Genomic DNA, 144179 nt, shown 5'->3' on the forward strand with positions numbered 1-144179 from the left:
TGTTATTGTGTAGAAATTGAGTTTAGGGGTTATTGTTAGTACAAGTTGAATAAGGATCATTCAACAATGTGTTAATACAATGTTATTCCTATTGAATTACTACACAGACACAAGCTACTCAGTGAAGTTGTACCCCCTCTGAATAGCACAATACATCTGTCTCCAGAAGAGACTCCTCTATTGGCTCAGAGAAGCCAACAACAGTGTTTTGTGTTCTGTTACTGTGCCCATGTGGATGCTTGACAAGCTTATGATGGTCATGCATATAAACTACAAGAAACTAAAACAATTATACATTGAAAATTAATTTTAATGGAATGTTCCCAACCTCACCAGCTTGTAATTGAAGTCTAGGGAATGGCCTCCAGGGGGCTAGATGTGACTGCATTACACAAAGCATGGAGGTGACCACAAGGCTATTCAACTCTGCCTGCATTGGCTTCCTAGTGTTATTAGTTCCCCAACTCCTTAATTAAACCTCTGGCCAGGCAACATGATGGTTCAGATGGTATTCAACATGTCTTCTGAACTTGTTTGACAATGAAGTAGAGGGTAGTTGTGAAATACAGTATGTATCCCCTCTGTGTTTGAGTCAGTATTTAGAAATAATGCAGGATGTGTCTTTAAAGCCACAAATTCCCTGTTGTGTTCAACACACATTTGACCCTCAAAATAAAGTGATTCAACTGTCCATGTTACGTTACATTGAGTCAGTATCTGATACTACATCGTAATTAATTGATAGTTGATACATCGTGTCATCATATTATTACAAGTGGAGCGAAAAACAAACAGGAGGATACTTTGTAGAAAAAATATCGGCTTCATAAAATCCAGAATGAAGTCTTGCCTACCATTGAGCGTCTCAGCATTCCTCCCGAAAACAGTCGCATCCATCCTCCCATAATCTCTCTCCTCGCTCCATAGTATTCCTGAACGTCACAGCAGAGTCCCAAGTTCCTAAAAGTTGGGCAACGACTGAACATCAAGAATAGTGGACAAGTTGCTGCATAGATTTACGGGAGTTTTGTAGAAAAGGTAGGCCGAAAGTATTTCGCTATTCTATCTAATAATTTGCCGTTCTTGTATTTTTTTGGTGTGCCACATACTTTCCGCTTGTTTCCAAATGTAGCGCCGCAGCTCGCTATAGCTGGACTACTAATATGTAAATCGTATTCATTGTATCTTTATAACTTCCGCTTTATACAATGTTAAATGCGCCCACTGCATGAGTTTGCTTTTGAAAAACATAATGATTTGAAGTCCTCTCGCGGTTATGGTCTGTCTATCGAACCTAAATCAATGTGATAATGATGTTCCAGTCGAAATGATCACGACGTTGTGGCTTTTGACGTCCTGATGTTTTATACCGGCTTAGTTGCCATATAGGCTACTTTGATTTATATGAATTGATATTGTGCCATGGTAGCAACGATTGCGTACATTTTGTCTTCGCTGTAAACATTTGGACTGTTGGCGAGAACTCTGCAGCTTTGACACATGGGTGAGGGGGAGGAGCCATTTGGAAGTACACTAGGTATACAAAAGTATGTGGACACCCCTTCAAATGAGTGGATTTGGCTATTTCAGCCACACCCGTTGCTGACAGGTGTGCACGAACGAGCACACCGCCATGCAATCGCCATATACCAACATTTACAGTAGAATGGCCTCACTGAAGAGCTCAGTGACTTTCAACGTGGCACCATCATAAGATGCCACCTTTTCCAACAAGTCAGTTCATCAAATTTCTGCCCTACTAGAGCTGCCCCTGTCAGCTGTAAGTGCTGTTATTGTAAAGTGGAAATGTCTAGGAGCAACACAGGCTCAGCTGTGAAGAACAGGACCGCCGAGTGCTGAAGCGCGTAGTACATAAAAAGCGTCTGTCCTTGGTTGCAACTCTCACTACCAAGTTCCAAACTGCCTCTGGAAGCAACGTTAGCACAATAACTGTTTGTCTGGAGCTTCATGTAATGGGTTTCCATGACCGAGTTGCCGCACACAAGCCTAAAATCAACATGCGCAATGCAAAGCGTCGACTGGAGTGGTGTACAGCTGCCATTGTACCCCGGAGCAGTGGAAATGCGTTCTCTAGAGTGATTAATCACGCTTCAACATCTGGCAGTCCGACATACGAATCTGGGTTTGGTGGATGCCAGGAGAACGCTACCTGCCCCAATTAGAACACGTATGCGGAGTTGAGCGGTTGGTATATCCCGCTCATTGCTCACCTGCGCTCCTTGTCCTTTCCTAAAAACCACTCCCGCCTCAAATTCGCTCCATTCATTAAAATCACAATTTAACCAACACCCATCTATTTTTGTGACTACCTGGACATACCAATTGTTTTTTAGGTATTGAAACTAAACCATATGGATTTTAATTTAAAGTATTTTAATAAACATGACAAGGTGAATGTTAGAAGTGAACATAATTTCAAATAGCCTACATGTCATATTAAACAGCATATAAACACTTTAAATAGGTGAGGAGCCAAACAGGGAGCCTGAGAAGGAACGAAAATGAATAATTTATTCTATATTATTTAAATTATTTCAAGACTATACGTTAAAAAGAAATACACTGTGAAGCATTTGCGAGTGCGACACAATAGTCTGGTGGGGACATAAAGAGCTCAGCATTTAATTAAACATAATTTCATTGTATTAAATTATTATACTCTATACATTGCGCATAAAGGTTGTGACTTACTTAGAATTAAATACAAATTAAACATGAAATGACTTAGTGCCTTTGAATTCATTTTTAGAATACATTTTTAGAAAAACGAGTCTGGCCAGTCTGTGGCTTCTGGCTCATGTGATGGTGCCTGGAGAACAGGCCAGAAGCGGAGAATATCCTCTCCACACGTGCAAAGCCACTGGGGATGATAAACACCCCGTTGGCCACTCTTGCCAGGCTGGGCAGAGATGCAAAGTTTTTTTGAACAATTGGTGTATATAGGTAGAGGTTTTTAGGCAAATTAACCCAATCAAAATAATATATAAAATAAAGCTTTTGGGATAAATGTCTTCAGATTCCATAAAGATTAGTTGTCGACACTACATCACCGCACTCCCTCTCTTCCTCTTGGTTCTCATCTTTGTAAGTCACCTTGATTTAGTAACTGTGTTTTACCAGTTTCTTTATGAAAATATTTAGCGAACTCCATGATAGTAACTAAAGCAAGGGGCTATGCTGGGGCGGGCATGACCTGAGCTCGTGAAGTGAGCACTACTGGAGCTAAATTGGAGCGGGCAAGAAGGCGAAAGCTCCTATACCTTTGAGAATCTCGCTCCACGCTCCAGTCAAATTAGGCACACTCCACTCTTCGCTCCGCTCTGCTCACATGCTCTGGCCACAATACATAGTGCCAAAAACGTATGGATAAGAGCATCTGCTAAATGACTAAAATGTAAAATGTAAACTGTAAAGTTTGGTGAAGGAGAAATAATGGTCTGGGGCTGTTTTTCATAGTTCGTGCTAGGCCCCTTAGTTCGAGTGAAGGGAAGTCTGAACCCTACAGCATACAATGACATTCTAGACAATTCTGTGCTTCCAACTTTGTGCTACCAGTTTGGGGAAAGCACTTTCCTGTTTCAGCATGAAAATGCCCCGTGCACAAAGCGAGGTCCACACAGAAATGGTTTGTCGAGATCAGTGTGGAAGAACTTTACTTGCTTGCGTAGAGCCCTGACCTCAACCCCATTGAACATCTTTCGGATGAATTGGAACGTTGACTGCGAGCCAGGCCTAATCGCCCAACATCAGTGCCCGACCTCACTAATGCTGTTGTGGCTGAATGGAAGCAAGACCCCGCAGCAATGTTCCAACATCTAGTGGAAAGCCTTCCCAGAAGAGTGGAGGCTGTTTTGCAGCAACAGGCAAACCAACTCCATATTAATGCCCATGATTTTGGAATGAGATGTTCCATGAGCAGGTGTCCACATACTTTTAGTCATGTAGTATATTTTGAGTTCATAGAGATATAACGTTTTTAAACATCACTCATTGGCAAAGTGAAGAATGGTATTCTAACACAGTAGTAGACCTATTATTAGAGTATTTTCCAATTAGGAGGAATACTTCTAAACATATTTCCATATAGGGGTAGGCTTAATATAATACAAAATATTTCACCAGGCAAAGTAAATTGTATACCAGTGCCACATGACACAAATGTCCCAAATAATTTCTACCCCATAAATCTGTAGATAACTTCACATTTGTAATGTTAGACCTGCTGATGCAAGACTATAGGCTACAGTGTTACCACTTTGTTCTTATTTTATAGTAAACCACAATAACTGACCTTTTCATACTTATGCCCTCCTATTTTACCTTCATCAAAAGTAATTCTGTCCAATTTCATACGTTCCTGGAGATCAAACATAATTTTTTGATGATGGATCTTAGACATTCAATCCACCTGTTGATGCTTAGGCCTATAGTTTCAACTCAGTGATTGGAGTGACACATTTACTCTGTTTGAGATTTGAGAGAACTGCTCCCATTGCCACACATAGGACTGTAGAGTTATTAGTCAAATGATCTGTGTTTTTTTTCTCTGTTTCTATTAAAACTTCCCTGGCCAGAGAACAAAATAACAGGAACTGGGTTTTCCATTATGCTCATTCTATAAACAGAGGTTGTCACAATACATGCATACAAATGTCAATTACAGCTAAAAGTTTCCAAGGTTTTTTTCTAGGCTATATCAGATGCTTTGCTCTTACCAGGAACTGAATGGCCAAACCAACAGTACTTACAAAAAAACTAACAATTTTAAACAGCTTCAAATCATGACGAAGGGACTTTTATTGTCTATGTGGCCATGATTCTACCTACAAACAAAGGCCTCTTTCCCTCTGCAAAATTGAGTGTTTTATTAATGTTTCAGCTAAATACATAATTATTTTCGGTCCTATTGCAAGTGTCTATTTCTCCTCTTCTGTCCTTATCTGTTTTGCTCTGTTCTCGGCTAGTTTCTGTACAGTCCAGTTATAACATCATCAAATTAGCATCTAGGGTTACGTTTTATGATCCTGTTATTAACGTGTATTAGGCTATGAATCAACATCCAAGAATCACTCAGCCTGCTCAGTAATAAGCTGGTTATCCCTTTGTAATAACACATTGTAAAAAGGGATTTTTACAAGTTCCTATTCTGAATATGCCTGCAGGGCCTACACTCCGTATGTATGAAACACATTGGTAGACACTGACAGACACAGTATGTAAAGTACCCTGGGCCATGGTTGTTCACTGAGCCTGTAGCAGCCAGTCAGAGAGCCTTGGGTTGATCTCCTTAGGGCCACATCTGCTCCATCCTGGGGGAAAAATGTCCTTCACCCTGAATGCTCCTGCTAGACCAGCTGAAATCTAATCCCTAATGCTGTAGAGAGCAGGAAAATCACACCCCACCCGGCAAGCTACTTAAAGCTACTCAAGACCTTTAAACACACACATATTGGCCTAGCCCTAGGCCTGTATCTCGTGCTACTCCATGATGTTAACTGTAGCCGCATTTATTATTGAAGTCTGGCTCTAAGATAAGTTAAGCATGACCCCTGTGAGTGAAATTAGCTCAACGCCTTTCACTAAGAGCAACTGAAAAAAGTGTTGTGGTAGCTATAAGAAGCTATTCATCCACTAAGCTCTTCTTCCTGTTTAAAGCCTTGTATGCTATGCTCATATCATACACTAAATTGCCAAAAGTATGTGGACACCTGCTCGTCGAACATCTCATTCCCAAATCATGGGCATTAATATGGAGTTGGTCCCCCTTTGCTGCTAAAACAGCTTCCACTCTTTTGTGAAGGCTTTCCACTAGATGTTGGAACATTGCTGCTGGGACTTGCTTCCATTCAGTCACATTAGTGAGGCCGGGCACTGATGTTGGGCGATTAGACCTGGCTCGTAGTCGTCTTTCCAATTCATCCCAAAGGTGTTCATTGGGGTTGAGGTCAGGGCTCTGTGCAGGCCAGTCAAGTTTTTCCACACCGATCTCGACAAACTATTTCTGTTTGGACCTTGCTTTGTACACAGGGGCATTGTCATGCTGAAACAGGAAAGGGCATTCCCCAAACTGATGCCACAAAGTTGAAAGCACAGATTCGTCTAGAATGTCATTGTATGCTGTAGCGTTAAGATTTCCCTTCACTGAAACAAAGGGTCTTACCCAAACCATTATTCCTCCTTCACCAAACTTTAGAGTTGGCACTATAAATTCGATCAGTAGCGTTCTCCTGGCATCCGCCAAACCCAGATTCATCTGACGGAATGCCAGATGGTGAAGCGTGATTAATCATTCCACAGAACGCATTTCCACTGATCCAGAGTACAATGGTGGCGAGCTTTACACCACTCCAACCAGGGGCAAGTGTTTAAATTATGCAGTATTAGCAATAGCAAAATAAGAGTCTGGTAGTAGCAGTTGTGATGTGTGTAGCGTGAGTGTGTGTGTAGCACCGTTTAAAGTAGATGTCCTGGATGGGTGGGATCATGGCCCCAGTAATGTACTGGGCCATCATCACCACCCGACTGGCTCCAAGCAGCAAAGTCTAGGCCTTAATCCTTTGTCAATGTGTGAGTTAATCTCTTAGGCTACATAGCGTGAGTTCATTTCTTTAATCAGTGGAATATTCTTAGTTATCTTTGTCTTTGGGCAAACAGACCAATTAGGCTCCATGCTTTCATTGCTGAGTTGGATGTCCCTTCAGCTGTAATCATAATAAACATCATGACATTATTTGTTGTTACAAGAGTGGGGAAACGCACTGTAAAAGTTAAATGTTATGGCAAAAACGAAGTGTTGTATTCTCTCGTTATTTCTTGATGTTTTGCCCCTAGAGGGTAACAATCCTCAAACCAATTCCTGCACCGTAATTGAGGAAACCGCTGTGTTCTGGAATGCACATTATTGGATCACCATCCATAACTCACAGCAGGGTCGTCTGGTCCATGAAATCTCCTACTGGACCATTCATTATGAGGAGCTGAGGAGCACAAAATCATTTCTCAGCCCTCTCCAGTCCTCAAGGTCAGAGTCCACACAGCTTCCCTCTAATAGTCTGCTGTAGCCAGCTGGGATGAAGAAAATGCAGTCTAGCTTCTCTAATCGGCCAAATCAATAAGCCAGATGACAGCTAACCTAGCTCGGAAAGTCTCCTTTGTGTCCCACCTGATAGTTCTACATCGTCTTGTTCTATGTTTTATGTTTTCTCCCTTTTAAATTTTTTTGTTTTGTTGCTATGCCTTTTGTGTAGATGTGTTTCGTGGCTGACTTTTCAGGATTCTTGAAGGTGCTCATCGGTGTTAGAGATAGGATGAAGAGCGCTATGTACATTTTGTGTTTACTCTGGTATCCAGAGGATGAGAAACATAAGTGGGGTTTGATGCACATGGGTGAACACCTCACAGCGTGTATGACCTCCGACTGCTTGTATTTTTATTTATTTATTTCACCTTTATTTAACCCGGTAGGCCAGTTGAGAACAAGTTCTCATTTACAACTGCGACCTGGCCAAGATGAAGCAAAGCAGTGCGACAAAAATAACAACACAGAGTTACACGTAAACAAACGTACAGTCAATAACACAATAGAAAAGAAAAATAGAAAAATCTATGTACAGTGTGTGCAAATGTAGAAGAGTAGGGAGGTAAGGCAATAAATAGGCCCTAGCGGCGAAATAATTACAATTTAGCATTAATACTGGAGTGATAGATGTGCAGATGTGGATGTGCAAGTAGAAATACTGGGGTGCAGACGAGCAAGAGTGTAAGTAATAATATGGGGATGAGTTGGGTGTGCTATTTACAGATTGGCTGTGTACAGGTACAGTGATCGGTAAGCTGCTCTGACAGCTGATGCTTAAAGTTAAAGAGGGAGATATAAGACTCCAGTTTCAGAGATTTTTGCAATTCACTCCAGTCATTGACAGTAGAGAACTGTAAGGAAAGGCAGCCAAAGTAAGTGTTGGCTTTGGGGATTACCAGTGCAATATACCTGCTGGAGCGCGTGCTACGGTTGGGTGTTGCTATAGTGACCAGTGAGCTGAGATAAGGCTGGGCTTTACCTAGCAAAGACTTATACTTTCTTAGTTCTAAAAACTAAGACTTTCTTAGTTCTAAAAAAAGTGTAGAACTAAGAACAGATATAGCTCTTGGTTCACCCCGGACGTGACTGCCCTTGACCAGCACAAAAACACCCTGTGGCGTACTGCACTAGCTTCAAATAGTCCCCGCGATATGCAACTTTTCAGGGAAGTCAGGAACCAATATACACAGTCAGTTAGGAAAGCTAAGGCTAGCTTTTTCAAACAGAAATTTGCATCTTGCAGCACTAATTCCAAAAAGTTTTGTGACACTGTAAAGTCCATGGATAATAAGAGTACCTCCTCCCAGCTGCCCACTGCACTGAGACTAGTCAACACTGTCACCACTGATAAATCCACGATAATCGAATTTCAATAAGACTTTCTCTATGACTGGCCATGCTTTCCACCTGGCTACCCCAAACCCGGCCAACAGCTCTACACCCCCCGCAGCAACTGGCCAAAGCTCCCCCCATTTCTCCTTCACCCAAATCCAGATAGCTGATGTTCTGAAAGAGCTGCAAAATCTGGATCCCTACAAATCAGCTGGGCTAGACAATCTGGACCTTCTCTTCCTAAAATTATCCGCCGTCATTGTTGCAACCCCTATTTAACCTCTCTTTCGTATCGTCTGAGATTCCTAAAGATTTTAAAGCGGCCGCAGTCATCCCCCTCGTCAAAGGGGGAGACACTCTGGACCCAAACTGTTACAGACCTATATCCATCCTGCCCTGCCTTTCTAAAGTCTTCGAAAGTCAAGTGAACCAACAGATCACCGACCATTTCGAATCCCACCGTACCTGCTCCGCTATGCAATCTGTGTTCTGAGCTGGTCACGGGTGCACCTCAGCCACGCTCAAGGTCCTAAACAATATCATAACCGCCATTGATAAAAGACAGTACTGTGCAGCCGTCTTCATCGACCTGGCCAAGGCTTTCGACTCTGTCAATCACCACATTCTTTGTGGTCCCTATGCTTGTGTTAAAAATAACCACCCCGATATGTAATTAATATATATTTTTAGTGGTTGGGTAGCTAGACAATATTTTGTTGATTACACACAGTGGTTAATGATATGGTTCTTCACTAATGTTAAAAGCATACATAAGCAGAACCTAATTATGTATCCTTTGAAAAGCTATCTGTCTCTCCCTCACGATCCCCCAATGCTTTTGAGAGTAGGCTGAAGTACTCACACAACAATGCTCACTTCCTGGTTGAGAGAGAAATCAAAACCTAACTATTCCTCATGCCTCATTGCAGTCTTACACCCCCTCTCTCTGCATAATTCAATTTAGTGAATTTACTCAATTTCGCCCACTTGGTAAAGTGTGTTCATGTACTTGGCATCTGAGGAGATTGAAGAGAATGCTGCAGGCATTCTCTCACGGAAGCAGGGAGGGGAGGGTACAAGGCACAAATTCCCCAGTAATGAGAAGCACATCTTCAGTCTGATGCTGTTCAAATCAAACCCCACACCACTGTCATGGCTGTCATGGCTGTCATGGTGTGTCAAACTGAGACTGGGCCTCATAGCTAGGATAACACAGAGTCTTGTCCTCTGACCTTTTCCCATGGTGATAAGAACTTGGCCAGATGTTTGCAATACACACAAAGCCCCAGCCACACTACTTGAGTGAAGTGTGGTAGAAGGGGCTATACAGTAAGTGTACTAGGGCTGGCCCCATTTAGTCGACTGGTTGGTCGACCGAGATTTCTTTAGTCGGGCATTCGCACATTTTTTTTCATGGAGCACAAGACATCTGTCTGATTCACGCCTGTCTCAGTAGACTAATTCATTGTGGAGGCCACGGGGATGGCACAGTCCATCACTCTGAGACATGATACTGAAAATGTATATGGTTATATTGTTAAAATAATGGTGCAACACTAATGACTCAATTAATTTGTAACAAATGCGCCTTCTCCTGTGTTGAATATGGTCGCTGTCCGCGGTTCTGAAACATAATCTTCAGTGCTCTGTAGAATTGGCTCCTTTCCCTATGATGCTATGTGCATAATTGCAAAATGAACCAGCATATTGGGATTGAGAACAATGTGGTGGAAGCAGCAGCAGCAGAGATGAGGAAACAGCTCTTGTTTTAAGCCCTTTTTGGATGGGATTAGTTTTACTGGCGGTGGTCAGGTAATGTAATTATGTGCAGAAGCACAAAACACCACATCTGTCAATTTTGTTCCGTCCGAATCTGCCATGTTAGTAATCTGTACATGGCAGGAGAGTAACAATTCCAGACAGAATAACTCCAAGGTCCTCTGATAATACTAGTCCTGTGCGAATCGACATCCCTGTGTTCTGGGAGAAATGTCTATGTTTGGCAGGTGTTGCTCAAGGTTTCAGCAAGAAAACAATATCTGATTCGATACATTGAAAGAAGTTTTACGAATAGCCTATATATGAACGGCCTACATGTATCAACTTTCCCAGTGAATGCTTTTGTTCATATGTTTTGTGCGTATGAGTTGAATATTTTCAAATGCATCAGTAAAAAACATTGTGCCTATTTATTGTAACCCTTGCTGTTAATAGATCGCAAAGCAGCATACAACTGACCTAAACATTTGGAAATTACAAGCTCACTTTCACATCCATTGCCTTAAAACGCATCTCAAGTGCAAGTGCACTGTTTAGCTCACATCTGAAGGCTTGGAGGCATGTAGGGCGTCTACTGCGGATTGTACATTTCCTCAATTCAAATATTATTGTGACACTATAACAAAGATGGTTAGGTATTGTTTAGAAAGTTGGGAACCAAGCTCAAGCCTCCCCAGCTTCTCCTTCACCCAAATCCAGAGAGCAGATGTTCTGAAAGAGCTACAAAAACCTGGGCCCGTACAAATCAGCTGGGCTAGACAATCTGGACCCTCTCTCTCTAAAACTATCCGCCGCTATTGTTACAACCCCTGTTACCAGCCTGTTCTTTTTTAAATTTATTTTTTACCAGTAGCTACTATCTTGTCTCATCGCTACAACTCCCGTATGGGCTCTGGAGAGACGAAGGTTGAAAGTCATGCGTCCTCCGATACACAACCCAACTAGCCGCACTGCTTCTTAACACAATGCGCATCCAACCCGGAAGCCAGCCGCACCAATGTGTCGGAGGATACACCGTGCACCTAGCAACCTTGGTTGGTGCGCGATGAGACAAGGACATCCCTACCGACCAAGCCCTCTCTAACCCGGACGACGCTAGGTCAATTGTGCGTCGCCCCACGGACCTCCCGGTCGCGGCCGGTTACGACAGAGCCTGGGCGCGAACCCAGGGACTCTGATGGCACAGCTGGCGCTGCAGTACAGCGCCCTTAACCACAATAAACACTTGCAGTGCTGTGGTGCTTTTTCACTGCAGTAGGGTGGAGAGCGAGACAACGTGGGCCAGTCACACGGGCACTCGCTGTAAAAACATTTAACACAGTGTGACCATCGGGCTCTATCTTGAGTCATTTGTATTTCTTAATAATTTAAACAATCCGTGTGTTTAAAGCATCAGACAAGCTCAGTGCATATGTAGTTGGTTTTATTCAAACACATAGGGTATGTCTGTCTCTATATTTCTATATGTCTGTCTATACATTTAGACCAATCGATTGGTCAAAATAACCAGACAACTCTCGGTTGACGAAGATTTTTTCTTTAGTCGGGAACAGCCCTAAAGTGTACCAAGTATGGATGCCACTGCTGCCAAACTAGCTCTTTATGAATGTGCCAGGAAGCTGCCAACTAAGTAAAACGTTTGTGATTGTCACGACTTCTGCCGAAGTCGTTGCCTCTCCTTGTTCGGGCGGTGCTCGACATCACCGGCCTCCTAGCCATCATTGATCCATTTTTCATTTTCCATTGGTTTTGTCTTGTCTTCCCACACACCTGTTTTCAATCCCATTCATTACATGTTGTGTATTTAACCCTCTGTTTCCCCTCATGTCTTTGTCAGAGATTGTTATATGTCAAGTGTTGTTTTATGCTGTATAGGTGAGCGACGGGTCCTCGTACCCATGTTCGTTATTGTATGTACGTATTTAGTGTTTGGAGCATTTTAAGTGAACTTATATTAAAAGACTCCATTTACACTCCGTTTTGACTCTCCTGCGCCTGACTTCCCTGCCACCTATACACACGACTCTGACAGTGATTTAGCTACACTTCTGTGAGACATTGAAAAGTATGAGATACCACCGTATTGTTTTTCATGCCGTGAGCTGAAAGGGATTATAGGCCAGTGTTTGAGGGGAGTGTGAGAGACCTTTGATATCTGAGAACCATATACCCTCTGAAAGGATCAAGACAAAATTATTTAAGTCAATATATGTGTGACTGCTTTGATGCCTGTTTTAGCTGGAATGGACTAATGTTTTGTCAGAAATGGTTTCAAACCAAAGGCTTATGGGATCTGCCCTGAATCCGATGATGGGTCAGTAAATGTCTGAAAATAATTGTTTTATATTATATATATACAGTGAGGGAATAAAGTATTTGATCCCCTGCTGATTTTGTACGTTTGCCCACTGACAAAGAAATTATCAGTCTATAATTTTAATGGAAGGTTTATTTGAACAGTGAGAGACAGAATAACAACAACAAAATCCAGAGAAACGTATGTCAAAATGTGTATAAATTTGTGTATGTGTATGATTTGCATTTTAATGAGGGAAATAAGTATTTGATAAGTATTTGACCTCTCTGCAAAACCCTTGTTGGCAATCACAGAGGTCAGACGTTTCTTGTAGTTGGCCACCAGGTTTGCACACATCTCAGGAGGGATTTTGTCCCACTCCTCTTTGCAAATCTTCTCCAAGTCATTAAGGTTTCGAGGCTGATGTTTGGCAACTCGAACCTTCAGCTCCCTCCACAGATTTTCTATGGGATTAAGGTCTGGAGACTGGCTAGGCCTCTCCAGGACCTTAATGTGCTTCTTCTTGAGCCACTCCTTTGTTGACTTGGCCATGTGTTTTGGGCCATTGTCATGCTGGAATACCCATCCACTACCCATTTTCAATGCCCTGGCTGAGGGAAGGAGGTTCTCACCCAAGATTTGACGGTAAATGGCCCCGTCCATCGTCCCTTTGATGCGGTGAAGTTGCCCTGTCCCCTTAGCAGAAAAACACCCCCAAAGCATAATGTTTCCACCTCCATGTTTGACGGTGGGGATGGCGTTCTTGGGGTCATAGGCAGCATTCCTCCTCCTCCAAACACGGCGAGTTGAGTTGATGCTAAAGAGCTGCATTTTGGTCTCACCTGACCATCTGGATGATCCAGAGGAGGAATGGGAGAAGGTCATGTGGTCTGATGAGACAAAAATATAGCTTTTTGGTATAAACTCCACTCGCCGTGTTTGGAGGAAGAAGAAGGATGAGTACAACCCCAAGAAAACCATCCCAACCGTGAGGCATGGAGGTGGCAACATCATTCTTTGGGGATGCTTTTCTGCAAAGGGGACAGGACGACTGCACCGTATTGAGGGAAGGATGGATGGGGCCATGTATCGCGAGATCTTGGCCAACAACCTCCTTCCCTCAGTAAGAGCATTGAAGATGGGTCGTGGCTGGGTCTTCCAGCATGACAACGACCCGAAACACACAGCCAGGGCAACTAAGGAGTGGCTCCGTAAGAAGCATCTCAAGGTCCTGGAGTGGCCTAGCCAGTCTCCAGACCTGAACCCAATAGAAAATCTTTGGAGTGAACTGAAAGTCCGTATTGCCCAGCGACAGCCCCGAAACCTAAAGGATCTGGAGAAGGTCTGTATGGAGGAGTGGTCCAAAATCCCTGCTGCAGTGTGCAAACCTGGTCAAGAACTACAGGAAACGTATGATCTCTGTAATTGCAAACAAAGGTTTCTGTACCAAATATTAAGTTCTGCTTTTCTGATGTATCAAATACTTATGTTTTTAATTTTACTAGGCAAGTCAGTTAAGAACAAATTCTTATTTTCAACGACGGCCTAGGAACAGTGGGTTAACTGCCTGTTCAGGGGCAGAACGACAGATTTGTACCTTGTCAGCTCAGGGATTCGAACTTGCAACCTTTCGGTTACTAGTCCAACGCTCGGCTACCCTGCCGCCCATGTCATGCAATAAAATGCAAATGAATTACTTAAAAATCATTAGTGCACCTATGATAAAAAATTACAGACCTCTACATGCTTTGTAAGTAGGAAACACTGCCGATTTTGCAGGTTATCAAGTACTTGTTCTCCCCACTGTACCTGGACTTTTTGTTACTTTCACACACAGAAACTAGTATTGCTACTATACAAATTATTCATACTCACCATTGATTGTCAGAAAGACCAGTGAATGACAGCGGTTAAGAGTGGACTGCAAAGGAATTATAATAATTTGGTTGTTGTTACATTGTATGAGGTAGGCCTATGTGCTGTGCTGGATTGAGCAAGATCATAGATCTAAAGAAATGTTCTTGCTCACATGTTCCTGACATGTTTTTCTCCTGTATTAGACCTGTAATTCCCCATCAGAAATTGGATGAATGGCCATTGTGCTCCTTAGACACATGGCTTCTGCTCCTTCTCACACTCTCATGTACCTGAAATGGAAGGGAATTTCTGTACTCCGTGAACCATGAGAGAGGCCTATTTAGTGAGGTGATTTTAAGTCTTTCTTTATAATAAGGTTAGGCCTAGTGATGGGATTTCTGCCAATGCCAGCAATAGACAATTTGATATGAACTTGACCATTTGATGTCTAGTGTAGTGTCTGTTTGAAAGTGTTTATGAGAGGCTAATCAAAGTAAAGGAAGGAAATCTTTAACTTGGTTGCTTTTTCCATTCTGTGGATGCCTTTTGTGTGTTGGAGCTGACGATTGACATGTCTTATGTCCCACCCGACTTTGGCTTCTCCGCTGTATCTCTGTTATGGGTTGGGCTCACTATGCCAGTTATGTTTCAAAGGCTTTTTTCTCCTTTTGATTTTGTGTTGTAATGACTTTATGTCTGTATGTGTGTGAGGGAGTGGTGTGATGAGAACGCTGCTGCTAATAAACACACAAAGCAATTGTGTGTCTGTACATGAATATCCATATGGGGCAGAGCCTCCGTTCCTGGGTTTCACCATCTGGTTCTGTGTAGCGTTTGACTGAGGCGTTAATCATTGGGTCATAAGGCTCTCAGAGATATACAGATTTCATTCAGCAGTGGACTCTTATGAATGCATCTCTGGTATAGGCCCATGAGTGCTGTCTGTTGGGTCTGTTGGGTCTGTAATTGTCACACCCTGACCTTAGAGAGGCTTTTTTATTCTCTATTTGGTTAGGTCAGGGTGTGACTTGGGTGGGCAAATCTATGTTTCTATTTCTTTGTTGGCCTAGTATGGTTCCCAATCAGAGGCAGCTGTTTATCTTTGTCTCTGATTGGGGATCATGCTTAGGCAGCCCTTTTTCCCACCTTAAGTTGTGGGATCTTGATTTTGTTAGTTGCTGTATAGCCTGCAGAACTTTACGTTTGTTTATATTTTGGTGTTTTTTGGTGTTCATCAAAATAAAGAAAGATGTGCACTTACCACGCTGCACCATGGTCTCATTCCAACAACAGACGTAACAGTAATAGGTAGTGAGTTATCAAAATGGTGGCCTGTTTTTTCCCAGCAGCTTAACTAATGTCCTGCAGTGAGGCTCCTTTTCACAGAGAAATCACACTAATAAGTGTTGTCTTTCCCTGGGGCCAACAGTACTCCTTCATTGTCACAGTCTCTCATGAGCTCTCCCAAACTAATAAGCTATCTATTTAGAGCAAGCAGAGAACAATATAGCTGGTTACTTGCAAGGAAATCTCTAAGAATGGAAGCCAGAATCTGTGCTTAAGCTAATGAATGTGCAGAGCTGAGTTTTAGCATCAGAATCATGTATTTAACATAGGTTAATTTGCTATGGGAACACACAATGAGTGATTGATCCTTAATCTGTCCAGCGACTCATCTATAATGTGGGTGAAATGTAAGTTTTATTGGGTCCTTCCTCTCGATGCCAAGAGGAGTAGCTCTTCTAGTCTATTTCTGACATGGTCACCTTTGTCTCCTCCTCAGTTATCAAAGTGCAGAGAAGTCTTATAATGGACTCTCTGGGTTTGGCTTTAAGTCCTGGAGCAGGGTTTGCAGAATACTCAAACCCATGTAGCCTAGCCGGCTGATATGTCATCAGCCAAGACCCGCTGTAATGAACCATGAACAACTTTAATTAGACTAGATTAACATCTACACTTCTGTGAGATAGTACTTCTAGGAAATTCCAGATTCTACTGACTGTTTGCAGGCCAAAGATACTGTGGTGTATGTCTAGAGCTGTGGCTTTAAATGAAGGTCTATAGTCTTAAGGTATAGGCCTATGTATACTTGTCATATGCTCCGATTTGAGTCCTTTGGGCATTATGGAGAAAGACTCCAGCTGGATATAGAAATGAGACTGGGTGGAACTCAGTTCCTTGGTGATTTGACTCAGCACCAACCTCATTATTTACTCAGCACCAACCTCATTATTTGTTAAAGACCCAGCAACTTGGATGGCGCCGACAGAGAGGGTTGCCTCGCTTCGCGTTCTTAGGAAACTATGCAGTACTTTTTTTAATGTATTATTTCTTACACTGTTACCCCAGGAAATCTTAAGTCTTATATCATACAGCCGGGAAGAACTATTGGATATAAGAGCAACGTCAGTTTACCAACATTACGACCAGGAATATGACTTTCCCGAAGTGAATTTGGACCACCACCCAGGACAATGGATCGGATCCCAGTAGGCGACCCAAAACAACGGCGCCGCAGAAGGGACAGACAGCGCGGTCTTTGGTCAGACTCCGTAGACGGGCACATTGCTCACCTCTCCCGAGTATAATACTCGCCAATGTCCAATCTCTTGACAACAAGGTAGACAAAATTTGAGCAAGGGTTGCCTTCCAGAGAGACGTCAGAGATTGTAACATTCTCTGTTTCACGGAAACATGGCTCACTAGGAATACCTTATCAGAGTCGGTAGAGCCACCCGGTTTCTTCACGCATTGTGCCGACAAAAACAAACATCTCTCTGGTAAGAAAAAGGGCGGGGGTGTATATCTTATGATTAACGACTCATGGTGTGATCATGACAACATACAGGAACTCAAGTCCTTTTGTTCACCTGACCTAGAATTCCTTCCAATCAAATGCAGACCGCATTATCTACCAAGAGAATTCTCTTCGATTATAATCACAGCCCTATATCCCCCCAAGCAGACACCTTGACGGCCCTGAAATAACTTCATTGGACTCTATCTAAACTGGAAACCACATATCCTGAGGCTGCATTTATTGTAGTTGGGGATTTTAATAAGGCTAATCTGAAAACAAGGCTCCATAAATTTGATCAGCATATTAAATGTGTGACCCGGGCTGGCAAAATTCTGGATCATTGCTACTCTAACTTCCGCGACGCATACAGAGCCCTCCCTCGCCCTCCTTTTACGTGGACTGGGATATGTTCTGGATAGCCTCAGACAGCAACATGTGGTAGGCTTGATTACCAACGATGACGAGACGGCCTACAGGGAGGAGGTGAGGGCCCTCGGAGTGGGGTGTCAGGAAAATAACCTTACACTCAACGTCAACAAAACAAAGGAGATGATCGTGGACTTCAGGAAACAGCAGAGGGAGCACCCTCCTATCCACATCGACGGGACAGTAGTGGAGAAGGTGGAAAGTTTTAAGTTCTTCGGCGTACACATCACGGACAAACTGAAATGATCCACCCACACAGACAGCGTGGTGAACAGCGCCTCTTCAACCTCAGGAGGCTGAATAAATTTGGCTTGTCACCAAAAACACTCACAAACTTTTACAGATGCACAATCGAGAGCATCCTGTCGGGTTGTATCACCGCCTGGTACAGCAACTGCTCTGGCCAGAACCATAAGGCTCTCCAGAGGGTAGCGAGGTCTGCACAACGCATCACCGGGGGCAACCTACCTGCCTACCTGCCCTCCAAGACACCTACACCACCCGATGTCACAGGAAGGCCAAAAAGATCACCAAGGACATCAACCACCCGAGCCACTGCCTGTTCACCCCGCTATCATCCAGAAGGCGAGGTCAGTACAGGTGCATCAAAGCGGGGACCGAGAGACTGAAAAACAGCTTCTATTTCAAGGCATCAGACTGTTAAACAGCCATCACTAACATTGAGTGGCTGCTGCCAACATACTGACTCAAATCTCTAGCCACTTTAATAATAACAAATTGGATGTAGTAAATGTATCACTAGTCACTTTAAACAATGCCACTTTATATAATGTTGATATACCCTACATTACTCATCTCATATGTATATACTGTACATCTACTGCATCTTGCCTATGCCGTTGGCCATTGCTCATCCATATATTTATATGTACATATTCATATTCATTCCTTTACACTTGTGTGTACTGTATAAGGTAGCTGCTGTGAAATTTTTAGATTACTTGTTAGATTTTACTGCACGGTCAGAACTAGAAGCACAAGCATTTCGCTGCACTCGCATGAACATCTGTTAACCATGTGTATGGGACCAATACATTTAGTTTTGATTTGATATTACAGTGGGGAGAACAAGTATTTGATACACTGCCGATTTTGCAGGTTTTCCTACTTACAAAGCATGTAGAGGTCTGTAATTTTTTTAAATCATAGGTACACTTCAACCTTGAGAGACGGAATCTAAAACAAAAATCCAGAAACTCACATTGTATGATATTTAAGTAATACATTTTCATTTTATTGCATGACATAAGTATTTGATACATCAGAAAAGCAGAACTTAATATTTGGTACAGAAACCTTTGTTTGCAATTACAGAGATCATAAGTTTCCTGTAGTTCTTGACCAGGTTTGCACACACTGCAGCAGGGATTTCGGCCCACTCCTCCATACAGACCTTCTCCAGAACCTTCAGGTTTTGGGGTTGTCGCTGGGCAATATGGCTTTTAGCTCCCTCCAAAGATTTTATATTGGGTTCAGGTCTGGAGACTGGCTAGGCCACTCCAGGACCTTGAGATGCTTCTTATGGAGCCACTCCTTAGTTGCCCTGGCTGTGTGTTTCGGGTCGTTGTCATGCTGGAAGACCCAGCCACGACCCATCTTCAATGCTCTTACTGAGGGAAGGAGGTTGTTGGCCAAGATTTCGCGATACATGGCCCCTCCCATCCTCCCCTCAATATGGTGCAGTCGTCCTGCCCCCTTTACAGAAAAGCATCCCCAAAGAATGATGTTTCCACCTCCATGCTTCACGGTTGGGATGGGGTTGTACTCATCCTTCTTCTTCCTCCAAACACGGCGAGTGGAGTTTAGACCAAAAAGCTTTATTTTTGTCTCATCAGACCACATGACCTTCTCCCAATTCTCCTCTGGATCATCCAGATGGTCATTGGCAAACCTCAGACGGGCCTGGACATGCGCTGGCTTGAGCGGGGGGACCTTGCGTGCGCTGCAGGATTTTAATCCATGACGGCGGAGTGTGTTACTAATGTTTTTCTTTGAGACTGTGGTCCCAGCTATCTTCAGGTCATTGACCAGGTCCTGCCGTGTAGTTCTGGGCTGATCCCTCACCTTCCTCATGATCATTGATGCCCCACGAGGTGAGAACTTGCATGGAGCCCCAGACAGAGGGTGATTGACCGTCATCTTGAACTTCTTCCATTTTCTAATAATTGCGCCAACAGTTGTTGCCTTCTCACCAAGCTGCTTGCCTATTGGTGGCAGGGTAGCCTAGTGGTTAGAGCGTTGGACTCGTAACCAGAAGGTTGCAAGTTCAAACCCCTGAGCTGACAAGGTATAAATCTGTTGTTCTGCCCCTGAACAGGCAGTTAACCCACTGTTCCTAGGCCCTCATTGAAAATAAGTGTTTGTTCTTAACTGACTTGTTCTCCCCACTGTATGTCTTCTTTAACTCTGTGGCACACTAAAAGTCTTTTATGTTCTGCTTTTACTCTGTTAATGAATAGCAAAAGAGGTGTGTTTAGACTAACTAGCGTTCAGTCGTATAAATATCTCATGCTTATCTCATGACTGGGGACAGAATTATTTTGTTCTGTTGTGTTAGCCCAATGTATCTAAATGGGAAAACGATACTAGAGAAGAGGCTTTTGATAGTCAGGAAACGGTCTTCTAACAAACTCACATCATTCCCTAAGCTGTGAGCTCTCTAAAGCTCATCTAATTCGATGCAAGCCACTCTTGTGGGCAAAGGGAATTGTTACTAGCAGACAATTGCTGCCCTCTGTCTTCATATTGATCTGCCCCTGGTCCACAGGCTGCAGGAATGGAGATTCCTTAAACTACAGGCATGCTCTAATGAGTTACTGTCTCTGATTCCACTCCACGCAGCTCCACTTCTCTTGTCGTTTATCAAATTAAAAGGTTTCTGTGGGGGGTTGAGCCTGCCTGCAGGCGTGAGAAGCAGACATGTCAGCAGGGGGTTAGTGGAGTTTGTGTGAATGGACCTGTGACTGAGGCAGGGGTATGGATTAAGGCTGGGAAGGGGTGAGAGGTACGATCCCTGATAGGCTATTTAACATGATACAGGGCCAGGGGCTTTTGTCCTAACTTTTGGGGGGAGGGGAAGTGATTGCATGTGTGTGTGTGTGTGTGTGTGTGTGTGTGGGAGTGTGTGTGTGTGTGCGTGCGTGCGTGTGTCGGTTGGTTCTTCTATAGAATGTTCCTTGTTTTACTGTCCTTGTGGGGACATTGGGAGATTGTATGTCCCAACAAGGATAGTAAAACAAGGAAAATTCTCCCTGAGGACAAAGGCTTTTTAGGCTTTTTTAGGCTTAGGGGCTAGGTTTAGGGTTAGGGTTACACTTACTGTAGGGTTATAATTAGGGTTAGGGTTATCTTAAGGGTTAGGGATAGGTTTAGGGAAAATAGGATTTTGAATGGAAATTAATTGTAGGACCCCACGAGGATAGATATGTGTGTGTGTGTGTGTGTGTGTGTGTGTGTGTGTGTGTGTGTGTGTGTGTGTGTGTGTGTGTGTGTGTGTGTGTGTGTGTGTGTGTGTGTGTGTGTGTGTGTGTGTGTGTGTGGTGAGTAATGAGTAGGTGTGTGGGTTTTAGGATGAGGTTTGAGCCAGTATGTTTTCCACGAGGAGAAGATTCCTGAAGTGCTCAGGGTTTTTCCACCTTACAGGCTGGGACAGAGAGAAAGAGTGAGAGAAAGAGTGAGTGAGAGTGAGAGATAATAGAGGGAGGGGCAGTAAGAAGGCGGAGACATAGGGAGAGAGCAGAAAGTAGATATTCACAGTTTGGCTAGGTAGTCAGAAGAGGGATCTATGTAGCTGTCCTCTAGTGGCAGTGGAGTATTGGTAGGATAAGGTGGGCATGCACATATCCAGTGGTCTGTGTGTGTGAATGGCTAGGGGACAAGACTGTGATGGTCAGATAGCGGCAATGCAATTGTCTTGGTCGTCAGCTGTACTACTCTACTTTACATAGTAAGTAAATTCTACTACCCATTACTTTGAATTATTATAAAGTTTCCTAATTGAATGCGCTAACTGGTCAGAACCATCAGACTGTGAATTCAAAGATGCAAATACTGTTATTATATGATCCTTTTGTAAGTGTGACAGTTATCAAACAGATATTCACTCAGTTGTCTATGTTAATTGACTTTTGGGTTTTTTACATTATTGTCAGCCATGCATGATGCCAGTCCTCGCAGTGCTCATTGTTGTCAGCCATGCATGATGCCAGTCCACGCAGTGCTCATTGTTGTCAGCCATGCATGATGCCAGTCCACGCAGTGCTCATTGTTGTCAGCCATGCATGATGCCAGTCCACGCAGTGCTCATTGTTGTCAGCCATGCATGATGCCAGTCCACGCAGTGCTCATTGTTGTCAGCCATGCATGATGCCAGTCCACGCAGTGCTCATTGTTGTCAGCCATGCATGATGCCAGTCCACGCAGTGCTCATTGTTGTCAGCCATGCATGATGCCAGTCCACACAGTGCTCATTGTTGTCAGCCATGCATGATGCCAGTCCACGCAGTGCTCATTGTTGTCAGCCATGCATGATGCCAGTCCACACAATGCTCATTGTTGTCAGCCATGCATGATGCCAGTCCACGCAGTGCTCATTGTTGCCAGCCATGCATGATGCCAGTCCACGCAGTGCTCATTGTTGTCAGCCATGCATGATGCCAGTCCATGCAGTGCTCATTGTTGTCAGCCATGCATGATACCAGTCCACGCAGTGCTCATTGTTGTCAGCCATGCATGATGCCAGTCCACGCAGTGCTCATTGTTGTCAGCCATGCATGATGCCAGTCCACGCAGTGCTCATTGTTGTCAGCCATGCATGGTGCCAGTCCACGCAGTGCTCATTGTTGTCAGCCATGCATGATGCCAGTCCACGCAGTGCTCATTGTTGTCAGCCATGCATGATGCCAGTCCACACAGTGCTCATTGTTGTCAGCCATGCATGATGCCAGTCCACACAATGCTCATTGTTGTCAGCCATGCATGATGCCAGTCCACGCAGTGCTCATTGTTGTCAGCCATGCATGATGCCAGTCCACACAGTGCTCATTGTTGTCAGCTATGCATGATGCCAGTCCACGCAGTGCTCATTGTTGTCAGCCATGCATGATGCCAGTCCACGTAGTGCTCATTGTTGTCAGCCATGCATGATGCCAGTCCACGCAATGCTTATTGCACTTGAGGAGGGCTGACTACACCGATTATTTGCTCACAATGAAGGAACTGTGCCAGCCCTGCCAAGAAGAAGGCATGGAGGGACTTTTTGAGGGCAAACTGTTGGAGAGCTCTGTTTGAGGTAATACTACAAATATGAGCAAGATTAATTTTCTTCAACTCTACAGCAAAAAAACATTTAGGCTTAAATTCAGGTTTTGACTTTTTTTGACAATTAACTTTGTGCAAATACATATGTTGTCGTTCTTTTGAAAGTTATTGAGATGCAATTTACTCATATTAGTCATTGCAGCTTTACATAATAGGCTTTGAGGCACTGAAAGGCAGGGGTCCTCAGGGATGTTATCAGGCATTGATTCACAAAACGCTAAAGGACTGGACTCTGTGGCAATACATTTTTGTGCTATTTGCATGCCAAGAGGGATAAGAGTCCCCTCCCAGATCTCTTACTATCTCCAATCAGAGGGGTTGGGTTAAATGCGGAAAACACATTTCAGTTGAATGCATTCAGTTGTACAACTGACAAGGAATCCCCCTTTCAACGGTTTGAAAGGACTGGGAGAGGTGTTGATCCTCTTCTCCTCACAGATCAGTTATCCCGAGTGTGCATTCCTCTCCTCTGGGTCCACCTGATAAGTGTCTATGTGTGAATCCCGTGTCTGTCCATCTGTCTGTCAGATAGGCTAACCAGCGCTGCTTCCCCGGGAGGGTCGTGATAAAATAATTGATATGTTTAATGGTAATGATTAAATAATTCTACCCTGAAACGTAACCATTAGGGAGTATAGTTTATGTAGCATGTATAAGGAATAATTAAAGTATTAAACATAAGTCCAATTAGGTTGGACTGGGAGAGAGAGAAATGTGTGTGTGCCTCAGAAAATACCGAAGAACAATTAGGTTGGACTGGGAGAGAGAGAAATGTGTGTGTGCCTCAGAAAATACCGAAGAACAATTAGGTTGGACTGGGAGAGAGATAAATGTGTGTGTGCCTCAGAAAATACCGAAGAACAATTAGGTTGGACTGGGAGAGAGATAAATGTGTGTGTGCCTCAGAAAATACCGAAGAACAATTAGGTTGGACTGGGAGAGAGATAAATGTGTGTGTGCCTCAGAAAATACAGAAGAACAATTCAACTGTTTGAACCGACCTGGCAGGAACTCTGAGGAACCTATGAGAGCATAGGGAGTACTTCTCAAGGTTTCCCTAATCTCGGGGGAATGGAACTGTCAGCTGGGCAGTGATATACAGTGGTGAGAACTATAGAGATAAAACTCACCCACTGTTTGGGTGGAAGTATGTGCGTAGGATACCTACTGTGTGTGGAAGTATGTGCGCAGCTATAAAATGGATGTCTTTGTATAATGGACTTTAGTACAGTTTATTCAGAGAATGTTCTATCCTTTCTATCTTCTAGTCTTTGACTAATTATTATTAAACCCATGGTCTTACAGATCTCGGGGATTGGTCAGAGCTATTGATTGTCAGTTATCATTGGGATTGAAAATTCTCATGACAGTTGACAGCTCTGACAGAACTCCGAAAGGAGAGCTGATTGGGTTTTAAGTTCCCTCAAAAGTGTAAAGGACTATTGAATCTGTATTTTCAGAAAAATAAACAAATATATTTAATTTTATTGTTATTTATTGCGTGAATTGTATATGTTACAACTTCAGTTTCATGATCGGACTTAATACACAACCATGGAGAAAGTTTCAAAATAATTAATAACTCTAATTAATTGCCAAAAATGTTACATTAAAGTTAAACATCAGCTTCAAATTCAACTTACTTCTGAGATGAATTGTGCTGACATTGGTTTAATTATGTAGATAGAGAGTGCCATGGCCAAATGTATAATTAGACTCTCCAGAAATAAGCCAAGGATGTCTTTTCTCCTCAGACCAGACAGAGGTCTTTCAGTCAACTGATCAACAGCCAGGTAATGTTCACTAAATTTGGTAAATCCGACCACAGCTCTATACTCCTGATTCCTGCTTACAAGAAAAAAATGAAAGCAGGAAGCACCCGTGACTCGTTCTATAAAAAAGTGGTCAGATGAAGCAGATGCTAAACTACAGGACTGTTTTGCTATCACAGACTGGAACATGTTCCGGGATTCTTCCGATGGCATTGAGGAATACACCACATCAGTCACTGGCTTTATCAATAAGTGCATCGAGGACGTCGTCCCCAGTGACTGTACGTACATACCCCAACCAGGATCCATGGATTACAGGCAACATTCACACTGAGCTAAAGGGCAGAGCTGCCGCTTTCAAGGTGCAGGACTCTAATCCGGAAGCTTACAAGAAATCCTGCTATGCCCTGCGACGAACCATCAAACAGGCGAAGTGTCAATACAGGGCTAAGATTGAATCATACTACACCGGCTCCGACGCTCGTCTTAATAGGGCTTGCAACCTATTACAGACTACAAAGGGAAGCACAGCCGTGAGCTGCCCAGTGACCGTAGCCGACTTGACCTTTAAGCAGGTCAACATACACAAGGCTGCGGGGCCATACGGATTACCAGGCATGTGCTGACCAACTGGCAGGTGTCTTCACTGACATTTTCAAAATGTTCCTGATTTAGTCTGTAATACCAACATGTTTCAAGCACACCACCATAGTCCCTGTGCCCAAGAACACAAAGGCAACCTGCCAAAATGACTACAGACCAGTAGCACTCACGTCCGTAGCCATGAGGTGCTTTGAAAGGCTGCTCATGGCTCACATCAACACCATTATCCAAGAAAACCTAGACCCACTCCAATTTGCATACCGCCAAACAGATCGACAGATGATGCAATCTCTATTGCACTCCACACTGCCCTTTCCCACCTGGACAAAAGGAACACTTATGTAAGAATGCTATTCATTGACTACAGCTCAGCATTCAACACCATAGTACCCTCAAAGCTCATCACTAAGCTAAGGATCCTGGGACTAAACACCTCCCTCTGCAACTGGATCCTGGACTTCCTGACTGGCCGCCCCAGGTGGTGAGGGTAGGTAACAATACATCTGCCACACTGATCCTCAACACTGGAGCTCCCCCAGGGGTGCGTGTCAGGCATGACTCCAACACCATCATTAAGTTTGCAGCCGACACCACAGTGGTAGGCCTGATCACCGACAGCGACGAGACAGCCTATAGGGAGGAGGTCAGAGACCTGGCCGGATGGTGCCAGAATAACAACCTATCCCTCAACGTAACCAAGACTAAGGAGATGATTGTGGAATACAGGAAAAGGAGGACCGAGTACGCCCCCATTCTCATCGACGGGCTGTAGTGGAGCAGGTTGAGAGTGTAACGGTTTTCCTTAGGTGAAAGAGAGTCAGACCAAAATGCGGCGTGGCTATTGCGATCCATGTTTAATGAGACAAAGTAAACACGATCAAATACAAATAAACATACCACGAAAACCGAAACAGCCAAATACTGGTGCAAAGTAACACAGAGACAGAACAAGGACAATTACCCACAAAACCCAACACCAAACAGGCTACTTAAATATGGTTCCCAATCAGAGACAATGACGAACACCTGCCTCTGATTGAGAACCATATCAGGCCATACATAGAACTAGACAAACTAGACATGTAACATAGAATGCCCACTCAGCTCACACCCTGACCAACCAAAACATAGAAACATACAAAGCAAACTATGGTCAGGGTGTGACAGAGAGCTTCAAGTTCCTTGGTGTCCACATCACCAACAAACTACAATGGTCCGAACACACCAACAGTCAGTCGCGAAGAGGGCCCGATAAAGCCTATTCACCCTCAGGAAACTAAAAAGATTTGGCATGGGTCCTGAGATCCTCAAAAGGTTCTACAGCTGAAACATCGAGAGCATCCTGACTCGTTGCATCATTGCCTGGTACGGCAAGTGCTCGGCCTCCGACCGCAAGGCACTACAGAGGGTAGTGCGTACGGCCCAGTATATCACTGGGGCTAAGCTGCCTACCATCCAGGACCTCTACACCAGACGGTGTCAGAGGAAGGACCTAAAAATGGTCAAAGACCCCAGCCACCCCAGTCATAGACTGTTCTCTCTACTAACGCATGGCATGCGGTACCGGAGTGCCAAGTCTATGACAAAAAGGCTTCTCAACAGTTTTTACCCCCAAGCCATAAGACTCCTGAGCAGCCATAAGACCCCCCCCCCCCCATCACTTTAACTATACATTCATGTACATACTTCCTCAATTGGCTCGACCAACCAGTGCTCCCGCACATTGGCTAACCGGGCTATCTGCATTGTGTCCCACCACCCGCCAACCCCTTTTTACGCTACTCTCTGTCCATCATATATGCATAGTAACTTTAACCATATCTACATGTACATACTAGCTCAATCAGCCTGACTAACCGGTGTCTGTATGTAGCCTTTCTACTTTTATAGCCTCGCTACATTTATAGCCTCGCTACTGTTTTTCACTGTCTTTTTACTGTTGTTTTTATTTCTTTACTTACCTATTGTTCACCTAACACTTTTTTTGCACTATTGGTTAGAGCCTGTAAGTAAGCATTTCACTGCTGTATTCGCGCCACGTGACAAATAAACTTGATTTGATTTGATGTGATGGAAGTCCAAGGCTCCGAGCCCAAAGAGAAGGCCTTTCACTTCTGAGTTCCTCCCCAGCCCAGTCCCCAGCCTGCCCAACCTCAACTGGAATCCATCTGGAATTCACTGTCTGGATGACTGGAGGTTAAAGCCACACATGTGGCCTGCTGTTGTGGACACGGCTCTGTTCCTTTAACTCCTGCCAGCAATCCCTGAACAGGAACACAGAGGGGGAGAACTACTGTGCTGCAGGCCTGGAGACATTCAGAGCGAGCCAGAACACCACAAGAGTCCTTGTGGTTCTGATGTCAATTCTCCTGCTCCTCTCTCTCCAGTTGCTGTTTTTTTATACCATTTTATATGAACCCCCGTATTAATAAAAGCCCCAATTGAACAGGTCTTCAAAAAATAGATCAAAGTGCTACTACTCAGATTGGCACAATGTACACAAAGCCGGTTTGGTGTTGTAATAATACTCCTCGGAGCCATTAAGGCTGATTTGGGGGTCTGGGCCTGAATGGGCTTGGTAATGGCACAAAGGGAGAGCAGGGCTATCATGACAATATCACCTCTTCCCCCTCTACCTCCCATCTCTTCCCCCCTCAGCCACTTCTGTGCCCTTATGCCTAGGCCCAGTGTGTATAATCACTCCAGAAGACTCTGAGATGCTCTGATTAAGTACTGATTATGGCTGACGATCGATGGGCATGACTGGAATATATTGTGGAGCCAGAGGTGTCATTAAACTTGTGTGGAATGGCTGTTGTGTGGGTTGCTGTGTGCGCCTTGTGTCCCTCACTCTGCTCCGTCTAGGAGTTTGCCCCCTAGAGCTCTGCGCCGTGCCATGTTGATGTTATTTTCGAGGAGAGCCAGGTTTGAACCAAACACATTTGTGTTTTATTTTACACATAATTCAGGGTTCGCTAAACCTGCTGATAAATTCTCTGCACAGTAGTCTCTCTAGTCTCTACTCCCTCACATCCCTCCCCACCTCAGCCCAGTGTGGCCACCAATGCTTAGGTCAATACCTCTGCAGCCATTCCATTTTCTAACCCTGGAGTCTGTCTGACCTGCACAAAACAAGATTCTTTATCTGTTCAAGTCATGTGAGACTTGTGGTTTCAGTGAGAAAGTCTGACTGGGACTGGGAAAAGAGGGCATTCAAACTGTGATTGAGAGTCATCAAAAAATAGCCAGTCGTGTGCAGAAATGTCAGAAGTCCTCTTAGAATTCTAAGACTACAGGTCAGCCCTGAAGGTGACCTTGGAGCCAAGGAGTGTGAGGATGGAGAGAGGATGGTTTAGGGAGGGGAATAAGACAGGTGTACGGGAGGGGGTGGGCACTGGGCAGGCACTGGAGGTGCTGACTGGTCTCCCGATGGGCTCTTTTCAGGGTATTTGAGTCTGGTGGGAATGGGATTTGAAGAGTGTGAAAGTCCCCTCTCTCCTCCATAGGAGTGACCCAGGACCCTGCTGGCCCCAGGCTGCTAAAGCATTTGCTTTGTCCCCCTTCTACTCTCACGGTGCTCACTGACACTCCTCTCACGTCTGTCTCTCACAGTCCTCTCACGTTGCTCACTGACACTCCCCTCAAGTCTCTCTCTCACAGTCCTCTCACGTTGCTCACTGACACTCCGCTCACGTCTCTCTCTCACAGTCCTCTCACGTCTGTCTCTCACAGTCCTCTCACGTTGCTCACTGACACTCCTCTCACGTCTGTCTCTCACAGTCCTCTCACGTGTCTCTCACAGTCCTCTCACATTGCTCACTGACACTCTGCTCACGTCTCTCTCTCACAGTCCTCTCACGTGTCTCTCACAGTCCCCTCACGTTGCTCACTGACACTCTGCTCACGTCTGTCTTTCACAGTCCTCTCACGTTGCTCACTGACACTCCTCTCACGTCTGTCTCTCACAGTCCTCTCACGAATGCTCACTGACACTCCGCTCACGTCTCTCTCTCACAGTCCTCTCACGTCTCTCTTTCACAGTCCTCTCACGTTGCTCACTGACACTCCTCTCACGTCTCTCTCTCATAGTCCTCTCACATTGCTCACTGACACTCCGCTCACGTCTGTCTCTCACAGTCCTCTCACGTTGCTCACTGACACTCCGCTCACGTCTCTCTCTCACAGTCCTCTCACGTCTCTCTTTCACAGTTCTCTCACGTTGCTCACTGACACTCCGCTCACGTCTCTCTCTCACAGTCCTCTCACGTCTGTCTCTCACAGTCCTCTCACATTGCTCACTGACACTCCGCTCACGTCTGTCTCTCACAGTCCTCTCACGTTGCTCACTGACACTCCTCTCACGTCTGTCTCTCACAGTCCTCTCACGTTGCTCACTGACACTCCTCTCACATCTGTCTCTCACAGTCCTCTCACGTTGCTCACTGACACTCCGCTCACGTCTCTCTCTCACAGTTCTCTCACGTCTGTCTCTCACAGTCCTCTCATGTTGCTCACTGACACTCCTCTCACGTCTGTCTCTCACAGTCCTCTCACGTTGCTCACTGACACTCCTCTCACGTCTGTCTCTCACAGTCCTCTCACGTTGCTCACTGACACTCCGCTCACGTCTCTCTCTCACAGTCCTCTCACGTCTGTCTCTCACAGTCCTCTCACGTTGCTCACTGACACTGAGCGGCCTTTCAGGTTTTGTCGATATAGGACTCGTTTTACTGTGGATTTAGATACTTTTGTACCTGTTTCCTCCAGCATCTTCACAAGGTCCTTTGCTGTTGTTCTGGGATTGATTTGCACTTTTCGCACCAAAGTATGTTCATTTCTAGGAGACAGAATGCGCCTCCTTCCTGAGCGGTATGACGGCTGCGTGGTCCTATGGTGTTTATACTTGCGTACTATTGTTTGTACAGATGAATGTGTTACGTTCAGGCTTTTGGAAATTGCTCCCAAGGATGAACCAGACTTGTGAAGGTCTACAATTTTCTTTCTGAGGTCTTGGCTAATTTCTTTTGATTTTCCCATGATGTCAAGCAAAGAGGCACTGAGTTTGAAGGTAGGCCTTGAAATACATCCACAGGTACACCTCCAATTGACTCTAATGATGTTAATTAGTCTGAAGCTTCTAAAGCCATGACATAATTTTGTGGAATTTTCCAAGCTGTTTAAAGTCAATTTAGTGTATGTAAACTTCTGACCCACTGGAATATTGATACAGTGAATTATAAGTGAAATAATCTGTCTGTAAAAAATTGTTGGAAAAATTACTTGTGTCATGCACACCCTAGATCTCCTAACCGACTTGCCCAAACTATAGTTTGTTTACAAGAAATTTGTGGAGTGGTTTTAATGACTCCAACCTAAGTGTATGTTAACTTCCGACTTCAACTGTATCTATTTGGTTTGCTAAGGAGATGGACCACACTGGTGGAGGAATTTCACATCAAATCTGAATTTAGCATCTTGTTTTTGCGTCTGCAACTGTTCTCAGTCTTCTCACACATCTCTTGCTCAGATGGCACCTTGGCAGTAGGCTGAGTCTTTTCTCTTGGGAACATGTCAAGAGTTCCTTTTATGTCTGACTCTGAATCAGTCCGGTACCTAGGCTGATGAAATCCTGTCCTATAACAGCTGGGGTTTCTCCCAATACATTTTTCCAGAGTGACCGACTTGAAGAACACCTGATCCATGCTCTTTTATTCTTCTTATATGTGATATCGCATCACCTCAGTAAATTAGTCCAGTTGAGGGTTAGAGTATGCTGCTGTTGCTTGATACTATACCCATCTCACTTTGTGCTTTTCCTGTTCTATTTTCTTCACATAAAAATCAAGCTTTTCTCTCGTGAGAAAATAATTTGTATGACAAAATAAGGATATTTGTTATTCATAGGGGGGGAAATTGATACAGTTACATATCACAATATTATTTTGGGATGATATTATATCAATATTTGACTCCAAGTATCAATTTGTACATATTTTTTATAGGTAGCGTTAGCCAGCGCTAGACGGCTGTACTATACCTTTGCCAAAACTATGGTATTTTTGTTGTCCATCTTTGTTGTCCATCTTTTCATCATTTTAATTTCCATGACTTATCAAAAATACTTTTCTCATGCTCTCTCTTGTCTCTCTGCAGCAGACATAGTGAGCAATATGTTTGCAACATCAAATCACAAAAAAAATAAAAGTATCGAATCACAATATATCTCATATAGAATCGTGAGAATCATAATACCTATAATATCAGCACCTATTTATCATGATCATAACGTATAGTGAGGTCCCTGCCAATTCCCAGATCTAGTAGGACACAGGATGGAAAGGACACAGGGTGAGTGAAGGAGGGCTGTGCAGGCAGTAAGGTACACTTGTCATCGTTGGGGGGAGATGTTCTTCAGAGGAGATTGATGTATCAGGCCCAGGAGGATTATGAGAGGAAATTATAGATGGGGTACACTGTGGTATTGTGTTACGCATGGGATGGAGCTGGGTTGGGCTCTCTGTGTGTGTGTGCATGTTTGTGGCTGTGGGTGTGTGTGTCTGTACCTGTGTGTCTGTGTAGGCATGTGTCTGCGCATGAGAGTGTGCGCGCGTGTGTGTGTGTGTGTGTGTGTGTGTGTGTGTGTGATGGGGCAGTTGTTTAAGGAACTGTGAAATCATAATTGGTAAATGATGTAGACCTAGATCTGTTGAGGCTCTGTTGTTGCAGCGTGCATTTGCATCATTGAAGCAGGATTATAAGATCAGGGTGTGCTTTCCTTCTGTCTAATGGAGTGGAAGTAAAGATAATGCCACTTTGCCCATATTTTATTGGGAGACCAGGAAATATTATTTTGCTATTGGGACCATTGGCCCTCATCTAGAGAGTGTCTCATTATGCTGACTATGCTTTTTACTCCAATTTGAATAGATGACTGCTGTCTGGAGTCATGTAAACTTGCATAAAAGACCCCTGTGTATCGTAGTGTTCCTTTTCTAAGTGTAGCAGAAAATGACTTAAAATCACCTTTGGTCTGAGTGGATCTGCCAATGTCACTGTTCGTTGTGTGTGAGGTCCTCGTCCTCTCGAAGGAGGAAGTGGTAGAAACGGGCTCATTAGCAGCGATCCAGGAGAACAATGGGTGAAAATGAGAGTGATGTTCTCCTTGTTAGGAGCCTCTTGACTTGGTATGGTGTAATCAGGCCTGGATGGGAGAGTATAATGACAGAGCAGCGAGATGTGGAGGGCTGGCCCCAGACCCCACCTACTCCCACCTGCTGAGAGAGAAAGCTCATCTGGACTGTTTCTCTCACACTTTCTCTTTCTTTGTCAACCACCACTTTTGTTATGAGCTCCCTCCCTCCTTCCCTCTCTTCACCTTAAGAAAACAGAGAGGGAAAGAGTGCCAGGTGGGTGCATTTTCCACGTCGACACGCAGTTGAAGTCGGAAGTTTACATACACTTAGGTTAGAGTCATTAAAACTTGTTTTTCAACCACTCCACAAATTTCTTGTAAACGAACTATAGTTTTGGCAAGTCGGTTAGGACATCTACTTTGTGCGTGACACAAGTAATTTTTCCACCAATTGTTTACAGACAGATTATTTCACTTATTTCACAATTCCAGTGGGTCAGAAGTTTACATACACTAAGTTGACCGTGCCTTTGAACAGGTTGGAAAATTCAAGAAAATCATGTTATGGCTTTAGAAGCTTCTGATAGACTAATTTACATCATTAGAGTCAATTGGAGGTGTACCTGTGGATGTATTTCAAGGCCTACCTTTGAACTCAGTGCCTCTTTACTTGACATCATGGGAAAATCAAAAGAAATCAGCCAAGACCTCAGAAAGAAAATTGTAGACCTCCACAAGTCTGGTTCATCCTTGGGAGCAATTTCAAAACACCTGAAGGTACCACATTCATCTGTATGAACAATAGTACGCAAGTATAAACACCATGGGACCACGCAGCCGTCATACCGCTCGGGAAGGAGACGCGTTCTGTCTCCTAGAGATGAACATACTTTGATGCGAAAAGTGCAAATCAATCCCAGAACAACAGCAAAGGATCTTGTGAAGATGCTGTAGGAAAAGTACCTGGATCCACAGTAAAACGAGTCCTATATCGACATAACCTGAAAGGGCGCTCAGCATGGAAGAAGCCACTGCTCCAAATTCCGCCATAAAAAAAGCCAGACTACAGTTTGCAACTGCACATGGGGACAAAGATCGTACTTTTTGGAGAAATGTCCTCTGGTCTGATGAAACAAAAATAAAACTGTTTGGCCATGATGACCATTGTTATGTTTGGAGGAAAAAGGGGGATGCTTGCAAGCCGAAGAACACCATCCCAACCATGAAGCACAGGGGTGGCAGCATCATGTTGTGGGGGTGCTTTGCTGCAGGAGGGACAGGTGCACTTCACAAAATAGATGGCATCATGAGGTAGGAAAATGATGTGGATATATTGAAGCAACATCTCAAGACATCAGTCAGGAAGTTAAAGCTTGGTTGCAAATGGGTCTTCCAAATGGACAATGATCCCAAGCATACTTCCAAAGTTGTGGCAAAATGGCTTAAGGACAACAAAGTCAAGGTAATGGAGTGGCCATCACTAAGCTCTGACCTCAATCCTATAGAAAATGTGTGGGTAGAACTGAAAAAGCGTGTGCAAGCAAGGAGGCCTACAAACCTGACTCAGTTACACCAGCTCTGTTAGGTGAAAATGGGCCAAAATTCACCCAACTTATTGTGGGAAGCTTGTGGAAGGCTACCCGAAACGTTTGTCCCAAGTTAAACAATTTAAAGGCAATGCTAGCAAATACTAATTGACTGTATGTAAACTTCTGACCCACTGGGAACATGCTGAAATAAATCCATCTTTCTACTATTATTCTGACATTTCACATTCTTAAAATAAAGTGGTGATCCTAACTAACGTAAGGCAGGTAATTTTAAAATTATGGATTACATGTCATGAATTGTGAAAAACTGAGTTTGAATGTTTTTGGCTAAGGTGTATGTAAACCTTCGACTTCAACTGTAGGTCTGACTCATCTCACTGTTGTTCAGAAGCTGAACTGTTGAGTTGGTGTATTAATCCTTTTGTGACTGGTTGTGGCTGTCTAAAGGTATCAGCGTGCTTCAGTTCGGCTGGCAGCTAGCTAAAGTCGGCTTGGCGAACCAAACGAGTGTGCTCGCATACTCCCTTACAAGATCTTCACTTGAAAAACAAGAAAAAAGTGACAATAGTACTGTTTGTCCTATTTGAGACGACGTAGCCAGTATATACGTCCTCAAAATAGTCCGAATTAATCTAAGGAATCTGTCATTAATATTTTAAAAAATGCAGAGGAGATCTTAGTCGCGCACTTTTACATCTAAGATCTTTTTTCAGTATTTCTCAATTAAGAAATTAGCTTGAAAACGAGTCGTTGACAACAAAGACTTATTGAAGAATCCTTATAGTTGACCAATTATGGACAAGGGGCGTAGACTTCGGCTCCTGAACTTCGGCTGGCCTTGAGAAAAAATGTTGTGTGCCTGAGCTGCCCCCAAAAAACTTACCGGAGTTCAAAACGAACAAAAACATTACAAAATATCGTCATTATGTATGCACAAGCTGTTTCGAGCTTAACAGTCCCTGTCACTGTCTCTACATGTTGGAATCCTCTTCCTTGTCTTGTGAGAAAGGCTGACCACCAGGTGCTTTAGCCTTAGAGGGACCTGTCTCGGCCCTTTTCTCTCCCAGCTTCCCTCCCTCCTCAGGCCGGTCTTAGCTATCAGCCTCCATGCGTTCCAATGTGAGTCAATCTGTTATTTTGTTTTTCTCAACACCTCTCTCTTAGGTTCTCTTCTTTCAGATCCAGAATGCTGAAGCCAGGATGGATCCTACAGGTCATCTGAGACGGTCCGCGTGTTCTCCCTGTTCTCCGTCTGCGACGGCCCCCTCATCCCCGAGCCTCGTCCCTCGGGGCCCCATCTGGCTCTCCGTCTTCCGGCAGCAGCCCCCAGTTGCGGAGTAGCAGTGGGAAGGCGACCCTGTAAATATGTCTGGATGGAGGTCTCAATGGCATCTCGTCCTGCTGAACTCCCTGACCTGCGGCCTGGAGATTTGCGTGGCAGCTGGGATCACGTACGTTCCCCCCCTGTTGCTGGAGGCTGGGGTAGAGGAACAGTACATGACTATGGTACTAGGTAAGCCAGCTCTGGTTACTCCCCCCTTGTCCACTCTCTCTGACAGGACATTCAATAGACATGAAAGAGTCTTCATCTAAAGGGAAGATGAGAGCCCCCCCCGCCCCATTAGCTATATATCACCCAACACACACACATGCATGCATGCACACACACACACACACACACAGAAACAGGCGCCCATGCCCATACGCACACACACACACATACACACTCCCTTGGGGAGAGAAACTGGAGAATAGTATTCATCCGTCTCTTCTGTTGTTCTCTAGCTGACCACTTGATGGATTGTTGGGTGTCAACTGTTTCCCATTATTTAATACATTAGACACTACTCTCTTTTCCCAGTGTTTCTGCCGTGCCTTTTTCATGTTTATGGTAGAAAATATGATTATACATCGCATAATTATTATGTCCCTTTTTATTGCAGTTAAACTGTCTGCAGATTGCAGTGCCAATCTAATTTGAGACTCATTAATGTAGTCCCAGGAAATGTGTAACTCATATGAAAGCCAAACAAATGGAAATGTATTCTGCAGGTTGATGAACAACTGTATAGCATATGTGAATGATTTATCAGTTGTTGGTGGCTCAGACTTGATATTCAAATTGATTATGTCCTCTGTAGGAAGGGTAAAGGATAGGAGACAAACCTCTTATTAAAGTGTGTGTGTGTGCTTGTCTGTTAGCGGGCCTGTGACTGTGTATGACTGTGTCTGGGAGATAGGGTTGGGCAGGGTCACAGGTCTCTCGCTATTAGTCCGTTTCCCACTGGCCTTGTAGGGGTCAATGAGGCCGTTACCTTAATCAGAGGCCAAATCACCTGTTGCTTTGATCAGGTCGTAACCAGGTGCTAATTGAAAGGCAGTGGGAGACAGAGAGCTGGAACTGCTGGAGGCAGCAGCCCTCCGTTTCACAGGCCTACTTTTACTCTTTCATGAGTTGCACTTCAGAAGGCAAAACTGAAATGAAGCAGGTCATTTCAGATGTGACTATGAACACGTTTCCATTTGCCCTTTCACTTCTCATGCAGTCTCTGTTTTTGTTATGGATGTGTTTGTAATGTCTCTGCTAGTTTGGCTAATTTCTCGGAGCGTTGCTGCATTGTGTTCTATAATGTTTTCATTGCTGTGCAGCTAGGGCTTTTACTGGTGAGGGGTGTCAGAGGGCTTAGTGTGGAGGTACAGAGGCAAGGGTGCTCTGGAGGGGTCCTGTCCTAATGGCAGTGGACAGGGCAGTGCCCCAACAGCCCGTTAGAAAATGTATCTACAACAGCTTGCTGGCTGCTGGCCTGCTGGCACAGGACCACATTTCCAAAAACATACTCACTGTCTTGTCCTCCTGATGGAACAGGCTCATTTTTGATCCCCATAGTTGAGTTTCGAATGCGGTTCTGGACTGTGGCTGCGGATTTGTTCTACACTAACAACAGCAGCCTACTCTTACCAATAGATACAAAGAGGGGTTGTTGTTGTTGTTAGACCTCATTGCCTGCAAACTGTGGCATGCTCTTACATTTGACCTAACATTAATGCTGAATTAGGTGTTTAGGTTTAAAATAGACACCACAGCACTGGCTCTATGTACAATTGAAGTCGGAAGTTTGCATATACTTAGGTTGGAGTCATTAACACTCGTTTTTCAACCACTCCACAAATTTCTTGTGAACAAACTATAGTTTTGGCAAGTCGGATAGGATATCTACTTTGTGCATGACACAAGTAATTTTTCCAACAATTGTTTACAGACAGATTATTTCACCTTTAATTCACTGTATCACAATTCCAGTGGGTCAGAAGTTTACATACACTAAGTTGACTGTGCCTTTAAACAGCTTGGAAAGTTCCAGAAAATGATGTCATTGTTTAGAAGCTTCTGTTAGGCTAATTTACATCATTTGAGTCAATTGGAGATGTACCTGTGGATGTATTTCAAGGCCTACCTTCAATCTCAGCCAGGACCTCAAAAACAAATGTGTTGACCTCCACAAGTCTGGTTCATCCTTGGAAGCAATTTCCAAATGCCTGAAGGTACCACGTTCATCTGTACAAACAATAGTACGCAAGTATAAACACCATGGGACCACGCAGCTGTCATACCACTCAGGAAGGAGACACGTTCTGTCTCCTAGAGATTAGCATACTTTGGTACGAAAAGTGCAAATCAATCCCAGAACAACAGCAAATAACCTTGTGAAGATGCTGGGGGAAACAGGTAGAACAGTATCTACAGTGGGGAGAACAAGTATTTGATACACTGCTGATTTAGCAGGTTTTCCTACTTACAAAGAATGTAGAGGTCTGTAATTTGTATCATAGGTATACTTCAACTGTAAGAGACGGAATCTAAAACAAAAATCCAGAAAATCACATTGTATGATTTTTAAGTAATTAATTAGCATTTCATTGCATGACATAAGTATTTGATACATCAGAAGAGAAGAACTTAATACTTGGTACAGAAACCTTTGTTTGCAATTACAAAGATCATAAGTTTCCTGTAGTTCTTCACCAGTTTTGCACACACTGCAGCAGGGATTTTGGCCCACTCCTCCATACAGACCTTCTCCAGATCCTTCAGGTTTCAGGGCTGTTGCTGGGCAATACGGACTTTCAGCTCCCTACAAAGATTTTCTATTGGGTTCAGGTCTGGAGACTGCCTAGGCCACTCCAGGACCTTGAGATGCTTCTTACGGAGCCACTCCTTAGTTGCCCTGACTGTGTGTTTCGGGTCGTTGTCATGCTGGAAGACCCATCCACGACCCATCTTCAATGCTCTTACTAAGGGAAGGAGTTTGTTGGCCAAGATCTCGCGATACATCCTGTCCCCTTTGCAGAAAAGCATCCCCAAAGAATGATGTTTCCACCTCCATGCTTCACGTTTGGGATGGTGTTCTTGGGGTTGTACTCATCCTTCTTCTTCCTCCAAACATGGCGAGTGGAGTTTAGACCAAAAAGCTCTATTTTTGTCTCATCAGACCACATGACCTTCTCCCATTCCTCCTCTGGATCATCCAGATGGTCATTGGCAAACTTCAGACGGGCCTGGACATGCGCTGGCTTGAGCAGGGGGACCTTGCGTGCGCTGCAGGATTTTAATCCATGATGGCGTAGTGTGTTACTAATACATTATGTCAATTAGCCTGTCAGAAGCTTCTAAAGCTATAACATAATTTTCTTGAATTTTCCAAGCTGTTTAAAGGCACAGTCAGCTTAGTGTATTTAAACTTCTGACCCACTGGAATTTTGATACAGTGAATTATAATTGAAATAATCTGTCTGTAAACAATTGTTGGAAAAATTACTTGTGTCATGCACAAAGTAGATGTCCTATCCGACTTGCCAAAACTATTGTTCGTAAACAAGAAATTTGTGGAGTGATTGAAAAAAGAGTGTTAATGACTCCAACCTAAGTATCTGTAAACCTCCGACTTCAACTGTATATATATAGCCACAGTGCTGCACCACTGGCTCTTTGTGTGTATATATAGCCACCGTGCTGCACCACTGGCTCTTTGTGTGTAAATATAGCCACCGTGCTGCACCACTGGCTCTTTGTGTGTATATATAGCCACCGTGCTGCACCACTGGCTCTTTGTGTGTATATATAGCCACCGTGCTGCACCACTGGCTCTGTGAATATATAGCCACCGTGCTGCACCACTGGCTCTGTGTATATATAGCCACCGTGCTGCACCACTGGCTCTGTGTATATATAGCCACCGTGCTGCACCACTGGCTCTGTGAATATATAGCCACCGTGCTGCACCACTGGCTCTGTGTATATATAGCCACCGTGCTGCACCACTGGCTCTGTGTATATATAGCCACCGTGCTGCACCACTGGCTCTGTGTATATATAGCCACCGTGCTGCACCACTGGCTCTGTGTGTATATATAGCCACCGTCCTGCACCACTGGCTCTGTGTGTATATATAGCCACCGTTCTGCACCACTGGCTCTGTGTATATATAGCCACCGTCCTGCACCACTGGCTGTGTGTATATATAGCCACCGTCCTGCACCACTGGCTGTGTGTATATATAGCCACCGTCCTGCACCACTGGCTCTGTGTATATATAGCCACCGTCCTGCACCACTGGCTCTGTGTGTATATATAGCCACCGTCCTGCACCACTGGCTCTGTGTATATATAGCCACCGTCCTGCACCACTGGCTCTGTGTGTATATATAGCCACCGTCCTGCACCACTGGCTCTGTGTATATATAGCCACCGTCCTGCACCACTGGCTCTGTGTGTATATAGCCACCGTCCTGCACCACTGGCTCTGTGTGTATATATAGCCACCGTCCTGCACCACTGGCTCTGTGTATATATAGCCACCGTCCTGCACCACTGGCTCTGTGTGTATATATAGCCACCGTCCTGCACCACTGGCTCTGTGTATATATAGCCACCGTCCTGCACCACTGGCTCTGTGTGTATATATAGCCACCGTCCTGCACCACTGGCTCTGTGTATATATAGCCACCGTCCTGCACCACTGGCTCTGTGTATATATATAGCCACCGTTCTGCAGTGGATTTTTTGTGTAGGCGATGTAAATAGTTACATCATCAGGTTGCCCGCAAATGGCTTCTAGATGGTTTGCTGTAAAAGCATTTCTTCTCTCTCTCAGATTATCTTGTGACCAAACAGATTGAGATTGTCCCTCCAAAATGTGCATATGGCAATTACAGCTCCAGTGGACGGATAATATGAGGTGTCTTAACGTACACTCCACTCTCCCTCTCTCTAAACAGCTGCACGCAAACAGGAGAAAAAAATGTATTTGTATCGTTCCCACACAACCCGTAAACCTGATCGGGGAATGGCACAAAACCTCATTCACTTTCTGCTTTAGCTTCTTCTAACGGAACGGTCAAGTGTTAAGTGAATGGAGATGGAACTTGTGTCCTGGAGGCTTATGTCTGGTTTTCCTAGCAGTAATGTCAGATTCTCAGATGCAGTCCATCTACTTTATCTAATGGCTACTTCTCTGGATTTATACTTCCCAGTTGCCTCTCTTTAATTCTATAATCTACTCTTCTACTCTGCTTTCTGTAGAGTGGCTCAGGGACATGTCTTATGTTAGAAAATCACATTATAGTGTGTGTCCTGTATATGAGTGCAAAGCATATGGTGGTGTGTTTATACTGCTTATAAGTTAGAGATCACATGGTGGTGTGTTTATACTGCTTATAAGTTAGAGATCACATGGTGGTGTGTTTATACTGCTTATAAGTTAGAGATCACATGGTGGTGTGTGTATACGGCTTATAAGTTAGAGATCACATGGTGGTGTGTGTATACTGCTTATAAATTAGAGATCACATGGTGGTGTGTTTATACTGCTTATAAGTTAGAGATCACATGGTGGTGTGTGTATACTGCTTATAAGTTAGAGATCACATGGTGGTGTGTGTATACTGCTTATAAATTAGAGATCACATGGTGGTGTGTTTATACAGCTTATAAGTTTGTGATCACGTGGAGGTGGTGGTTGGTGGGTGGGTGGGTGTGTGTGTGTGCGTGTGGTGCGTGTGTACTGTATCAAGTTTAAAAGCACATTGCTGTGTGTGTATTCTATATGAGAAAGTACATTGTGCTGTGCATACATACTGGGATTGTATGTCAAATCATATTGATTGGTCACATACACTTATTTAGCAGATATTATTGCGGGTGTAGAGAAATGCTTGTGGTGTGTGGTGAGGGAAAGAGAGCTCATATTTAGCAGAGTAGGACTGTGTGTGTGTGAGTTCAGACTGTACCATCAGGCTCTACACACTGGATTGTTATGATGGGCTTCCACAGCTGCGGCAGCCAGGCAGAAATGTGAGTGAGGGTCTGATTGCAGTGACCCATTCTGTATGTCTCTGTCCCTGGCCTTCCGTCCGCCTGTCTGTCCGTCCGTCAGTCTGTCTGTGGGGCTGCTCCACTGAGAGCCTGTCAACATGAACTAAACCCCCAACCAACCAATTTTTATTTTACCTCAGGAAATGTTTTCCTGGGAACCATTACACAACTTAATGCCAATAAAATAATATCTGGTTTCTTTCATTTCATTGTGTAACAGTTTCCAACAAAGTGTTGTTGTCAGATATCCATCCAGGTAGAAAAATCCCAAACATAAAAGGTCATTGTCTGGGAATGGAATAATGGAATATTCATTATACTCTCCGGTCTCCACACATATTTAATCAGAATGACACTTGTGGCGTCCCTCATGTGGATCTAGTTAATATGTTTTATTTTTTATTTTGATGGAATTTGAAACCATGTTCTCAAAAGAAGCATTCCGTGCGTGTTCCCACTGTGAAACCAGAGGCATACATCTGGCCATTGTGGGGAATGTGAGTCGAATGTGAGTCATGTTGCTCCACAAGCAGCCTTTGTCATGAGGTGTTCCAATTAGCCCAAGCTAGCAGTGGGGAGCAGTGTGGAGCAGTGGGGAGGAGAGGGAGGTTGACGGTGAGTTAGCTCGGGGCACAGAACCATCTGTAGGCATCCTTCACAAGCACTCAAAGAGATGGATGTAGCAGTAAAGTGGCCAGTGGGGCCACAGAGCCTGCCTCCAAGCCCTGTCAGCACGGGGAAGGTAGTGAAATAGTAAGCTGGAAGATACCAGAAAACATCAGATGCAGCCAGGACATTTGTTGGATTGCACATTTCCCAGTTCACAGGTAAATATTGTGGTAAAACTCAAATCCAATAACTATTATGTTGGCTTTGACTTTGATACTGACAACCAATGAATCAACCTCACTACTTCCCTTCTTTCTGTTCCCAGGTATCGGCCCAGTGTTAGGTCTCATCTTCATCCCTCTGATTGGCTCAGCCAGTGACCATTGCAACAGCAGCTACGGCCGCCGCCGGCCCTTCATCTGGCTGCTGTCCCTGGGAGTCCTCTTAGCCCTCCTCATCATCCCCCATGCCGACCTGCTGGCTGCCTACTTCTCCTGGGGCGGATGCGCCCTGCAGGTGGCCTTCCTCATCCTCGGTGTGGGCCTGCTCGACTTCTGTGGCCAGGTGTGCTTCACGCCGCTGGAGGCGCTCCTGTCTGACCTGTACCGCAATGAGGAGGACTGCAACCAGGCCTTTGCCATGTTCTCCTTTATGGTCAGCCTGGGAGGCTGTGTGGGCTACCTGCTGCCTGCGCTGGACTGGAGCCGGGGCCTGCTGTCAGTCTACCTGGGTGGCCAGGCAGAGTGCCTCTTCTTCATGCTCATCCTCATCTTCGTGACCAGCGTGCTGATCACCATGAGGGTGTCGGAGGAGCCGCCGTGCACCGCGGCCCTGGAGCCTGGTCCTCTCTTGGAGGCAGGTCGCTGTGGTGTGCCGCGCTCCTGCTGCTACCTGCCCAAGTCGGTTCCGCTACTGTGTCTGCTGAGGACGTGCTGGTCCATGACTCCGGCCATCTACCGCAGCTACTGCCACGTGCCCCGGGTGATGAGGCAGCTGTGCATGGCCCAGCTCTGCAGCTGGATGGCCGTCATGTCCTTCATGCTCTTTTACACAGACTTTATGGGGGAGGGGCTGTACGAAGGCATGCCCAGCGCCGCCCCGGGGACTGCTTCCAGGCAACGTTACGAGGATGGTGAGTTGACTCTTTTTTTGTAGATATACTGTGTGACTCTTTCACTAACTTTGGCAGGGCAAGCTTCAGAGTGCCTCTCAATCTCTCATGTAGACACTATTTGATATTATCACATAAACACTTGGGCTCGGCAAGCTCTGCTTCATTGGGACTATAGATCCTTGATATTTGATGGATTCACAATCAGAGAACCCAAAGTTCTCAAGTGGCCAATAGAGCAGTGGTGTAAAGTAACTAAGTAAAAATTGTTTGGAGTACTACTTAAGTCTTTTTTTGGGGTACCTGTACTTTACTATTTATATGTTTCACAACTTTTTTTTGTTTCACAATTTTAATCCACTACATTCCTAAATAAAATATGTACTTTTTACTCCCATACATTTTCCCTAACACCAAAAAGTACTTGTTGCATTTCGAATGCTCAGGCAGGACAACAATATGGTCCAATTCACGCACCTAGCAATATAACACGTTGTCATCCCTACTGCCTCTTATCTGGCGGACTCAGTGTTTGTAAATTGGAGTCTTGGAGTGTGACCCTGGCTGTCCATAAAAATGTAAAAAATAACATTGTGCTGTCCGGTTTGCTTAATATAAGGGATTTGATGTATAGCATTTCCTTTTCCTTTTTCCTTTTCCTCAAGTATAAAAATGTACTACTTTTTCCACCACTGTACTTAAGTACATTTCAATCCAGATACTGTATGTGCTGTTACAAAGAAGAAAAAAACATGTATATGCTATGAAGATGACACGTTTATAGTCGTAGCTACATCCATCGTAACAAGAAATAGTTGACAGTGGTGGTCATTTCAGCTCGTATTTTTTTTCAATCGCTATGACTGATTGGTGGCACATTCCACTAAGACAGTTTGCTCATAGTTGTGAGTTCTAGTCCCACGAGGCAGATATATATTTTTCTTCAAATCCTTTATTTACAATATTCATTCCGTTGCCACACACTTCTAATTCTGAAAAGTGAAAGCATACCTGTGAGAGGAGTCGCTCAATGCATTCTTACCTACAATGACGGCCTACCCCGGCCAAACCCGGGCGACGCTGGGTCAATTGTGCACCACCCTTATTTACGGTGGCACGGCCTCTGCAGAAGTCAGGGCATTCATACTTCTTGCGCTTCGCAGAGCAGCGCAGAGCAGCGCAGAGCTGTTGTCAAGGAAGTGAGTTTGTGTTTATACAGAACCTCTGAATCACCTACCATCAACCAATCATGTCAATGCAGAGCTATAAGTAGCTATATGGAGACCTCCGCATTGTTAAAAAATGTGGGAGGTGCGCGGCGATGCAATATGGAGCTCAATTTGGCCTCTGCATTCCTCCAGAGGAGGCCTCCATACCACATTTTCAGTTCAAGCATAAATTGGCTTTTACCCTTTAATAGTGTGGTTCCTAATCCCCTACACTCTTCGAAAAAAGATTGGTTGCAGATAGAACCCTTTTTGGTTCCAGGTAGAACCCTTTTGAGTTCCATGTAGAACCCTCTGTGGAAAGGGTTCTACATTGAACCCAAAAGGGTTCTACCTGGAACCAAAAATGGTTCTTCAAAGGGTTCTCCTATGGCAGGGATCTGCAACAGGCAGCCGGTGGGCCAATTTTTTATGACTAGAAAGATTACTAAAATCGAATGAATTCTGTTCCTAAGTAAACCCACAAATTAAAAAAAGAGATGTGATCGTGTCTCAATGTAATCAACATGTTAAATTATTGTTATTTTCAAATACAACCTTTTTTTAGATGTGGTCTGTGTACAAATTATAATATTTATTTTCCGTCCCCCCGACCATTCACGCCAACAAAAATCGTCCCGCGGCTAAATCTAGTTGCCTAATAGCCGAAAAACTCTTTTAGGTTCTTGATAGCACCATTTTCTCTAAGCGTGTAGAAGATTGCATAGCTTTATTGGATGAGAAGGGGAAGGTCACTGTAAAAGGAGAAGAGCACTGTCAGTGTCTTTGACCTTCAAACTGCATTAAATCTGACTGGAGGATCACACAGCAGCCCTGGTTCGGGGTGACCTGTGTGAGACAGGCATAGTATCCCAGACTCCCAGCAGAGAGAGGTGAGAGACAAAGAGAGACAGACCCAGAGCAAAAGAGACAAAGTGAGAGAGAAACCGAGAGTGAGCGCCCTCCAGGTCTCTTCTCTGTGTGTAGTGGAGCTCTGCAATGCTTCCTGCTTCTAGCTCCCTCTCTCTCTCCCATGCCTGCAGGACCATGAGGAATGTCACACTCACAGTGCATTAATGTCATAATCAGTGCACAAAGAGCATGTTAATTCAAGTACAGGACAGGCCAAGCACAAAAGTCTGAAGCCTGACATCATATTTATTGAAGTGATAACAAAGCATGTATTATTAAATCAAATCAAATCAAACTTTATTTGTCACATGCACCGAATACAACAAGTGTAAACCTTACCGTGAAATGCTTACTTACAAGCCCTTAACCAAGAAGAAGAGTTAAGAAAATATTTAAAGTAAAAAATTATAAAAAGTAACACAATAACAATAACGAGGCTATATACAGGGGGTACCGGTGTTTGGCCACGCAGTCGAGGGTGAACAGGGAGTACAGGAGGGGACTAAGTACACTCCCCTGAGAGAGATCAGCATGGCAGACGTGTTGTTGCCTACCCTTACCACCTTGGGGTGGCCGTCAGCAAGTCCAGGATCCAGTTGTAGAGGGAAGTATTTAGTCCCAGGGTCCTTAGCTTAGTGATGAGCTTCGTGGCCACTATGGTGTTGAACTCTGAGCTGTAGTCAATGAACAGCATTCTCACATAGGTGTTCCTTTTGTCCAGGTGGGAAAGGGCAGTGTGGAGTGCGATTGAGATTACACCCCATAATTGAGATTATCTTGTGTTAACCTTTTTTTTTTACCGCAATGTGTCTTTTCCTCCGTGAAGGTCTGATTGTATACCCTGAACTTCCAATGCTGGTTAAAGCTAATCTCATGCAGTGTTTGTAATGTGGGCTTAGTCCTTTGCTTTAAAACAGCTAGTCCATCCACATCCTTTTCCCATGTGATATTAGCTGCCATGTTGCTGAACTTGTGACCTATGCACTTACAGCCTACTGTAATATCAGTCCGCTTTAAATACTACAAATAAAGTCGGTCCGGGTAGTCGTCTTTCCATGGTAGTTGTAGGCCCCTTCATTTATTTATTTGGAATATAGATCCTCCTTGTAATGCCATGTAGACTGTAGAGGGTAGAACAAACTGGTTTTCAGACATATTTGAACTCAGGAGTCTGCACACTGAATTTCTCTTCAATGGGTGAGACCCTGAGCAGGCCCTGGTGGGACCCAGACCTGGGTTCAAATACTTAAATAAATAAATAAAAATAAACAAACCCTATTTCACCTTTATTTAACCAGATAGGCTAGTTGAGAACAAGTTCTCATTTACAACAGCGACCTGGCCAAGATAAAGCAAAGCAGGGCGACACAAACAATGACACAGAGTAACACATGGAATAAACAAACATACAGTCAATAACACAATAGAAAAAAAGTATATATACAGTGTGTGCAAATGAGGTAAGATAAGGGAGGTAAGACAATAAATAGGCCATAGTGGCGAAATAATTACAATTCAACATTAGCACTGGAGTGATAGATGTGCAGAAGATGAAGATAGCTGAATTCTTTGGAGCATTTGCAATATCCTACCTGGAGTGCCAGACAGGCAGGGTTTTCAGTTTTGGGACTATTCTATTAGTCCATTAAGCCAGGCAAGTTCAATCAAGCACATATTAAGTATTTGAAAAGATATCAAATAGTTTTTTAACCCAGATCTGGTGGAACTTGAGCAAGAGCTACCACCTCAGCAAACATGTCAATTTCGTCTGTGATGGTTTCCGATACAGTCCAGTCAAACTGTTTGCTGATCTTTAAATTCCTCACTGAGCAGATATCCTCTGTTGGCGTATGCAAACAGAATTACAAAACACATAAAGAACCATTAATGCAGCTATAGGTTAATCTGTGGTAAAGTGTGTTGTATATTTAGATGGGTTGAAAGTATGACGTGAAATGGAAAAAACACACAGATCATAACCCGGATCCTACAGTTGTAGTTTTGAATACTTAGTGTCCGGATGAGGCTACTGGTTGTATTTTACATTTGCAACCACTGCAGGTTGTGGTGTATTAGTATTGTGTTTGACCTTGGGTTGTTGCTGTTTGTGTATTGTCACACCCTGATCTGTTTCACCTGTCTTTGTGATTGTCTCCACCCCCCTCCAGGTGTCACCCATCATCCCCTGTGTATGTATACCTGTGTTCTCTGTTTGTCTGTTGCCAGTTAGTCTTGTTTGTTCAAGTCAAACAGTGTTTTGTGTCTCAGCTCCTGCTTTTTCCAGTCTCTCTTTTCTCCTGGTTTTGACCATTGCCTGTCCTGACTCTGAGCCCACCTGCCTGACCACTCTGCCTGCCCCTGACCCTGAGCCTGCCTGCCGCCCGGTACCGTTGCCCCACCTCTGGTTTACAGACCCCTGCCTGCCCTGACCTGTCTATTGCCTGCCCCTGTTGGAATATTAAACTATTGTTTATTCGATGTGGTCTGCATCTGGGTCTTACCTGATATGTACACCTGAGGCGATTAGCAATCTAATGGCTAGCTTACTAACTAAAATTAGAATAATGAAGAATTACTGTAAGCAATAACCATTTTTTATATATATGTATATATTTTTTTATTTAACCTTTATCTAACTAGGCAAGTCAGTTAAGAACAACTTCTTATTTACAATGACGGCCTGCCTGGGATTAAAAATAAAATAAATAAAATATAAATATAGGACAAAACACACATCACAACAAGAGAGGCAACACAACACTACATAAAGAGATATCTAAGATAACAACATAGCAATGCAGCAACACATGACAACACAGCATGGTAGCAACATAACATGACAACAACATGGTAGCAACACAACATGGTAGCAGCACAAAACATGGTACAAACATTATTGGGCACAGACAACAGCACAGAGCAAGGGCAAGAAGGTAGAGACAACAATACATCACACAAAGCAGCCACAACTGTCAGTAAGTGTCCATGATTGAGTCTTTGAATAAAGAGATTGAGATAAAACTGTCCACTTAGAGTGTTAGGGCATAGAATTAATATAACATAATATTTTATCTTAATTTGTTGCCACAATTTCAATCCTGTCTTGCAGGCATCCGTATGGGCAGCCTGGGCCTGTTCTTTCAGTGTGCTACTTCAACCGTCTTCTCCCTGCTCATGAGCCGACTGGTTTGCCATTTTGGCTCGCGCCGGGTCTACCTGAGCAGCATGGTGAGCTTCACCATCTCTGCCCTGGTCATATGTATGTCCAAGAGCGTGGTCCTGGTCAGCCTGATGTCAGCTCTGACAGGCTTTGCCTATGCCACGCTGCAGACGCTGCCCTACACCCTCACATGTCACTACCACAAGGAAATGGAGGTAAGGACCAAAAGGCACACTTACATACAGGACTCTGCACTGTGAATAGTGTATATTGGTCTTTCTATAAATTAGGGTACCAGTGAGGATTTCTTACAATTAACAGCTTGTTACAGCTGTTGATAAGTCATTGATAATGCCTTTTTCCTGTTATTACATTGATATAAGGGGGGTCATAGCTATATTCAATCAAATTAACAAGTTGATGTTTTACCCTTTATCATTGTTGGTGTCTTGACAGATTTGCCCAAAATCATGTGACATAAAACATAACTTTTCTATTCTTTCATTTATGGCAATGTAAGTTGTTCTTATATATGTTAAGCATTAGTCAGTTAAATTAGACATTGAACTTGAACCCTGTAAGAATCCTGGATCGAGCTGTCGGAACATGCAGTGTAAGTACAGGTACATTTAGGGTCTCCTTATGTTACTGGTGAAAACAGTATTCATGGGCACACAAATTCAAAATAATGTATGCATTGCAAAATCGAATGCTTCTAACTGATAGAGAGTCACCTTACCTTGATAGTTAACACCTAAATTGATACTGTCAATTTGATACTTGAAGTAGCTTACTTGAACTGGGAGCTCAGAAATTCAAGTACTGGAATCAGCCTACCTTGAAAATCAGACATGTCCTCAATTTGGTACGAGAAAAGTTATTGTAGCCAATTTATGTTCTCCTGCTCCCTTAACATTTTTTTGTGAGAGATGTGGCCACTCATTTATTTCCCTCCATTTCAATTGAAGGGTGTTGCTGTAAAACCACATGCGGTTATTATGAGGATGACATCTAATCTTGGCTTTCCATACAGATTCTTCCATTAAAAAAAGGAACCTTTTTTGGTCACTTTCTCAAACAGTGATGGTGAGATGAACGCTAAAGCTATTCATTACTTTGTGGGACTCTGTCGGCCCAAAAATCTTGAATATGGGACAGATGTTCCTCCCAAGTATCTGTATATATCACTACATTGTCAAGATAAACAGCGCACCTGGCCAGACCGGAGACAACCCTGTTCATAAGTCGCTGAAAAGTGGCAGGTATTTTACGCAGGCTGACACTCATAACTGAATGCGAGTACAGACAAGAGGGTGTAATAAAGGTAGAGATTTCACATGCCCTACCTGTCAGTGGCACCTGCCAATAGCCCTTTAACAGGTCAAATATGCTCAAACTTAGCTGCGCCAACCGGATCAACGCAGTCCTCCATCCGAGGAAGAGGAAATGAATCTGGCTTAGTGACACTGTTTACCTTACGGTAGTCCATACAAAATCTGTTTGTCCCATCCAGTTTACTGACCAAGATACAGGGAGAAGCCCAACTGGAGAAAGGCTCTGCTATATCTCTCCAGCATGTACCTGACCTCAGCATCCAGACAACGCCGTTTCTCTGAAGAAACTCTATAGAACCTCTGACGAATGGGGTCAGCATCCAACGTCAATATCGTGTTCTATTAAGTTTGTACGTGTAGGTGTATAAGAAAACAATCCTGGAAATCTCAGAATCAGACCGACCATCTCTTCCCACCCATCAACAGGTAGATGAGCGAGAAGGCTGTCTAAAACATCCAGTGTCTGATATAAAAAAAAATCTACCCTGCAGTATGCAATCATCGGGACCAGGAACTTCTTCCTCCCCATGCACAGACCTAGCATGACAAGAACCCAGCGAAATAACGGTTTCAGACAATATAACAGGTTCTATCGTCCTCTGTAGACACCCCCTGTTCAGCCTCAGAGGAACATGCATAATAGGGTTAACAGATTTACATGGCACAGTTGGTGTGCTTTTCTCCGTTCTGGAGTGGCAACTAGATAGTTTTGCTCAGTGCACTGGCTCACAACGGTATATGAACCTTGAAACTTAGCTTGAAAAGGAGAACCAACAATTGGCAGCAGAGCAAGAACCTGGTCACCTGGACTAAAGTGGCGAGGCTCAGTTCGCTGAACAAATATGCCCTTCATCCTCTCCTGTGAAGATGATAGCTTCTCTTTAGCCATCTCACCAGCGGCGTACAGGCATTGCTGGAAATCACACATAAAATAACAGGGACTGAGGGGCTCGGGAGACAGTGATTCCAAACAGTGAGGAACTGAGTCAAAGCTTTTAGCATGGACTTAGTCGTGATAGACCGGAGGGGATGGGCAGCAGGAAACCTAGTGGTCTGACATCACAGTGAACAAGTAACTACTACCCTTTTTAGAACGAGGCAGAGGACCAACAGTCAATAATCAGATATTCAAAAGGTTGGCTGAGTAAAGGAATCGAAAACAGTGGTACCTGCTTAATAGCTTGATTAGGTTTACCAGTTATTTTTTATATATTTTTTGTCTTTATTTAACTAGGCAAGTCAGTTAAGAACAAATTCTTATTTTCAATGATGGCCGAGGTTAATTGCCTGTTCAGGGGCAGAACGACAGATTTGTACCTTGTCAGCTCGGGTGTTTGAACTGGTAACCTTCCGGTTACTAGTCCAACGCTCTAACCACTAGGCTACCCTGCCACCCCTTAATTGACAGGTGTAACAAGTTTTGATGAACTCAGAAACATTCCCTCTTTAACCTAGGCCAAAGAAATGTCTTAATATGCGATTGTAGGTTTTCCTCACACCCATATGTCCAGCAACGTCGTTGTGGGAAGTTGTCAACACCAACTCACGAAGCTTAACTGGTACAACAACCTGACTAATAGCCTCCCACAAAACTACCACCATGACACCCACTTTCTCATCAGGACATCTTGGAGAAAATACCCATGGGCGACACCTCCCAACTGTTCCACAGGCACAATTTGGTCACGCAACTCTTCTAATGTGGGGTCAACCCGTTGCTCCTTGATTACATCGGAGTGGGGTACAGATGATGGGATAACAAGGAAAGTAGTGACAGATTTCTTTGTGCCATTCTTGTTAGCCGGCACAGTGACCAGGTTGCCACGGCTCATAGAACACGTCACAAGCAGAGAACACTTCTGAGAAACTCTGCGCACTCATCAGGAATCCCTACAAATGACAGCTTAGCGGAAATCACTAGAGATGGAAACACAACAGGTCATACACGCTCACTAGCCAAGTTACTCCCAAGGATAATGTCGATACCCTCAATAGGCAACGAAGGATGCACCCCCACAACAACCTCACCTTTCACCAGTCCACAATCCAACATCAGTTTATGCAATGGAACTGACAGTGTTCAAACCTATTCCCCTAATTAAAACACTATTCCCCAAATAAGTCTCAGCAGAGAAGGGTAACAGACTCCAACACAAATGACTCAGAGGCACCTGTGTCTCTCAGGATCTTCACTGGCACTAGGTCGTTACTTCCTAACATAGGCACAAAACCCTCCGTAATGAAAGGTAAATAGTCTGGGTCAATATGGACTTTGACATGCCCCTGGGCATGAGACAGTGTGTCAGGAGTGAACTGATGTGGGACAGGCACTGCTAACGCCTTCGGCTTAGATTTAACATAAGCGCAAGTGCTGAATTTACCCTGAGCCCTGAGAACCGGACATACGTTTTTCCAATGACCTGAGCCCTGACAGTGACACTTGACCAAAGTCAGCTTTACCACAGGAGTCAGGTTCAACCCCAGTTGAATGAAACTCTGCCCTTGCACCAGAGTATCTCGGTGACCGAAGCCCACATCTCGCTGAACGCCCCCAGTCACTCCGAATACTGGGCTCTGCAAAGACACTTGAGTCAAAACACTCATCCACCAAAACCGCAGCTTCATCGACAGTCTTTACTTTTCATTCGTTAATGTACGTGGCTATACGATCATGGATTGTGTCCTTAAATTAATCAAATCACACAGCCCTTGGAAAGTCATAACTGCAGGGACGGAACACCAGCGATTAAACTGAAGATAACTCACACAAACTCAACATGAGTCTGTCTATCATCCCTTTTTAAAGTTCTAAATCGTTGGCGGGAAGCCTCAGGAACCAATTCGTAAATCTATAACAGCCATTTTAACACTAAGAGCTGAATATGCTTCCTGCTCTTTACCATTCAACACACACTGCAACATTAAAGTGCGGTCAGAATCAGGCTAACTCTTAACGTCAGCAACACGCTCAAACAACGAAAAGAATGTCTCAGGGTCCTTCTCATTACATTTTGGCAACTAAGTTTCCAACAATATCAAATGTGTCCGGGGCACGACCCCTAGGTAAATCTGGGTCACCTTCCCAGAGCACACTCTCCCCTGAGAGCTTTCCTTCCCTAACCAACTCTAGCCGCTCTTGTTGCAGCTTGATTTTAGCATGCTCCAAATCCTGTTTAAATTCCAATTCCTTTTCATACTCTAGCTGTACCAGAAAGAGTTCTTTCTGCTGTTCAAAAAGAAGACTACTAGGGCTAACAGATGGAGCAGCTATTGTAACGAAACGGGGAGATGGCGAGTCCTCAACAGAAGCTGCCCCCGTGGTAACGTCTATATCACTCTCCATCAGATTGGCCTTCAAGATCAACCTAACAATTTCTGTTTTTTTTAACGTTTATCACTAATTTCAACCTTGTAGTGTTCAGCCATCTTCAACAGCTGTTCTTTAGTACATAATTCTAACCGTTCCTCTGATGGAAAGCGAATGAACTCATCTACGTAAGACGCCATAGTCACAAGTAAATACAAAAAAAAATAATCTCGCTCTTCCCCTCTGCTGAGCACACCAGACCACAACCAGAGAAATGACAATCACACTGGGCATCACAAGAGAGATGATATGTAGAGCTTCCCCAAAACCTAAAATAACTCAACCCTAGTCTTCGCGCGGATTTGCGGGAGGTAAATACGCACTGTAGCCCGCTGGGAAGGGGGCACACTGGCAGACTCCCCTAAGTCACCGATGTGCTTTAAGTGTCAGCTATCTGAGCAGCTTACCGATCGCTGCAGCTGTACACAGCCCATCTGTAAATAGCCCATCCAACTACCTACCTTATCCCCATATTGTTTTTAAATGATTTTTTGCACACCAGTATCTCTACTTGCACATTATCATCTGCACATCTATCACTCCAATGTTAATTTGCTAAATTGTAATTACTTCACTACTATGGCCTATTTATTGCCATACCTCCTCACGCCATTTGCACACACTGTATATATACTTCTATTGTGTTATTGACTGTACATTTGTTTATTCCATGTGTAACTGTTGTTTGTGTCGCACTGCTTTGCTTTATCTTGCCCAGGTCGCAGTTGTAGGCCAGTTGAGAACAAGTTCTCATTTACCTGGTTAAATTTTTTTTAAACATTTTAAGTGCCCCCGAGACAATTGCTCAGTCCACAGACACCATAAAAATAACAAAACAAAGGAACCATGCCCAACATATTCCAAAGTGAAACACATCGCTAAGCCTAACAGGGGGAAAAGAAAGGCTATAGCTCCGGGTAGCAAGTTTCACTACCGTACCCAAATCTCCCACTGAGGTACACAGCCGACTGTACTCACCTCAGACCGATGTCCCAACAGCGAGTAGAGCAAGTGTCTCCAGCCTGGGCAGGGGCCTGGAAACTAACCAATGTACTCTCTCCAATGCAGCGCACAACCAACTATCCACCGCAGTGGCAAGTTTACCAAACAAACAAAGGCAACCAACTCTGGGCACCAAACATTACAACTCAAAAAAGCTGTAACAAAAATGCAAAAAGCACCTACAGAGTTTAACATTAACTCAATTTTTTCTCCCAAACACAATACACATACTAGTAAGCCAAACGATACTAGTATTAGACCTTCATAATGCAACAAAGTGCTATTCACCAAAATGTCTAGGAACCAACCTTATGATCCCGGACAAGCCCCCACTTGTCACGAACCGGCTCGAAGTTCATGACAAAAAGGGAGACAATGTGGAGATGGGGAGTAACAAAATATATTTATTAACTGAAGTAAACTAAATACAATTAACAATGGTGCGTGTGTGTGTAGTCAGTAGTGTAAGTGAGTGGTTGCATGCATAAATGTGATAATGAGGGGTGTTGAAAGGTGCCAAAGCAAACAAATAAAATGGCCACAAACAAGCAAACAAACAAAACCGTCACAAACAAACGGCCACAAACGAACAAACAAAACGGCCACAAACAAACAAAAACGGCCACAAACAAACAAACAAAAACGGCCACAAACAAACAAACAAAAACGGCCACAAACAAACAAACAAAACGGCCACAAACAAACAAACAAAACGGCCACAAACAAACAAAACGGCCACAAACAAACAAACAAAACGGCCACAAACAAACAAAACGGCCACAAACAAACAAAACGGCCACAAACAAACAAAACGGCCACAAACAAACAAAACGGCCACAAACAAACAAAACGGCCACAAACAAACAAAACGGCCACAAACAAACAAAACGGCCACAAACAAACAAAACGGCCACAAACAAACAAAACGGCCACAAACAAACAAAACGGCCACAAACAAACAAAACGGCCACAAACAAACAAAACGGCCACAAACAAACAAAACGGCCACAAACAAACAAAACGGCCACAAACAAAATCTAACAGTATGTCTACATGGAGAGAGTCTCCTCAATGAATGGGGAAGAGGTGTATTTATCCCGGAACACACCCGAGCCCAGGTGTGTCCCATTTCGCTGACGACCCTCCCGACTCCGCCCACCGACATCATATAAATGAAAACAAGAGCAAAGAGAGAGAATTCGGCAGACAGAGTGGGAGAGTCATCACTGTGGAGTTATGGGCCAATTTGCATATATTCACTGTGGAACTGCATGAATTTTTTTTTAAATTTTTGTTTCAAACCATTTTGACATTTTTGGATCCCAATGTCACACATTGGCCCCATTGTTTATAGAAAGACCCATATGGGATCATATTCTAACCCTGATACATTTCTGTTGACTCCTTTCGACGCTATAGGAGTCAACAGCCATGTATCGGCTGAGTCAACAGCCATGTATCGGCTGAGTCAACAGCCATGTATCGGCTGAGTCAACAGCCATGTATCGGCTGAGTCAACAGCCATGTATCTTACTCATATTCCAATACAAACAAACGCTCACATCTTGCGCATAATTTTTCTAGCTCTCTCCTGACACATTCATATCTAGCCCTACACACACAAACTCCCTTGCACACACTGCCTAGGCCTAGACTGTATATTGAATGTACTTGTATCTCCTTGCATTTCAGGTTTACATGCCAAATAAGAAAACCAAAAACATGCTTAAGAACGGGATTGCGGTCAAGCGTGACTCGATCACTCATTTGACAGCCATGGACGAGGAGGGGGGGCTGACCCACAAACTGGGGGACACCAACGGGCATGCCATCTTCAGCCAGGAAGACTCAGACTACTACCTCCCTCCCCACGGCCAGAATGGATCGTCCCTCAGTGCCACGGCCCCCGAGCAGGATGAACCGGAGGGCTACGAGAAGCGCGGTGTAGGGTTGGACTTTGCCATCCTGGACAGCACCTTCCTCCTCTCTCAGGTCTTTCCCACTCTTTTCATGGGCATGATTGTTCAGTTCACAAAGTCCGTCACTGCCTATATGGCCTCCTCCGCCATCTTCGGCATCATCGCCATTTATCTGGCCAACCAGATCATCTTTGACCAAAAGGACCTCAATAGCTGAAAGATTCAGTAACCAGGAGAGAAGGAATGCACGACTGCTTCCAGCATGCAACACTCCAGTGTCATCGCTGGCCGTTGCTATGGCTTTACCAACACATTGCAATGAGGCAGCCTGTCTGTACGTTTGTATGTATGTGTGCTGCAGAATTAAAAGAAAATGTAAACCCGTGACAATTGTTACCTCCAGAGATTACTGCAGGCAGTTACTATGGCTACGAGAGAGAAACTGGCTGGCATTAGCTGGTCTGTTGACACTGTCTGTGTACTTAAGAGTGTTTCTCACCTTGTTCCCCTCAGTCACATAGAAGACCGCTCAGATAGGTCCCTTCACCTTCTCCTCAGGTACAACTAGCTACACAGCTTGATCAGACTCCATCAGACCTTAGACAACTGAAATGATGTATTACCATTTTACTCTCATCTATGTGTGAAGTGGTGGAGTTTGTCAATGCTATATCTTTAAAATAGTCTGATTTTAGTCGAAGTCAACAGGAGATTATTGGTCAGTTCTCATGCAGACTGGCCGCGGGAGATAGGAACAAGTTAATCTGGAGAGCCCATTACCTGCTTGGGAAAGAATTTCTGTCTGTTTGTTGTTATCAGCCAGGTTGAAATATTGGGAATGTTAAGTGTCACTGGCCCCTAGTGTTGGATGTTTTTGGGGAATTAACAGGTTTATCATATATCCTTTGTATATGAATACAGTACATATGTGTATCCCTATGGGAATTTATTATGCGACCTGTTTGGTAGAGGTCATCTATGAGGTCATCTGTGTAACTGCATTGTTGTTAGGATGAAGTGGTTCAAAGCTTTCATTGGAATTTTTTTCTCCCTCTTTTCAAGAAATATCAGACAGTGCCATATAGTGCCATTCATTACATAATCTCTACTGCCATTATCATCCCATGTTCAACCTCATGACAATCTAGGAAAGTAAATGAGGTGAATTATCCAACACTTTAAAAATCCAGGTACATTTATTTTCAGAACTCCATTAATATTCCCATGAGCAAAATACCAAAAAGTCATACTAGCAACACTGCAGTGATACTGTGAACTGGGTTCCTGAAAATAGTTTTGGTATGATGACAGTTCTCTGTGTTCTGTTAATTTTTTTATACTTTGCTCTGTGTACCATAAGTGTGTTTGTGCGTGCGTGCGTGCGAGAGAGAGAGAGAGAGAGAGAGAGAGAGAGAGAGAGAATTTCAAAGTGCAAGTGTGAGTGCCGTGAAGAGAGCAGTGCAACATGGTATGACTTTGGATAAGTGCATTCTCTCCTCACCTAAGAGAATACTGCAGTCTTTCTATATCTCATCTGTTACTGTATATTTAAATAATAGTTTACATTTTAGCAGACACTCTTACCCAGAGTGACTTAAAGTAAGTAGTGAGTGAGTGCATACATTTTCATAATCAAAATATAATAACCAAACATCATTGCATAAATGGACTATTAAATTATGAGGTTGCTAAATACAGTTGGTACTATTGGATATACAGTGCATTCGGAAAGTATTCAGACCCTTGACTTTTTCCATATTTTGTTACGTTACTTCCTTATTCTAAAATTGATTGAATTGTTTTTTTCCTCTCATCAATCTACACTCAATACCCCATAAAGACAAAGCAAAAACAGTTTTTGAAAATGTATTAAAAATATATTTTTTAATGTAAATATCACATTAACATAAGTATTCAGCCCCTTAACTCAGTACTTTGTTGAAGCATATTTGGCAGTGATTACAGCCTTGAGTCTTCTTGGGTATGACGCTACAAGCTTGACACATCTGTATTTGGGCAGTTTCTCACATTTCTCTCTGCAGATCCTCCCAAGCTCTGTCAGGTTGGATGGTTGGATGGAGAGCGTTTCTGCACAGCTAGATGTTCAATCGGGTTTAAGTCCGGGCTCTGGCTGGGCCACTCAAGAACATTCAGAGGCTTGTCTGGAAGCCACTCCTGCGTTGTCTTGGCTGTGTGCTTAGGGTCGTTGTCCCAGTCTGAGGTCCTGAGCGCTCGGTATTTTGCTCCGTTCATCTTTCCCTCGATCCTCACTAGTCTCCCAATCCCTGCCGCTGATAAACATATCCAAAGCAAGATGCTGCCACTACCATACTTCACTGTAGGGATGGTGCCAGGTTTCCCTCAGACGTGATGCTTGGCCTTCAGGCCAAAGAGTTCAATCTTGGTTTCATCAGACCAGAGAATCTCGTTTCTCATGGTCTGAGAGTCTTTAGGTGCCTATTGGCAAACTCCAAGCGGGCTGTTATGTGCCTTTTACTAAGGAATTGCTTCCGTCTGGCCACTCTACCATAAAGGCCTGATTGGTGGAGTGCTGCAGAGATGGTTGTCCTTCTGGAGGTTCTCCCATCTCCACAGAGGAACTCTGAAGCTCTCTCAGAGTGAACATCGGGTTCTTGGTCACCTCCCTGACCAAGGCCCTTCTCCCTCGATGGCTCAGTTTGGCCAGGCGGCCAGCTCTAGGAAGAGTCTTGGTGGTTCCAAACTTTTTCATTTTATAATGATGGAGGCCACTGTGCTCTTGGGGACCTTCAATGGTGCAGACATTTTTTGGTACCCTTCCCGAGATCTGTGCCTCAACACAAATCTGTCTCGGAGCTCTACGGACAATTCCTTCGACCTCATTACTTGGTTTTTGCTCTGGCATGCACTGCCAACTGTGGGACCTTATATAGACAGGTGTGTGCCTTTCCAAATCATGTCCAATCAATTGAATATAGCACAGGTGGATTCCAATCAAGTTGTAGAAACATCTCAAGGATGATCAATGGAAACAGGATGCACCTGAGCTCAATTTCGAGTCTCATAGCAAAGTTTCTGAAAACATACACTACCGTTCAAAAGTTTGGGGTCACTGAGAAATGTCCTTGTTTTTGAAAGAAAAGCAAAAAAATTGGTCCATTAAAATAACATCAAATTGATCAGAAATACAGTGTAGACATTGTTCATGTTGTAAATGACAATTGTTGTTGGAAACGGCTGACTTTTAATGGAATATCTACATAGGCGTACAGAGGTCCATTATCAGCAACCATCACTCCTGTGTTCCAATGGCACATTGTGTTAGCTAATAAAAGTTGATCATTTTAAAAGGCTAATTGATCATTAGAAAACCCTTTTGCAATTATGTTAGCACAGCTGAAAACTGTTGTGCTGGCCTTCTTTAGACTAGTTGAGTATCTGGAGCATCAGCATTTGTGGTTTCGATTACAGGTTCAAAATGGCTAGAAACAAATAGCTTTCTTCTGAAACTCGTCAGTCAGTCTATTCTTGTTCTGAGAAGTGAAGGCTATTCCATGCGAGAAATTGCCAAGAAACTGAAGATCTTGTACAATGCTGTGTACTACTCCCTTCACAGAACAGCGCAAGCTGGCTCTGATCAGAATAGAAAGAGTGGGAGGCCCCGGTGCACAACTGAGCAAGAGGACAAGTACATTAAAGTGTCTAGTTTGAAAAACAGATGCCTCACAAGTCCACAACTGGCAGCTTCATTAAATAGTACCTGCAAAACACCAGTCTCAACGTCAACAGTGGCGAGGCGACTCCGGGATACTGGCCTTCTAGGCAGAGTTGCAAAGAAAAAGCCATATATCAGACTGGCCAATAAAAAGAAAAGATGAAGATGGGCAAAAGAATACAGACACTGGTTAACTTTTTTTTTAAATCACAGATTTACTTTTTGGAAATTCCCCCCACACTCAGAAAATACTCATCTGAGTTACTGTAGAACATAAGGACATACTGCCAGACCGCTTGGAAAAATAAGTCAATTTTGCAAGTGCCTCTATTAAAAATGTCAGTATTTTTTGTACATATGTCGGTTGTTATTGTTCTTTTAAAAATCATAAGCACATATTAAAGTATTTTGCCTTCTTTTCATTGCATCTGTCAAAGGTGTAAGGTGCAAAAGCTATTTCTGTGAAAAAATGATAAATTATTATTTAGTATAGATGTGGTATAAAGACATCTTCTGCTCTATAATTTATTGGGATATTCTTCCATCCCACTCTTTCATCATTGGCTGCTTACTTTTAGATAGTTTATTGATCTCGACTGCTGTCACACAGTTCATGATTTCCTGGTTGATCATGCAGAATAGTACACTCATGATATTTAAAAATATGGTTTTGTTTGCTTTAAAGTTAAATATATATATATATATATATTCATTCCTCCTGACCATATCCTGTATTAGTTCTGGTTTTAAAAGAGCAACTTTGCTGAATGTGCATTTCCTGATGATGACTAATGCCTGTGCAGAATATGGTAAACGCATCGTGTATCATTATTTATTTGTAAATAGGAAGTAGTCAATACGGTTGCATCTGGGTCAATTAAAACGATTGTTCCTCTGTTTTGAGTTCCCCCCATATTTAGTTTTTTGTTGATATTTCATAGACATAAGTAACCATTGAATTTCAACAAGTTAGCAAATGTTTTGGTCCTTTATTTGTCCAAATGCCCAGTGTTTCGGTTAGTTGTGCTTCATGATAGCAAGTGCCAAGGATCTTCACATTGGGTCTATTTGCCGATGACTGTATGATTATGAATCTGCTATTATGTCCTCAGTTTTCACTGATGCTCCGAATGTGTTGTCCTTGGTATTTTCAGCCTTCATAGAAATCGAATCATTGTTATTATAAATCCAGATTGGGTATCAATGTGCAGTCACCAAATATATTTGTATACAAATAAACGTACTGCATTGTAAAGTGCTTGTCTGAGATGTTGTATGTCACTAAGAACAACTTTGTACAGTTTGTGAAAATGATTTGAACTATGGTTAATGGTGGTTGCGTATGAAGCACAGTTATTAAAACCTTTGGAAATAGCGCCTTCCATCGGAATTTCCAACCAAATGGATGACATGTGTTAAGGGGTCCGGTGGAAGCGCGCAACTGTATATAATCAATTGACGTATAGGCATGCTCCGTGGTGGCATTACAAATAAAATATGATATTCTTTTATGTTTCAGGCAAGGGGAAGGAATAGGCTATGAGAGACGTTTCGGGGTAACCGAATTGCGCACTAGGCCTAGCCTTAATAAACAAGCAGCATAGGATGTGGCCTGCAAGGGTGCCATTGCTCTCCGGTGACAAGTGGACTGTTTTTACACCTTCCTTCTAAATAAGGAAGCAGCCTGTCAGACATATGACCACCGACCCAATTTGGGAGCTGCCAAAGTGTCCACCATGTCCCGCAGTTGCTTAACGCCACCCAATGAGGTCTCTCCCTTCCTTGGTTTCACGGGCGCTGTGACAGTGTTCCGTTGAACTCTCCACAGACAAGGCGCTGCAGTTCAGCGACTCTTTTCTTGCTTGCTCGCAACTTCACTCTCTCCATCCTCGGCCCTTGTATTGTTCGACGGGGCAGCGGTGAAGTCAGCATGACGTCATCTAGATATGCGATAGCCTGGCAAGGTGAAACAGAGTTTTGGTGAGTGGTTTTCTCCACGGCCTGCGTTGCCTACAGAGTGAGGCGCGGAGCTGCAAAACATGGTAATCATCACCGCCACCACCTCAAGCTCTGCCGCGCACTCTCCTATTTCTACCCCTCTGCACCGGGGCTCTCGTTTCATACCCAGAGTTCAGACTTGCGTTCCAAAAATAATCCACTGCCAGCATGCCGAAGGAAGAAAAACAAGAAGAGTGGTATTTTTAGGGCCATTAATTTTGACCACGTGCCCCGAAGGTAAACCGGAAGGCCATTGCGCAAAGGCTCCTCATCAGTATGTCCTACGAGGCCAGCACGCACTGGACGTTGACTGCGATTGTTCTCTTGGGGTACCTAGTCGGGATTGTGTCATCATATCCTATTCCAAGCAGGACAAATGCAACTTTATTGGAGAAAAGATGGGAGACCCTCTTCTCCCGCTCCATTCTGGGCATCTCGGGGGAGAGATCGGACCTGAACTGGGAGAGTGACTATTTGCTAGGTATCAAAAGAGTGCGGAGGCTCTACTGCAACGTGGGCATCGGGTTTCACCTCCAGGTCCTCCCAGACGGCAGGATAAATGGTGTACATAATGAAAACCAGTACAGTGAGTTGCTTCCACAGATGTAATGCAATTATGCATCTAACAGAGCCTATAGCCCATATTTTGCATGATGTGTCATAAGACGCGAAGGGAACATTGGATGACTTCTAGAGCAAAGACACATCTATTAAAAACACTATCCACCAGTGCTAAATATCTCCCTAAGCTCAAACATGACATGAATGTATGGACGTATTTAGACAACAACTTATTTTTACACTGGCTCCTACAGCGGCCCAGAAACGAACAGTCACCGACCCCGCACACGTTCAAAAGGGCAATTATTACACGATAGCCTAAACTGAGCAAATATCGAACATTTTATGTGGGAATGTATATAGAACAAAGACTCAGCATCATGCGTAGCAACCTGCAAGGTTACACCCACAGACGTAGAGCACATCCTAGCTATAGCCTAGCCTACAACCATTTCGAAACATATTTTGTGCCAATCTGATCGGATGTGTTTTTCCAATATCTAATATTTGGTATTTTGTTCAATTAGGTCTATTAGAGATCTCAACGGTAGAGCGAGGAGTGGTTAGCTTGTATGGTGTGAGAAGTGAGCTGTTTGTCGCAATGAATGGCCGAGGAAGGTTATACGGAACGGTAGGTATGCTCAGTATTACATTTATTGTCCTGCAATATCTGTTTGAATGGTTCCGCGTGGCATTTGCTATTTTGACTGATCGGGTTTTATTTGCATGTAATTTAAAGATATTGGGTGTGCCTACCTTAACATGTGCTGTGAATTATGTGATAAGACATATGCTAGTGGAATGCTATTGGTAATGGTATTTTTGATGGTTCATTATATATATGTTTACCCTTATTATGCGTTCGTATTTAATTGTAGGCAGCAAATGATCTAGGGGCCTGTTCATGGTCGACTTGCCTTGGGCAATAATGATGAGGTTAACAGACGCATCATTTTGTCACGCTCTGTAATATGGCCCTGCGTGCGAGGGAAAGCCCCCCCCGACACTCCATAACCTGCCATCGTGACTTGGGACCATATGAAATTCGTCCATTAAATATGAATATTATTTACATATTAGGTTACATTTGTAGGTTATGCCTATCACTGAAGCCCCGTTTATACCTGGTGCTAATATGGGACCTTTGTTCTGATCTTATATACATTCTGATTGTGCCCACATTTCCAGAAATGTGTGTACACATTATATTAAAATGTGTCTTATCTGTCCACTGTGTCTGCATTGTGACCAGATTTGCTGGTCCCTTCACTTATGCAAATGATTTCACAGCTATTATTTCAAAATAATATTTCTTTATTATAAGACACATATTGATGTAATCAGTTAATGGTGCCTCCTGTCAATGATTTTAGAGGGCAAAATAATTAGGATTTTAAATGGTTTCTCTGTCCAGATCTGTCTACACTTGTAAGATATCCAGACACAATGTGTGACTGACTACCTCCGGATGTGGGCAGGATGATCTGACCACAATCAGATCACAATGTGTCTTTTGATTGTCTACACCTGTCTACAAATGTGGGCAAAATCAGAATGTGGACAAGATCAGGACAAAACATGCAAATTAGAACCAGGTATAAATGGGGCTTGAGTGAAGTGCATCCTCTGACTATGGATGTTGAACAAATAGTTTTGAGTTAGGCTTGAGTTAGTCTCCAACAGGTCGATCAAGAGCTACCAGTAGCTCACTGCCCACCTGTGAGTAGCTCACCAAACAATTCTGAAACTACACTCAACAAAAATATATGCTAGAATTTCAAAGATTTACAGTTCATTTAAGGAAATCAGTCAATTGAAATAAATTCATTAGGCCATAATCTATGGATTTCACATGACTGGGAATACAGATATGCCTCTGTAGGTGACAGAAAGGTAGGGGTGTGAATCAGAAAACTATTCAATATATGGTGTGACCACCATTTGCCTCATGCAGCGCAACACATTGCCTTCGCATAGAGTTGATCAGGCTGTGGATTATGGCCTGCGGAATGTTGTCCAGCTCCTCTTCAATGGCTGTGCGAAGTTGCTGGATATTTTCCTGGAACTGGAACACGATGTCGTACATGTCGATCCAGAGCATCCCAAAGTGCTCAATGGGTGACATGTCTTGTGAGTATGCAGGCCATGGGAGAACTGGGACTTTTTCAGCTTCCAGGAATTGTGTAGAGATACTTGCTACATTATCATGCTGAAACATGAGGTGATGGCGGCGGATGAATGGCACGACAATGTCCTCAGAGTATTGTCGTGGTATCTCTGTGCATTCAAATTGCCATTGATAAAATGCAATTGTGTTCGTTGTCCAGTAGCTTCTCCCTGCCCATACCATAACCTAACCGGTTATGACGCCGAACTGCAGTCAGGACAATAAGCACCCAGATTAGCTTCCCAGAGATGGTTTCTGACAGTTTGTGCAGAAATTCTTTGGTTGTGCAAACCCACAGTTTCATCAGCTGTCAGATGGCTGGTCTCAGACGATCCTACAGATGAATAAACCAGGTGTGGAGGTCCAGGGCTGGCATGGTTGCATGTGGTCTGCGGTTGGAGACCTGTTGGATATACTACCAAATTTTCTAAAATGATGTTGGAGGCGGCTAATGGTAGAGAAATTAACACTCAGTTCTCTGGCAACAGCTCTGGTGGACATTCCTGCAGTCAGCATGCCAATTGCACGCTCTCTCAAAACTTGAGACATCTGTGGCATTGTGTTATGTGACAAAACTGAGTGGTCTTTTATTGTTCCCAGCACAAGGTACACCTGTGTAATGAGCTTGCTATTTAATCAGCTTCTTGACATGCCACACCTGTCAGGTGGATGGATTATCTAGGCAAAGAAGAAATGCTCACTAACAGGGATGTAAACAAATTAGTGCGCAACATTTGAGAGGAATACGATTTTTATGTGTATGAAAAATGTCTGAGATCTTTTATTTCAGCTCATGAAACATGGAACAAAGACTTTCCATGTTGCGTTTATATTTTTGTTCAGTATACATGCAATTTCCACGTGTTCTCACAAGTATCAGACACAGCAAGCTCCCAGCTAGCCTACTATCTAATCAACGCAACATTGACATTATCCCACCCCAGGTTAGCCACTATTGGCCAAACCTAACACAATATCTGCCAATTAATTTCCAGCAATATTGCCCCCGCCTGTCTGTGGTGCGCGCGTTTGTCTATCACTCCGTGTGTAGCCAGTTGACGTGATTTTGACAGAAATACTTTCCCCAAAACCTTCTCAATTAAATGTTAACTGCAAAGTAGAATTATCTGGTAGAAGTATATCATGAGTAAGTATTTGTATCTATTATGTGTTATTTGCAAACTTTGCAATTAAATGAGCAGCAGCAGTACATAACCATGCTAGACCGGCTCGTTAGATGACACATTCCTCGCTTGCTAGATGCGTAATTAAAGGGGCCAGATGCGCAATTAAAGGGGAATTACACTCGAATCCAAATGTGTTCGTTTTCTTCTAGACCCCCCCAAAATTGTCTTCTGATGTGATTTTAGCATTAACATGGACTCAGAACGTTGTTGGTTCTGTATGAACAATTGTACATTTGAGAGTTAAAAACAAAAAACATTGAAAACCAGGAAAAAGAAAACTGAGAAAATATCATTTGGGAAAATATAAAACAGAATTGGAGAAAGAAAAATACAGATTTTATAGGGCCCCCTTAGAGTTGTTGATTAACTATTATTCTTCCAGGTATATTGACAGAAAACAATGCACTACTTTCTCTTGTACCCCAAGGACCCAGAAAGAGTTGCAGAGAGAAGGAAAGAATGTGCCTATTTGAAAGCTATAATTTCTTTAATTAGCTCTTGAAGGTTGGAGACCACTGTATTAGGGTATCTGACGGACTTCATCAGCTCCCCGTCTTGTCGATAGTCCCAGCACATGCATCTTTTCACAACTTATTATTGCAGAAATTGTCAGAAAAATAATACTCTGAAAAATATTATTTGTGAAATGTTTATTAGGATAGACAAATACGATTCACAATGAACAACTTGCAAGGTGAGCAAAAGAAGGTCTATGCAGCTTTCCAATTGCGCATCAATGAGCATCACCAAAAGGATACAGTTACATAGTGCATGCAATTAACAACACGTTTACATTTAAGACATACTCTGGTATTTTGGTAACTAATAAAGTATTTTTTAAACCTCTCGCTTTGGGCTGGATGTGTCAATGTGTAGTTCATGCATGCATAATCTATGATCAGAATTACTGCCTTACCTCAATTAGCCACGAAATCCCTAGTTTGAAAGGAGCTGTTTTCTTGAAGCTGTGTTGTGCCATTTTCCCTACATTTCATGCAATGTAGGCCAGCCCCCTAGCAATTCGAGTTTTAACCAATGAGCTTCAGCCCCTCAAGCATTTGATTGACAGCTAGCAAGAGGACTGCCCAGCGTTATCCAATGAGGTTGCACGGCCCAGAGGACACAGTAGAGAGAGAAAGCGCAATTACATGGTGCACATGTGTGACGTAGTACGCAATTTTCATGGACCACTTTTGGTTCGTGAGTGATACATTCAGAACTACTGGCTAAAAAGTATACAAAAGTACTAGATCATTTCTTTAATTATTGCACTAATAATTCATTGGTTAATAGGCTAATTAATTACCCCATATGGGTGAGAAATAAGTTGTACAGCAGTGCTACCTGTGTGTGATACACATTCATTGATGTTTTAAAAGGCTAGTTCACGTTTACTTATTACTACACATAAATAAGTCTATAGACCTGTAGTCTATAGGAGTTAGTAAACCAACATTTGTTTTTGTTCAGTTAGCTGCAGCTTAGTATTGTCTTGATCAGCACAAACTATGGGAGTGGTAGGTAAGGTCCCTGTTAGCATGCTCCCAATAGCATGTGTAAACCCCTCCAAAACAGCAACATGCACAGTGCATTTTTTGTTGTTGATATTGAGTGAGTCTGATATTTCAGGATTATATCAGTCAATTTCAATTTTTTATTGTAGTTTTCAATAAAAAAGAGAACATGCTGCAATTTTGGTTAGATATCCCCTCAAGAACATACATGATAAACAATTTAGTTTATTATGAATTTTGGATGGAGCAAGATATGTGCTAGTCTTCAGAGACAAAGGTTTACAGGTTCTTCCATCAACCCCAAATTTGCTACAATATGTTAGTGCATGGCTCCCCTACTATACATGTGAACTAATTCTGGGTGAGGATGAAATGTATGCATGGCATGTATTTTTCAGTGCAACTTGTACAACTGTATAAAACTGGTAACTGAAACTTAACTTGGCCATACTTTTTCTTTGACCTTTTCTCCTTTGTTATTTTCAGACAGTCTTCCATGATGAGTGCAAGTTCAGAGAGAGCATGCTTCCAAACAACTACAACGCCTATGAGTCTTCTGTTTACAGAGGCTCCTACATTGCTCTCAGCAAGCATGGCCGTCTGAAGAGAGGCAAAAAGGCCACCACTGCCATGACTGTGACACACTTCCTCCCCCGAATATGAGCAAAACTGGCAATAACTCACTTATTTGCACATGTGGATTGTTGTCCAGGTAACATTATACTGTATACACCAATACAAATGGACTGAAAAAGAAAGAAATACCACTATATGATAGTATTTATTCAGTCTTTATATGTATATTTCGGTAGCTTACTTTGTATTAGAACTTACGGATATGCCATTAATTGCTGCTTATTATTTTATCAGTATTATATAAGGGGTGGAGAAGCTTCATCTGTCCCCTTCACTTTGAATTGGTGCTTGCCATACATAAATGGTGGAGACCTTGCCCTGTCAGTAGATGACAGCTCATCTCAGCATCTAGAAGTGAAATGGATACTTTTTTATTACCTCAAAGCACCATTTCCCAAATGAAATAATGTGTGCATGATATTTCTACTGAGAAGAATGCCTGTTTACTTTGAACTTTTGTCATTATCCATCAAGAACTAAAAATGTTCCATCATCTGTGTCAACATTATATCATTGTCTAGTAAGGGCAACTAGAGCACTCACCAAATATTTGTTTCCTTGCTTTGTGATGAGGGGGTGGTTGCCTTTGATTCCTACTTGTGGCTCCTTCCCATGCATGTGAGAAACGCTCCCCTCAGTCAGAAATAGGGATGACACGCAAGTCATCACTCCCTCAGTGACTCCGGGGGGCTTTAGCCCAATTCCTAGAGGGCCAAAAGTATCTTCAGTTTATTTTCTTTCCAAATTTAGATCAGTTAAGTAATTGAGACTGTGTTGGACAGGCCGGGCCCCTCAGGAGCTCACAGCCATTGATGTGGGAAGCTAGAACTGGAGACCCACCATGCTAGGAGAACTTTGACAATCCTGTTTTTTATGAGGCTAGAGGTTTTTATGAGGCTGAGTGTGAAATGGCTGGATGTTTAGACCAGATTGAAATGTGTGTGTGTCTGGTCTGGACTAACTGGGAGACTGCTGTATTGATCGATCAAACAGTTTGATTTGTTTTTTAAACTGATGAGGGTTGAAACCTTAACTTATCTGCCGGTTTGAAAAAAAAGTTAGCACTTTTACAGTATCTCCATTTCTGCAGTAAATGTTGAGCTGCATAAATAGTGCTTGTTTTCACATTCACTCTGTAAATGAGGGTCTGCTACATTAATTAGGGAAATATGTAAATATTCCTATTACATTTTTTGAGAAGGGATCATTATTTCACGCAATTAAGATGTGCTAACAACATTTCAGGTATCACAATCTGGCTATTATGTCTAATATCTGATATTTAGATAATAATAAGGATTGTACTCATATGTACCTGTTTCTCTCTTTTATTGTTTAAACTGGTTATTAAGTTGTCAGATCTTGTGTGGAAGAAAAACAGAAGCAATGCCTCAAAGCAATTCACCAAAGGCTTACAGTAGTGATGTTTGAAGTCAATGCTTGCTTGCTCTCCTCCTCGAATACTGTACCTGAGCAGACACCCCTTGGCCAGTTGACACTGTAAAACCCTTTGTTCAACAACAGTCTTGAGATTCCAGAAGTATCCTTCCTCTCCCACCCAAAGCCATTTTAGTACAAGGTCAGAGTCATAGACCTCTTTCACTGTGTCTAAGCACATGGTATTCAGGTTCACCAGTATCACTTTGCCCCTTTGACGCCTCTTTGCCCTACGTTCGCTCCGTTATTCCTTGATTTATTTATGAATGGTGTGTAGCTCAATGAAAACCTTGCATGAATGACATAAGGTGATTTTTAGTTGTAAGTGGTTTGATTCTGTATCTCTTTGACTGGTCGCCAATGAGCATGGATTTATTGGGAATGGAGTGGCATAATCTGATTTAAAGATTTACCTTTGGCTATTACAATGCTATAAGTATGTTTGGTGTGTCTGAGTAAAATACACAGGAAAGGTCACCTTTGACCTCTTTTACCAAACTTTAACTTTACGCCTGTTAAATTCTACTTCCAACACAGCGTTGGTAGCCCACTGTAAAATGGATTTGAGATGGTACTTACTCACACACAAGTACTTACAGTAGTAAGAAGAGACAGGCTGAGGCTTGATGCAGTGTCTGGTTGTGATGGAACACAGGAAGCATCGGTGTCAAATCAAATCAAATTGTATTAGTCACATACACGTGTTTAGCAGATGTTATTGTGGGTGTAGCGAAATGCTTGTGCTTCTAGTTCCGACAGTGCAGTAATATCTAACAAGTAATATTTAACAGTTTCACAACATACACGTAAATCTAAATAAGGAGTGGATTAAGAATATATATACATATATGTCAGTGAGGCATTGGACTAAGATACAGTGGCATAGTATAGAGTACAGTTTACACATATGAGATGAGTAATGCAAGATAAGGAGATATCATTAAAGTGGCTAGTGTTTAATTTCATTGTCAACAGTCATCATACTCCATATTTGCCACAGCCAAAGAGAAAGCAAAGTTCCAATCAGATCAATTCACCAAGCTGAAATTGTATTGATGTGCTAGCTAGGCGCTGTTTCCATCAAGGAGGATGGCAGACAATGAAAATATGTAACACAAAGGCTGTTTTGGATTTGAACCGTTATGAGACAAAACACGATTTTATATGGATAACTAGTAGTGCTGTTGCTTGAACAATGGTGCTCCCAGGAGATATAGCTACTGTAATAGTTATGCAAGTTAAAAGTGTTGCTCAGTCTGCCAAGTAGAATCATCTCTACAGCTAGCACCAGATCAAGCCCACTTTCATTGTCACAATGGAACTGAAAAATGTCTTCACCACCACCTACCTATTCAGGATGATGATCAGTAATTGAGGAATGAATGGAAACAAGCTTTTCCACTGTCTTGCATGTGTTCGTCTGGGATGATAACATAGCAGGATTCATGGTTTATTGAATTTGGATGGTGTAACATCTTATCTTCCATCCTTTCTTCTCCCCACAATGTCATCATAATAAGACATGAAATGTGAATGTTCATGAAGGTGAATAATATTTGTTTTGATAACAACATCCTTATCATTCTTTTTTTTTCATATGGGCAACAGGACACTATCATGACAACATGCAAATACGTGAACTGAAATAGATATTTGGAAGTGTGAGAATTGTGCCTCTGTCACAATGGCTTCTCATGTCATGACTGGCACCTAGTTCAGTGTCCACCTGTTAGTCCTAACCATAGGTCTTTGTACCAAATGTATTAAAGCTGCTTAAAGAGTGTTAGATACTCAAATGGTGTTCAAGCCTACAGTAACTTACAATACGGTGCGTTGCAGGCTCTCCAACTTGTGAAAAGGTGCTATGGGTGGTAGTGGATAAGGGAGTGGTGGTAGCGATTCAGTGTGTGTCCCTGTGTGTCGGCAGCCTAAGTTTGAGTTCTCTCAGTTTTCTATTCCTGCACTGAGGGGAGTGTGCTTCCTTCTGAATCCCCCTCCTCTTTTTTAACATATACCTCACCTTCTGCCTTAGTTCCGATTTATTGAAATGATTGTAAATTAGTTTGAAATAACAGACTTCTCCAATCATTTGTTTCTTAAAAAATATGATGACTAGTAAGAATGCTAATATACTAAAAATGGTTTTCCTTTTATTTTTGTACGTATGTGCTGTGCACAGCAGTCAACTGTATTCCTGAATGAATAATAAAACATGTTTTATATGGGTTGTTGTTATATGCCTGTGGTGTATGTCAATTGTGAACTGGATTTAGAATGAATGAACTTTTTTATTTTACTAGGCAAGTCAGTTAAGAACAAATACTTATTTTCAATGACAGCCTAAGAACAGTGGGTTAACTGCCTGTTCAGGGGCGGAACAACAGATTTGTACCTTGTCAGCTCGGCGATTTGAACTTGCAACCTTTCGGTTACTAGTCCAACGCTCTTAACCACTAGGCTACCCAACCTCCTATGTGTTGATTTGGTCAAGGCCAACCTGAGTATTTTATATTGAGAAGTAGGTAGGTAATACAGTACTCAAGACAAAATATGCCAGCGGTTTACATGTTTCTTTGTGGCAGTTGATAAATAAATGTAACTATTTCAAGGACTATACTGCAATTCTCAACACACTCAAATTCCTTTGATATATGTGAAGCTAGGGCTCCCCCTTCTGGCTAAAATAAATATGGCCACGTTTTGGGAAGAATATGGTTCACCCAAACCACCGTGAAGGCGGTTATCAGAGAGCAGGAATGGCATATGGGCCAGTTACCTTTAACCTTTAAATTGAGCGGCGGTGGTGAAATTCCCTGGAAATGTAGGCTACACGATTATATAATACATACATAATTTCCCGAACATACAATATTCTGTTGAGCTTGACACCTGTTTTTTGTATAGGTTAGAGCGAGCATAATGTATTGTTAGCCGTGTTATGAAACTCAATTTCACATCCGGTCAGCCCAAAAAGTCTCGACAGAGCTGTCAGTCTTCAAATTGAATCTGTGGCCTCTGTTCCCGTCAATTGTGTTTAACACTGCACCTTGAGCACCTCAGGATTACCGTGTGAACCGAAACATTTCCCCAACATGCAACCGGCTCTCGTCGTGATCTGGCTGGCCGCTCTACAACAATCCATTCCGGTCAATTGTTTCCCTGTACACCTAGACCTGTCGCCGCCGCACAGGACAATCAAAGGAATCCTCGCGCGCTCCGAGTCTGTCGATACAGGACATTATTTATGGAAGGTGAATTTGAATGGACATGTAAAGAAAGCCATCTTCACAAACTCTCTCGGTAAGTGTATTTTTCTTTAATGAACTATTTTAAAACTACCCAGCTAGCACATTTGGTTCCTTGGAAGTTGTGGGAATGTACATTTTTGGTTCAGATGTGGCACCACAGGTTCTAAAGTGGTGTGACAAAAGTATTGCGTGTCTTTTCAGGTGCCTGGAGTTTTTCCTGATCTCATGAACTGGGCCCGGTTTCCCGATAGTGATAAAACATTAGTAAGCCTAGGTTTCAACAATGCATATTTCCTACTTGCATGCGTTTCCCAAAACACCACGCAGAGAGCATGTTCGCTAAAGTAGTCACTGTCACATTCATTCTAAAGTTAATCGGCAATCACATAAAGACAAACATCTTGATTTTGTGTTTAACTGAGATCTTGTGTATAAAGAGACGCAGAAAAGCAAAAAGGCATTCACAATGTACTTAGCTGTTCGAGTAGTCTGAGGGCGGTCATTAAAAAACGAGTGTTTTTCAAGAGCAACTTTTGTAACGTTGGTTTTAGGAAACAGCTCAGAGATCTAAGGATGCTCCTACGACGGTTCTAATGATGAACGTAGCCTTTAAATGCTTTTGGGAAACTGGGCCCAAGTCAGGTAACCTACGAATAGGACCAATAGTTTTATGTCAAAATATTATTATTATAGATGATGTATCTTCCCAATTCATCTGTGCTTTGACTATGGGACTGTGCCATACACATTTAGCTAGCTGAATGCATTCCACCGAAATGTGTCTTCTGCATTTAACCTAACCCCCCCCTGAATCAGAGAGGGGCGGGAAGCCTGCCTTAATCGACGTCCATGTCAAATCAAATGTTATTTCTCACCTACAAATGTTAATGCGAGTGTAGCGAAATGCTTGTGCTTCTAGTTCCAACAGTGCAGTAATATCTCACAAGTTATCTAACAATTCCCCAACAACTACCTAATACATGCATCTAAAGGGGTGAATGAGAATATGTACATGTAAGTATTTGGATGAGTGATGGCAGAACGTCATAGTATATACATGTGATATGGTAATGTAAGATATGTAAACATGATTAAAGTGGCATTATTTAGAGTGCATTGTATAAAGTGACTAGTGATCAATTTATTAAAGTGGCCAGTGATTGGGTCTCAGTGTAGGCAGCAGCCTCTCTGAGTTAGTGATTGCTGTTTAGCAGTCTGATGGCCTTGAGATAGAAGCTGTTTTTCAGTCTCTCGGTCCCAGCTTTGATCCACCTGTACTGACCTCACCTTCTGGATGGTAGTGGTGTGAACAGGCAGTGGCCCGGGTGGTTGATGTCCTTGATTATCTTTTTGGCCTTCCTGTGACATCGGGTGGTGTAGGTGTCATGGAGGGCAGGTAGTTTGCCCCCGGTGATGCGGTGTGCAGACCGCACCACCCTCGGGAGAGCCTTGCGGTTGAAGGCGGTGCAGTTGCTGTACCAGGCTGTGATACAGCCCGACAGGATGTTCTTGATTGTGCATCTGTAAAAGTTTGTCAGGGTTTTGGGGGACAAGACAAATTTCTTAAGCCTCCTGAGGTTGAAGAGGCGCTGTTGCGCCTTCTTCACCACACTGGCTGTGTGAGTGGACCATTTCAGTTTGTCTGTGATGTGTACGCCGAGGAACTTAAAACTTTCCACCTTCTCCACCGCCCGGGGAGCAGTTGTTGTTGGGGGTTAACTTCCTTCCTTAAGGGCAGATATCTAGCTAGGCTACTAAAGCTACTAGTTTTTGTTAGCTAGTTATAGATTGGATCATTCTAGCTAGTTTTGGAGGATGACTAAACTGCTTTTATTAACACATACCTTGATTTCCATGAACATTTGTGTTCGTTCATGAGGCAGGCAGGAGAGGGACAGTCATCAGTTAACACAGCCAGAAGGTTATAAACCCCGCCTATTTCAAAAATGTCTCATCTTAAAATCAGATTTTAAACCTAACCACACTGCTAACCTTGTGCCTAACCTTAAATGAAGACCAAGAAGCACATTTTTGTTTTCATACATTTTTACAATATAGACAACTTTGACTTTGACAGTATTATCTAGTGAAAGCCCAGGAGAGGAGCGAAGAAAGAAATCAAGTGCTGGTGAAATCAAATGTAGTTGTCGGGAGACATGGTTGATGAGACGCTGTAGCTAGGAGACCACTGTGACTGAACCCACCTGTTGCCGCGAGTGTGGGGGTTACCACGTGAAATCTCAGGGACACTTGACAAACCAAGGAAAACAGGCTTTAATTGGGGGAGGTACTATGTCAACTTGTCCAATAAGAAACGCCTGCTTTCTTTTCCATTGCAAAACATTTTCTACGTTTTTCTATGGCGTGAACTAATGAATATGGTAAACTTGTTCGGTGCTGCTGCTTTGAAAGTGGTGCCCCACCAGATTGAAAAGGCAAATGCTGTCTCGCCACATGTTTTCGGGCAGCTCTGTTTGTTTCACAGGAACAAAGCCATATGTTTTCTGACCGGTAAAACACATTTTTAAAAACATTCTGAGAGCAGAAGTAAAAATTGACTGTTCTGGGAACGTTTATTTTTAAGTTGCAGGAAGGTTCTGAGAACGTTTTACTCTGGTTCCTTAAATCTTTTCCTGGGAGGTTTTATTAACGCTCTGAGAACGGAAATTATAGGTTATTAGGAGTTTTCTTAATAACTTTTAAAAATGTACTAAATGTTTCAATAAGACTTTAATAACACTGCTAGCTTATTTTGGGTTTTTAAAAAAAGCACAAGATAGGACAATGGAAATTCCTTTCCTTAGGCATTAATCATGCAAACACATAAAAAAAAATGTGACAAGGCAGCTGTGAGATTCTAACCTATAATCTTCTGTTCAATATCCATGGAATTAGTCCACTACGCCACCAGGATGGAGCTAACATGTCGTGTTTTCTTACCAATATAAAGCTGTTATTTTTAGTCTATTCAAACAGACCCTATTTCAAAGGAAACAAGCACTCATTAAGATCAGGTGTTGCCAATTTAGTGGGCGTGGCCAACACACTTAAGATAGAGGATAGAGAGTTGTGTTGATGCTGAGCACGGAATGTATGTTTTTCAATAACAATCTTAGAACGGTCTCTCTGAACGTTACTAAAGTTTGCTTGCGGTTTTTATGGAAAGTTTTCTTGACCTTCTCGGAACAATTTGAGGACATGATTTTAAATAGAACCATTAGGAAACCTGTAGGAAACTTTATCCTTAAGTTCTGAAATTCCCACAGAAGAATGTTGTTTCTGAACTGTTAGAATATTCCAAGTGTGTGTGTGTTGAGAATGTTCCAAGGGGAAGCAACTATCCTGTAGGGGTTGATACCAGTATTGTGACACTCATTACTATCGCGTCAAGGAAACAAAACAGGAAGCGGCTTTAACTTATTTAGGAAAACTGCCCTAATGTTGGAAAAAAACATTATGTTGTCATCCAGAGGCACATTTATTTTTATATTTTCAAGCCATTCGCACACAGTATTTTACATACAGCAGGTTTTTAAAGGACCAAAGAGTGTTGCTCTGCGTTTTCATTTTTGCCATGGAATAATAAATATTATGATACTGGTATCATCCCGGCCTTTACTATCCTGCACCATTCTCAGAAAGTTGTGGGAATGTTGTATGCAAAATAACCATAGGACAGCCACTCTCTCACCAAGCTCTAAGAAACATATGGTTCTCAGAACGTTATGTGCTAGCTGGGTATGCTTTATTTTATAGTTAATTTCACACACATATTTCATTCAAGTTTTCACACTCAAACTAAAGCAACTGTACAGATAATGTCAAAATTAACTAATTCAACAAAGTGCCTTATTTAGGATTGTTTAATCATTTACCAAAAGGAATCCATTGTCTGTCTCTATGTACAGTATGAAATTGTGACATGTTTTTTTATTTTTCCATAGTTGTCCTCCCAATAAGAACAGAAACAAGTGACTTTGTGTCAATATTGGACTTGAAAAGTAAACGTTTCTTATGTGTCGACGACGAGGAAAAGTGGTTCAGTTCTGTAGGTATTGCATGGCAAGTCATCCATGGATGGCCACTCTGGGAACAGTCAAATCTGCTCTCCCAAATCACTTCACATTCATTGTGTAATTAATTTCCGTAGAATCACTTAACCTATTCATGTGAAATTCAAGTTGTGTTTCTGTTGTCACTCCCTACCAGATGATGTTCAGCAGGAAGGAGTGCCTTTTCCAGCACAGGCGGATGGAGAACCATGTTGACGTGTTCTATTCATCCAGCAATGGACTGTTGCTCCTACTGGAAGGGGCTGAGATCCCTGTGAAAGGGTATGACTTGTTAAAGAGACACATGGTTTACAGACGGAAGAGGAGCCAACAGGAGAACCCAGATGCAGACTCCATGGAGGATCAGGACCTGGCTATGCAACAGGACCAAGAACGAGCTGGCGCCATTTCCAAGGAGACCATCACTTCTTGTGACGACCCTTTGCGGGTGTTACATTCCAATAGCCCAGGCAGTCCTACCAAAATGGCTGTGCAAAAGGCAGACAAAGTGGCCCAGGGTGGTCTAGCGGTCTAAGCAGATGCCTCCGGCACACGTCTACGGTGTTGTCATAGGTTTGAATCCAACCTACTGCCCTCTCTCTTTCCCTACTATCTTCCCTACTATCATCCTCTCTCTTTATCTTAGGGGTAGGCAACCTTGTTTCTGGAGTGCTTGCAGGATTTTGCCCCAACTAGGCATCACACCAGACCAAATGAGCTGATTGACTAAATTCAACACACCTGGTCTTCCAAGTTGGTTATATCAAAAACAAGTCCTTGCGTCACTCCCGAACCAAGGTTGCCTAGTCCTGCTCTAACTGTTCAATAAAGTCAGAAAATAGCTTAAATATATTTTAAAAATGGAAAATGCAGAGAAAGAGTGAAGCATTGGCCAATGGCTTGACTCGTAAGACCAGAGAAATGAGCTTTGAATTTGAAGCTTGTCTGGAAAATGTTGAAACTTTTTGCTAGATAACATTAGGGGATATACAGTAATGCCATGCACCAGTGCCTCAATCCTCATGAGTTTGTGGTTTTGCAATCGTAGTCTGGATGGAGGGGTCACAATACAACTTGAGAAGGAGCACGTTAGATTGAAACAAGGAGGTGAATTAGAAAGCTGATCAGTGAGCATCATGAGAAACAGTCTTACATGCTTATATGCTGAGGTAGTGCTTCTTAAGGTCATTAATTAGTAGATGAGAATGGGTGGATGAGACCATGTGTATAGTGCAGTGAGAAGCCGACCCTTTGGTTATGCAAGGGTGTGATGCACTTTTTCACTGGGACCAGAAATCGGCCCTGGCATTTGTAACACACCGGCCCATTTCTTTCCTCAAGGCCCAGACAGCGACCAATTTTTTTCTCTCCCCCTTGTGGCCCCCATTCTTAGCCTGATGATGTTAATTTTGCACAAAAAAAAAGTTAGGCAGGCCCACGAGGTAAACAATCAACCCGGGCCCATCTGGAATTTTTCACGAAATGCCTGATGGCCAGTCTGCCCCTGCACTTTTTAAATATTTACATTGCAAAACACTTTCAAACAGTTTGGACTTTCATCCTTGACACAGAGAAAGCCAATCAAATCATCCTGAAAATATGCAGGCTCATTATGAAATGGGCACTTCTTGTTTTTATAACAGCGTATAGAAAGTTGAGGCAGGTCACCCATTTCCTTTTCTACATTACTTAGAATCGTATATCAATTCATACAGAGAGACGTTTGAGTAGCAGTTGATGAGGGGCCTGTTTGGCAACATTAAACATAATTTGTCCTTTTTGGGTAACGCCTGGGTTGAACCAATGTCATGTTGTCCTTTTAACTCCTTTTAAAAAGTACCATTTTTAAACTGGTTTGGCATTGAGCCTGATGTTGCAATAATTTGTTTGCATGAGATTTTGCTATGTATGTCAAAATGGACCAACATTTCTGTATGAATTATTGTAATTGAAAAGTAAATATTAATTGATACAACATTGCATTAATGCATTGTAACTTCTATTAATTGAAGACCATTTTTCAATGGATGTGTTATGGTATTACTATATTTTGTCAATCTATAGGTTGTGGTGGATGTTCACAATGTTTAAATATGGTAAATACACTATATATAAAAAAGTAAGTGGACACCCCTTCAAATTAGTGGGTTCGGCTATTTCAGCCACACCCGTTGCTGGCATGTGTATAAAATCTAGCACACAGCCATGCAATCTCCATAGACAAACATTTGCAGTAGAATGGCCTTACTGAAGAGCTCAGTGACTTTCAACGTGGCACTGTCATAGGATGACACCTTCCTAACAAGTCAGTTCATCACATTTCTGCCCTGCTGGAGCTTCCCCGGGCAACTGTATGTGCTGCTATTGTGAAGTGGAAACATCTAGGAGCAACAATGCTGAGCCGCGAAGTGGTAGGCCCCACAAGCTCACAGAACAGGACCGCTGAAATGTGTAGTGAATAAAAATTGCATGTCCTCGGTTACAACACTCACTACCGAGTTACAAACTGCCTCTGGAAGCAACGTCAGCACAATAACTGTTCATCGGGAGATTCATGAAATGGGTTTCTATGGCTGAGCAGCTGCATACAAGCCTAAGTTCACCATGCCAAGTGTCAGTTGGAGTGGTGTAAAGCTCGCCGTCATTGGACTCTGGAGCAGTGGAAACGCATCTCTGGAGTGATGAATCACACTTCACCATCTGGCAGTCCGACAAACTAATCTGGCTTTGGCAGATGCCAGGAGAATGCTACTTGCCCCAATGCATAGTGCCAACTGTAATGTTTGGTGTAGGAGGAATAATGGTCTGGGATGGTTTTTCACGGTTCGGGCTAGGTCCCTTAGTTCCAGTAAAGGGAAATCTTAACACTACAGCATTTTGTATTTTTATTTATTTATCCTTTATTTAACTAGGCAAGTTCGTTAAGAACTTGGGCAAAATGTGCGCCGTCCTATGGGGCTCCTAATCACAGCCGGTTGTGTTACAGCCTAGAATCGAAACAGGGTCTGTAGTGTCGCCTCTAGCATTGAGATGCAGTGCCGTAGACCGCTGCGTCATTCGGGAGCCCATACAATGACATTCTAGACAATTCTGTGCTTCCAACTTTGTGTTAACAGTGTGGGGAAGGCCCTTTCCTGTTTTCTGCATGACAATGCCCCTGTATACAAGGCGAGGTCCATACAGAAATGGTTTGTCGAGATCAGTATGGAAAAACTTGACTGGCCTGCACAGTGCCCCGACCTCAACCCTATCAAACACCTTTGGGCTGAATTGGAACGCCGACTGCGAGCCAGGCCTAATTGCCCCACATCAGTGCCCGACCTCACTAATGCCCTTGTGGCTGAATGGAAACAAGTTCCCACAGCAATGATCCAACATCTAGTGGAAAGCCTTCCCAAAAGAGTGGAGGCTGTTATAGCAGCAAAGGGGGGACCAACTCTATATTAATGCCCATGATTTTGGAATGAGATGTTTGACGAGCAGGTGTCCACATACCTTTGGTCATGTAGTGTATATCAAGGTTGTGTTTCACTGTCATTTGAAACCATTCCAAATGTTAGCTGGTGCTGGACACCATTAGGAAAAAGCAATGAGCCATCACAATATAATATGTATTTATTCAAATATATTCACATATTGTTATTTATAATGTGTAATATTTTGTATGGATGCTTATTGTCTTATAAAATATATACACTGAACAAAAATATAAACAACATGCAACATTTTCAAAGATTTTACTGAGTTACGGTTCAAAAAGTAAATCGGTCAATTGAAATAAATAAATTAGGCCCTAATCTATGGATTTCACATGATTGTGAATACAAATGTGCATCTGGTCACAGATACCTTTAAAAAAGGTGGTGGTGTGGATCAGAAAACCAGTCAGTATCTAGTGTGACCACCATTTGCCTCATGTAGCGTGACAACTCCTTCACATAGAGTTGATCAGGCTGTTGATTGTGGCCTGTAGAATGTTGTCTCATCCTCTTCAATGGTTGTGTGAAGTTGCTGCATAATTAAATCACATTTTATTTGTCACATACACATGTTTAGCAGATGATATTGCGGGTGTAGCGAAATGCTTGTGTTGAAACATGAGGTGCTGGCAGCGGATGAATGGCACGACAATGGGCCTCGATCTCGTCACTGTATCTCTGTGCATTCAAATTGCCATCGATAAAATGCAATTGTGTTTGCTTTCAGTAGCTTATTCCTGCCCATACCATAACCCCACCGCCACCATGGGGCACTCTGTTCACAACATTGACATCAGCAAACCACTAGCCCACACGACGCCATACACGCTATCTGCCTGGTACAGTTGAACCGGGATTCATCCATGAAGAGCACACTTCTCCAGCATGCCAGTGGCCATCGAAGGTGAGAATTTGTACACTGAAGTCGGTTACGACACCTAACTTCAGCCAGGTCAAGACCCTGGTGAGCAGATGAGCTTCCCTGAGATGGTTTCTGAAATTCTTTAGTTGTGCAAACCCACAGTTTCATCAGCAGTCCGGGTGGCTGATCTCAGAAGTTCCCCGCAGATGACGAAACCAGATGTGGAGGACCTGGGCTGGCATGGTTACACGTGGTCTGCGGTTGTGAAACCTATTGGATGGACTGCCAAATTCTCTAAAATAACGTTGGAGGCAGCTTATGGTAGAGAAATTAACATTAAATTATCTGGCAACAGCTCTGGTGGATATTCCTGCAGTCAGCATGCCAATTGCACGCTCCCTCAAAGCTTGAGACATCTGTGACAAAACTGCACATTTTAGAGTGGCCTTTTATTGTCCCCACCACAAGGTGCACCTGTGTAATGATCGTGGCATTTAATTAGCTTCTTGATATGCCACACCTGTTAGGTGGATGGATTATCATGGCAAAGGAGAAATGCTCACTAACAGGGATGTAAACAAATTTGACATAAATATGCTTTTTGTGCATATGGAACATTTCTGGGATCTTTTATTTCAGTTCATGAAACATGGTACCAAAACTTTACATTTATATTTTTGTTTAGGGTAAACGGAAACAGATCTAAATATGACTAATTCTGACATATTACTAATGTACATAGCATTTGAAAGAATTGTTTCACACTAGGTTCATAATCACACCTTGTTCATACTGCTTTCAATGCAGCTCTAGGTAACACTTTACATTAGTAGTAATGCTGTAATTACTACCTTCACAACATTGTTGTTTTCTAATAGCATAGTAATGGGGTTGAGTGGTTTTAGTTATTACGCCAGTGGAAGGAAGAATGGTCCATCTCCCTCTTTTGTAAAGGCAATTAAAATGCAATTATCCTACTCTCCTGACTACTATGTATTACTGGTATAATTACAGTATTACTACATAGGTTTAGACAACTTAATATAAAGTGTTACCCAGCATTCATTCATTAACATTGTGGTTGGATTCCAAGAGGTAAAACTGGTCAATCACAAATAGCCTTTCATGAGCATGAAGTTCTGTTTTTCATGACAACAACAGATATGAGTAGTTGCAAGAAGGAGATGTGATGTTATAAGATGTATAAAGAAATACATTAAACCAGCCAAAAGTTTAAGTAATACGAAAAGGCATTGTGCCTGGATAAACAAGTCTGTTTTTAAAAGTCTGTTCTTTATTTATCAGCATTTTTGTTTATTTGAACATTTGTAGAATAAGTTAAACGTCCACATTTCACTCACCAAATCAAACTACCGGTAACATAGAGAACATTTAGATGGTCTCAATGAATATGAAATTTGAATTTCAAAGACAGTGCTGTAGGTTTTTAACAAGTCAGCTGGTTATGCACGGCACAGTGATGAGATGGAATAGGAGAGCTTCAAAATATGATTGAGAAAATAAACAATCTTCATTGTGTTGCATAATGTACATTAAAATACTAGCAGACAAATACATATACACTACCAGTCCAAAATCTCCAATTTGGACAAATTTCCACGGGTATAATGTCCATTGCTCGTGTTTCTTGGCCCAAGCAAGTCTCTTCTTATTATTGGTGTCCTTTAGTTGTGGTTTCTTTGCGGCAATTTGATCATGAAGGCCTGAGTCACACAGTCTCCTCTGAACAGTTGATGTTGAGATGTGTCTGTTACTTGAACTCTTTGAAGCCTTTATTTGGGCTACATTTTCTGAGGCTGGTAACTCTAATGAACCTATCCTCTGCAGCAGAGGTAACTCTGGGTCTTCCATTCCAGTGATGGTCCTCATGAGAGCCAGTTTCATCATAGCGCTTCATGGTTTTTGCGACTGCACTTGAAGAAACGTTCAAAGTTCGTGAAATTTTCCGTATTGACTGACCTTCATGTCTTAAAGTAATGATGGACTGTCATTTCTCTTTGCTTATTTGAGCTGTTCTTGCCATAATATGGACTTGGTCTTTTACTAAATAGGGCTATCTTCTGTATACCACCCCTACCTTGTCACAACACAACTGATAGGCTCAAACGCATTAAGAAGGAAAGAAATTCCACTAATGAACTTTTAAGAAGGCACACCTGTTAATTGAAATGCACTCCGGGTGACTACCTCATGAAGCTGGTTGGGAGAATGCCAAACGTGTGCAAAGCTGTCATCAAGGCAAAGGGTGGCTATTTGAAGAATCTCAAATAGAAAATGTTTAACACTTTTTTGGTTACTACATGATTCCATATGTGTTATTTTACAGTTTTGATGTCTTCACTATTATTCTACAATGTAGAAAATAGTTTAAAAAAAGACAACAAAAAGAAAGAAAAACTCTTGAATTTGTAGGTGTTATGAAACTTTAGACCGGTAGTGTATGCCTTAAAATAATTTTAAATAACTCAACCAGATTCCTATATGGAGTCTGTGTATATCTTAGTCAGCCCGATTCACACTCAAGAGGCCAAGGCGAGTCAAGCCAGCCCAGTACCACTTTGCCTATCTACCATAGTTGCTGGAACCATGCTAGAAAGGACAATGTGAAAAGAAAATATCCTAAACAGCACAATACGGTTCTAGTCGGCCCTATAGTGTGAACCAGGAGATTATTTTCTTCAACCCCCTCCACTCTACCCATCCTCTTAGATGTGCTCGCACCTGTTGATGAAGACACAGCGGATGGCTGAGAGAGTGACGCCCGCATCCCCTTTTGTCACAGTGAAGATAAACCGACAAATGCCCGTGTTGGGACAGAGAGCGATCACATGGGACATGTCCAACCCCTGGGGTAAAGGACACTTTAGCTCATCCACAAGGTAGCGCATGGCCACACGTATTAGGGCCCCATGGCTGACCACCAGGGCATGGGCAGGAACATCTCTGGTCCCATCATCTGGCTTGCCTGCAAGAGCCCCCTCTGGCATCCCTGTCTCCCTCTGTCCTGGTCTGCAGTGGTCAGCCACCATGCGCTGGAACAGGTGCTCCAGAAACTCTTTGATCCGCATCTTCATCTAATACAGAACAAAGCACTCTTATTCACAACACAGACTCATCCTTCCCCTTCCCTTCCCCCACCCACACAACAGACTGGTTGACACCATCCTGATGGAGGGGCCAACAGCTTGTCCTGTGTGGCTAGAGTGTTACTGGGCCCGGGGGCCATTCTGTCACATAAACTAGCTGTTGGATCACACTGACACTGAACGTGTGACCTGCAAGCTGAGTCCTAATTGGCAAGTCAATGTACGTTCTTGGTCTCAATGGAACATTCCCCCACACTTTAAATTAGTTTCTCCAACTGAAGTAGCGACTTTTCAAACGGTCATTGTGTGGTACCAAAGGCCTATGTACTTTGATCCCCACTTCAAAAGCATCAAGCAGACAAACCTCAATCAAATTCATTTGATGAAGGGACCTGTTATGCAAAACATGTATTGGACATCTTCAGAGTCAAAGATGGATTACCCTGTGTAAAGCATGCCAAAGGTGCCATCTAGTGTTGCTAAAATGTATTGCATCTGGTCTCCCATCAGTAGTATTTCAGAGAGAGAGAAAGAGAGAGCAATGCCCTCAGGGTCCCCCAGAGTGACTCACCTGTTCTATAGTCTCTCCCCCTGGAGGAGTGAAGTCCAGCCACGATTGACCAGCCGCTGTAGCCATGTTCTTCATGTCCACCACCAAGCCCCCCTCGGCACTCCCAAAACTCTGAGAAATAACAGGCTCTTTACTGTATGGCCTTGAGTACAAAAACACACAAGGTCATAGAACAAGGTCATGTATAACACACACACCCTCACGCGCAAACAAACACACACACACACTGAGAATGAAAACCGCATCTATGGAAATAAGATATTGACAGCCTTTAGCCCAGGGAAAGGGTACTCACCCTCTCTTTAAGTGATGGATCGGTGACAATTTCTAGGCCAGAGCAACTACTGTTGTGTTTTACAATAGCTTCGCAAGTCTGTAACAAAACAGACAAAACAATCATTCACATACAGGAGAGATTTTTTTCATAAACTTCTACCTACACAATCAAATCTAATCCGCGGGCCATCCCAACACATAATAATGGGGTCCAATTATATTCTAAAAGATGCTAAGGGGTCTGTGATCATCATCACCACTCACCTGACGGGCACGGGCCATGTCACTGACAAACACGTTGGTGAACTTGACGTCTTTGAGATATTTTCCTGCAGCCTCTGCCTGCTGCATCCCTATGTCTGATAGAGACGAGTCTATCGCCTGGCCTGGGGGATTTGGAAATTCCCAGGATTGGCGTGATACTTTAGGCCAGTGATATTCCATTGAAACATGAAATCTAGGAAATCTATTGGGATGATCTGTTCCAAAGCTATAACTTTGTGCATTTTGACACATTTCATCCAAGAGTCTTTCTAATGCAGTGGTTCCCAACCAGGGGTATTAGGACCACAGGTGTTACTTGAGAAGGCTCATGAGACCATAGGCTTACTGGTAAAATGCACGAGGGGGGGGGGTATTTCAGGGGTACTCCGGGGAGAGCAAAATTGAGTTGGTGGTACAGTAACCGAAAAAGGTTGGAAACCACTGCTTTAATGTATCCAAAACAGTATCAAAACAAAGACACAGATGTGCTTTTACAGTAAATCATACCTTGTAGGAGGCCTTTTTTATTCCATTCTGTTTCACCACTGGGGGAAAAAACTATCTATAAGCATGTAATAAGACAATAATAACATAGAATACAATTCAATACCGAACTTTCTATAAGCATGTAATAAGACAATAATAACATAGAATACAATTCAATACCGAACTATCTATAAGCATGTAATAAGATAATAATAACATAGAATACAATTCAATACCGAACTATCTATAAGCATGTAATAAGACAATAATAACATAGAATACAATTCAATACCGAACTATGTTATTATTGTCTTATTACATGCTTATAGATAGTTCGGTATTGAATTGTATTCTATCTATAAGCATGTAATAAGACAATAATAACATAGAATACAATTCAATACCGAACTATGTTATTATTGTCTTATTACATGCTTATAGATAGTTCGGTATTGAATTGTATTCTATCTATACGCATGTAATAAGACAATAATAACATAGAATACAATTCAATATAGAACTATCTATAAGCATGTAATAAGACAATAATAACAGAATAGACAGCCCCATCTAATGAGAAATAGATCTAAATGGATGGTTTAGTTAGTAGTAGGGTATTTCTCTTTAATCAAACTGTATTACTATTGAAGCAGTGATCGACTTGAACAGGACTGCTGTAACTCCTTGACATTTCATGAGAAGCAAGGCTAAACATTCGCACTCAGTCTGACCTTTTTCTTGACGCTCACTCCAGCCGCTGGAGACTGGAGTAATGCGACACCAGCTCAGCGTAATGCGTCTGTGCGGTGGCCATGCACCGATAGCATGCAAGCCATTCAAATTCTAAATTGTACTATAATAAGCATTTATCCGTTTTTGACGTGCACCTTGTCAATAACCATTCACTGTATGTAGCAACAGTATCGGGCTACAGTCTACAGTTGCATTGCAAATGGAAACACACATACACTGAATAGTAATGAATCGACCGCTAGTATCTTCTGAATAATGCCCACTTACTGTCGAACTATCGTTATGCCAAAGGTAAGCATTGTTATCCTTTTAAATTTGAGGTAGTTGATGAACCTTAAATCGCAATTCTTCAATATGAACTTTCTTCCTGTCACCCGCAAAACACAGCACGAGCACGTCTGTGTATACGGTAATGACGTAAAGACGCTCTGCAATATGATTGGCCATGTCCCTTCTAGTACAGGAATGACATTAAAATGGTAAAATAGCATTTTATATGGTGTATTTAATGTAAAATGCAGTAAAACAAATTGCCTACACATTATTAGCGTTTCAGCGAAGCTGTGAAACCTATTGTTATTCTTTAAAAAACATATTTTCCCATAGTCAAATCACTCAAGCATAGATTGGTAACTTTTTTCTTCTTCTAATTTGGCACACAGAAACTAGAAGCCATGAGAAACTTGGTCAAGATCAAAGGCACCGATTGGCCTATAAGTGTCGCTGCTATAAGTGGTCTCACTAGAAACAGTCATATCTGCCGCCCCGTTTACCTCGAGACTTGAAACTTTGTGTGTAGGTGTCTTTCCTCATGCTGAACAAATTTGTCTCAATGACCCAAAAGGTCTGTCAGGATACATTTTCCTCAATTTTGGAAAACTGCTTCTCATCAACCATAAATCCAAGCTACGCAAACCGGGATTGATTAAGAGATGGCTGAGTTATTGATAAATCAGGAAATCTCATTTTATGTGTCCATTTAAATCCTTTCTAAATCCACTTCACAGTGGCCTTTCATCTTGTCATTGCTATCATGGACGTACCTAAGATGAACTACACAGATTTTAATTTTTTTATAATTTTTTTAAACAAGGGAACTATTAATAACTTATTCTTTGCATATGTAACACTAATGTTCAAAATCATCTTCTACTTATGAACCATACATCAGATTCACTCCAGATTTTGTATTTAGACTCATGATTGCACATAGGCTAGGGGGCAGTATTTTAATGTTTGCATGAAAATTGTGCCCAAAGTAAACTGCCTATTCCTCAGGCCCAGAAGCTAGAATATGCATATAATTGGCAGATTAGGATAGAAAACACTCTAACGTTTCCAAAAATGTCAAAATATTGTCTGTGAGTATAACAGAACTGATAACTGCAGGCGAAAACCTGAGGAAAATCCATCCAGAAAGTGTTGTTTTTCTGAAACTACTCTTTTCCATTGCAAGCTTATCCTCCATTTAAAGGGATATCAACCAGATTCCTTTCCCTATGGCTTCCACAAGGTGTGAACAGTCTTTAGACATAGTTTCAGGTTTTTATTCTGAAAAATTAGCGAGAATGATCACATCGTGTCAGTGGATAGCCAGATGTCCTCAGATTTGTGCATGCGCGCGCGCCGGGAGCGAGACCTTTTCTTTCCCTCTTCTATCGAAAAGGCTACCGTCCGGTTGAAATATTATCGATTATTTATTGTAAAAACAACCTGAGGATTGATTATAAAAAAACATTTGACATGGTTCTACGAACCTTACGGATACTATTTGGTGTTACGGTTTTCTTCTGGTGAAAGAGAGGAGGACCAAAATGCAGCGTGGTTATCTTTATAAATCTTTAATAAAAGATGAAAAATGAACAATATACAAAAACCAAGCACCGTGAAAAACCGAAACAGCCCTATCTGGTGCAACAAACACAGAGACAGGAACAATCACCCACGAAATACTCAAAGAATATGGCTGCCTAAATATGGTTCCCAATCAGAGACAACGATAAACACCTGCCTCTGATTGAGAACCACTCTAGGCAACCATAGACTTACCTAGACTACTTCACTAACCACAATCCCATAACCTACAAAAACCCCTAGACAAAACACACCACATAAATACCCATGTCACACCCGGGCCTGACCAAAATAATAAAGAAAACACAAAATACTAAGGCCAGGGCGTGACATTTGGAATTTTTGTCTGCCCGTCGTAACCGCACGAGCCTGTGGATTACTGAACAAAACGCGCCAACCAAATGAACCATGTTTATATCTGCTTAAAAAAATGTTTTGCTTTAAAAGGCCCAATGCAGACCTTGGTATTTAAATATAAAATCATTTCTGGGTAACAATTAAGTACATTACTGTTGTTTTTGTCAATATAGAGTCAAAAAGAAACAGAAAAGCAATTTCTCAATCAAGAATTTAGTTAGGACTGTCTGGGAGTGGTCTACGTGACCTAATTGGACGAGCCTAATAGGAGGGATATTTAACCTGAAAACCATCTATTATTGGCAGAGGTTCGAAACTCTTTTTTATTGGTCTATTAACTTATATTGCCTGGTGATGTCGCCTGCCAGGCAGGCCAACGCTCCATCCCACCAAAACATGCTGAAATTTCAGGCGGTCTTTTCAAACAGCTCTTACACAAAAATGGCATTATCATAACTTTTCACAATTTCGCAGTATTATTCCAACTTCATAGTGTGGAAATATATATAATCACATTTGACTGTACTGGGCCTTTAACAGTTTGCAATAAAAAGGTCCCTAAAGAGTGAGTGAGAGAAGATTTTATTAGTAAGATAAAACTATTTGTCAAAATCATAAAAAGAGCAGGGACAATGGATTTCATTCATGGTGAGTTTATTGATCATACAGCATGCCTTGATCCTTAACAACACTTTAACTGATCCTTTCAAACAGACCAATATAGAGCTGATTAATCATAAACAGAAGTTGTCAATACAGAACTTTGAAACCAACTTATTCACTTACTAGGCCTACATGATCCAGTCCCCCCCAAAAACAGCCTCACAAGCTGTATAAGAGTGCCTTAGGGTCCCAGAGTAAGAGGACAAACTCAGACACCACAATCCCCCCACTTGCCTGAAACTGGACTGATTGGAGTGTGTTTAAAAGGATGTCATACAGGGGAAGAAACAAAAATAACCACATTCACCTCATTTGTTTGTCTACCGTCCAATTGATTTAAGCTGTCTACGTTCTTAATGGGAGATTTTGGTTCAAGCAGGGGGTAAACATGATGTCCGTCATCTTAGCTTTTATTTTTAAACCAAGACTGCGGCCTGCCACACAATCTCAGCTCCATTCCACTAACATCTCCCCAGTCCTCTTGGTTTCATGACTACAGCAACCTCTAAATGTTCACCTCACTGTATGTTCACAATCACATCTCACAATCTGCTCCACCAACCATAATGACATAGAAAAAGAAAACAGAAGTGAGAATAACATTGGACTGATATGGTGTCACACTCTTTAAAGCAGAAGTTTATTGAACAGCGGTTGTGCAACAGACATTTCTGAGGTACATGATGTAATTTATAGTGGATGGGGACAACTAAAGACAAATCCACGCTGTTGAAACACACTTCCCCATGTCAGATACAGTATGTGGTGAGGTGTTTGATTGATTGGTTTAGCCATTTTGTATAAGTTTTCCAGACAATAGAACCTGGCACATACCAGATCAACTAAGCTCATCAAATCAAACTTAGGAACCAAAATGTATTGACGTTCAATGTAATTGGTACAAGCCATATACTCGGACATTTTCACATTTGTCTTTGCAATGAATGTCACATGAATCTCACATTTAGCACCACAATGAACATGGTATCACTTTAAACTGACAGAGGAAGTGGTGACTGGTTGTTGTGTCCCATCCACTAGGGTTTAAGTCCAGGTGGGAGCCTTGCATGTATGCCACCCAACACAGTCAGTACATTTCACAACCGACAAAACTACTGTGCTTCCTACTGTACTGTTACCCTTCCCAGGCTCCCTAAAAACTGTAGAGTTGTGAGGTATAGAGATTTTTTTTGTCCAGTAAACCTGAGGTATAGAGATACCGCATTTGCAGAATGTGACCGAGAAAGGAGAGCAAAATAGATCAAATGAAAAGAAAACATGCTATCTAAGCAACCTGTACAAAGAACATTTCCAGTCGAATACTTATTTCATGTTCTTCTATTACCATCTACTTCAGTATTCTGAATGTATCTCTTAAGCAGTAAAATAATTATATTATAATACAAATGTTTATAAAATAGCAGCACACTCAAGTGACATCACAACTAAGTCATGTTATTTTTTTTTATATATAAGAATGAAACAAAATCATAGCTTTTAGCAGCGCAAAAAGACAATAATAATAACTCAATACAAATATTGACACTTTATGATGTCTTCACACCACCTCCATCTCTCTTCACTTTGGAATACAGTATCTAACCCCTTACAAACACTCCAAACTCCATTAGGTCTGGACACCCCATAAAATAAAACAAACAACTTTAAGGAGGTGTATTTACAAATTCAAACCTAACAGTCCAAAAACGAGACGAAACAAATCATAATCTTTGCTCAGAATAGAGCTTGCAAAAAACAAAAAAAGGCTGACATTCTTGGCATTGATGAACAGGGGCTAGTTTTGTTGAGAGGTTGAAGATGGCCTGGTTTATAAGATTTGTTTCTTGAAAACGTTAGCCTGCTAAAACACTGAATCCTCAACTTCCCCTCATACCTACCTACCACACACATACTCACGTACACACAAACAAACACTCAAGCACACACACACACCAAAGCCCCCTTTAAATGTAGCATTGAGAATTTTGTGTGAGTCAAAGGAAAGCTACCTTGTGTTGGCGATGTACCCTGTTGTCAGTCTTGGAAGTGAATTTGTTGAATTCTGACGTTTGGGTAACTGATTGAACCCCATGCCAATGAAGTGACTGAAGCAGCAATCACTCGGAAGGAGAGGGGTTCACACAGAGACAGCTACACAGGGGTATCCCCATAGTCAATAGGCCAGGTTCTACGAGCAAAACTATCAATAAGGTAGCCTTGAATATAGACCAGTTCCATTTGTTTGAAAGAAAACCTCAATTGCCCTCAGAACATGTGCAAAAATCTGATGTTATGGTAACATTTTCTTTATAGTTCCTCACCCATGTGACTTTTTTTGTCGCTGTGAAGCAGATCAAATAGAAAATTCAAGTATAACAAATATTTCATAATGTGATAACTTCTAAAACAAAATCATAAAACTGAAATCATAAAGGTCTCTAGAATTTTTGAAATTGGCATTAATTATTTGCTAAAACACATGAAATGGTCAGATGGCCCTTTCATCTTGCACTTTTCGGAATGTTTTTAGATCGGAATGTCCTCATATCGTAAGGTGTTAGGCCTCAATGTGGGGAAACCAGCCCTACAAATAAAATCAAAGAAAAAGATCACAAGAAAACAGAAAACATCCATAGACTCCCACACCATAACCATTTAAATTTGTCCCTTGGGGAGCATGTTTTCTAAGTGCTTTGCTGTTGAAATCATAGGCGTGTTGAAACCACTATGAGGGACTACAGATGCAATGATCACACATCTTCCCCTGCTCCAATACATTTCTCTGTCCTCTAATGAACCAATAAAGTTAATTCTCAAATAATGAGCTGGCAGCGTAAAGTCTGGTATTGATCCTAATTCGTCATCTGTGGCCTCGATCTGCCCAAAACGCAGAAATCTGATAGATATAATTTGAGGTCATTAGGCTCCTCTGCTGTATCTTTCAGCAACTCACCTACATTTCCTCCCTCTACACAGCAGCTTGCTTCTGCAGCGCAACAAACCCTTTCTACACCTGTTCACCCCCAACCCCTTCCATCCACCACAGGGATCCCTCCTCTCATCTGAGATACTAGGGCACCACTTAGAGAGGCATACACTCCTTCTTACTGACACTAAGCAGCCTGAAGCTCCTTCCATAACTCCAAAAGAACAAAACAATAACATGAAAATACAAACGCTATCTGGCAATATGTGATTGGTATGTTGGCAGTGAAAAGCAAACACCTCAAAATGAAACTTCTAAACAGAGGGTCCACGGCTGACTCTTCTAGACAAAACGAAGGAGCACAGCCACCCCTCTCTTCATCCCTTTCACTGTTCCTCCACCCACTAAGTGGACTCAGATCCCCAGATTTTTGTTGGCCGACAAACGCATATTAACTGAAGGCAGTGATATAACATAGATGCCCTGCAAATAATCCCTGTCTCCTGCCTGTTCCATAGTTTATCACCAGTCTAGTCTTCCCACTCAAGTGCCAAGCCATAACGCTCCAACACACACACACGCGCACACGGCAATCACACCAACCCACTCACACACAGAGATGCATGCCCACACCCATACGAACAAGCAGCCTGACAAAAAGAGCTTATTGACGTCTATTACTCTTCATTCACGAACATGTTTCTTAATAATAATAATAATGTAATTCACTATTATATACTTGGCTGTTCCCTGGATTTGGGACCCTTCTTGTCTCTTTCTTAGCACAATACTCTGCAATTCATGCAAAGTGCTCCCCTTATCACCAACACACAGCCAAACCATGCCATATTGAGCCCTGCCATTCACGGTCAGTGTAGCTCATATGGGGCTCCTGTCTCAGGCAGACCAACATGTACCAAAACAAAAAATACTAAACAAAACAGAAAAACCTTGCCCCAAATGTGATCCCATATATGCAAGCCTTGAATGGACTCACCACTACTTTTTAAAAAGCCTTATTTAGCTATTGGTTTCTTATTCAATATAACTTTATTATGATTAAACAATCAAAAACAGAACTCAAAATATGATTGGCTTCCCTTCTGTATATCTGAGGCACCATTGAGCTTTCGTGTATCAAGTCAGAGCTTTTAAAGGATATCTATTTTATATCTAAAAATAGCTTTGATTTCGTAAAATACATGGGCGCATGTTTTTGTGTTATAAAATAAAAAATCTCTACAAAAACTCTCTACAAAAGCCCTTTTTTCAAGGGGTAGTTTGTTTTTTGTTGTTTTTTTAAATGTTGATTTGTTGCTTATTTCAGATGCGCTACTGCTTCTTGCAGGCTCACAAGTTGATGTCGCGAACATCTGTTGGGGTGCTTGACTGATCCAGCTCGTCCATGGTCTTACTGCTGGGGCCATGCTGGACCTGCTGCTGATGCTGCTGTTGTTGCTGCTGTCGCCCCTCGCGCAGGCTGCTCACCAAGACCCTCTCAATCTGCTCCTGACACTCCTTCAGACAGTCCTGCAACACACAACCAAACAGACATGTCCATAAATATAGGAAGAGTGCACAGTACACAAGGAGATGGAAATAAACATGTAAATAAAGTCAGACTCAGAGAAAATGACACGTGTGCATTTACATATACACATACATAAATATTACATTTTTTTTACATTTACATTTGAGTAATTTAGCAGACGCTTTTATCCAGAGCAATTTACAGTTAGAGCATTCATCTTAAGATAGCGAGGTAAGACAACCACATATCATAGTAGTAAGTATAAGAAGTTATCAACAAAGGAGGGGGGGGGAAATGACTGAGATGTCAGTATACATTTAATACCTTCCAAGTTACAGCCAAAGCAAACAATGGAATATTTCCTAGATTACTGGATTGATATATTGTGTCACAGCCACTTACCTGCCTGATATTTGATAAGGTTACATATCCTTTCCATAATCCATAACCCCAGCCCTGACCAATGATGTATATGGGTTTTTTTTGGTCCCCCATATATGCATTTATTTTTTGGTTAGAAAATACTGTAAAATCACCAGGAATTAAGCAAAAAAAAATGTAATTGAGGAAATCTGAGATATGTGAACATGTCTCAGTGTAATCAAGGTATAAAATTATTATTTAAAAAATACAATCTCTTTTCAGGCTTAGTTGTGGTCAATTTGCAGTGTACAATTAAATGATAATGCCTGAGAAGCCAGTGTTTGGAAGATATATTGGCACGTGTGTTGGGAAACCATGCCGATATATCCTCCAAACACCGGCTTCGAGTTCATTATCATTTTTGTACAACAGGTTACCAACATACTCAAATAATGATTGAAATATTTTCATTCAAAAAAATATTTTGATGAATTTATTCATACTTTTGTATCTTTCCACAAGATGTAGTCCCAACACAAATCTAGGGTTTCTACCCAAGCCGGCTGATCGTTCTATCGTTTCAGTTGCCAAAGACGCGACCCAGTCATTCAGTCTTTTTGTTCTCTATATATGGATGCGACCCAGTCGTTCTTTCTAAATGTTCCATTGCCATACTGGCTGGCAACATTCTTATCCCTTGCTTGGTAGCTAGCCAACTACGGATAACTTACTTGTCCCCCCAACCATCAGCTCTGAATCTATAGTTGCCTACCCCTGATGTATATAAACCCTGGATTTATGATGCTATGTAATAGCCAATGAGAGGCTTTGAAGCCACCGGTCGGCCATATTGGCACTACTCAGAAAAAGCAGTCCTCTATAAGGAATGAATGGAATTTTACAGTATTTTCATTAAATGTTTAAAAGAAAAAAATATATATCTATTTAAGTATTCATTTTTTTATATTGGGGACAGTAACATTAGAACTTTCAAAAAATTATACTTTAAGGAAAAAGTTATTTTTCAATTTTTATATATAGCTCACATAATTTAATTTAAAAGTATGCATTAAGGTGTCTGTAATATAATAAATGTGGCAAAAACAAATGTAGACATTTAACAAATACATTTCTATAGCTTCCAAAATATTATTTTACAACGATGGGGGAGTGCCAAGATGGAGTCACGTGGCTTCAACACAGCGCCCCTGTCAGTCATCTAGTGTATATATAAATCAGTGGCTCTGACACAGACCTGCAGTTTCCTGACTGTACTGTGCTTTACTATGGGAACAGCGCCCATGCAGAATTTAGATGACCGCTACCCTGACTGCCACCCCCACATACAGAGAGCTACGGCTGAGCGGTGATTAGGACCAGGCCAAGCATTACCTCAGCCCACTAGGGCCCAGCACTGAACACCTCCCCCATCCCCCCATTCACCCCCCCACACACACACACACCTCACCAGTAGCCTTGACAACAGTGAAAACACAGGTATAGGCCCTAGTACTGAAGCTAAGCTATGTTAATTACATCCACGTCCTGTGGGAACACAAAGGTGGTGCTTTTTTAACGAGCCAGTCTCTGCCTGTAGGGAATCCACCTGAGAGCGGGCCGATCGGGTTTCAGCATCAAAGAGAGCTGGAAGTACCTGAGAATCTTCAGGAGAAAGCAACCTCTCAACACCCCTAAGCCTCTCCGTCTCAGACCTTGTATCCGCCACGATGGGGAGATGATGTAGGGGACATGAGGAGACGAAAGGAAAGGAAGAGAGGAGGACTGACTGATTTGTTTTTACAGGATTGGGATTTAGGAATCTGCCTCAAAGGGTGTGGGACAGAGGAAATATCCTGTAGTTCAGGCTGCTGTGGCCCCAAGATTCAGCTCTCAGGTTGGAAGTATTAGAGAGGAAGAGTTCTGATCTGACTATTAAAATATTAGTGTCCTGTAATAACTATGCTTATGGCTTGCAGTGTATGACAGTGCAGCCTTCTGGTGGTATACAACAGTAATGCACCCTTAGCTCTGTTGGAACAGCCGGGCGGCTGTGGGAAATAAGAAAGAGAGCCCCCAAGCCAGAAGCTTTAGTCTTGTGAGGAGGGGAACATTCCTTAGACATTTACAGCTAATTTAAACCTGATGGGCCATGGTTTGAACCTGTGTAATGGCTTCTGGGCAAGTGTTGCCTGCTGCATTGGTGAAATGAGAACAGAGGCCTATCACATGGGAATTGCTCCTTAGGAGTTGAACTGAGCAGAGTTATGAAAGGTCACTGTGTCAAAGGTCACAATATAAAAATCTCCAGGAAAAGCCTTGAAATGAATACTAAATAAAAAATGCACTACTTAGGCTAGATATATGATCCTAGCGAATCACTCTGTAAATGAATGAATGAATTACTAATTCAATCATTCAAATTCTGTATTTGGGCTCAATCGAGGACGAGCCAAATGTATCTGATAAATGGACTCACTTCATATTAAATAACTCAATATTTATTCTGTATTCTACCTATAGTGGCCCTGGATGTGGACAGATGTGAGAAGGCTGTGTGAGGGTTAGGGGGCCTAGGAATAGGGCTGGAAGAGCACTAACATGTGGAGGAGCCTCAGGGAGGGCGTCTCCCATGGTCGATAACTGGCTGCGCTGACGTGGAGGAAACACGACCGTCGGCCAGCGTCCCAATTTTCTGCTTCAGAGGTCCCCAACTTCCCACCAACATGTGCCATGTGCTCCAAAAATCTACTCCTCTGAGATTAACTAAAGCACAAAACATGTAAAGGAAATGCCAGTGTCTTACCGCAAGAATGCAGGCCGTAACATCTTAAAAGACATTCCCCTGTACTCTGCTCTTTATAACTTCAGTTTGGATCCCATGCCAAGGCCCACAGGCTTCATTTGAGAACCTTTAATGGCTTCAATATGACTATTGAAAACACCAATATGGTTTTCAGATAGGGTTTTTGGTACTTAGATACTACGGAAGGCAGCACTTGGAATACACTGGGAATGAAGTTTGGGAATGTTGTATCCAATCCTGAGTCCCCATTCCCCCACTCTTACATCTTAGAAACTCTACCCAAGGAAAAAAAAAAAATTATTACAATTATTTTGACAATTCAATCAACAGTATGAGGAGTAACCACAAGACAAACACTGCATCCATTGTGACATCATAGAGCCTCAAGAAGGAAGTTGAGCAGACAGACAAAACCATGGAATGTTTTAACTACTGTACCACACGGCAGTGCTACTCTGTGCAGACAGCATGGTCTGTCAGTGTGTGTGCGCGTGTGTGTGTGAGTGTGTGTGTCTGCAAGTGTGCGCGTGTTCATGTGCGTCTGTGTTTAGGAGGGGGATCATGCCATACCCTGGAGGTGGTCAGAGCAACCCATGACCCCATGTACACAAGCTCAATGTGAGCTCAAATGTGATGTGTCTCTGTCTCTCTGCTTTGAGCAATGTCATGTTTGAGCATCACAAGGAGCTATACCATTCCCTTTGGCTATATTTCTGTGTTACACCCAGATTATTACACACATCATTGCTCAATAGACTAAACTTCCAGATGAAATTAGAAACAACTTTGGCTAAAAGAAGATCTCAATGTGAGTAAGGAGGGGTGGATGATGAGTGGAGGGATGCAGGAAGGGAAGAAAAGGGAGAGAGGGTCAGGGGAGGAATGAAGGGGGTGTGGAGGACAGGGGCGTGTGTGTATCTGGTGTCCTGTGAGCTACTCCGAGAGTAAAGATGAACGGGAGAGAGTGAGAGTGTAAGCTTGCCAAGCAAAGCAGACAAAAACGTGGAAACAGTCTTCTAGTCCCTTCCTCTCTTCCTGTTTCAGCCTGCTCTGTGTTATAACAGCTAAGGACCTTCTGCGCATTTAGCTTCAATGGAAGGTTTCACATTTGAGGAGCTACATTACTTTTTATGTCAATCCACTTTCTATCGTCCTACCTTTCGCTGGCAATGCTTTTGGCTTCTTGGATGTTGAGAATCAAAACAGAAGCAGCAAACAACCAACAGTAGCCCAGCAACAGAGAATCCCTTTGGTCTTACAGGAATCACAACCAATCGAAACCTCCTAGTAACAAAGTTTTAATTCTTCCTCAGCGCCAGCCTCTCCCATCATGGCTTGGCCTGAAGGCTCACTGACCGGGCTGCTGTACCTGACTGACCACTCTCTGTGCCACACCAGGTGTATCTAAGGCTATATACACATTCCCCGGGGCGGCGTGAGACGGTGACTTGGCCCTATCACATGTCCTCTCTGAAAACCACACACTCTGGATACCAAATATGCCAGCGGGATGCCAGGGGTTGGTGTTGGCATCAGCAGCCGGGCTGGCAAGAGTTTACTTTACTTCATATTTTGCCTGGCCATCTCCATCCCAGCTCCGTGCCAACTCCCCAGCCGGAGCAACAAACCAAATGTGTGTATACTCTCACACTCTGTTTCATACCAAATTGACGACTGCGTTCAAACTGATATAATTGAGGTGGTTGTAGCCATTATGTATGGGATTGACATTAAGTGGCTGAGCTTGGAATTTTTGTAATTCATTATTACAATTTTATTAAACCTATATTTAACTAGACAACTCAGTTAAGAACAACTTCTTATTTACAATGACGGCCTTTTCCAGGAAGGGTAAGTGTGAAATGACACACCAATTCCTCTTTTGCTTTTATAGCAAGAAAATAGACAGAGCAGTGCTAACCCACTGGGCACAGACGTCATTTCAACATCTAGTTTTGATTTACATTTGGTTGAGTTATCAACTAACGTGAATACAATGTGAAATCAACAAAAAATGTATTTGGATTTAGATTAAAAGTTTTGTGGGAAAAAACGACAAAATTCCCTTGTTGTTGACGACTTTTAGCAAATCCAATCAGTTTTCCATGTTGATTCAATGTCAACACAGATTTTTCTGTTGTTGAAATGACATGGAAACAACACCGATTCAACCAGTTTTCGCCCGGTGGGAAGTAATCATCAAGCATCCTCTTCACAAAAATTCTGCTCTGGCAGGCAAGTTTACTGTAGCAGAGGGCCTGTGCTGCTCAGGCCAGCCATTTGTTGTTTATCGGCTATGGAGCACGACGTCACACACCACACACAGGGGAGGGAGCCTCCAGCAGAGATGCATTATGGGGCATGAGAGCGAGAGGGGGTAACCATCACAAGTGAGGCGGGATACTGGCTATGCTCCCCTGGTGTCCCTTTTCACACTTCAACAGCTTTCTCCCACCTCTCCTCCTCCTCTCCTATCCTCACCCACAGCGGGACAGGCTTTGTGAAGCTCGGAGTCTGTCTCTTGCTCTGTCTGGCAGTAAGTTTAGCAGGAGAGAGCCAGAACAGAGGCCAATGCAGTTCAGGCAGCCTCAGCCCCCCACCCTCATGCCCCCAGCAGTCTCCTCTCCCCGCCAGCCACAGCAGGGTCAACTGGCCTTACAGGTCAAAGGACTCTGGTCAGGCCAGGAAGCCCTCAGGTCACACAGTCCTGCCTCAAACGAGGAGGAATGCACAGAAGCTACCAACAGAATGGAGGTTAGTGCCTGCCACCAGGGAATTTTAAATGACAGCACTATTACCACCCCCCTGTACACCCGCGCTCCTTCACCTACCCCACCCCTGCTCCCCTCCTGATGAAAGCCAGGTGTGGGAGCCAGCTGTTGCCCAGCCTGCCTGCCTGTGTTTGGACTGAGCTGAGCACCCCTCCACGGCACTGCTCTACCCCCAGAACCACACAGAGGGGCTGCCTGGCCTGGCTCTGCTTCCTCAGTTTGCATTTGAGCACCACATTCTGCCTGGATTAACAGATATTTTATGTCGGGGACCTGCAAGGCCCTGGGATGCTGACTGGGCTGTGGGAAACTAACCTGGATTGAAGGGGGAAATCACAGGATGATATTTCACTACCTTTGCATAGCAGCTCCACGCAAATGTTAGGTGGAATATACTGCCACAGGGCAGTAGGGAACTATGGAAGGGTTGGAAAAGAGACATTGAGCTACATTTAGATTGACAGACCCAGTCAAATGCTGTCTATCAATCGTAATCAGTGGTTGAGGTATTTCTGTATGGGCTGGTTTTTCCAGATAGGCTGACTGACTCACATACAGGCCTTGACTCAAATATTTTAAATGAACTTTACTGCAAGTGTAGGTACTCAGATATACCTAAATTAATAATGCTTCTGAGAAATTCTGTGTAGACGTCAACCTCTGCTCTTACTCATACTGATTAGGCTGAGAAAATAACCAGAAAAAAACATTTGAAGGAGTTCTCTCTCAAGTCAGAATTGACCAGAAAGACAGGTCACTCACCACTTCTGTGTTTGTGATTTTGGCCAGCAGGTCTGTAAGACTGTCCCCCCACTGAGACTGGTCACCCGAGTCCAGCTGAAGCCCACAGATAGCCGCTCCAACACTGCCCGTGGCGATCATCGATGGGGGGTACATCGTGAAATTGAAGTCTGTGGGAGGACAAAAAACATGCTGAAGTAATATGACTTTCTAAGACTACATGGCTGTAATGGAGGACACACTTGTCTGTCTGATCAAAAACAGTTATGAGGGCAGTAAAACTGATTTTAAAAAGGTACCCAGCAATAAATTGAGCGTATATATATATATATTACACTTACCAACTTATCCAGAGATATACACCACAAACACTCCAGGTGAGCCAGCAAAGGCCACTACATTTAGTGAGTGAGATGTGAATAGTTTTCTTAAGTTCACAATTGGCACAATAGGGGTACAGACAGACATGTTCCCCCTAGAGACAATCTGATAGGCTAATCTGGTGGTCATAAATAATCGCCTTTAGCACTGGCTCCCACTAATGACCAGGACCCTGGGTAATGAGGGTTCACTTGGCTTGTAAAGGAGCTGAAAGGCAAACCCTTCCACCCCGCTGCCCCTCTACCCCCCTGTCCCAGTCAACCTCCCGGTCCGGCCCCTTTTCTTCCAGCTCCTGAGTAAACCGTGTGCTGTCTGAAAAAAGCCCCATAGCGCTTGGAAAGGGTGGAATAAAGAGCCACAGTCCCTCTGCCAATGATCACTGCTGTAGGTCCTTTTCCACGTGTGGTCGCAGGCGTGCGTCTCAAAGACCAATAACCATGTTAGCTCCCTTCACTGTCATTCATAATGCAAATAAGATAGCTTGTGAACAGGCCACTGGCCACCAGGAAGGCCACTGGCAGAGAGGGAGAGGAAAAGATTTTAAAAACTCCTAGGTTAAGACTCCTTCTGGGTTGTTACACGAAAAGAGTGCCTTTTGCATTCCTTTGATATTTTAAGTAAAAATGGTGCACCAATATTGCATTTTAAAAGCCTGTTATATTAAACAAAGATTTAAGGTGGAACTGACAGCATTTTAGCAACATGAAAGATTATTCAAATCTGTTCATATACACCCCCTGGAAGACTATAACCCTTTTTGAAAATATTTTCTGACAAGTGACCACTTAGATATGGTCATTTTCACATTTTCATCAATTCTTAGAATGTTTTGCAATTACGTATAGTTAAGGCATTTGTGAAAATACTATAGCAATATAGAGTGGGAAAGTAACCATGCGTTTGGACAATTAATAGACACTGCAGTAAATAAAACCGAATAAAAACATCTGTCTCGTCCTGGACCGGAGTCTACGCAGATCGCTGCGCCATAGCCAATCAAAGATACACTCTTAGAAAAAAGGGATCCAAAAGGGTTCTTTGGCTGTCCCCGTAGGAGAACCCTTTTTGGTTCCAAGTAGAACCCTTTTGGGTTCCATGTAGAACCCTCTGTGGAAAGGGTTTTTACATGGAACGGAAAAGGGTTCTTTCTACCTTTCTACCTTTTTTTTTTACAAGAGTGTACAAACAACCATGAAAAGGTAAGCACTCTCTCCCTCAGTTATGCACATCAACAACAAGATCAACAACTAATGCTAGCCAGAGCAAGATGATCTAACATCTAACGGAACATTAGATAAACCCTCTCAAACTTTTTCAGCTAGTTGGCCATCAAAATTGCACTGATAAATGATAGGGAATAGTTATCTGAAGTGTTCGTGACTAACTATTACTTTTTTGTCTTGGTTTACTGAGACTGGTCCTATTCAGCAGGTGTTGCATGTTCATGAAGTAATTTTGTGCTCCGGCACAAACAGACGAGAGTGCTCTGAAATCAGAGTAGATAGCCTGAGCGAATTTGCAAATGCAAGAGATATGCTACCTGGATAACAGTCGTTCAAGTTCAGCATAGCTGCTGAACCTTTCTTGCTAGCTAACCAAATGACACTTGCGTCTCTAGCTGTGTAGCCACCAAAAAAAGTAAGTTACTCACCTACTCCTCCAATGACATGATATCCTCCTAGCAGCTATCTAGCTAACATTAGGCTTTGTACTTTAAGCTTGCCCCCTAAATAAATGCGCTAGCCTACTAGCAACATTATGATTGACTTGTGATCATTGACCTTGCTAGTTTGACATTACATTATTTATCTCATATGTATACGTATATACTGTACTCTATATAATCTACTGCATCTTTATGTAATACATGTATCACCAGCCACTTTAAACTATGCCACTTTGTTTACATACTCATCTCATATGTATATACTGTACTCGATACCATCTACTGCATCTTGCCTATGCCGCTCTGTACCATCACTCATTCATATATCTTTATGTACATATTCTTTATCCCTTTACACTTATGTGTATAAGGTAGTAGTTTTGGAATTGTTAGCTAGATTACTCGTTGGTTATTACTGCATTGTTGGAACTAGAAGCACAAGCATTTCGCTACACTCGCATTAACATCTGCTAACCATGTGTATGTGACAAATAAAATTTGATTTGATTTGAATGTATTGACATTCCTAGCCTTCGTTACATTCGTCCGTTTTTGTAAAAAATATTGTGTAATTGAAACTGAAACAAATGTATTGGTGAATTATATGAATCATGCATTGAACAGCATCTATCTATTCTGACAACAATGCCTTAATGAACGTCATGGAATGTTGAGTCAACCGATTTTAAAACCTCTTATAAAGTTGGTTTTGTATAAACTGGGAGTTTGATATTGTTGACTGATATGAATGCCTGTTTCCAAGTTGTTAGATGCTATTTCCATTTAAATATAGACCACATGGAGAATTCAATAAATCAGATGTTTTATATGAATAAAGACTTTCTAAAGTCCAACAATTGTTCATTTTGACATGGCTCTCTGTGCACTCTCTGTGCCTTCTAGGAAGATTTCAACCCACTTTAATCCAGAATGTCTCCAAGTTTTCACCATCATTGTAAAGCCCTAGTTATTTTGTTGCTTTGACAAAGTTATTTCTGAAGATTATTATTTATTTCATGTGATTAGTGATTAATATATGTCTGTCCCTCATTTTAAGGTCAACCCAGTTATGTGAACTGAATTTTTTTCATTCAAAAGAAAAATGTAACATCTAATAGTGAAATCACAGCGTAAAAGCAGTTGAGCTGGCCATTTTCTGGTGTTTTGTGGTAAGCACAACACGTCAACCCCGTTACCCATATATAGGCTAGAAATGTTTTAACAATTAACATTTTCCTGTGAAGCTTGGGTTAAATTTTCACTCCCTGTTGCACAAGAAGCTTTCATTCCCCATGTAACAAGGGGATTAATGGCTGATTTAAGATTAAATCGTCAACCCTGTGCAGCCAACCCTGTTACTTTAACAGCCACTTACTATAGTAATTTTCTGAGATGGGAAAACTTGTTTTTTTTAATGATGATGAATGTGTGCTCTTTATGGCAGAATGTAAATATTAGGTGAAATCAACCGTTGTTTCTTTTACCAAGTTACACTTCTCAGAAGTCCCTGAATTGCTTAAACAACTGTTCTACTCCTTTAACTTCTTGGATATAGGGGGCGCTCTTTTAATTTATGGATTAAAAAAACGTGCCCGTTTTAAGCGCAATATTTTGTCACGAAAAGATGCTCGACTATGCATATAATTGACAGCTTTGGAAAGAAGACACTGACGTTTCCAAAACTGCAAAGATATTATCTGTGAGTGCCACAGAACTCATGCTACAGGCGAAACCAAGATGAAACTTCAAACAGGAAATGAGCAGAATTTTTGAGGCTCTGTTTTCCATTGTTTCCTTATATGGCTGTGAATGTGCCATGAACGAGCCTAAGCTTTCTGCCGTTTTACCAAGGTGTCTGCAGCATTGTGACGTATTTGTAGGCATATCATTGGAAGATTGGCCATAAGAGACTACATTTACCTGGTGTCCGCCCAGTGTCCTTTGTCTAAATTGGTGCGTAATCTTCAGCTGCAGGCATTTTCCCATGGGATTCAGAGGAGAAAGCACACGTCCACAAACGATATATCATCGAAGAGAAATGTGAAAAATACCTTGAGGATTGATTCTAAACAACGTTTGCCATGTTTCAGTCGATATTATGGAGTTAATTTGGAAAAAAGTTCGCCGTTTTGATGACTGAATTTGTTTTCTTTTGGTAGCCAAACGTGACGCACCAAACGGAGCGATTTCTCCTAAACAAATCATCTTTCAGGAAAAACTGAACATTTGCTATCTAACTGAGAGTCTCCTCATTGAAAACATCCGAAGTTCTTCAAAGGTAAATTATTTTATTTGAATGCTTTTCTGGTTTTTGTGAAAATGTTGCCTGCTGAATGCTAACGCTAAATGTTACGCTAGCTATCAATACTGTTACACAAATGCTTGTTTTGCTATGGTTGAGAAGCATATTTTGAAAATCTGAGATGAGTGTTGTTAACAAAAGGCTAAGCTTGAGAGCTAGCATATTTATTTAATTTCATTTGCGATTTTCATGAATAGTTAACGTTGCGTTATGGTAATGAGCTTGAGGCTGTAGTCACGATCCCGGATCCGGGATGGCTCGACGCAAGAAGTTAATTTGTCTGTCTGCTCTCTGCCCCCCTTTTCCACAGTTTCAATACCTTCTCCCTATTGCTCCACTCACTCTGTCTCTCTCACTAATCTTTTACCGTATTTTTTTATATATATATATTTTTTAGAAACAAGCTCCTCTGAATGGCACAGATGCCCAGCTCTTTGTTGCAGCCAGTGATTTGTATTTGCAACAATTTTTTGTGTGCATATTAATTGGGTGCAGCCAGTAGCTGAGAGAGGATAAGCAGGAGAGTGTGGCTCCATTGTCTGAAGTCATCACCTCATTTCACCCAATTGAAACCCAGCAACAGACCATCTCTGCTGATACCAATCCAATCCGACAACTGTACAAAGAGCAGTAGAGGGGGGACTGTGGCTCTGGGGAGAGTAGGGACAAGGGGGCGAGTAGGGACAAGGGGGAGAGTAGTGGGTGGGGGGCATCGCTCTGCTGCACATCGCTCTCTAGTCTGTGTCCAGACCCTTGTGAGTTTTTGGAAGAAGAAAAGAGTCGGTCTCCCTCCCACGTCCTCACACCTCCATCCACAGCTATTCCTCTGTAGCTGGGCCACCTTTGGGCTTGAGGAGTGGACAGAGCCATAGAGAAACAGCCGATGCATTAACATATTGCCATATTCAATAGCAAAAGCAAACTGTGTGTGTGTGCAATGGCTCTGAAGGGGAGTTTCTCTTTTTCTCTCTCCAAATCAAAGAGGTAGGTCCTTTGAGAGCTGCTGGAGCAGCCCCTCGCTGCCTTTTTAACATGCAGAGCCAGAAGCTTTCTCATCTTGTGGCTCAGTGTTGACAAATAAATGAACTTATTATACACCCCTGTGTTAGCTGCTGGTCGACTGCCACGGGCTGATTTATTAATGACAACCTCCACAAAACAGGAAAGAGGGCACAGAGCCCTGAGCACCACATCAGCACTTTACCAGCACAGCTTTTTATAGTGAAAAAAGGGACAAAGACATATGTACACACACACACACACACACTAAGCATGGAGCCTAAGTGGAGCAGTGGGCAGCAAGCTGAATTTTGGCCCCGGAGGACAAGACAGGTCTGTTGCAGAACAAGGGTCATCGACGGAGGCTGCCACTCTGGGGCTGGTGGGCCAGTGGTGAGTGCTGTGTATGGGGGGGAAGAATGGCTGTATTTCAGGCTAGCCTAATTGATATTCATGCTGAGGATAAAATGTGTATGTAGCTGAGTGGGGACGCCTGCAATGGAAAGCTCACTGTGTGTAGCGGCTGACTGGCCCTGCCTGCAGGCCTCTCACCCCCTTCAATGCCCCCCCATCCCCTCCAGAGCATCCATCCCCAGGCCTCCACTCCACTCTGCTCACCCAGCCTGCCTGCCATGCTCACCAGGGCCAACTCCTGGGTGGGTGAGATGCACTGTATACACATTTAACTTGTAAATTTATAAAAGTTGGAAACTAGAGTTTTTTTCTTGTGCAATAAATCAATAGACTGTTCTATACAGATGCAAAGTTTGTGTGTTTTTTACTGGGTTCCATTTTGAGGACCTGGGCCATGTTGATTGATTAAGGTCATAGACAAACATCATTTTGAGACTGGCATTATGCGGTTTCTCACCACTAATGGAGTGGACCAGGTAGTCAAAAAACAACATTTACAGACGTAGCTTACAGTCTGGCTAAACCGCTCTCGGTCAGAGAGGAGAGGCACTACAAACAACTGTGAACCTCCTGACTTTTATTGCAGTATGTCTTACTACTGTTGCATAGAAAGTGAGAGTTAATTTTCTAGGAAAGAATCATCTGACATTCTTATCTTGGCAGGTTTCATAACTTAGCTTATTCCATAAGAACACATCTACTCCAATTTCTTTTGAATAAATTTTGTTTGGGTCACCACGGCACAGCCTCAAAGGCACATTGATTTGCCAGAAACAAAAACAGGAATCCTCCTTAACGGTTGGATCCTGTAACAACTTGCTTCAGTGTTGCACCACCGAGACCCAGAGACTTGAGCAACAGCACTCAGTCCTGGCGTGGGAGGAAGCAGACCCCTCTGAACTGGAAGAACATGAATTGGCAGCTTTCGTTTGGAGCCCAGTTACAATCCCTCATCCATGACTTTCTGTAGTTGAGTTTCGTTTCCAGACAGTATTCGACCGATAAAATTGAATAAACAGCTGAGGAATAGCCGACCGACGCATCTTTACCTAGAAACTCCAGCTATGCTCAGGGAGGCTTCTTGTGTTATGAGAACATCATTCATGTCAAACTCAAAACCCACCAGCCGCTAACATTTACTTTACTTCCAAACCTCAGATGTTATTTTCAGTGGTTAATCTGTGCCCTTAGAAAATCACTTCCTGTTAGGACAACTGCAATGTCCACACATTCATTGTTTGGCTTTATGGTGGATGTTAAAAAGGCCAGCCCTTACGGTACGTTTCGACCAGAAGTGGTGCCTCCGCTTGACATCACTACAACTCCAAAAGATTGGCAGCCTCGTGGGGGTGGGTGTAGGCGTGAATCTATTCAAGTAAATAATTAAATACATTTTGAAAATAAAAATAAACAATGTATTAGCTAGCTACAGGAAGCCACAGTGTGTAGGCTAATGAACTGATCGTTAGCTAGCTAACCAACTTTACATACTACAGCTAGTTAACTTCATATTAGCTTGTTATCATGGTGTAAGCCTATTTATCATTGTAAATTAAAAACTTGTGCTCCAAATGTGTTTGTAGATAACAGCAATGGAAGAGGGTGAAAGGATTTTCTGCTCCAGCTTTCAGAAAAGGGAGTAGGTATACTAGTTAGATAGGGCAGGTTGTGCGATGAGATTATGCAAATATCTCTAGTTTTAATCCCTAGACAGAAAAACTATGAGGACAGAAAGAGATAATAGTCAGGGCTATTGAATTGTAATACAATTATGCCTGTTTCTGTGTGATGTCTGTCCTCAGATAAGGAGAGCTGTGAAAGCCTGTCTGCAGATGAGGTCCCAGTGAATGTCCCAAGAGACTGCTGGCACATCCTTGTATGTCATGGGCTGAATGTGTACTTAAGTCACACACAAATTATAGGCTACAAACATATTACAACTGTAGCAGGCCAATCCTTCTTCTGCAGGTACACTGTATGCTGGGTGTGCAAACTTCTGTTACAGCCTGGCACTAACACACCTGATTAAACTAATCAAACCTAATGAATTGATAATAATGTATATTATTGCTGGGCTGAAATAGAAGCCTGCTCACCCAGTTGATCAGGGAGTAGAGCAAGGTTGGCCAACTCTGGTATGGACATTTTGGTTCATCTGAAATTATGCTTTTGTTATAATAGCCTACTTACTAAGATGTCTAACATTTACAAAAGTTTGATTATTTGTACATTTTGAAATTATATTTTGATTCACTCAATGTTGATTCATGGAAGTGAAGTATTTAAACTTGTTTAAAACATTATTCAAGATGAACTAGTGTCAATGTTCATTCATCACAGATCACAATTCTGCAATAAAAAAGGTATGAAGGGGATCTGTCTCTAATTTGTGTTTCTATGTTGCTTTCTCAAATGAACATTACATTCTTGTCCAGTTGTGAGCCCTCTAATTTAAAATGGTACCAGTAGATAATGTATATGAGGCTAACCATAAGACAGATTTTCTACCACATTATTCTGACATGAAATTGTTTAGTGCAAATCCAACCCTTCCATTTTAGGTACATTTTAGGTACTGTAAATGAAAATACAGAGCTGGCAGTTTGTAGGCTACTTAAACTAAACAAGTAAACTAAAATGTGGAGTGTTGTAATTCTACCTTGTTTATTTGCTGAGAATGATTTTGAAATACAGAGACAAAATCAGAATGTCAATGGGATGGAGGAGGATCGCAGAGATGTTGGTGTTGATGGTGGGTAGAGAGATTTGCACAACAATGTTTGCAAGTCAAAGCCACAATTTCCTTTTCCCAAAGTACCCATTCATGTGCATTTAGATGGATTTTACAGGAAGTGAGCTATAATCATCATTGTCATGACACCAGTATGATTAAAGAGCCATAAGCTATACTATATGAGAATCATAATGTTAAGATACCATAATCCAATTGGTAGCATATTACATGGGACATTCATGCTTAGTGTATCATTTACAATGTTATGTGTGCTACTGGTGATTTCTAACCTTTGGTAGGGACATTTCACAATACAATTTACTCAACACATTTACAAAATGGTGGCTTTGATCACAGTTTTGAGGTTTGGGTTGCTTAATGTTCATAGCTAGCTAGCAGCACAAGCACACATCGTTGGGCAAATCTCTCTTCACCTACCATTAACACCAACAATTCACTACAATCCTCCATGCCATTGACCTTATTTTGTCTCTGTATTCTAGCAAAGTAAAATCATATACAATTGGAAAAACAGACAGCGATGATTGGCTTTCCTACACCTTTTTTGGTTGTACTTGCCCGGAACTAATGACAGACGTAACAGCGTTTCATGAAAGGATGATTTTCCTCACATGATTGGTTAATGGCAGTGGTGGCCGCATGCAATTTGCATAAAGTAGAGCAGAGCTGAACCTTTTCTATAGCTCCGCTCACCTTCCCACAATCCTCTGCGCATTGCTCCACATGCTCCCATTGAAAAGGAATGGGGTGGAACTTCGTCTGGTGAATTGGGAAGTGGTGGAAACCCTACCTTAGTCTGCAGTTTCAGCACCCCTGAACAAGGAGTTTGTTGTACTTACCCAACACCCCTTGTTTTCTTATTAGTGATAGCTACAAGCCCCCCCACTTGTATCAGCCAATCATAGTTTGCCGAAGCCCTGTATACCTCACTAAACCCCGCTCCTGCCGTCAGAGTGAGACAGTGGTCAGAAGAGAATGAACTGTTTCTTAAAAGCATATGTATTTGACCTGTGTTTAGTGCGTGCATCTAAGTGTAAGTACTGTGACATGTCATGCTAGCCCATTATGTTGTCTACCACATGCAGTGGCCACCCGTCATTCAGGGCAAAGCCTATAGCGCTCTGCTTGTGCCCTGTTCTACATGGCCCTCCCGGATCAGCCTGGAGTATTTTTCAGTGGAAGTCTGGCCGCCCCCAGGTTTTCTGATGTGGTGTTGATAACCACATTGAGGTGAGGCTAGTTCAGGACATACCATTCTATGACACACCGTGTATCACATTCCTGTGTGCACACTGTGAGGAAGCTTCCTCTAGCCTCATGGATGGATGCTGCAGATTAATCAGACATCAATGGAGTTGGACCGGGCGGAGAGAGGAGGTTCATTAGTTGGAAGAGGAATAGGAGGAATAATTTGTTGGAAGCTCTGACTAATCAGATCAGAAGCTTTCTCTTTCAACAAACACGGGTATAGAATTAAAGACCTACGCCATGCAGTCCCAGTGGATTCTGATTCCCACCTCTAGTAAAGTAGTCAGATGGAGCTGATTATTAGACAGGTTCAGGCCTATCTGCTTCGTTCCCCAACTAGTGATGCGCGGGTTGACTCATAAGCCGCAGTCCCCACGGTTATATCCATGTGGATGAAGGGCAAGTGGGTGAAGGGCGGGTTGAATACAGAGAAAACAATACCTTAAAAAAAGCCATAAATGTCATTCTTGTGGAATTTATATCTATAGGCTACATTGAGGTTTTCTTTCATTATTTTAGGCTGTCTGGCATTAGTGCATAAGCTTAAGATTTAGCGCCGAAAAGCCTGCACGGAACAGGCAGATAAAGTTCCCATCAATCCACAGAGGCAAAAATAACAATGTGAAACAAAGCTGTGAAACAGGGTTGAAAATAAATGTTTGGGCTTTCCCATTTGGTGAAGTGGTAAAAGAGGATGATAGCAGAGCCGGCTATGTTATGTGTGATGATTGTGAGGAGCTTTGCAAATTTGACAGTCACAAAACCGGGACCTCAAATAGGCCTATTGCATGTCAAGGGAACTGTAACCTACTATTCAGATGGGTTAAATGGAGAATGAAATCTGGACACTGACTGTAGGTCTATAACCTCTCACATAGCCTTAATATTAACTTCAAAATACACAAAGTGTGGGCAAAATTTTGACCTGGGAACTGGTGTGGAGAAATATGATTTTTCTTTCAGCCTCTTGAGAATTTGAATGCTCAGTTAAATACCACAGAGGTACTATCTTTATCAGCATCATAAAACTGATAGTATTTCAACCACATAAAATATGCATCCAAGCCGAACTGAAAACTTACCAGAAACATGTTGGGTTGTTTTCAAAGCTTTATATTTCCTTAAAAGGTAAAGGCTAGGTAAAGTCCCCCCTTATCTCAGCTCGCTGGTCACCATAGCATCACCCACCTGTAGCACGCGCTCCAGCGGGTATATCTCTGGTCACCCCCAAAACCAATTCTTTCTTTGGCCGCCACACCTACCAGTTCTCTGCTGCCAATGACTGGAACGAACTACAAAAATCTCTAAAAACTGGAAATCTCTGAAACTTATCTCCCTCACTAGCTTTAAGCACCAACTGTCAGAGCAGCTCACGGATTACTGCACCTGTACATAGCCCATCTATAATTTAGCCCAAACAACTACCTCTTTCCCTACTGTATTTATTTTATTTATTTATTTTGCTCCTTTGCACCCCATTATTTTTATTTCTACTTTGCACATTCTTCCACTGCAAATCTACCATTCCAGTGTTTTACTTGCTATATTGTATTTACTTTGCCACCATGGCCTTTTTTTTTGCCTTTACCTCCCTTATCTCACCTCATTTGTTCACATCGTATATAGACTTATTTATACTGTATTATTGACTGTATGTTTGTTTTACTCCATGTGTAACTCTGTGTTGTTGTGTGTGTCGAACTGCTTTGCTTTGTCTTGGCCAGGTCGCAATTGTAAATGAGAACTTGTTCTCAACTTGCCTACCTGGTTAAATAAAGGTGTACATTTTTTTTTTTTTTTTAAACGGTCAAATTGATCATTCCAGTTTTGTTTTCTAATTGCATTTTCTCCCTGGCCACTAAACATCTTTGCTCCCTGAAAGAAGATGACAGAAAGGTTTACCGATGTCAACTAGATTGAAGCATTCATTCTATCGATGTATGACATTCTGGTGAGCAATGGTTTATTTAGTCTTCTTAGGGTAACATACACTGAGTATACCAAACATTAGGAACACCTTCCTAATTCGTTGGGATATGGACTCCACAAGATTTTGAGAGTGTTCCACAGGGATGCTGGCCCATATTGACTCCAATGCTTCCCACAGTTGTGTCAAGTTGGCTGGATGTCCTTTGGGTGGTGGACCATTCTTGATACACACAAGAAACTGTTGAGCATGAAAAACCCAGCAGCATTGCAGTTCTTGACACAAACCGGTGCACCTGGCACCTATTACCATACCACGTTCAAAGCTACTTAAATATTTTGTCTTGCCCATTTACCCTCTGAATGGCACACATACACAATCCATGTCTCAATTGTCTCAAGACTTAAAAATAATGATTTAACCTGTCTCCTCCCCTTCATCTACACAGATTGAAGTGGATTTAACAAGTGACATCAATAAGGGATCATAGCTTTCACCTGGATTCACCGGATCTTTGTACACTCAGTGTATAATGACAGAAGAGAAGCTGCATGTATCTAATTATAGACAAGGGGACTAAGAAATAGCCTACCAAAATGTCAGAAATTATAAGCAGAAACATATCTAAATCAGGCAACAAAAAAATCCTGCACCCTCACTCAAAAAATCGTTCCACCGTCTTTGACTGTAGCCTATAGAAAATGTTTTCATTTTTGTGGGTTTGGGTCGGGTGTGGGCCTCAGATTTTCACTTCATCACATTATCAGAAGTCACTTTATCACAAGTCGGGCAGTTGCGGATTGGTTATTAGGAATTGCGGGCTGGTGCGGGTGAACCAACAGCTGACACGCGCACGACTATCCCCAACCCCTCCTTTACCTCTATTGAAAGAACGGGACAGGAGACCAGGGGGAAACAAGTGGACAAGAAGTGCTTGGTGTCTCTGTGGAAGAAGGAGGCCATAATCTCCCTTAATGGGCTTGTTTCTCCACCATTATCCTGTAGGCTTCCCTGGGGAGACGTTGGTGATTCCTATGGAGTGCCCCCGCTGTGCTGACCCTTACATGCCTCTGCATATGAAATGTTGAGCCGGCTCTTTGTCTCCTTTCTCCCAGCCTGTAGCCGAGCCCTAGACCATTTGCATAGTGCTGAATGGACCCTCCCTCATTATTAATTAATACTAAACCAGCCTGCGCCTCCCGGCCCACAGCCACCTGACCAAATCCCCACAGAGTGCCTCGAACAGAACTTTTCCATCAAAAGAGAGGAACCATTAAAAATGTGAGCCTTTTTTTCTCTCCACATCTCCTCTCTCTCACTCAAATACAGAAGGGTTGGTTTATGCACATTTTCCAAGAAGAGGGGGTGGAGGTGGGGGTGAGTTGAATCACTTCTATGCATGAAATACTGAGACCCCAGGAGATCTGTTGTCAACTATCTTGCAAATAGCAAAGCCCTAGAAACTTCCTCCTCCAGCTTCACCTTCTAAGCATGTCTGGAGGGAGATTCTCAGGGAGGAATCTCACAAGATAGTTGAGTTGATTTATGGCTGGGAACATTGCACAAAATGGGTTTTGAATTCCCAGAGATCTTCAGATGCACCAAATTGTTCAACATGCTCTTTGCCTACATATGAATCTGAAATCTGAGGAGTATGAAGACAAAATAGCCTACTGCTAATCCTAGTTATCTGCAACAAGGTTTCCTTCTACAAGACATCAGGAAGACATCTCCCTTCACAAGACTCATAAATGTATATCCACTGCCTCACTGAAGCAATTTTGGACCAAGTGCACTGGGAGCGTTGTGCAATGTTGCTTTGGGAATAGGTCTGATCACTGACACAGTCGTTCCCTTACATTCATCTCTCCAATGGCACAGAACATAAAGGAGAGCATGAAGAGAGAGCGAAAAAGAGAGAAAGAAAAAGAGAGAGGCACAGAGAGACAAATGGAGAACAATGGGGCCAGTTCCCATGGAGACCATCAATGTGCTCCGTCTTTCACAACATACAATATCAATTGCACAATCAGAAAAGGGATTCTACATCAAAAGTGGCAATGTTTAGAGACCTGTCACCGTAACTCCCTTCCATCCATCCATACACACACTCCTCTACCACCACATGGATCTCACCCATAAGGGAGTGTAGGGGGCATTCCTGTGGGGCCAGAGGTCCAGAGGAGCCAGGGAGGGAGAGGGGGGCCTTGCTGCAGCTCTGGATCCCATTACCCCCCATACTGCTGGGCTGTGTGCTGGGAGAACCTGCCCCACAAACACACCCTGAACATGGGAAAGTCATCATGCCCTCAAGCAGTAGGGAGGCGTAAGAGAGGGAAACGGACAGATATGAAAACATGACAGGCCTCACTATGCGGGACTGCAGGAACAATATACTCCTCCTCATCTCTTTCTTTCTTTGCTCTCACCCTCCTCCAGATTTTCAGATCATATTTAGAGAATCTCCTCTCACAACTTGATGTTTGATCTTGAAGAAACAATCCACCCTGGAGAGCAGAGGGGACAATGCCCAGTCCCACCCCCATCAGGTCCTCCCTTGGTCCCAGAGCACACAATAACACAGGAATGTCCTTTAAACCAGGCTGCTGTCCTTTGAAGTGTCACTCTATTCTCTGATAGCCACTGATATGCCTCCAGAACATGACCGTACCAGCCGCCACAGCTGGGGGAAACATGATGGACGTGGACATGAGACTCTCACAGAGACACGTCCTTCCATGACACATGCTTTTCTAAGCCCCACATATTTTCACATTGAGGTAATCCATCTCACTTAAGTGAAATGACACCACATTGACGGGGGGGCCACAAAGCTACCTGAATGGGGTCTCCGCCAGTCATTGTTGCTCAGAAAGGATATTTTGATTATGTGTCGAAAGAAGGGGAGACAAGGATATTTTGCAACTATGTTGACGCAAGACATCAGCACCTAATTGACTTGGCAGCACATCCATTATCGTTTTGACTTACAAAATCTGGCATGGGAGCCAAAAGTGATATCAGATGGCAACCCACATTGGCTGATCTTTTGATGACATAAATATCCACCAGTGAGACTTTAGTATCAATAAAGGATGCAACATACCCGTGGCGCAGAGGGCGATGAAGGTCTGCACATGTTTACGTATCAGCGCAAGCTTGTCCTTGGGCAACGGCAGCTTCCTCACGATGTGTTCGATGAAGTCGTTTGGTGTGACAGCCGCCAGGTTCCACTTCAACTTCCCCAACACCACCAGCTCCCACTCCTGAAACAGAAAGCGAGAGAAAGAGAGAGAAAGAGCGAGAGAGAGAGCGAGAGAGCAAAAGAGAAGGCAAAAGAGAGAGAGGAGAGAGCGAGAGAGACTGTTTTAGGATGAGAGCGGCAACAAGGCTAAACATACTGTATATACATGGCACCAGCCTAGCTGAGACTGAGCCAGGTTGGATGGGGGAGGAGGGGGGAGATAGGGACTCTAAAACTAGCTCTCACTAACATGCTCAAGCCAACAGAGGCAATGAATAGGTTCCTATATGGGTGATCATTTGGTCAACAATCTATTTAGATTTTTTTTTCAATTTGTATAATACATTTACATGTAATAATTTAGCACATGCTCTTATCCACAGCAACTTACAGTTAGTGCATTCATCTTAAGATAGCTAGGTGGGACAACCACATATCACAGCAAGTACTTTTTTCCTCAATAAAGTGGCTGTCAGCAAAGTCAGCTAGTAAGAGGAAAATGAGTCAAGTGCGTGTGTTAGTTCATGTGCGATTATCTAAAATAGAGGGCAGGGTTTCAGATGTTTTTGGGAGATAGGCAGGGACTCTGCTGTCCTGTCTTCAGGGGGAAGCTGGTTCCATCATCGGGGTACCAGGACAGAGAAGCTGCCCTTTGGCAGGGGTGGTAGAGCCAGGAGACAAGAGGTGGCAGAACGGAGTACTCGGGTAGACAGGGGCAATTTCTCTTGCTGCTCCATAGGCAGCAAGAAGTACCATGGTCTTATACACAGTATCGATTATACAAGTACAAATGCAAGACAAAATGCACAGCAAATAGGTTAGCACAGGATAGCATCATTTAACCTTTGTCATAACCTGTTGGAAGCTATTAAGTTACCACAGTTAGGACCTGTTTTGCTACTTTGAGCACCTAGCTAAATTCAAATGGACACCTTCTCTGAAATTCGATCGATAATGTTAAACAAACAGAGCTAATTTACAACGACTTTACAGCTCACCTCGCACACAGACAAAACAAGTGTATACCTAATGTTTGATGTGAACAGCATAAAAGGAGAGGCTAAAAAAATATATCCCCACCTAGCAAAACTATAAACAAAATGACAGTTTCCCTAAAACTAATCAACTTGAACTTGTTCAATCGTGAGCAGTATCCTCAACTGCACAATCCCAATGTCTATCAGCAATAGCCAATGACATTTAGGCCTATCTTAAATCACATGGTTTTATTTTTCTTGGGGGGTGGGAGGTTATGTTTGAGTTATACGGTTGTCCTTGTTTCTTAGAGAAGAAAGGATGAGTAACGGAAGGAGCTGGTGACTAATTTGGGAGGAATTTTGTGGTTTGCGACTGTCCTTGTGCCTAGGACCTGGGATGCTATTGATTTCCCCTTCAGAGAGTCACATGGTTCTTAGTCATGACACAACGCAGGTCCAATATGGCAGCCATTAACTGCCTTTAAAACTCCACGACAGGGTGATTCTGAACCGATGACCAGATCTCATTCCCAATATCAGGTGAACTGTATCTCTGTAATTCTGAACCGATGACCAAATCTCATTCCCAATATCAGGTGAAATGTATCTCTGTAATTCTAAACCGATGACCAAATCTCATTCCCAATATCAGGTGAACTGCATCTCTCTCTCTCTCCTCTGAAGGGGACCATACACTATGATACATCCCTATGATATCCCCACTTCAGTTTCACAGGGTGTTGTGTTTCCCTATCAACTTACAAAAACAGTAAAAAACTGCTAAGGTTCAGTGAGTCACTCCTTAAGAATGCCACAGATACCGCTGAGAAATAGGCCGTTGACAAATGTGATGCTGCGGTTAGAATTCAAGGAATCAATGAGGAATCGTATAGATAGATCGCCCTGACTCGTCCACACTCTGCAGTGTTTCCCCTCTCTATCATTAGAGGTCTGCTTTCTACTGTGGTAGAAAACAGACACGAGCTGACAGACACAAGCTGAGAGAGTGCGAGAGAGAGAATGAGAGAGAGACAGACAAGAGATAGAGAGAGATAGAGACAGAAAGAGAGAGAGAGCGAGCTGTGGCAAAACCTTGCAACACACCCTCCATGCAGGCACCCACTTCCTTCTGCTGGTGCCTCCGGTCCCACCTTCTGGGTGACATTGTGGTTTATTTTACAAGAAATTGTTACCAAAGATGGGGACAAAAAAACGATCACATGGGCCGAGCAGCTGATCTCCTGTTTCCTGTATCTGTCAGCCAAAAGATTGCCTTAAAGAGAAGCTAATTGTGAACACGACCAGGCAACCCTCATGAAACCATCTCAGAAACATGGTACTCCTCTGACCCATGCCTAAACAGCATGTATGGGTGGATACAGCTCAGCCCAGTCTAGCCCAGTTCCCAGCAAAATATGAATCTTCACCTGATGTTGATCATGCTTCTGTCAGCAAGTAATACAATAACAACCAATGAGAGATAGGAGGCGGGACAGACTCAGCCCCTAAGACGACTGATGCAGGACCTGTCATCACAGGGAATGGCTGGCCTCTCCAACCCATACATATTTAGTACCACAGCAATGGGATCAGCAATCAACTGAGGAGTTGGGTCAGGCCCAGGCAGCCCCCAAGCTCTCAGCTGAATAATATGCGGCCTCTTTCACAACATGGGTGGGATTGACTATTGTTTACTAAAGAATGTTTATGTAGGGTCGCAGAGGAAATACTTTTGATGTGAGAAACTGACTATTTAAATGTTCACCACCACTTGGGTCCACCATGACCCTATGAGATTGCCAAAGGCTCTAACTTTGGGGTACCAATGACTGCAGCAGAAACCCTAACCAAGACAAGCAGGATGTACCCACACCAGGTCAAGTGAAACCTCGTTGTGAGCGCCTACAACCAAGACATCCAATTAGTGAACTAATCCAATGCAAAATTGTAATGTACTGTATGCAAGTAATAAGCATTGTTTTCTAACACATTGGGAAAAGTACTTTTTGAAGCAGAATCTACAAAAACCTGTAAGTGTCCATTCTTTGAGGACATCTATGTCAAACCTTGAGTGGAGCAAACTGGAGGTCAAAGACAACATTTTGTTTGCCAGGACCATCAATATGGGAGACTTCCTCTCTGTAGACTGAAGTCTCTAAAGATCAATCACTCCACGGATCTAAACCTTGGCTTCAGTTCAATGGCTGACCTCGTTCTACTACAAATATTTGCCACTAGATGGTGATGGAGACCACTGTACAAAAACCTACTGTACAGTCCAATATACAGGTAACTGCCAAAATAAAGGAAACACTTGAGTAAATCAAAAATACAAAGTATAGTGAAAGCAGGTGCTTCCACACAGGTATGGTTCCTGAGTTAATTAAGCAATTAACACCCCATCATGCCATAATTTTGACTACCATGGCTAGAAGAGTTCTCAGTGACCTTGAAAGAGGGGTCTCAAAAGACCATAGGGGGTTTAAAGGGTGTGTGTCTCAGTCATCAGATCTCAACACAATTGGACACTTATGGGAGATTCTGGAGCATCACCTGAGACAGCATTTTCCACCACAATCAACAAATCACCAAATTATATAATTTTTGTGGAAGAATTGTGTCTCATCCCTCCAATAGAGTTCCAGACACTTGTAGAATCTATGCCAAGGCGCATTGAAGCTGTGCTGGCAGCTTGTGGTGGCTCAACGCCCTATTAACACATTTAATGTGGGTGTTTCCTTTATTTTGGCAGTTACCTGTAGTACAGTATAACTCTTGGGGGACAAAGCACTCTGGGTCATTCCTAGAGTGATGGGGCCAAACATTTCATCTAGGTTGGCTGATGATTTCAGTGAATTATATTCCATAATAGTTTATCCTTAGAGAAAATGGACAGTAGCATATATAATATGAATAAATATAAAACATATATATGTAGGTGGCTTTTGGCCCATAACATAAACATTGACAAATAACCATGAGTTTCATATTTGACAAAGACAACAATAACAATCTGAAATGTAACTCATAATTTTGTTGGCAGAAACCAACTGTTGCTTACCAGCAGCTCCTGTGGTCTGATGGAGTTATCAGTGTAGATGCAGAGTTTGTCTGCAGTTAATGGACGAGTTTCTTTCAATTTGGATGCAAGGAACATGCAAACTGCTCCAAGAAGTTGCAGATCACACTTTCTGGTTGGAACCACAGCTAAAAATCTGTCTAAGTAGTTCATTGCCAAGGGAAAAACCTCTTCCTCACACTTCTGTTCTTCACAAACCTAGAGAGAGAGGTGACATGTGACAATGTGCAGCAATTGGCATCATCAAATTCCAGTTATTTCAATTACCTATAATGTGTTCAATACATGTGAAACATAAAAATGATAACGAAATTAAGAAAATAATGTAACAGCCAGATATGCACATAAATTCGTCGAAACCCTTTGGGACCTGGCCAATAATTGAGCCCCACCCAGAGTTGTTGCGACATCATCAATAAATTCTAAATAAGATTATTTTCAATGTTTGAAAAAGCTCTCAGGCACAGGCTGTCAATAGAATCACATTCCTTCAGTAAGAAATGAATTCAAGTCACAATTACCCCAGCCAAAAAACACCCATGCAGCACAGTACGGAACCTCTTTTTTTCCTTCGTCATATTTTCCTAAAATATTTAAAAATATAAATAAATTGTCTACACCTATAATTTTCACATCATAATGAACACCAATGTCTTTCACATCAGACCCGACAATTGATAAACATGTAATTTGAAGATAAATGCGAAATAATTGTCAAATGTAAAACGAAGTAGCATGTGGCTGTTCTCGAGTGCGTCACCGCCAGGTCGAAATATATTTTCAAAAATTAATATAAAATATTTAATGAATGTCAGTAAAATAACTCTTCCATGAAAATAAAGCTCTGACGGTCAGGTTTCTATTCAGACAATTCCCAACATATTATGTCAAACAAATTGTAAAAAATCTAACTTAATTCCTGGGTGACGGATTTCAATGAGGAGACCAGAGGGACAGAAAGGCCCGCACCCCTTCCGCGATCCAATATTTAAAAAATAAATAGAAAATGTATGATCAATATTTCGCATTAATTTCAATGATGACTATGTAGTTTAGACACTGCTCTTTCATGTATGCCACGTATCAACAACAGGTATAGCGTTTATGATCTGTAAAATCGTCAGAAAAACTTCAACAGTTCCTGAAAAAACAACATGGCGTTAGAATATAGGCTAGAATAGGGCTAGCATTGAACTGCATACGTGTGCATGGACATATTTAGGCAATTTTTAAATATATAACAAATAATCCCGTGCACCTTTCCTAGATCCGACCTATGCAAAGAAAAGCTTTATCTGGTGAAAGACTACACCACTGTAACCACCTGTCAATGTATCTGAGACGTAATCGTCAGTGACTTGGTTCAAAAAATAAAACCATATTAATAAAATAAACGAATTATAGGCTATCAGGATTGTATATTCGGCAATGTGATGTGCAACCCTCCTCTTTCTCACACCATGCAAACTGGACAAAATGACAGAACGATAGGTCAGATTTGAGTGTGTTTTGATGAGTCGTGAGCCTACAGAGTATTTCGGTACAAACCTCCAGCATCCAAGTTGCAACCATCCTCCGCATAAATGGCTGAATATCTTTCTGAACGCACTTGAAATAAGAACATTGGGGAATAAATCGTTCTTCAATGGTCAACAGGCTTTGTAATACCCTATCATCACACAGAATATTCGGATCAGGACGAGCTCTTAAAATGGTGTCCATTTCGAGGCAAAGCAGCTCCATGGTCGTTTCAGTTTTTACAAAGCCGGATTATTCTTGTGATAATACGAAACAATATTGCTAGATGCAAAGAAACTGGAAGGAACGTATTTTGGAGGCATAAAAGTGAGACTGCAGGGCTCCCAAGAGTAGTCCTGCCTCTCCTTGCGAACTTTTTCCTCTCCCCCTCAGTTCGCTTCTACTTTCTTCTGGCGTTACATTTTAAGCCTGCCTTTTCCGACCAAAGTGACGCGAGCAGCAGCGCAGACCACACTATGTTGAGCAGTTACTCAAACATTTGTTCCTCTTTTCTCTCCACTTTTAGATGACAACTTCATATTAATTTTATTTTATCATGACAATATTACCACAATTAAAACCCCAACCATACGTCACAGGAACAAATTGAGAAAATGTACTCGGATAATATAGGCTATATAACTGGAACAATTTATCCATTTAGCAAGTGTTAGAGTTCAAACTCGTCAGGGGTACAGCTTTTCTGCCTTCAGAGGGGATGTAGCCTAGGGCTAGGCTATGAATGCAGGAATAGCAATGTACCCAAGTTGACAACTTCATAAACATACATTAGGCTAATTTTATTTCTGTATTTCAGTTTATCAACAAAAAAACGTATCCTTGTTGATTTGCTTGCTCTGTTGTTTTTTCGAATGCACTTGATTAACTTCTAATCGCCCCGCGCTCCCTCTCGCTCTCCCCGACACACACACACACACACACACACACACACACACACAAAGTTCTACCATAACTATCTTTTATATAGCAACAGCTCGCTTGTGGTTGAATGAGATAGCTTTCTAGGAAATGCAATGCAGCATAAAAAAGCTGTTGCGACAAACTTATCTTATAGATAACACCACGATGACAGCCTATGCTCTGAATTGGACAACTGCATGTATTCATATATAAATATAATCCATGTGGTTGAGGTTGTGATCATTATACTCATATGCAGAACGATACACATAGGACCCATGTCCAATACTTAATTCTAGTTATTATGCCTTGATAAAGGTCTCTTAAATATGCTAGAGTGTAATGTTGGAGGAGCTTAAAGCAGAACTGATAGTTTGCCAAAAAAAGCTTAGTCTCTAATAATATTCTACCCCCAAAGATGAGTCAACTAGACTATCCTGCATGGATTGTCTTTCATATGCAGAGGGGGCAGTCTTCCGCTGCGCTCAAAGTTGTTAAATTCCATTTGTGTGGGCGTCTCTATCGGTCTGAATGGCAACACCTTTGTTCTTGTACTTGTGAGAGAAGTGGGAAATGTCTCTTTAAAGCATTTTTTGTCTCAAGATAGTTTCCTCCCCATGTCACAATTTGCATATAGCCAATAGGTCTTCTGCGCGTGACCGAGGCTTGCCGATTGTTACTGGGCAGAATTCTATTGCATAGGCTATATTCGGAGAACCAGGGCGGTCCAACTCCTACAATAACCAACTATTTATCAATTCACACGATTAGCTGATGTTATTTCCCCCCTAGCATAGATAGAAATCGTAAAATTGCATCCAACAACAAGCAATTAAGACATGGCAAAGCAACACATTCCAAATGGATGAAACTTCCACATCACACACGGCTTACCGTTTTAACTAAAAAACTGTTAGACTTTTAAAAGTAAGAAGTTCGACAAGCAGACTAAGCTACTAGAATAAAGATCAACATTTCTATAACTTGTTTATTATACGCAAAAATTAGAGAAATATAGCCTAGGCTGAGGCTATAACTGCTTCTTAATTGGTTCCATGATAACCTATTATGTTGTTATGACAACCACAAATATTACAACTACATGAATGAGGCACTGAGTGATTAACCCCCCCCCCCCCCCCCCTTCTTTCGGAATGTTTTGGACAACAAGAACGACTACATCAAAGACAATAAGGGATGTTTTTCAACGAACAATAGTATAGACTACTAGCCTACACATCCAGAAAGTTGCTCGTTTTGTGGAAGTGTATAGGGGGAGTTCCCCCAGATATTTATCGTGTCCCTGACGCATTTCAATGAATTATTTTGGGATAAAGTATTTCCCTCAGAGAAACAGAATAAACAATCAACATTCTACATCGTGCAAACCCATCTGTGCCATAATGACTGATCTTAAAGGCTCACACATAGAATGCATAAAACGATGCACTAGTAGACTACATTGAGACAACATGCGCACAATCATGTCCAATTGAAGTTTCTACTTTGCCAGACAGATACGCTTGTGAAGCGCCTTGATGGCCATGCTTCTACACCACCTCCTCGGGTGTCAATATGCATTTGTTATAATATCCATTAATTCATATTTCAACCTATGTATCATATTTCGGCTTTCAAAATGGGGACTTATTTTAGGTTGTTTGTGTTCTGATTGCCTCTGCATCTCATGACTTGCTCATGCACCTGTCACTGCCATCAGAAATGACTTTTTTTATGTCCATTTCTTGGACAGCATGTTAAACAAAGTGAAAAATAAAGACAGCTCAATAAGCCCATTTGTGTTCTTACCACCAAGAAAGACAATCGTTTTGCTGCAGATATTATCAAATGGAAAATGTAGAGTTTAAACTCTCTTGGGAACACAACACTTTGAACATTAAGATCCCCAATCCCCAAGTTATGGTAGATTTCTTATGATGCTAAGGTTAAAGTTTACAATGTCATCGAACAAATGCAAATAGCTAATCAGCAAACACATACCATTCGACAATCATTCTAAGACTACAGTAGCGTCTCAGCACTGTAGGCTGAAAGAACCATGCTGTATTTTCGCGGAATAATGACGTCACCGCAGGCTCTGAGGAGAGTCGAGCGCAACGGAGGCGCTACATTATTTCCCAGATGCATACAATTAACATGATATCCAATGGGACACAAACTAAAGAATATTGCAACATTTGTTTCAAACTTTATTTTGATTTGATAGGGAAGTTTGAAAAGTTATCTCACCCTCATATCTGACCCGTGACTGCAATGGTTTGTCTCAACGTTTACTCAAAGTGGTATGAAACAGCCTACATAAGGTTTTGAAATAACGGGAAGATAATGCAAGTGTGGGGTAAACTAGGCAGCATACTTAAGGCACGAGTAGGTTGCTGACATCAAAACACGAATTATGATGTTTTCAAAATGTGTCAAATTAACAGACATGGGAATTTTGGAAGGAACTTTATGAGTTGAACGTTTCAATGTTCTACAAATTACAGCAATAGACTATAAACAATCTAAAGAAAAATAAACCTTTTAACATTCTAAATTCTGAAAATGTACATATTTGAACTGAAAACCATCTAGAATGTCTACACCAACAAACATAGGTTGTACTTTCAAATTCATAAATGTTGATAATTTCCCAACAACTGTTCACAGTATATTTCTGAGAAATATTGTTTATCCTCCCTTTGAGCATGTTTATATATACATTATACATCAAATTAAACACCCATAACGTGTTCATTGGGCTGCTACATGGAACTGTATTTGAAACTGTTACAAAATAATTATCAAACAGGTTGAAAAAGGAATTCTGAAAATATGCCATTTCCATAATGTTACTAAATTAGGTTGTTTGAATGTTGGCTGACTTCTAGATAAACCCAATTATGGCAGGTGATAGAAGTATGCTTTGAAAACACATGGATTGTTGCTTCCTATAGATAATTCTAACACACCTGCCGAGTGCCACAGCTGCAAGCTGGTATTAGTGCAGTTCTGCAATGAAAGAATAACAGCTTTCTAACCAGATAATTAACATAGGCCTATATGAAAACACAAAAACACAGTTTGTTATTCACTTACACATGAAAAATCTAATGCATCGAACAAGTAACTAGATGTCTCACAGACCATATTAGAGGGCAAAAGGTAGAAAGAGGCAAATCCACTCTGTAGGTTCTTGGTTTGAATGACTTCATATAATTTCAGACTGTATGCACCAATATATATTATATTTGTCCTTTTATTAAGGTTTAGATTTGAAATTATTTTTAAAAGACTGTTTCAATGTTAACAATAACCTTGTTAATAGTGTTTAAAGAATGGGTTGATTAAATATAATCAAATTAAACCATTCAATTATTTATACCATAACAACATTAATAAAGTTCACTATTTCATTTCCTAAATTAATATATATACACTAATGTTATTTATAGAAATAGCGTTTGTTCTCTTATTCCATACTTTTCGCCTGGGGGTGAACATTTTAAAAGCAGCAATTGAAACCCAAAAAGTGTTGTGTTAGATATGATAACTGTGAAAAGCGGAGGAAATATTCCCTAAAAATGACCAAATAAATACAACATATTATTGACGTAATAAAACATTAGAATAAATCAACCATGACAGGATCAGAAGTTTTGTATGACAAAAAACATGTGCATACAGTGTTAATGCCAATTAATAGGAGGTCCAACTAGTGACTCCACCCCACTCTGTGTTTACATGTGTTCACCATTCACTAACTGCCTCATTGGCTGACTCCAAACACTGCAAAGTAATGTACTGGTGTAACAAACTCACCATTCACTCTTACGGTAATTCAAAGAGTTAATTAAGACGTTTTAACATTAAGAACTCCCCTGACATTGTCATCAAAAAATATATTCTATGGAGTATAAAGCAGAACCTTGTCAGGCAAGTTATGTGGTTGACACTTACAAAGCAATGCAAACTCTATTTCCTGCATTACCCTGAGCGTGGACATCTGTTATAACTCACAAGTCTCCTTAGCTTGTCACACACAAGCATCAAAAGATATTACGTTACTACTCCATGCACATTAGGCGGTCATGAGAGATCAGTTGCTACCATATATGCTATCAATAATATACACTAAATGTTTCTGTTCAAAACATCTTATGCATGTTTATAATTTGCTTATTTCACACTTGCTCATAGCTTATAACAGCATTTCTGTTATTTTGTTGTGGTTGAACAACTGCAGATGTCTGAGTAAAACAATAACAAAACAGAAATAACTTGTCCATCCATATCACAATACCAGGCTGTTTGCAATGCTCCATTGGTTAGACTTATTTACATAAGAGTAATGTTTTAGCTGATATCAGCAAAGAAGTGAAAATACAACGGTGTAATAATAGTGTCCTGTATCCCTCCTGTAGGCTATCTGGACAATAGACAGAACCAGAAAGCCAGTTAGCCATAGCTTAGTCTGCATAACCACCCAACACTGCGTATTTCACACAATCCAAATTGTCTGCTTGAAACACAACACGTTAGATTAGGAACACATACATCCATGTTTGATTCAGCCAAACAGATTCATTTGATTTGATTATAATATGTTTCGACCACATTTCACAAAGGTGAAGTGAATAATATCACAGCAAAAGAGACCTGAGTTTGGTCTACACTCTTAGAAAAAAAGTGTTCTCCTATGGCTGTCCCTATAGGAAAACCCTGTGAGGAACCCTTTTTGGTTCCAGGTAAAACACTATCGGGTTCCATGAAGAAATCTTTTGAAAGAAGGTTCTACATGGAAACAAAAAGCGTTCTCCTATAGGGACAGTCGAAAAACCCTTCGGAACCTTTTTTTCTAAGAGTGTACAGAGAGCAATGGATAGTAAAAAGCTATCCAGTAAAAGCTATTGTAAACCACACACATGGAAAGATAATAGGAGGGATATCTAGAGAGCCAGCTCATTTGACTATTTAGTGAAAGTAACTATGTGTAATGAGTTGATTAAAAATAATCGAATCAAAGTTTATTGCTCTAATACACAGATTTGCAGATGTTATCGCAGTTGCAGCGAAATGCTTGTGTTTCTAGCTCCAACAATGCAGTAAAAATACCTAGCAATACACAACAATATGCACACAATCCAAAAAGTAAAAATAAAGAAATGAAGAAGAAATGAAGAATAATTGAATGCTACAGGCTACATTCTCAACCCCTTTCCATTCTCTGATATGTTTTAGAAACAAACTTACTAAATTCACGAGGGTTGTCCCTGGAAGCTCATGCACCTGTGGGATGTTTTTATTCTTTATTCTCACCATTCTATTACTGATGTTACAATGCAAATTTGGCACCAATGACCAGGGCTGTGGACTCACAGCCAAACTCCCTCAGACATTCTGTATGCAAAGATGTCCTCTTGCAATTTCTGTAAACCTGTTTTTATCTCATTAAGTCCAAAAACAAGGGAGAGAGCAAAATATCTATGTTTAATTGTCATCTCCCAACATTTCGGGGGGCGAGGGGTGGGCGTCTGAGGGAGCAAGGTGAATACCCTCCCTGTTAGAGAGATGAATTGATGCTGCCGACAAGAGGTACATGCTTCAAACATTCTCATATGCTATGTGAGGGTGGTTACAATCAGTTACAAAGTTGCAATAGTCTTGTATCATATGAATGATATTACAGTATTTGCAGGTGCATGCCACAAAAACCTTGGGAACAGATGTGATCTAGACACAGACAAAGATAAATTAATAACACATAGCTCTATTCTGGTTGTCATGCAACAAATCTTAAAAACACCAACTTCAGCCACATTTCTTCCCATATGTTTTTGAAGCAAATCAGTAGAATCAATCCAAGAAATAGCTCTTGAAAAGTAAAACAAAAATACAAGTTGAAGCATTTATAACTAAAAGCAATCTATCAAAGGGGTTGCTAACAACCCTCCCTCTGCCAACAGAGAAGAGCCAGTCTGCTATTCATTTACCTTTATTTACTCTTCCCTCCTCTCTCACATGCTTGAAGATTAAATCAAATAATTAAAATACTAATACAAAAATAGCTATATTACATGCTCAGATTTTTTATTTATTATATTATTTTATACTTGGGACTGTATATTAAACAATAAAGTACTTTGGCATTCATTGACGGGAATGCTTCAGAATCATCCAAAGGAACAAATACATGGCTTGATATTTGTCTACACGTCAACTGTAATCCTGATCATACAGCATACAGTTTAAGTTGAGTGACACCCAATTTTGACACCTGCTGCAAATCGCCCAGAGAAAGAAACGCTGCCTCTGAGTGAGGCATTCATACAAATCATGTTTAATGTATGATTCATGCACCTCTCCCTGTTTGGAACAAAGAAAATGTTGCCTATTGACATTATGTTTGTCAAACAGAGACCTTTCTGCCTGCAGCTGTATTTAAGATGCTCTTCTACTGACTTTGAAACCCAGAAAAAAATCGACAGGGTTTCAAGGCTTGATGTGCTCATTGTTGTGTCATTGCAAACACCTGAATTTAGCATGCGCACACGCATGGTGGGTAAGGGCCCCATATTCCCTGCAGTGTGTGTGGTTAGGTCAGGGCCCCGAAGGCCTCCAGCACAAACAGATGTTACATGAGATCAGGATCTGGGTATAGTAAAGATAAACTAGATTACTTAAACAATTATACCACTCTAATATTCCATCCATACCCATCAGGTGTTGACTCATCTGGTATATCTAATATTAACATGGAACAGTGTTAAAAAAAGGACCATAAAACACATGTTGCTGGTTGAAGACAAACACTGACACACACACACACACACACACACACACACACACACACACACACACACACACACACACACACACACACACACACACACACACACACACACACACACACACACACACACACACACACACACACACACACACACACACACACAAGTTCACACAAATGTTAAGGTTACATAAGACAAATGGTTAGATTTTTAGCTACTTTGCTACTAAACTCAGCAGAAACAGAAACATCCTCTCACTGTCAACTGCATTTATTTTGAGCAAACTTAACTTGTGTAAATATTTGTATGAACATAACAAGATTCAACAACTGAGACATGAACTGAACAAGTTCCACAGACACGTGACTAACAGAAATGGAATAATGTGTCCCTGAACAAAGGGGGGTCAAAATCAAAAGTAACAGTCAGTATCTGGTGTGGCCACCAGCTGCAATAAGTACTGCAGTGCATCTCCTCCTCATGGACAGCACCATATTTGCCAGTTCTTGCTGTGAGATGTTACACCAATCTTCCACCAAGGCACCTGCACATTCCCGGACATTTCTGGGGGGAATGGCCCTAGCCCTCACCCTCCGATCCAACAGGTACCAGACGTTCTCAATGGGATTGAGATCCGGGCTCTTCGCTGGCCATGGCAGAACACTGACATTCCTGTCTTGCAGGAAATCACGCACAGAATGAGCAGTATGGCTGGTGGCATTGTCACGCTGGAGGGTCATGTCAGGATAAGCAGGAAGGGTACCACATGAGGGAGGATGTCTTCCTTGTAACGCACAACATTGAGATTGCCTGCAATGACAACAAGCTGAGTCCGATGATGCTGTGACACACTGTCCCAGACCATGACAGACCCTCCACCTCCAAATCGATCCCACTCCAGAGTACAGGCCTCGGAATAACGCTCATTCCTTTGACAATAAACGCGAATCCGACCATCACCCCTGGTGAGACAAAACTGCGACTCAACAGTGAAGAGCAGTTTTTGCCAGTCCTGTCTGGTCCAGCGATGGTGGGTTTGTGCCCATAGGCGATGTTGTTGCCGGTGATGTCTGGTGAGGTCCTGCTTTACAACAGGCCTACAAGTCCAGCATCTCTCATTCTATTGCGGACAGTCTGAGCACTGATGAAGTGATTGTGCATTCCTGGTGTAACTCGGCAGTTGTTGTTGCCATCCTGTACCTGTCCCACAGGTGTGATGTTCGGATGTACCGATCCTGTGCAGGTGTTGTTATGCGTGGTCTGCCACTGCGAGGACCATCAACTGTCTATCCTGTCTCACTGTAGTGCTGTCTTAGGCGTCTCACAGTACGGACATTGCAATTTATTGCCCTGGCCACATCTGCAGTCCTCATGCCTCCTTGCAAATCAAATCAAATCAAATCAAATTTATTTATATAGCCCTTCGTACATCAGCTGATATCTCAAAGTGCTGTACAGAAACCCAGCCTAAAACCCCAAACAGCAAGCAATGCAGGTGTAGAAGCACGATGGCTAGGAAAAACTCCCTAGAAAGGTCAAAACCTAGGAAGAAACCTAGAGAGGAACCAGGCTATGTGGGGTGGCCAACAGAACATGGCCAAGATGTTCAAATGTTCATAAATGACCAGCATGGTCGAATAATAATAAGGCAGAACAGTTGAAACTGGAGCAGCAGCACGGCCAGGTGGACTGGGGACAGCAAGGAGTCATCATGTCAGGTAGTCCTGGGGTCCTTGCAGCATGCCTAAGGCTTGTTTACGCAGATGAGCAGGGACCCTGGGCATCTTTCTTTTGGTGTTTTTCAGAGTCCGTAGAAAGGCCTCTTTAGTCTCCTAAGTTTTCATAATTGTGACCTTAATTGCCACAGGTGCATGTTCATTAATTCTTTATGCTTCATCGAACAAGCATGGGAAACATTGTTTAAACCCTTTACAATGAAGATCTGTGTAGTTATTTTTAGGAATCATCTTTGAAAGACAGGGTCTTGAAAAAGGGCCGTTTCTTTTTTTGCTGAGTTTACTTAGCATGTTAGCTAACCTGTCCCCCAATCATAACCTTAACCCTGTTTGCTAACCCTTCCCCTAACCTTAACCCCTTTAGCTAACCCTTCCCCTAACCCTAACCTTAACCCTTTAACCTAACTCCTAAACTTAACCCTAATCTTAAACTTAACCTAAGCCCTAACCCTAACCCCTAGCCTAAATAAAGTTAGTCAGCTAGCTAACGTTAGCCACCTAGCCTCCTAGCTAGAATTTGTAACATATCATACATATTGCAAATTCATAACATATAGTACATTGCCAAATGTGTAACATATTGTACGTTTTGCTCATTCGTAACATATCATATCAATTCTAATACTAATATGATACGAAATGGGTGATGGAATCCACAAATGATTACATACAGTGGGGCAAAAAAGTATTTTGTATTTAGTAATTGTGCAAGTTCTCCCACTTAAAAAGATGAGAGAGGCCTGTAATTTTCATCAATAGGTACACTTCAACTATGACAGACAAAATGAGAAAAAAAATCCAGAAAATCACATTGTAGGATTTTTTATGAATTTATTTGCGTGGAATTTCTTTCCTTCTTAATGCGTTTGAGCCAATCAGTTGTAACAGGTGCGTGTTGGTGGTAGGGAAGTCAGGCGCAGGAGAACTAATTTGGTATAAACGGAGTCGTTTAAAACTCACAAAGCTCCCAAAACTCTGAAAACCAAAATTTACAAAATAATAAAAGTGGGTACAAAACCCATCGCACACCAAAACATAACTTGCACATACATACAATCAAACATTCTCCGACAAGGACATGAGAGGAAACAGAGGGTTAAATACACAATATGTAATTGATGGGATTGGAACCAGGTGTGAAGGAAGACAAGACAAAACCAATGGAAAATGAAAAATGGATCAGTGGTGGCTAGAAGGTCGGTGACGTTGACCGCCGAACACCGACCGAACAAGGAGAGGGACCGACTTCGGCAGAAGTTGTGACATCAGTTATGTTGTGACAAGGTAGGGGTGGTATGCAGATGATAGCACTATTTGGTAAAAGACCAAGTCCATACTATGGCAAGAACAGCTCAAATAAGCAAAGAGAAATGATAGTCCATCATTACTTTAAGACATGAAGGTCAGTAATACGGAAGATTTCAAGAACTTTGAACGTTTCTTCAAGTGCAGTCGCAAAAACCAAGTGCTATGATGAAACTCGCTCTCACGAGGACCGCCACAGGAAAGGAACCCCAGAGATACCTCTGCTGCAGAGGTTAAGTTCATTAGAGTTATGTCATGACGTTGTCCTCTTTGGGTACAGCGAGCACCATCCCCCTCTCTCGCACCACCTCTCTCTTCCCCCTACACCCAGGCTCTGTTAGGCAGGTCATAAATTCCTAGAGGAGTTTCTCTACTCATGGCCAGAGTATATAGAGAGAGCGTTTCACAGGAGAACAAAGGAACCTCTTCCACATCACAGAACTTGAGAACTGAACAATGTCCATGTTTTGGAGAATGTGTACACTGTCGGGGAAGAATCCAGCTACGACTGGTCCATTTAGTTTAATGTTTGTGAAACCCATGAGAGACAATACAGCCACATTACCATAACTCTGTTTATACAAGAGTCTCAGTTGTGAGGCTTGCATCTAATTGTTGTATAAAATTAATGAGTAAAGATTAAACTATTTGTGAAATGATGTAATGTGATTATAAACTGTTTAATGAATGAAACTCCAATTCCCTTTGGAGTTTAACTAGGTCATAGGCCTGCCCCATGAGCACAGGCATTGACCTGGCATCATGGGACAGCCCTCTTCTGCTGATACGAATATAACCCCCACCTGAAGGATTTCCCTTCAGACCAGCTTAGCTCGATTACCACGAGAGGGCAAAGGTTTGAGACCAGACCAGTACCTCTTCACAGAGGGAGCTACGGTTTGAGTAGATTGCTGAATCTTTTAACCATACCACGTGGTTAAACTCTGAGACTATCGATCCGACAGAATAAAAGCAAATCTTTGATACTAATTACTAGTCTGCAGCTAGAAATTCTATACCATTGAATGAGAAGGTCGACAACACCTATTCTATAACAACATTTCTGAATGTTACTCTGAAGTAGCCATTCAAACGAAAGACTCCAGGGATGTAGAGAGAGGTGCGGATGATCTTCCAACAGAGCTCACAATGACACACTGAGCGTAAATATATATATATTGATTGCAATTATTCCCGAATGAGTGAGCGTTCATGTGCAAAGGATTAGCATTTCAATGGTTATAATTATCAACTTTGTAGTGTCTTTTATCTTTCGCACCCTTCTCAGTCCCTTTGTCTATCAAGCTGCGATATCGGTATAGCCCACTAGGGCACATTCCCTATAATTTCCATGTAACCATATCTACTTTGTTTGTTTGTGTGTGCATTTCTGTGATTATTTAGTTGGTTAGTAAATAAACGATTGAGACAATTGTTGTATGGTTGATTCTTAGTGAAGACTGGGTTCATGCAGATAACCAACAATTTATGAGGTTTGGAATGAGACTAACATGTTGTAAAGAATAATTCAATAATTAGAAGACTAATTGATCAGATATTAAAACATCTGAAAGTTATATTAGGAAAATGATAACTTTGTAATCTGAATATTTTCCTTGGTGCCCTGACATCTGGTTAATTATATTTACATGATTAGAATAATCACATAATAATAATTAAAGAGAATTGATTTTTTTATTTTATAAACGAACAGTCTTCAGTTTTAATGATGCCAAAGACATGACAGTTAACAGACTGAGAAATTGCAGCCCAAATAAATGCTTCACAGAGTTCAAGCAACAGACACATCTCAACATCAACTGTTGAGGAGACTGCCTGAATCAAGGCTTCATGGTCAAATTGTTGCAAAGAAACCACTACTAAAGGACATCAATAAGAAGAAGAGACTTGCTTGGGCCAAGAAACATGAGCAATGGATGTTAGACCGGTGGAAATCTGTCCTTTGGTCTGATGAGTCCAAATTGGAGTTTTTGGTTCCAACCGTCATGTTTTGTGAGACGCAGAGTAGGTGAACGGATGATCTCTGCATGTGTAGTTCCCACTGTGAAGCATGGAAGAGGAGGTGTGATTGTGCTTTGCTGGTGACACTGTCTGTGATTTATTTAGAATCCAAGGCACACTTAACCAGCATGGCTACCACAGCATTCTGCAGCAATACGCCATCCCATCTTGTTTGCGCTTAGTGGGACCAGCATTTGTTTTCAAACAGGACAATGACCCAACACACCTCCAGGCTGTTTAATGTTTATTTGATGGAGTGCTCCATCAGATGACCTGGGCTCCACAATCACCCGACCTCAACCCAATTGAGATGGTTTGGGATGAGTTGGACCACAGAGTGAAGGAAAAGCAGCCAACAAGTGCTCAGGATTGACTGGTACTGTACACTGAGCCAAAAATATAAAATGCAACATGTAAAGTGTTGGTCCCATGTTTCATGAGCTGAAATAAAATATCCCAGAAATGTTCTATTGGAACAAAATTATTATTTCTCTCAAATTTTGTGCCCAAATGTGTTTGCATTCCTATTAGTGAGCATTTGTCCTTTACCAAGATAATCCATCCACCTGACAGGTGTGGCACATCAAGAAGCAGATTAAACAGCATCTTCTGTTCTTTCGACCAATCGACTAGTCAACATTGTTTTTCCATATATAGACACACCCAATGTGTTTCAATAAAAGCAATTACTGTATATGTAGGCTACTGAGCTTGTCTGATGCTTTAAACACACTGTGATTAAATTAATAAGACACACAAATGACTCAAGAGAGACAGAGATCAAGATAGCCTAACCAGAAGAAAAAAACCTGTTCCTGAACCTCCTACCGCTGCTGCTAGCCTTCGTAGATTCTGCCATTAGGTTCCCGAAGTTGCCAATAATAGGCTACTCCAGGGGTCGGCAACCTTTTCCATTTGGAGTGCCAATTTATTTGACTATTTCTACCGATCTGGGTGCCAGTTTTGATTTACATATGCACATTTTCCTGGAACAGTTTCATTAATTTTACCATAAAGTCTTCGTATCTCAAAGTCTTGTCATTATTATTTTTGTTATTCTATCTAAATCTAATCGATGTGTACAACAGCGTGTTCTAGTTCCCGCCAATATCTAGCAACTTTGCACAGCCATTGAAAAGGAGTGGGACAACATTACACAGGAAACAATAAACAGCCTGATCAACTCTATGTGAAGGATATGTGTCGAGCTTGCATGAGGCAAACAGTGGTCACACCAGATACGGACTGGTTTTCTAATCCACACCCTACCTGTTTTTTTAAGTATCTGTGACTAAAAGATGGATATCTCTATTCCTAGTCATATGAAATCCATAGATTAGGGCCTAATGAATTGACAGATTTCCTTATATGAACTGTAACTCAGTAAAATCTTTTACATTTTTGCATGTTGCGTTTGTTGCATGTTGCGTTTCTTCAGTACAATAAGAACGCACCTTCTTATCTTCATTGTATCTGATCAGGACAAACGTGAGGCCCATAGCCTGGCCTCCCTCCCAAAACTCTGGACCTCTGCAATGACAAATCAAACTCCCTTCATCATAATTACAGCACCACCCATCAATTCACTGCACCATCCCACACTTGGATCAGCCTGCAATAATCAAATCCTTTTGGAAAACTGGAGTGTCAGATGGTAATTTCTAAACAATATCTATCAAGTTGTTCTTTTGACCCGCTGGTGAAGTCAGCTCTGTGGGCTGCAGAGCTGCTGTGTGTGGTTAATGGCAACATGTGTTGCTCCCTATCTCATTCTCCAAGTGGCACAAAGGTAAAGGGAAGGTTAACAGCGTGGGAAACTGCTGAACAGTGTGAAATTACCTTGATCCAAAGATTCCTGCCGCATACCAGCACAACGAATCCGTAACAGCACAGGCACTAACTCAGTCAGCCTGGCCGAGAAAAGAACAGCTGAGAGAGAGAGGTTGAGAGAGATAGAGGGAAAAAAGAGAGAAAGAAAGAAAGAAAGAGGCCTCTTGAGTAATATCCTGCAACAGCCAGAAGTCTATATGTATATCCCATATTATAATTTTTTTCTTAACCTTTATTTAACTAGGCAAGTCAGTTAAGAACAAATTCTTATTTACAATGACAGCCTATCGGGAACAGTGGGTTAACTGCCTTGTTCAGAACAACAGATTTTTACCTTGTCAGCTTGGGGTTTCGATCCAGCAAACTTTTGGTTACTGCCCCAATGCTCTAACCACTAGGCTACCTGCTGCCCCTACAGACCTATATCCCACAATAAAGTTGTATATTATAGGTCTACATCCAATTATCATTTTTTATTTTATTTTTATTTAACCTTTATTTAAGTAGGCGAAAGGGATATCTATCTACTACAGTGCATTCGGTGCATTGACTTTTTCCAGATTTTGTTAGGTTACAGCCTTATCTTAAAATTGATTAAATCGTTTTTTTCCTCATCAATATACACACAATACCCCATAACGACAAATCAAAAATTGGTTAAGACATTTTTGCTAATTTATTCAAAATAAAAAACAGAAATATCATATTACATAAGTATTCAGACCCTTTACGAGGTACTTTGTATATGCACCTCTGGCAGCGCTTACAGCCATGAGTCTTCTGTGGTATGATGCTACAAGCTTAGCACACCTGTATTTGGGGAGTTTCTAAAATTATTCTCTGCAGATCCTCTCAAGCTCTATCAGGTTGGATGGGGAGCGTTGCTGCACAGCTATTTTCAGGTCTCTCCAGAGATGTTCGATTGGGTTCAGATTCTGGCTCTGGCTGGGCCACTCAAGGACATTCAGAGACTTGTCCCAAAGCCACTCCTGCATTGTCTTGGCTGTGTGCATAGGGTCGTTGTTCAGTTGGAAGGTGAACCTTCGCCCCAGTCTGAGGTCCTCAGCTCTCTGGAGCAGGTTTTCATCAATGATCTCTCTGTACCTTGCTCTGTTCATCTTTCTCTCGTTCCTGACTAGTCTCCCAGTTCCTGCCGCTGAAAAACATCACCACAGCATGATGTTGCCAACACCATGCTTCAACATAGGGATGGTGCCAGGTTTCCTCCAGACGAGATGCTTGGCATTCAGGCCAAAGAGTTCAATCTTGGTTTCATCAGACCAGTCTGTGAGTCTTTAAGTGCCTTTTGGCCTTTTACTGAGGACTGTCTTCCATCTGGCCATTCCACTATAAAGGCCTGATTGGTGGAGTGCTGTAGAGATGGTTGTCCTTCTGGAAGGTTCTCCCATCTCCACAGAGGAACTCTCGAGCTCTGTCAGAGTGACCATCGGGTTCTTGGTCTCCTTCCTGACCAAGACCCTTCTCCCCCGATTGCTGAATTTGGCCGGACGGACAGCTCTAGGAAGAGTCTTGGTGGTTCCAAACTTCTTCCATTTAAGAATGATGGAGGCCACTGTGTACTTGGGGACCTTCAATGCTACAGAAATGTTTTGGTACCCTTCCTCAGATTTGTGCCTTGACAATCCTGTCTTGTAGCTCTACGGATAATGTCTTGACCTCATGGCATGGTTATTGCTCTGACATGCACTGTCAACTGTAGGACCCTGGGCCTCCCAAGTGGCGCAGCTGTCTAAGGCACTGCATCGCAGTGCTAGAAGCGTCACTACAGACCCGGGTTTGATCCGTGAAGACCCATGAGGCGGCGCACAATTGGCCCAGCATTGTCTGGGTTAGGGGAGGGTTTGGCCGGCCGGGATATCCTTGTCCTATCACACTCTAGTAACTCCTTCTGGCTGGCCTTTGCGCATGCACGCTGACTTCGGTCACCAGTTGTACAGTGTTTTCTCCAACACATTGGTGTGGCTGGTTTCTGGGTTAAGCGAGGACGCATGGCTCTTGACCTTCGCCTTTCCCAAGTCCATATGGGATTTGCAGCAATGGGATAAGACTGTAACTACCAATTGGGGAGAAAAAGGGGTAAAAAGTAAAGAATATATGTACGTATGTACATATACCTTAGCCAAATACATTTAAACTCAGTTTTTCACAATTCCTGACATTTAATCCAGTAAAAATTCCCTGTCTTAGGTCAGTTAGGATCACAACTTTATTTTAAGAATGTGAAATGTCAGAATAATAGTAGAGAGAATTATTTCTTTCAGCTTTTATTTCTTTCATCACATTCCCAATGGGTCAGAAGTTTACATACACTCAATTAGTATTTGGTAGCATTGCCTTTAAATTGGTTAACTTGTGTCAAACGTTTCGGGTAGCCACAAGGTTCCCACAATAAGTTGGGTGAATTTTGACCCATTCTTCCTGACAGAGCTGGTGTAACTGAGTCAGGTTTGTAGGCCTCCTTGCTCGCACACGCTTTTTCAGTTCTGCCCAAAAATGTTGTATAGGATTGAGGTCAGGGCGTTGTGATGGCCACTGCAAAACATTGACTTTGTTGTCAGTAAGCCATTTTGCCACAATTGTGGAGGTATGCTTGGGGTCATTGTCCATTTGGAAGACCCATTTGCAACCAAGCTTTAACTGCCTGACCGATTGATGTCTTGAGATGTTGCTTCAATATATCCACATAATTTTCCATCCGCATGTTGCCACTTATTTTGTGAAGTGCACCAGTCCCTCCTGCAGCAAAGCACCCCCACAACATGATGCTGCCACCCCCGTGCTTCACGGTTGGGATGGTGTTCTTCGGCTTGCAAACCTCTCCCCTTTTCCTCCAAACATAGCAATGGTGATTATGGCCAAACAGTTCTATTTTTGTTTCATCAGACCAGAGGACATTTCTCCAAAAAGTACGATCTTTGTCCCCATGTGCAGTTGCAAACCGTAGTCTGACTTTTTTTATGGCGGTTTTGGGGCAATGGCTTCTTCCTTTCTGAGCGGCCTTTCAGGTTATGTCGATATAGGACACGTTTTACTGTGGATATAGATACTTTTGTACCTGTTTCTTCCAGCATCTTCACAAGGTCCTTTGCTGTTGTTCTGGGATTGATTTGCACTTTTCGCACCAAAGTACGTTCATCTCTAGGAGACAGAACACGTCTCCTTCCTGAGCGGTATGATGGTGGTCCCATGGTGTTTATACTTGCGTACTATTGTTTGTACAGATTAACGTGGTACCTTCAGGGGTTTGGAAATTGCTCCCAAGGATGATCCAGACTTGTGGAGGTCTACACTTTTTCTTCTGAGGTCTTGGCCGATTTCTTTAGTTTGAAGGTAGGCCTTGAAATACATCCACAGGTACACCTCCAATTGACTCAAATTATGTCAATTAGCCTATCAGAAGCTTCTAAAGCCATGACATCATTTTCTGGAATTTTCCAAGCTGTTTTAAGGCACGGTCAACTTAGTGTATGTAAATTGTTATACAGTGAATTATAAGTGAAATAATATGTCTGTAAACAATTGTTGGAAAAATGACTTGTGTCATGCACAAAGTTGATGTCCTAACCTACTTTACAAGACTATAGTTTGTTAACAAGAATTTTGTGAGTGGTTGAAACAAGTTTTAATGACTCCAACCTAAGTGTATGTAAACTTCCGACTTCAACTGTATATGCATATACTGTATACACCACCGGTCAAAGGTTTTAGAACACCTACTCATTCAAGAGTTTTTCTTTCTTTGTAATATTTTCTACATTGCTGAATAATAGTGAAGACATCAAAACTATGAAATAACACATGTTGAATCATGTAATATATTTGAGATTAAAAACAAACAGTTCCACTAAACCCAAACCAAATGGGATGGTGTATCGCTGCAGAATGCTGTGGTAGCTGTGCTGGTTAAATGTTTCTTGAATTCTAAATAAATCACTGACAGTGTCACCAGAAAACCACCCCCACACCATCACACCTCCTCCTCCATGCTTTACGGTGGGAAATACACATGCGGAGATCATCCATTCACCCACACGCATCTCACAAAGACATGGCGGTTGGAACAACAATCTGCAATTTGGACTCCAGACCAAAGGACAAATTTCCACCGATCTAATGTCCATTGCTCGTGTTTCTTGGCCCAAGCAAGTCTCTTCTTATTATTAGTGTCAGGGCGGCAGGGTAGCCTAGTGGTTAGAGCGTTGGACTAGTAACCGAAAGGTTGCAAGTTCAAACACCCTAGCTGACAAGGTACTAATCTGTCGTTCTTCCCCTGAACAGGCAGTTAACCCATTGTTCCTAGGCCGTCATTGAAAATAAGAATTTGTTCTTAACTGACTTGCCTGGTTAAATATATATATATTTTTTAAGTAGTTGTTTCTTTGCAGCAATACGACCATGAAGGCCTGATTCACACAGCCTCCTCTGAGCAGTTGATGTTGAGATGTGTCTGTTACTTGAACTCTGTGAAGCATTTATTTGGGCTGCAATTTCTGAGGCTGGTAACTCTAATGAACCTATCCTCCGCAGCAGAGTTAACTCTGGGTCTTCCTTTCCTGTGACAGTCCTCATGAGAGCCAGTTTCATCATAGCGCTTGATGGTTTTTGCGACTGCACTTGCAGAAACTTTCAAAGTTCTTGAAATGTTCCATATTGATTGGGTCTGTATTGATTGGACTGTCGTTTCTCTTTGCTTATGTGAGCTGTTCTTGCCATAATATGGACTTGGTCTTTTACCAAATAGTTCTATCTTCTGTATACCTCTACCTTGTCACAACACAACTGATTGGCTCAAATGCATTAGGAAGGAAAGACATTCCACAAATTAACTTTTAAGAAGGCACACCTGTTGAAAATGCATTCCAGGTGACTACCCCATGAGGCTGGTTGAGAGAATGCCAATAGTGTCCAAAGCAGTCATCAAGGCAAAGGGTGGCTTTTTGAAGAATCTCAAATATAAAACACATTTAGATTTGTTTAACACTTTTTTGGTACGACATGATTCCAAATTTGTTATTTACTAGTTTTGATGTCTTCACTATTATTCTACAATGTAAAAAATAGTAAAAATAAAGAAAAACCCTTGAATGAGTAGGTGTTCTAAAACGTATGACCTTTAGTGTGTATACACTTCTTGTAAATGACTATTGTAACTGGAAATGGCAGATTTTTTTTTGAAAATCTACATAGGCATACAAAGGCCCAATATCAGCAACAATCACTCCTGTGTTTCAATGGCACGTTGTGTTAGCAATTTTTTTTCTTTTTTTTTCTTCAATTTTATTTAACCAGGTAGGCCAGTTGAGAACAAGTTCTCATTTACAACTGCGACCTGACCAAGATAAAGCAAAGCAGTGCGACAAAAACAACAACACAGAGTTACACATGGGATAAACAAACTTACAGTCAATAACACAATGGAAAAATATATATATAGTGTGTGCAAATGTGGTAAGATTAGGGAGGTAAGGAAATACATAGGCCATAGTGGTGAAATCATTTCAATTTAGCATTAACACTGGAGTGATAGATGTGCAGTTGATGATGTGCAAGTAGAGATACTGGGGTGCAAAAGAGCAAAACTAAATAACAATATGGGATGAGGTAGTTGGGTGGGCTATTTACAGATGGGCTGTGTACAAGTGCAGTGATCGATAAGCTGCTCTGACAGGTGATGCTTAAAGTTAGTGAGGGAAATATAAGACTCCAGCTTCAGTGATTTTTGCAATTCATTCCAGTCATTGGCAGCAGAGAACTGGAAGGAAAGGCGTCCAAAGGAGGAGTTGGCTTTGGGGATGACCAGTTGAAATATACCTGCTGGAGCACGTGCTACGGGTGGGTGTTGTTATGGTGACCTGTGAGCCGTAATAAGGCGGGGCTCTACCTAGCAAAGACTTATAGATGACCTAGAGCCAGTGGGTTTGGCGACAACTATGAAGCGATGGCCAGCCAACGAGAGCATACAGGTCGCAGTGGTGGGTAGTATATGGGGCTTTGGTGACAAAACAGATGGCACTGTGATAGACTACATCCAATTTGCTGAGCAGAGTGTTGGAGGCTATTTTGTAAATGACATCGCCAAAGTCAAGGATCGGAGGATAGTCAGTTTTACGAGGGTATGAGCATGAGTGAAGGAGGCTTGTTGCGAAATAGGAAGCTGACTAGATTTAATGTTGGATTGGAGATCATTTTTTAAGGCTAATTGATCATTCGAAAACCCTTTTGCAATTATGTTAGCACAGCTGAAAACTGTTGTTCTGATTAAACTGATTAAAGAAGCAATAAAACTGGCCTTCTTTAGACTAGTTGAGTATCTGGAGCATTAGCATTTGTGGGTTTGATTACAGGCTCAAAATGGCCAGAACCAAAGAACTCCTTCATCTGAAACTCGTCAGTCTATTCTTGTTCTGAGAAATTAAAGCTATTCCATGCGAGAAATTGCAAGAAACTGAAGATCTCGTACAACGCTGTGTACTACTCCCTTCACAGAACAGCGCAACCTGGCTATAACCAGAATAGAAAGAGTGGGAGACCCCAGTGCACAACTGAGCAAGAGGACAAGTACCAATATCCTCTTACAACAGTACAATGACCCAAACCACAGCTCCAAACTATGCAATAACTATTTAGGGAAGAAGCAGTCAGCTGGTATTCTGTCTATAATTGAGTGGCCAGCACAGTCACTGGATCTCAACCCTATTGAGCTGTTGTGGGAGCAGCTTGACCGTATGGTACGTAAGAAGTGCCCATCAAACCAATCCAACTTGTGGGAGGTGTTTCAGGAAGCATGGGGTGAAATCTCTTGAATGCGAAAGGTCTGTAAGGCACAGGTGGACTCCTATCAAGTTGTAGAAACATCTCAAGGATGATCAATGGAAACAGGATGCACCTGAGCTTAATTTAGTGTCTCATAGCAAATGGTCTGAATATGTATATAAATAAGGTATTTCAGTTTTTGTTTATAATAAGTTTGCAAAAATGTCTAAAAACCTGTTTTCCCTTTGTCATTATGGAGTATTGTGTGTATATTGCTGAGGAAATTGTTTTATTTATTCCATTTTAGAATAAGGCCGTAACGTACCAAAATGTGGAAAAGGGCAAGGGGTCTGAATACTTTCTGAAGGCACTGTATCTACAAATAAAGTAAAGAGCTCTTCCGCAAAGTGATTGAATCGATTGGCGTGTCCCCAGCCAGGCCTGTGACGTGGGTTCATTTCCAGGGGAGGACAGGTCGTTATGGTTGGAATGCTGTTGTGTGAACGATGAAGAGAGCATTCAGGTGGGGTGATTGCTGCCTGTACTTCAGTCACAACAGCAAGGGGCTCACTGCAACAATAGCGGATGTAATCTGTAGGCCGGAGCATAGCAGAGAGTCAAACAATCCTCCCTGCTGCCTGCATTTCCTCTCTGCCACCTACTGCCTTCTGAGATGCCATTTTGATAAGAAAATCTTTAACCTTCACAAAACAAACTGCTGTGTATGTATGTGTATGATTTTGGTTTGTTTTGTCACTCTGCAAACACAAAGTCTTCAATGATTCAATGTACAATACCCTTTTATCTTATGTCTGAGAATGGGGTTCTATTCAGTATATTTTTTTATTAATAAGACAATTCCCTCCACCAAAGAAAAAGTTAAATGCAAAACTGCAGATGAACAAATGCCTTGAAGTGCAATGCCACGCACATGAAATGCACCTCTACAGTTCTTGCTGCACCCTATAAAAACATCAAACATTGATCACAGACCGAGGCCACACACACACACACACACACACACACACACACACACACACACACACACACACACACACACACACACACACACACACACACACACACACACACACACACACACACACACACACACACACACACACACACACACACTTCCATGTCCCATTATCACCTACCGGGCCTGAATAATTTTCTGTGGCCCAGAGGGATGTATTGTCTTTGGTCCCCTGCCAAGTGTCAGTAGATATTTATCAAAGGATACCTACATTCACAGGGATGCAGTACTGTTTTCTCTACCTCTTTTTTCCTGGGAACATTCTCTTTGCATTGCTTCATCAAGATACTACAGAACATGGAGGCGGTGTAGGCTGAGGTGGATAGGGTCTCCTCACACCTGCCATACTGTAGCTTCACCAGACAACTGTCTCAGCCATGACAAAAAGGCATTCAGCCCAGCTCCCAGGCTGCCTTTCACAATGAGCCCAACATAGCTCAGTCCTATGGCATGCGGATCATGCTGGGTTCATGCAGTCCTCTCTATGAGCAGACACTCAGAGCAACCAGGCTGACAGTTCAGCACAGCATGCTTAGCAGACCAGCCATGCAACACTACAGGGACAGAGTTCATCACGGGGCAGTATCAGTATCTCACACAAGAACAGGCATCAGAACCGGATCAAATGTCGGAGAGGTTTTAAATGCAACACAATCTATCAATGATTGTGATCATCTACAAAAACATACAGTTGTTTTCCCGGGAGAACTGATATGTGTCACGAGAATTTTCACTATAAGGGAGAATGGTAGAGATGCCAGTTTACTGAATCAGATTTGTAAATGGGGGATGATCTGATTCCCTGCATGGCTCTGTTGAGAAGTGACTCTGGTGACATTGGGTCTGTGTTGATTGACTTGGAACCATTTCAATCACTATCTGGATGCTTCACAATTTCTCCCCTCACCTTGAGAAAACACTAACTGACATTTATAATTTACCAAGAATGGTCATAATTAGTTTGATTGGCCCACTG

General features: G+C 42.3%; 5 protein-coding genes across 14 annotated transcripts in view; 3 read left to right on the top strand and 2 right to left on the bottom strand.

Moving 5' to 3' along the window:
* Positions 1 to 911: 911 nt before the first annotated feature.
* On the top strand, positions 912 to 57761 carry LOC109867797 (solute carrier family 45 member 3-like). Its single transcript, XM_020457094.2, has 5 exons — positions 912 to 1038; positions 35151 to 35499; positions 42293 to 43099; positions 48305 to 48570; positions 55751 to 57761. The coding sequence occupies exons 2-5, from the start codon at positions 35352 to 35354 to the stop codon at positions 56192 to 56194; spliced, it is 1665 nt and encodes a 554-aa protein (XP_020312683.1). The 5' UTR covers positions 912 to 1038; positions 35151 to 35351; the 3' UTR covers positions 56195 to 57761.
* Positions 57762 to 61499: 3738 nt separating this feature from the next.
* Positions 61500 to 71402, top strand: LOC109867267 (fibroblast growth factor 6-like). The gene is made up of 3 exons (XM_020456324.2): positions 61500 to 62255; positions 62758 to 62861; positions 67585 to 71402. Exons 1-3 carry the CDS (start codon positions 61946 to 61948, stop codon positions 67759 to 67761), a joined length of 591 nt encoding a protein of 196 aa, XP_020311913.1. The 5' UTR covers positions 61500 to 61945; the 3' UTR covers positions 67762 to 71402.
* A 443-nt stretch (positions 71403 to 71845) lies between these two features.
* Positions 71846 to 80113, top strand: LOC109867799 (fibroblast growth factor 23). The gene is made up of 3 exons (XM_020457097.2): positions 71846 to 72471; positions 76364 to 76467; positions 76629 to 80113. Exons 1-3 carry the CDS (start codon positions 72264 to 72266, stop codon positions 77004 to 77006), a joined length of 690 nt encoding a protein of 229 aa, XP_020312686.1. The 5' UTR covers positions 71846 to 72263; the 3' UTR covers positions 77007 to 80113.
* A 1311-nt stretch (positions 80114 to 81424) lies between these two features.
* Positions 81425 to 86675, bottom strand: tigara (TP53 induced glycolysis regulatory phosphatase a). Of its 4 annotated transcripts, none has more exons than XM_020456219.2 (6): positions 86537 to 86675; positions 85538 to 85575; positions 85031 to 85152; positions 84786 to 84863; positions 84491 to 84601; positions 81425 to 83907 (listed from the first exon to the last, which is right to left on the bottom strand). In XM_020456219.2, exons 1-6 carry the CDS (start codon positions 86566 to 86568, stop codon positions 83539 to 83541), a joined length of 750 nt encoding a protein of 249 aa, XP_020311808.1. In that variant the 5' UTR covers positions 86569 to 86675; the 3' UTR covers positions 81425 to 83538. The 4 variants fall into 4 exon arrangements, with proteins under 4 accessions (XP_020311808.1, XP_020311809.1, XP_020311810.1 ...); XM_020456220.2 differs by having other exon boundaries at positions 85538 to 85588; positions 86537 to 86659; XM_020456221.2 differs by having other exon boundaries at positions 85538 to 85592; positions 86537 to 86639.
* Positions 86676 to 89117: 2442 nt separating this feature from the next.
* Positions 89118 to 144179, bottom strand: part of LOC109867280 (G1/S-specific cyclin-D2) — a 257766-nt gene continuing 202704 nt past the window's right edge. For 2 of the 7 annotated variants that reach the window (XM_020456340.2, XM_020456341.2), the window contains 6 exons: positions 135403 to 135492; positions 135018 to 135093; positions 119253 to 119468; positions 115077 to 115236; positions 100300 to 100448; positions 89530 to 93599 (listed from right to left, as the gene is read on the bottom strand). In XM_020456340.2, the coding sequence (XP_020311929.1) occupies positions 93420 to 93599; positions 100300 to 100448; positions 115077 to 115236; positions 119253 to 119468; positions 135018 to 135062 (750 nt within the window). In that variant the 5' untranslated portion in view covers positions 135063 to 135093; positions 135403 to 135492 and the 3' untranslated portion in view covers positions 89530 to 93419. Of the gene's footprint in view, positions 93600 to 100299; positions 100449 to 115076; positions 115237 to 119252; positions 119469 to 120818; positions 122263 to 135017; positions 135094 to 135402; positions 135547 to 144179 lie in introns of those variants that run through there. The other 5 variants (XM_031801135.1, XM_031801136.1, XM_031801134.1 and 2 more) reach the window with 4 other exon arrangements.

This window comes from Oncorhynchus kisutch, linkage group LG22 (assembly GCF_002021735.2).
Source record: "Oncorhynchus kisutch isolate 150728-3 linkage group LG22, Okis_V2, whole genome shotgun sequence".
NCBI classification, from domain to species: Eukaryota; Metazoa; Chordata; class Actinopteri; order Salmoniformes; family Salmonidae; genus Oncorhynchus; species Oncorhynchus kisutch.

Excerpts from the sequence above, each read along its gene's own strand:
- LOC109867797 (XM_020457094.2), top strand. The coding sequence starts at position 35,352 with ATGTCTGGATGGAGGTCTCAATGGCATCTCGTCCTGCTGAACTCCCTG. Across the intron at positions 35,500-42,292 it reads GTACATGACTATGGTACTAG|GTATCGGCCCAGTGTTAGGT; the intron begins GTAAGCCAGCTC and ends TTCTGTTCCCAG. Across the intron at positions 48,571-55,750 it reads ACTACCACAAGGAAATGGAG|GTTTACATGCCAAATAAGAA; the intron begins GTAAGGACCAAA and ends CTTGCATTTCAG.
- LOC109867799 (XM_020457097.2), top strand. The coding sequence starts at position 72,264 with ATGCAACCGGCTCTCGTCGTGATCTGGCTGGCCGCTCTACAACAATCC. Across the intron at positions 72,472-76,363 it reads CATCTTCACAAACTCTCTCG|TTGTCCTCCCAATAAGAACA; the intron begins GTAAGTGTATTT and ends ATTTTTCCATAG. Across the intron at positions 76,468-76,628 it reads AGGAAAAGTGGTTCAGTTCT|ATGATGTTCAGCAGGAAGGA; the intron begins GTAGGTATTGCA and ends ACTCCCTACCAG.
- tigara (XM_020456219.2), bottom strand. The coding sequence starts at position 86,568 with ATGCTTACCTTTGGCATAACGATAGTTCGACA. Across the intron at positions 84,602-84,785 it reads ATCCATCACTTAAAGAGAGG|AGTTTTGGGAGTGCCGAGGG; the intron begins GTGAGTACCCTT and ends GTTATTTCTCAG. Across the intron at positions 83,908-84,490 it reads GGGGAGAGACTATAGAACAG|ATGAAGATGCGGATCAAAGA; the intron begins GTGAGTCACTCT and ends GTTCTGTATTAG.
- LOC109867267 (XM_020456324.2), top strand. The coding sequence starts at position 61,946 with ATGTCCTACGAGGCCAGCACGCACTGGACGTTGACTGCGATTGTTCTC. Across the intron at positions 62,256-62,757 it reads ACATAATGAAAACCAGTACA|GTCTATTAGAGATCTCAACG; the intron begins GTGAGTTGCTTC and ends TTGTTCAATTAG. Across the intron at positions 62,862-67,584 it reads GAGGAAGGTTATACGGAACG|ACAGTCTTCCATGATGAGTG; the intron begins GTAGGTATGCTC and ends TGTTATTTTCAG.